General features: G+C 38.4%; 5 protein-coding genes and 1 pseudogene across 6 annotated transcripts; 1 reads left to right on the top strand and 5 right to left on the bottom strand.

Annotated features, from left to right (window-relative positions):
- Positions 1 to 32673: 32673 nt before the first annotated feature.
- On the bottom strand, positions 32674 to 36455 carry LOC121906139 (protein S100-A1-like). Of its 2 annotated transcripts, none has more exons than XM_042424830.1 (4): positions 36293 to 36455; positions 34092 to 34167; positions 33309 to 33472; positions 32674 to 33009 (listed from the first exon to the last, which is right to left on the bottom strand). In XM_042424830.1, exons 1-4 carry the CDS (start codon positions 36374 to 36376, stop codon positions 32860 to 32862), a joined length of 474 nt encoding a protein of 157 aa, XP_042280764.1. In that variant the 5' UTR covers positions 36377 to 36455; the 3' UTR covers positions 32674 to 32859. The 2 variants fall into 2 exon arrangements, with proteins under 2 accessions (XP_042280764.1, XP_042280765.1); XM_042424831.1 differs by lacking the exon at positions 36293 to 36455 and adding an exon at positions 34528 to 34548.
- Positions 36456 to 36485: 30 nt separating this feature from the next.
- LOC121905386 lies at positions 36486 to 38680 on the top strand (annotated as a pseudogene).
- An 18967-nt stretch (positions 38681 to 57647) lies between these two features.
- Positions 57648 to 61960, bottom strand: LOC121906418 (protein S100-A1-like). The gene is made up of 4 exons (XM_042425287.1): positions 61909 to 61960; positions 59406 to 59479; positions 58417 to 58580; positions 57648 to 58007 (listed from the first exon to the last, which is right to left on the bottom strand). The coding sequence occupies exons 3-4, from the start codon at positions 58555 to 58557 to the stop codon at positions 57858 to 57860; spliced, it is 291 nt and encodes a 96-aa protein (XP_042281221.1). The 5' UTR covers positions 58558 to 58580; positions 59406 to 59479; positions 61909 to 61960; the 3' UTR covers positions 57648 to 57857.
- A 4538-nt stretch (positions 61961 to 66498) lies between these two features.
- On the bottom strand, positions 66499 to 71080 carry LOC121906417 (protein S100-A1-like). The gene is made up of 3 exons (XM_042425286.1): positions 70975 to 71080; positions 68685 to 68847; positions 66499 to 66857 (listed from the first exon to the last, which is right to left on the bottom strand). The coding sequence occupies exons 2-3, from the start codon at positions 68823 to 68825 to the stop codon at positions 66690 to 66692; spliced, it is 309 nt and encodes a 102-aa protein (XP_042281220.1). The 5' UTR covers positions 68826 to 68847; positions 70975 to 71080; the 3' UTR covers positions 66499 to 66689.
- A 1728-nt stretch (positions 71081 to 72808) lies between these two features.
- On the bottom strand, positions 72809 to 89709 carry tlr18 (toll-like receptor 18). The gene is made up of 4 exons (XM_042424258.1): positions 89570 to 89709; positions 78232 to 79244; positions 76269 to 77451; positions 72809 to 75307 (listed from the first exon to the last, which is right to left on the bottom strand). Exons 2-4 carry the CDS (start codon positions 79224 to 79226, stop codon positions 74849 to 74851), a joined length of 2637 nt encoding a protein of 878 aa, XP_042280192.1. The 5' UTR covers positions 79227 to 79244; positions 89570 to 89709; the 3' UTR covers positions 72809 to 74848.
- Positions 89710 to 98852: 9143 nt separating this feature from the next.
- si:ch211-113g11.6 (uncharacterized protein LOC559008 homolog) lies at positions 98853 to 140845 on the bottom strand. Its single transcript, XM_042424259.1, has 15 exons — positions 140767 to 140845; positions 140344 to 140643; positions 133564 to 133703; positions 130122 to 130184; positions 125917 to 126012; positions 125470 to 125575; positions 123077 to 123184; positions 122612 to 122751; positions 121653 to 121831; positions 119473 to 119581; positions 119046 to 119253; positions 106605 to 106720; positions 105623 to 105795; positions 105048 to 105103; positions 98853 to 103631 (listed from the first exon to the last, which is right to left on the bottom strand). Exons 2-15 carry the CDS (start codon positions 140420 to 140422, stop codon positions 103285 to 103287), a joined length of 1920 nt encoding a protein of 639 aa, XP_042280193.1. The 5' UTR covers positions 140423 to 140643; positions 140767 to 140845; the 3' UTR covers positions 98853 to 103284.
- Between the last annotated feature and the right edge of the window lie 1277 nt (positions 140846 to 142122).

Raw genomic sequence — 142122 nt, forward strand, 5'->3', positions numbered from 1 at the left:
GGGTATAAATCTACTAAATCTACTAAAGTCTGCATTTAACTAAGATAAATAACAAGATAAAGTTTTGTCTCTGTGCATCCAGTACAGAGACATGTTTAGCTTAGCTCAGCTCAAAGACTGGAAGCAAGGGGAAACTGCTAGCCTAGCTCCATGAAAAGTTCAAAAAATATACGTCGCAACAACTCCAAATCTATCTGATTCACAAATAAGACTGCTTCTACAGGTGTTAACAGATAGTTTAATGTTGTATTACTTTACTTTCATTCAAGTCATTAAAGGGTAACACACACAAACTCACGCAAACACAGCCACGTGCAGAATGTACGGCTACATTTATGAATATGAATGTACGTGTGTGTGTGTGTGTGTGTGTGTGAGTGTGTGAGTGTGAGTGTGCACTGAGAATAGTTCTGGAACAGGAAGTCTAAATCCAGCCTAGACCAGGAAGAAAAGTGTGTGAGAGGAACAAACAAATCAGGAAATCCTACCCTTCCACCATCCCTCTCCCCCTCTGACACATCATACACACACACACACACACACAGACACACACACACGCACACACACACACACACGCACACACACACACACACACACACACACACATGCACTCACACACAAACACAAACACACACACAGATGACATCCCACGGACACAATGAAGGGTAAATCCATCTCCACTCACTTTTGCCGTAACTTCATTTGCAGACTTGATGCTCGTTGACATTTAATATGTATTTAATCTATTTTATAGTTAATATATTCTAAATCTTTTTTAAAATTTTCTCCAGATTGTAACTGTTCAGATGTGCAGCAGTTACCTACTGAGAGTACTGTGTGTTTGCTGGGTCTCTGTGTTGATAGTGAAGTGTTTATTAGTGTAAAAATCCTCATTACTCATACTGTGATTCAGTGTTTTGAAGCAATAAAACATGAAAAAAATCCAAAGCACGTGAATGTTGTGCAGCTTATTGCTTTTCAGACTCATTTTTCCCACTGTCCAGGACACGTCTAGCCAAAGGGTTTTTTGGGGGGAATTTTTCCTGATGAGAACTGAGGGTCTATCACCGGAACACATCCGCATTTTGAAAATGTGTGAAAAACTTTGCACCTTTCAAGGGGCTTTATGAATCTGCTTTTATAAATGTACAGAGATGAAAGGAAAACAGAGAGAGAAACCGGAGGGAAATAACAAAATGACACGAGTTGGAAATTCACTTTGCTTTCAGTCTGAACTCACATTTAGGATAAAGGGTCTTGTATGCTGTGCAGATTGCAAAGCTCTTTGAGGAAGATTTGCGATTTTTATATATTAAAAATAACCCGATCCAGGCGGTTTGCATCGGTCTCTATTCATTTCCGTATGGCTTTAAAATCAAGTCACAAACTCTTGAAACATGCTTGGGTCGTCTCATTAAATCTTTGCATAGTAAAGTATGTGCAGACAAAAACTAAGGTGCCAGTTTGCTCCATCAGAACTGCTTGTCAGATGGTCAAACTGCTTCGGAAACCCCCCCCCCATCCTCCCACATCTTTCAAAATGTCGCAGTTGAGGGGGTTGTATTCAATCATTTCTGTAACTTTCTGAAACCAATGATCCAACACCCACTTCACGAAACGATAGACCAGCTATGCGTAGGTGAGAAAGTAAACCTCCCTCTCTCTCTCTCTCTCTCTCTCAAGCTCTCGCTTTTCTTTTTATTTTACTTGTTTTTTACACACAACTATCTGACAATTTCAAGGAGAGACCGTCTTAAAAATTTGAGGGATTATCCCTTTATTTAAACATCTATATCTCTATAACAGCTGGCTTTTCACCCTGTCTTTGAGTGTGGCTGTTCTGAAGAGCTATAAACACTTTTCTGATGTGGTCAGAGAACAAGTCGTATGAACTATAGTTCCTTTTTTTTGGCCCTTAATGTTCACTGTGATAGATTTACACACCGCTAGCAAGAGTCTGCTAACAATATCAATACCATGGATGTCTGGAAAAATGGATATATTTAAAACAAAATAGCACCATTAGCAAAATGGCTGTGATGTAAAGCATGTGTGATATAGTAGAAAGGATAAAACATGCAAAACCAGTAGTATTGTCTTTTAAGTGCCACACACACACACACACACACACACACACACACACACACACACACACACACACACACAGAGAGAGAGGAGGAAGTAGGATTCGTTTTTTCCCTGAGGAAGTCTGCATGAGTGTGTGTGTGATACAGGTTCTCAGGCTGGCCGGTACTTCCTCCTCCTCCTCCTCCTCCTCCTACTCCTCCTCCTCCTCCTCTTCTTCTTTTGTCGTTTGTTCCTCCTCCAGCTGGATTGCAGACAGGAAACAGATGCTCTCTCCCCTCTCTTCCCTCTTTCTCCCTTTTCTCTTCCTCCTCTCCTTTTTCATCTCTCTTCCTCCCTTTCTCTCTCTCTCTCTCTCTCTGTCTCTCTCTCAGCTGCTATTTCTCTTTTTTCCCCCTGTCTTCTCTCTCTTTCTTTCACCCCCCCATCACCACATCCTTCAAGCTTTTTCTTCTCCCCTTCTCTTTCTCTTTTATAGTACCCCCAACCTTATGTTTTATTTCTCCTCCATCTTCGTCTTTTGCTTCATTTTCTTTCTTTCTTTCTTTCTCCTTTTTTTCCTGTCCTCACTTTGCTGTTTTTCTGTGTTGTGCTGCGTTACGTTCTCTTGTTCTCTTTTATTAACTACTTTTAATGTGCCAAATCACGTCTCAATACACTTTACAAACACATCAAATGTAACAGTGAATGTAACAAACAGTACTGTAAATAAAAAACAACATTCCATATTTTTACAGCGTGTTCCTGTACATAACAACTGTTGATCTGTAAATGAGTCATTTTGGGGGAAATGAGATGACAGGAAATGAGGGGAGAAGAAAGCAAATTTGAATTTTAAAAACACCAAAGTGCTCTTAAAGAGAAAATACAAAATATGATGCAATAATTAAAATAGCCGGATAAGCAAATACATGTTTAATGGATGAAATACAAGCAGTTATGTGGACATGATCATCCTGTGGTTTTATTGAAGACATTTCAAATATTTAATCACCTTTGTACTGTATATTATGATTAATAGTGTACATACTCCACATAATGTGTATGTATACATGTTGTACAAATAAAGCAAATTTAAATTTAAATTTAAGAGATTATGGATGAGAGCAAAAGAAATGAGATAAATGAGGTTGATGAACAAAACATCTTCATGAATCTAGTGGATAAAGGTGACAAAGACAATCAGACATGAGCAACTCATTAATTTCCCAGAAAACGTTTAGTCTGTTTCACTGTGTGTGTGTCTGCATGTGTTTTGTGTGTGTGTGTGTGTGTGTGTGTGTGTGTGTGTGAGACAGAGAGACAGAGACTGTGTTTTTGGCATCGTGTCACCACCTAGTGTCCGTGCTCAGATTGCTCCGACATTCCTCAATTTCAGTTTGAGTTTGCTTTGTAGACCTTTTGGCATGTCACAGCAGGAAAAGAACATATGCCATTAATGAGAACGAAATATGACTCAGTTCTTTTAAGCCATGCAAATGACTCAGCATGTACAATTTTAGAACCTTGGATGCTATCATCAATAATTACACCTACACTTTCCCTCCTATGACGTACTGGAGAGCGGGAATTTAGTGCCTAAAGATGGCAAAGACGATAAATAGTAAAAATGTTATTGTTTAAAAAGGGATTATGAACCTCATAGATAATTATATACAGTATATTGTGTATCCTCTGCTAGCTGTACATGCAGTCTAACTGTACAAATACAGTTATGTCAGAAGCTAATGCGTGCAATGCTTAGAGTTCTTGTAATAGATGGTACTGCTTTTGGTATTTTGGACATATGTGAAAGAAATTCGATGACTAAGTAGCAGTTGTTATAGATACCTAACCTACGGAAAATTCCCCAGTGCTCTGACCTCTTCCCACCCTCACATAGAGAGTCAATATGAAGAAGCATAATAACAAGCAGTAATAACCACGACAACGACAACAATGATAGAAATATGACTAATGATATCAAAGGCAGGCGTGGGTGTAAGGCAGGACCACGTCTGCATGAATTCCCCGCAGCCACGGTCCACGGAAGTCCACCATCGATAACACCCATGCCCCCCTATCGAACGGGAACCAGTGAGAAAAGGAAGCACAAAAAACTCCGGGGAAGAAGCCAAGTTAGTAACATGCATTAATGGTACATGAATGCGTACAGACGGAGAGGGGGGAGGAGGAGAGGGGAGCTCAGTGCATCATGGGAAGTCCCCCTGGCAGTCTAGTCTAGAAGTCCTTTGTCCGATGCAGTTAGGAGGTCATTTGTAACTTTTACCAGTGCTGTCTCTGTGCTATGATGCGCTCTAAATCCTGACTGAAAATCCTCAAATAAACTATTGTTATGTAGAAAGTCGCACGACTGATTGGCGACTGCTTTCTCGGAGAGAAAGGGAAGGTTAGATAGAGGTCTATATCGATGGCCGAAGAGCAAAACCTATCTGAAAAATGCACTTTTTCTGAGAAAACTCAAAAAAAAACTCGCAAAGTGCAGATAGGAGCTTTTGCACTTGGTGCAAGTTGGAAGAGGTTCTACAAAACGATGCTCTAAATTAAGTTAATAATTAAAATTAAATTAAAAATAAAATTAAGTTTGTTCTCAGGTAAAAAGATGTAGTAAATCGATGGCCAAAGCACAAAACCTCCTATCTGCAGAATTTTCTGATTGGCAGATTTCACTCTAGATAACTTAATTTAGAGCATCGTTTTGTAGAACCTCTTCCAACTTGCACCAAGTGCAAAAGCTCCTATCTGCACTTTGCGAGGCATTAATATCTAGTCGGTATTGTTAACACATAATATAATAACATCGTCCAAAAACAGTGTATTATGTATTGGTTATCCTTAACAAATAGCATTCTGCAAGAAAACAAGTTTTTTTTAGTTTTCTCAAAAAAAGTGCATTTTTCAGATAGGAGGTTTTGCGCTTTGGCCATCGATAGTTGGCTAAAACGCCTGAAGCAAGAGTAGCTTTTTAAGGTGAGGTTTAACAGCTACTTTAAGGGACTGTGGTAACCTGTTAATAAAGACAGATTGATCATATCTAGTAATGAAGTGCTAACTAAAGGTAAGGCTTCCTTAAGCAGCCTAGTTGGGATGAGATCTAAGAGACAGGTTGATGGTTTAGACGAGGAAATTGTTGAAGTTAGTTCAGGAAGGTCGATTGGAGAAAAACAGTCTAAATACATATCAGGTTTTACAGCTGTTTCTAAGGTTCCTGTGTTTGGGGATAAATCAGTGCCTGTTGAGGTTTTGTCTCTAATAGTCAGAATTTTATAAAGTCATTACTACTGAGAGCTGTAGGAATACATGGATCAATAGAGTTGTGACTCTGTCAGCCTGGCCAAAGGCCATTCTCCTCTATTAATGCTGAGTAATAGGCGGCTCTGGCGTTACAGAAGGCCTTCCTATATGTTTTAAGACTATCTTGCCAGAGTACGTGAGATTCTTCCAGTTTGGCAGAACACCAAATCCTTTCAAATTCTCACAATGTTTGCTTTAATTTGTGGGTTTGGGAGTTATACCATGGAGCTAACTTTTGTTTTATTATCTTCTTTTTTAGAGGAGGGAAGATGTGGAATGTTATTAGCAATGAGACAGCAGCACTATCAACAAGATCGATTTGGGAGTCAACTGTAATATTGAGACATGGTATTGGAATTGCCTCCTTAAATTTAGCTATGGCACTATAGAGATAAACTTCTAGTAAAGTAAGTTTTTTGTCTAATGGCGTGAAGTCCAGTAATAGGCATTCAAAAGTGATTGAGTAATGATTTTGTGGAAAAACTATTAAATGTTAAATTTTGATGCCATAAGTCAGAAAAAAAATTCAAAGTACAGGCCAGGAGGACAGTCTGGGGTTGATTATTAGGTGTTAGTCAAAAGTGGAGGCGACTACACCTCCTCGTCTGATGTCTGGAGGAATGTGAGTATTAATATGACTGAGGGGATTCATTTAGGATGACATAGTCTTCATGACACAGCCGGGTTTCAGTAAGACAAAATAAATGAATATGATAATCTGAGATTAGATCTTTTATTAATACGGCTTTTGACGACAAAGATCTAATGTTTAATGTTTAAGAGTCAACATTTAATTCTCCTATTTTGTTGTACTTTTGCAGTGGTGGTGTTCGTTTTTATTAGATTTTTATGAATGACTCCTCTTTTGTTTTCTTTAGGTTTTATGATTTAAGTGGTTGGGTTTCTGTGGTTACAGTTTCTATGTGGTTTTGAGTGTTTAGACAAGCGTGTAGGACTGCAGCTTTGCCTCCTGGTCTCAACTCTGGGTTGTCATGGTTTTTACTCTACTAATAAACTCAGCCATATTTCTAGATATGAGAGCAGCTCCATCCAAAATGGGAAGTATGCCGTCTCTCCTAATCAGACCAGGTCTTCCCCAGAAAGTCCACTAATTGTCTATGAAGCCCACATTGTTTGCTGGACACCACCTGGACAGCCAGCTGTTCATATTATTCATATTTTAAATATTGATATATAACATTTAAATCAAAAAGAAAAAAGAAATAAATAAAGAAAAAGAAAAAGAAAATAATAATAATAATGTAGAGTAAACAGTCTTGAACCATGTCTATCTAACTTTTGCAAGCCTCAGTGGTATCTGTATTAGCCCCATTTAATTTTGCTGATGAATATTTCATGATTAAAATGTCTAATAGACTGTAAAACCATTGATTTATCGATAAAGAATGATGATAATCCTACATCATACACAAATAAGTCCCTACTGAATTTGATGTGCATAAGCTACAATATAATGTAGTTACTTTTTTCATATGATGTGCTTTCACTGGTGTCAAATGAAATCTGTGGAGGAATTTAAAAATATATCAGTCGATCATTCAAGTTATGGGATGAAAAGATAACATTCCCCCAGACTCTACTCTAATTTATCGTCTTCCCAGACACTGAGAGGTCTGTGAGAGGTCTGAGTGTTTTACTCTGTAAAATTTTATAAAAAATGATACATGATGTTTTGGCATTTTAAGTAGCATCTCGATCTGGTCATAAAGTGGATGATCTAGGATTTGGTAATCCCCAAAGAGGATCTAAGCTATTAGTACATAAAATAAACAATTATTTGTAAGGTTTGGACAAACTCTTTAGGGAAAAATTTAGAAGCAGCCCGGTCACTTATATTTTTGCTGATAGAGCAGATAAATGAAAATGGAGAAAATAACATTATGATGGTGATGTGTGTCCCCTACTGATCCAGGTTTTAGCAGATAATGAGGAAGACTAGGTGCCTGGTGCTAATTAGCGAACATTTGACTGCTTGATTGTTTTTGCAGCCTGTTTATTCACACCAAAGAGCCAATATATCATGAACCATGCATCTAACAGGATTTCCATACTGTTATTTTCCTCCAAACTCTCTTCTTTTCTGTTGTTTCTGTGCACTCAATGGTTCATTTCACAGTGAATTTCTCATTCAAATTGGGAAATCTTCAAGTGGAGTTAATGTGTTTCTTCTCAGTTTGAGCTGCCCAGGGCAAATTTGCATCAACTCCCATGTTTGCATTGACTTTATATACAATTGTGCCACTTCTGGCGTCCTTGTTTACATTGCTGACTGCTTTCTGATTGGATGCGGCCACACATTTTGGTGAACAGTTTTCTGGTGCAACCCAATTTAACAAATTGTTAGTTTAAAACTAAGTAGTGCTTATTAACTACAATTAGTTTGAAATAAGTTTATTCATGAACAAATGCAGGATATGTTGTGTGGTAACACAGCCTTAAGGTTTATGAACAACTAAGGTGTGTGTTAGGGATGTGCAGAGATCCCAGTATTTGTATTTGTAGCTGTATTTGTTGAGGCAGCAAAATTATTTGTATTTGTATTTATATTCGAATAAAAGTGGAAAGAGGCTTAAAAATCCTGTTTTTGTTTTTATTACGCTTTTAATTTTAGTGTTACAATAAGTGTTCATGAAGCGTGTGTTAGTAGTTCATCTTTATCTCTGGGGAACACCCCCAACTCTGGGAGTGATGTCCAAATTAGGAAATATGCGTCATGTAGCAGGTGGATGTGACTCCTCCCCTCACTGAGACCTGCTGATAGATGTCACAGCGGAGCAGAGGAGAGACACTGAGATAGTGATGTAACCGACCTGCACTCTGGTATTTGACATGGTTTATTGAATTACTGAATAATATATTTGTATTCGGGCACACCCCTGGTGTGTGTTTCTTCCTCAGAATTTGCTTCTCAGAGTTGAAGAACTTTCCCCGGGTCTGGTCCCTCTGTTTGTTTACAGCTGTATGTTGCCCAAATTAAAAAAAAGGAAACCCAGAGTTCAGCGCTGCGAGATCTGGGGGGTGTTCTGGTTTAATAATGCTGTGTAATCCTTCCAGTAAAACCAGTTCACTGTAAGCACTACAACTCAATCTGAATGAATCAGAGTTTCCATGCATCCTGTTCAAATGACCCCCTTCTGCTGTTGCTCTGTTTCTCTCTCATTCTCTCTCTCACACACACACACACACACACACATACACACAAGTCCACTCCTGAAGCCACCACAGCATTTAGAGGAAGCAGCCTGGAGTTTGCGGCTGCAGTGAATTATCATCCAGCGGTGGCTGCTCTCTGCTGGATGTTCAGCCGAGATGCTGCTCTGCCTCTGAGCTTTCTTCTAATTCGGCTCTTCTAACTCTTTAATTTTCTCCTCATCCTGTTATTCTTCCTCTCTCCCTTCATGGTACCTCTTTTTTCCAAGTCATAAGAGTATGTACAGTTGCAGTATGAAATTGCTCACAACAGACGAACCCTTGCACATACATTTGACACTAAAACCTTATTGCGGAAAACTTCACACTAACTACCATCGTGTCAGTCGCTTCGGTGATACATTTAGCCTGTTTTGTTTTGTTCATCTGGATCCACAGTCTGGTTTCACATTGTTCATTGACACGGCATAAAGCAGCAGAAGAAAAAAACCTTTTAACGAGGACAAAACGTGCACATTTCCAGGTCTATGTCGTCATTCTGGGCTCTACTAGAATAGTTCATAAAAACTTGACTCAATTTATACCGAACTTGACAGGTCATTTTATTTCCTGTTTCTTTCTCTTGTGATCAGCCAGTTTCCAGAAGCTACGCAGTAGGATTTCACTTGTCTTTGTCATTCTTTACTGAAAACACAAACGTCTCAAATACATCCATAAATGTTCAAGCCCAAAAAACGATCCAAAATATGCCAGCGGACAAAAGGAAAGCCCTGGATTTTGACTTTCAGGGAGCATTTTTACATATGTTCACCTCAAGTTTTGGAACTTTAAGACAGAAAATTTAAAAAAAAACATGTCATGTCCCCTTTAAGCCAAGTGTGCAGTGTAATTTTTTGTGTTTTGTTGCCTTAGGTAATGGGCAATATAAATGAAATCCAGTTGATAACAGTGTTTTAAACTAAAGAAATGTCCCTATTACTTCTATAAAACTTGAATATGGTTTTATAGAAGCTCACTAAACCTCACTTTGAGTTCTCCCAAACTGTACAGGGTCAAAACACGGCCTTATTATCAGGAGTGTGAGCAGGGGTTACTAACAATGTCTTTTTTTTCTATCAAATCTATGAAAATCTATCCAATTTCACAAAGATATATGGTTTTAAGTTTTCTGCAGGTGAAATATGTTATAATAGATTTAGAGTTCTGTACCCATTTTACTGAAGCAACACTCAAACTTCCCAGTACTAGCCCAGTGATACATTTGGCTTCAGTGGCTGTGGAAATATGAAGAGTTTCTCTCTCTCTCTCTCTCTCTCTCTCTCTCTCTCTCTCTCTATCTCTATCTCTCCTGGTGTCGGGGTTACCTGCTGGTCATCTCAGGGGCCGATCACAGATCTCATACATCACGTCTTTATTAGGAGGAAGTCATTAGGTTTCTGCAGCGACCCAGCCTTGACCCTGCCAAAGCCGCATTAAAAACCTCAGCTCAGAGGTCAGCAAGGGGGGGGCCTTATGCTAGGCCTCAGCCAATCACAGAGGACCTAGACAACCAGCCAGCCCTTTGCGACAGGTTACTAGGTTTTCTGTGTGTGTGTGTATGTGTGTGTGTGTGTGTATTCTTCTTCAGCTGCTGCAGTTTGTCAGATGAAACAATGTCTTAAAAGTTGAACTACTTGAAGTTTTTTCCACACACACATGCTCTGCTACAAAAAAAATCAACAAACAACAGTCTGTCAGAAGCGCCCAGAACACAAAACACATTCATTCAGTGACAGGAAATCTTTCCTGCAAATCTGCCCACAGAGCAAGTTTAACCACACAGAAAGAGTGTCTGTTTTGAAAGCTTACATGCAGGACAGCTGCAACAAGAGCATCATCTTCTTTCAGCTTTGGGTGACACATCTTCTGGGAACTGCTCAAAACACAACAATAACAGTATAATTCTCAGAGCAAAACACCCTTTTTACAACTTATGTAGAACCTGCCCCTTGACAGGACATCTTGATCTGATCAGTGCTCTGAGAGAGGAATATATTAGCTGTCTGATTTACACAGCGGAGGGTGGCCCGATAAAGGAAATAACATAGAGTCCACTGCCATGTGGGTGCTTTAAGATAAAGAAAACTAGTTTCTAAACAACAGCTTTTGTAAGAAAACTCGTTTCTTGATATAATGTTGGAATTGGAGATGTGGTGCTGCTGTTAAAAGGACGAATATCGTGCTGTGGAATCAGACACAACAGAAGCAGGAACGGACCACCGGAGCTACATTACAGCAGCAGTCTGACACATAAACTCCAGCTGCTGAGTTTGGATAAACTTTGTGATTTCGCCAACGACGAACGAACCAGAGAATTTTGAGCCTCAGGTGGACAGAAAAGCATAATCTAAAATGTATTTTGCTTTTACAATATAATGTTGGAGTCATACAGTAAGCGGACTGCACTTATATAGCACCTTTCTAGTCTTCTGAACACTCAAAGCACTCTACAATAGATGTCAACATTCATTCAAACACACATTCATGTGCTGATGGCAGAGGCTGCCATGCAAGTTGCCAACCTGCTTATCAGGATCTAATCTAATGCACATTCACACACATACTCACACACCACTGGCGCAGCCATTGGGAGCAATTCAGAGTTCAGTGTATTGCCTAAGGACACTGGAGGAGCCAGGGATCGAGGATCTCGGTAAGTTTGCAATGATCAGGATAACTAACTCCAGGGTGCCATTTATTTTATGATCCTCACACACCGGTAAGATATAACCGAACTCAATGAAGACAAATGTTTTGTAAATGAAAATAAGTCTCAGTGAAGAGATATAACGCTGCTCACTGCTAACTTGTCTCTCACTGAACAATAGACTCAGGCTGAGGCATGTTTGTCTGGTTTTCAGGCAGGTCTGTAATATTAAGTGCTGAGTCAGATCAGAGCTTTTAGAGAGTTATTACAACAAGGTTGATGTGAAAGCTATTTACAAGTGGGAAACCGGTTATTACAGTAACCCTGATATGACATGAACATGATGTCAGCCTGCATTGGAAGTGTGTTTAGATCGCTGCATAGCTATGCACCAACACAATGAGGGTAAAAGAGATTTTATGTAGGAGCATAAGGTAAATGCTATTGAGTGCTATTGTGTTATACCCTATTTATATCAATGATGTCAGAGTAAATATTAGAAAACCTCTCAGTAAAATGTAATACAATTCAACAGTAGCAAGAACTACAGCCTCCAGGGGGCGGCTGTGGCTTAAAGGGTAGAGCAGGTCATCCAGAAAATTCCCGGCTCCTCGAGTCCACATGTGGAAGTGTCCTTAGGCAAGATATGGAACCATAAATTGCTCATGAAGACTGTGCCACCGGTGTGTGAGTGTGAGTGAGTGTGTGTGAATCAGAAACTCCGCTTGATGAGCAGGTTGGTACCTTGCATGGCAGCCTCTGCCATCAGTATATGAATGTACGTGTGAACAGGTGAATGTTGGCATGTAGTGTAAAGCGCTTTGAGTGTTTGGAAGAATAGAAAGGCACTTTATAAATATAGTATATTTACCATTTTCCTTCCAAAACGATGATCTAAAACTCATTCACAACCTTCATGCAGGTAGTTCTGCATTAGTTTGAGCTGAGTGTACCTAGACTGGCGACTGAGGATACATTTTAGTTCAGTATGAACTAAAAGTTCAGTTGAGAACAAGGAAGGCTGCTCATATTCAGTCTGTCTGCAAGATAACCCCGCCCTTCGTCGTGACAGAAAAGTCACCTGGTGAGAACCTCCTATCTGCATCAGCACCGGACCGACGCTGAATTCTGACCTTAGTGTACTACAATGTAGTAACTATTACATTTACAACACCGGTCCATCGTTTTACCTGAAAACAAAATTAATTTTATTTTTAATTTAATTTTAATTATTAACTTAATTTAGAGCATCGTTATGTAGAACCTCTTCCAAATTGCACCGAGTGCAAAAGCTCCTATCTGCAAAAAAGGTCCAGGAAAAGTGGGGAAAAACCTCCTACCTGCACTTTGCGAGACACTAATACCTAGTCGGTATTGTTGACACATAATATATTATGTATTGAGTATCCTTAACAAATAGCAGAAAACAACAAGTTTTTTTTTAGTTTTGCTCTTCAGCCATCGATATAGTCCTGTTCATTTGCATTGTCTTATTTCATTGTAAACAGCTCCGTACTGCCAGGTTATTGTGATATTATCCAAGTTCAGGATGTCTTTATATAGCATTCTGTATTTCTTTAAGTTGTTTTGAAATTTAAAAAAAAAAAGAAAAAACAAAGCTTTTGTTTGCATATTTTCATGCATATGTTGTTCAACAAAGTCTTCCTCTTTAACACCCTTGATGGCAATATACAGCAAGCAAATGTTGAAACTCTAATTTAGCTGCCGTCTTGACATAATCCGCCCCACCTCTTTGTCTCATCTAATGTAAGCCTTTGTGAAATGATGGCATTTCATAATGAGACTAACCAGCTCTCAATCCTGACCTTTGACCTCTGGGTATATCGTAGAAGAACAGTTTCTGTCGGGTAGAAAGTGTCACATAATTATAGTTTGGCCAGTCTTGTGGGTTTTCTTCATTCCTTTCAGATGACAGTCTCATAATTGGGAAACACTGATGTTGATTAATACTCACTTTCTGAGGATGATCCAATGTTTCACCCATGGGTGGGGCAGCTGCGGGTGTCTGTTTGATTGACAGGAGGCATAATGTGGCGCCGAGCATCCCTTTACCCTCCGTCTCCCCTCTTCACCTCTCCTCTCAACTTCCTCTCGCCCGGATCCCCTTTCTGGGAGTCAAAGGTCATTCATTAGGATGCCACTCCGTTCCTGATAATACACACATACACACATACACAGTGAGTGTGTGCGGACTCTGCCAGGAGGTTGAGAGGGCTGACAGCCACCATCAGTCTTTAAATGACCCCCCCACCCCCAAAATCATCCCAATCACACACACACACACATACACACTTCACCCCCAGGGGTATTGGTGTCCTCACTTTGCCCTAAAAGAGAGTTGCACTGACCGGTCACATTGATGACTGAAAATGTGACGCTCCGTCGGTTCAGCACTGATGCCTCAAACTGAACAATTTTACATTCCATTAGCTATTTGTTGATGTTGACATCTCAAAGTGATGCACCTAAAAATCTGTCTTTTGAGTATTGAACTGCAGGTTTGAAAAGTTGCAGTAAAAAAAGACTGTAGTTTTGTACTTCAGTAGGAATGTGCAGAGATCCCAGTATTTGTATTTGTTGAGGCAACAAAATTATTTGTATTTGTATTCGAATAAAAGTGGTAAGAGGCTTAAAAATCCTGTTTTTGTTTTTATGACACTTTTAATTTTAGAAAAAGTGTTACAATAAGTGTTCATGAATAAACTGCCTTATGAAGGAGGTCCCCACATCGGGTCTTCAACTGGAGTCTCCCAGATCATAGACGACTGCGCTGATTACTAAGCTAAAACTTTACTCATCGCCCTCATTGCAGACAGACAGTAGAGACTTCTACTGTCTAACTTCACAGGCGATTATTGCTTTGCACTTTTCATTTATTGCCTAATTTTTACAACCTAACTTTGTGGAAAGGAGAAGTGGAACAACAGGTTATGGAGAGTCCCTTGGGAGCACTTTGCTTGTGTCAGTAGCTCAGCTTTATCTCTGGGAAACACCCCCAACAAATAATTTATAAAATATTTGTATAAAACAAATATGCATATAAAACCCACTATTTGTTCTTTGCCGAATAATGTATTTGTATTCGGGCACACCCCTAGTACTTAGCTTGGACTCAGTTACAATTGATTCCTATTGTGGGATAAAAAAAAGTAGAAATTAATCTAGTTAAGTCCAAATATAAGCATTTTAGTCAAACTCAGAATCCACTTAACTGGTTTTAGTCTAAAAGTAACTGGTACCAAATTGGTATTAATTATGAAAGGAAAGCAAGGATGAGATTACAGAGTGTTTGTGTCTCTCTTTTCATGTTACCCCTCATGTCCACTGGATGTGGCTCCATCGTGTGTTGAACCAGTGTGCCGATGTCGACCGGACATTGACAAGAGAATTTCAGGCTCTCATGAATGCCTATATTTATTGATAGTTGACATGAAATTAATATTTAATGACACATTGCATTTGTTACTGACCTTTCATTAGGGTTAGGGTTATTTAGGGTTATGGGGGTTATAGGGTTACAGTTGTTACTTAAGGGTAATATGGAAAAACTATTTTTTTTTATTGTTTATAAAGTCTCTTTGCACTGGGTGTCTGGTCTGATTTAAAGGAATTTTAGTAATATAGACATTAAAAACATGTTCTGAACATATTTATCTTGAGACAATACATAACATGAGAAACACTATCAAAATTCATTTTATCGCATCAATGTCTTGTCAGTTTTCATTAACAAAGCTGACAAAAAAAGTCTTCCAATAACACAAGGTTAGCTGTGGTTGGGTTACTGTTCAGAGATAACGTCATCCCCATGCCCAACTGTTAAAAATAAAATAAAAATTGGTCAGATTAAGCTCACATCAAAAAAGTCTATGGACACTTGACCCAAGTGGAGCTGCTCAGAGGCCGACAGCAGCAGACTGGGAATACTGGGTGGCTCCCAGTGGGAATGCATTGAAATGTGTAAATCAGGGTGGCGCTGCTGGAAACTTTGTGCTCACTAAGTCTTTGGATAAACAAAGGTTACAAAATGTTTAATTTACAGAAAGAAACTAGTGCTCTTTTTTCCTTTTTAAATAAGCAAAAGTTCAGTCACCAACCAGACATCCACTCAGGACAATTAAGTTTGTTTCCTTAGAATATGACGCCTCATTTCTATTTAAAAGTGTATTTCTTGAGAAACACTGAAGAAATAACCCAACACATAATTATGGTGAAAACGCAATTTGCCATCTTGAGGCTGCAGCTTCAGAGGTTCTGGTAGCTAGATTTAGTTACCCTTGGACAGAGCCAGATACTGTAAGCAGACCTGTCAATCTGTTCACATTTTGTGTAGCAGGCATGCATTTTGACATCAAAGTATGCTGGTATGAGTTGTAACTTTAAGGTAGGCAAAAACAGGCCAGTTGTCTTTTATTTTACATGTCATGGATAAAAAATATACCTGAGCCAATTGAGACATTAAGCTGGCGTGATTGTTTTTTCCCCAACATGTAAACTCTCTACCAGTATAAAAATGACCAATGACAGTTTTACTCGTACAATAGCTTTAAATGTCAGTCATGCTACACTGTGTGGACCTAGAAGTTGCTGCAGGAAGCCTCCCAAATCGGTAAAGCCCTTGTATATCATGATCTCAGATATGTTACACATTTGACCGACAAAACAGGAGTTCTAACCATTGACTGTATATAGATATGGACGACGTGTCTCTACTTCCTATCGCTATGTAAACGTGAAGCCAAAATATCTCCTTTCCAGGAGCTGCCATCTTGCTTGTGTGACGTCATTTGGAGCCAGAGTCAGCACAGTGGAGTCGGGTGGCGGGATGACGACCCGCGGGACACGCCCCCTCAGCCGTCCCACCCTATGACGGAGATTTGACATCGGCTATCACAGCTGTCAATCATGACATCACACCCTCTTTTTATATCGTTGTTATAAGAGCTGCCTAAAATGACAGAAACCATCTTTGGGAAAAATTTAGTTGATGTGTACTTTGATTTTTTTAGATTGGCTCATGTCTATACTGTAGCCAGGCACCAGGGGGCGATCAAAATTATTTGGCCTCACTTTTGGGGGGCTGGCATGTTGTCATTGTTATATACAGTTGATGGTTCTAACCATGAATCTTCTCTTTATACATCCATGCCACGAATCTTGTGATTCAATAGTGCTAATGTTAGCTAACAACGTAGCTAACAGGTTGTTGCTAACTTCAGGGCTACATGACGTGCTGCTGTCTTTTCACCTGCTGGACTACTGACACAGGCATTTTCGTTAATCTAACTTCACCAGTATGCAGTGCAGGGTGCACAATAGCCAGCAGTAAATTTAGAGAAGGCCATCTCTAGCCTACATTACCCAACCATCTGGTTACATGTATAAAAGAGAAGTAACCTGGCCAGTTTTTCACTGAGGACACTTTTAAGAGAGGAGAGGAAAGAAGGAAAAGTCACCATGAGATACTAAAGGATATTGTTTTTTCATCTCCAACAGGAGGTGTGGATGGATTCTTTGGAACTTAAGTCAATACCCTTTTTTCCCTTTTTGAGAACTTCATAATTACAAGCTGATTTGTGTGTGAGTGTGTGTGTTTGTACAATGAAAAGCAAGAGAAATATTGTAAATTTCAACAGCCATGTTCATATTCAGCCTCTATTGTTATTAGGTCATTATACCATCAAGTAATAACCTTCCTATAATGAGAACAGTTGTATTAACCAACTCTAAAATATTTATTTCTCATAGGCACAAAATAGTCTGTTTAGGCTGGTTTGGGTTTTACAGCTACATTGTCATCATCTTCTCAAATTAGCTGAAAATCATAATTTCAAAAATCAAATTGGCATAAAGTTTTTAAGGTGGATGTGTTCCTTGGTAAGCTATGTTTAGGCAGGTGAAAGACAAATGGACAAACAAGCATAAATGACCAACTAACAGTACTGGCATCCGCAGATATTTCTGTAAACAATCTGTTTATGGTATCAAGAATTTTCATATTAGTGCATCCCTCATTTTTTTTTGTCTGTTTGACTGCTGCATGTATGCAAATGATGAACTGTTATGCTTATGTATACAAATTATGTCCAATAATGAATTACAATTATGAACAGCAGTGATTTGCATCTGATGCATCTAAGTCACTGAAGTGGTACTCAAAAAATCCAACCGAGGTTGTTTCTTCCTGCTTTCAGTCTTTATTCGATACAATACGATACAATAAACCTTCATTAATCCCTGGCGGGAAATTCAGGCGTCATAGCAGCAATAGCAATGAGAATAATACACAGGAGATGTACAGGTAAGAGTAAGAGTCCAGAAGCAAACCAAGATAATGAGAATAAAGAATAAAAATATAAATAAAAAATAAAATAAAACACTGAGTTGCTGACCCTAGATATCCACACTGCATCTCTGAATGAGTGAATACATGGAAGTATGTACAGTTTATCAGTAAATATAAATATGTACATATGTCCAGTCTATAAATAAATAGGGTATAAATTAACATATATGAATGAATGAGTATATGAGTCCATGTGGAAGTGTACCAGAGTCCATGCAAGATTCAGTAGTTAAAAGTCAAAAGTTAGTAACAGACAGTGCAGGTCTTACAGTCTAATATGGGGGTCAAGCCTTGGTTGTGGAGCCTGATGGTTACTGGCACAAAGGACTGGCTAAAGCACTTTGTGATGTGCTGAGGAAGGAAGAGTGTGTGACTGGGTGGGACCTCCAGGATAGAGTCTGTGTTATTCTAAGCAACTGCAACCGTCTCCTGGCTCCAGCTTCATACTGAACAGATGTAAGAGTGATCAATATTTTCTTACACATTTCATAAGAAAACCCAAAATGCATATTTTCCAACTTGCTCTTACCCACTGTAGATTCTTGTTGTCTTCCTCCAAACCTACAGTATTTTATTTATTCATTTTTACTGTTTAGATTTTAATGTCGTTAATTTTTATGGCTTTGTTTATGATATTCCCTTTATTACTTCCATTTGTATGACATATGCTCCATAAATAAATTGCATTGGTTATTATAATCTTCAATACAGATAAAAGCCAGAGTCTGTAAAAAAAAAACTGTTCAAACTGTTCTTGGGTCAGTGGTTTTGACTGAGAAAGATCATTTTAGAATATATGGTCAAAATCCTGAAATGAAGTTGATTTATTACTTTTTTTGACATTTATATGATTTACATTGTCATTGCTTTTCCGTCCAGCCAATAATGACTCTCCTCTGAGCCTCAGCGCTACGTGACAAACACTGTAAATCTCTCTTTGGTATGCAGTCTGATTGGAGGATAAGTAATTATTTCCATATCATTCTAAATTTGGTCTTTCAGTTGTGCAAGATAGTTTTCCTGGCAAATGCAGACTCAGATAATGGTGAGAATCAGAAGGTGTTTCCCTGGAGACGTCTGCGGTTTGGATGGATACTGTCCAAGTCTTGTAATGCATTTTCAGAACAGAACAGAAGTCTACTGATAGTCATTACATGCATGAAGAGATAAAAAGAGTTTATACTTGCCTTGTTTACATCAAGTAAACATTTAAACTAGCCAACACATAAACAAACAAACACACACACACACACACACACACACACACACACACAGATAATATTATTTAGACTTAAACTTTCTCTTACACAAATGCACAAATGTGCTGGCAATTATGAAGTTCTCAGGGGAAAAAAAGGGTATTGACTCCAACAAAAATCCATCCACACCTCTTGTTGGAAGAGAAAAACAAATACACACACACACACACACACACACACACACCATTAAGTAATAGGACACAATATATATATACATACACACACACACACACACACACACACACACACATATATATATATATATATATATATATATATATATATATATATATATTGTAGCAATTTTGTAGCAAGAAAAGAACTGAGAAAGATGTCAGTGAGTTGTAAAATAAGATTTCTAGGTTTCAGAGTCCCTTGAGCAACAACCTCTGGCAGCTTCAGGGACATTCTACATTCATAGCAGCCAACTGCAGTATTGGCGGTTAAATAAAAACTACAGAAAATGAGAGTATGTTTACACACTGTATGGCTTCAAATAAACTGAATGTCCAAAGAAAGTTAACCCTTCTAAAAAAAAAAACTTCCTCCAGTTATTTTATAACACGCACACATTAAAACATCACATCAACACAAACATCTTGCTGTCAGGACAGCCTGTACGGGTCGTATGTCATGTTGAGCAATCCTGAGTGACGGCCCACATCCGGCACTTTAAGTATAGCCTTTCCTTGTGTCTCTGTCTTCTTCTTCTTCTTCTTCTGTTACTGCACAGTGCTACGTGCATTTTCTGGGCTCGGTATGACAGTTTGATGAGCCATTAGTCGATATAATTTATCTGTGTGTTCACTCCGCCTGCCGACTCTCTGTCTGCAGTGCGACGACTACCTTTGTCTTGACTGTTGCGAGGGGCAGGAACTTGATTCGTCTGGCGTACACACACACATACAGAGTCACGTACCATTGACGTACAAAATATGTCACTGTGTTTAGTTAGTAAGAATGACATGGCATCAATAGGGACAGAGTTACAAAGTCTTAAAAGTTCAAAGATTATGTAAGGCGATGAAGAGTCAAGTCAATAAAACGTGCACCATTTTTAACCCTTGTGTTTTCTTGAACTACTTTCTCATTGTTTGGGTCACAAACCCACTGTTGTATGTATAATAACTATTGTAAAAATGGCAAAATTCACCTATTTTTCTCCTTTAAACATATATATTTTTCTTTTCTTTTGACTTTACTAAAACAAAATATGTAGGAAAGTACTGAACTGTTCTGTTTGCCACAAACTGGGCAGCACATTTAATGAAGGCGAGCATAAAGTAGGGGTGTGCCCGAATACAAATACGTTATTCAGCAAAGCACAAATAGTGGGGTTTTTTTTTACGAATATTTGTTTCATACAAACATTTTTAAAATTATTTGTTTAAATAAAAATAAACCATGTCAAATGCCAGCGCACAGGTCGGTTACATCGCTATCTCAGTCTCTGTCCACTGCTCCGCTGTGACGTCTATCAGCAGGTCTTAATGAGGGGAGTCACATCCACCTGCTGCATGACGCACATTTCCTAATTTGGACATCACTCCCAGAGTTGGGGGTGTTCACCAGAGATAAAGCTGAGCTACTGACACACGCTTCATGAACACTTATTGTAACACTTTAATTTTCTAAAATTAAAAGCGTAATAAAAACAAAAACAGACACAAATACAAATACTGGACATCCCTATCATAAAGCATTGTTATATGTGAAAATATTTCATGTGTTATAAGTTATGCATTGTGTTTCATAATATTCTCTCAGCTAATATCTTCTTGACTGTTATATCCTTTGACCACCATATACTGCTTTATGTTAGAAGGAGGATTTTTAGCATCTAACTTCATGTCAACTTTATGTGTCCTCTTTATTTGTAACACAGTACAACACTACTCAAATGACACATCACTGGTAGCTGTATTTATATTTTCAAATGGTTTAAGGTCACCTACTAATCTTATAAACTTGGTTTGTTTTGTTTTTCTGCTGATTTCTGACCACAGGAGTATTCAACAGAAATTGTTATTCTTTGGTAACATTACTATAAATGAAACGTGCCCACAAACAGCAGAACAAGTGACCATATATAGCCATTTTCAAGGCATTGATTGTGCTAATGATTAAATATCATAAATACACACTTTCTCATGAACAGGTGACATTCTTCAGGCTGTAATGAGTAATTTATGACAAGTTCGTTCAGTTTGAAGAGTTTGCTGAATCTGCTGAACCTCACAGAAAAAAGTAAGAGAGTTTTAGGATAAGATTACAGAAATGTACTTGCCAGGCCTAATGTTAAGTATGTTTCTTGAGCAGTTAAATAGATCCTGGGGTCTCCAGAACCCCAAAACAGAGCATTGGGGTTAAAACTGAAATGGACATATGCAATAATTTTTAATTCATTGTTTGTTTTCTTAAGTAAGTGCATGTTTTTGATAGCATGGTTTTGAGACATGTAATCTCGGGGTCAGTTGGGCAGGATGGCATTTGGACAGGAGAACTGAAAACAAACATGACGTTATTTATAAGTCTCTATTTGATAGATTAAGAAAAGAACTGTAACGCCCACTTAAGGTTGCGCTGCGAAACGCTCCTTCTTGTACAAGAAAATAAATTCTGTTAAAATTTTGATACATCGGCTCCGGTCTCTGTTGTTTAATGGTCATTACGAAGAAATTCTTTTAACAGTTGTATGCTCTCAAAACCTTGGCGTTTGTGTGTAAACACTGTCAAGTTTGTCCTGAACTATAAACTCAAATCAGTTGAATTAATTTCAGATGGAAAACTCAAAAATTACAAGTTGTAATAAACCGAAACCAAACCTTAAATCTTATAATACAGTTATTGGAAAATATCCACACATCTCATTTTCTTTTGTCCATGAGAACACTAAACTCCTAAATGGGCATGTTACATATAACCATGGCAGTTGTTGACAGCGTTTTAAGGTGGACTTCTCCTTTTGAATGACTACACCTGCAAGTAAAGAGAGGGGGGAACACAGGTGGAGCAGGACGGAGGTTGAACTCAGAGGTCAAAAAGAGAGATAAAAAGGCGTGTAGTTAATGTTGGATTACATTTAGGATTAGGGTTAACCTCTCTGAAAAAGGTTAATAGTCAACAACACAGTGCTTAGTTTATCATGTTCATAATACACATTCTTCTGCCTTTTAGTCCGCCCTCGGCCTGCTGTGGATTCAAACGTAACGTCATCTGTGTTTTGTGTTTCTGTGGTTTCGGCTCTCACAGCTCTCTCTTTGTCAGTGTTGTATCATCTGTTGCCCAACAGCTGAAACCGCTGTGAACAGAAGGGAGGCAACACTAAGGGGAGAGGCGAGGGGCTTTCTGTCTGGGCGGAGGGCAAACTCCTAGCTTGATAAGAAAGGTGAGAGGTAAACATTGACCTGAGTCCTATCGCTGCTTGTCCAGGTCCATCTTTCACTAGAGAAACTATGCAAACAGCAGGGATGCACTGATAACTCTCTTTCACTCCTAGCAGTAAACTTTAAGTATCGTATGATAACGAGGACCAGACTCCAAGCGTCACAGTTTCTACCTTTGTTTGAGGTTATTCGGCAAAAATAATCCATATAATCAATTTTTCCACTTCAGAACAATGTGTGTGAAAAGGTTTTTTTACTGTCAGGCATTAAATCCTTAATCATAAAAAGTTATAGCAGTGCAAAACCTCTTGGGAAGGGGGGGCGAGATAGATGTTTTGGTCAACATAGCACAAGATTTCGAAATTGGAGACTGCTGTTCGCATCCATGTATTACGTACAAACAGCCAATGCTGGTTTCTTTGACCCATGACCACAATCTTTCCCTAACCATAACCAAGTTATTTTTAGTCATGCTAGCAGCCTAGCAATGTTGGTCTGTCTGTTGGTCCACCACTTTGGTCCAGACAGAAATATCTCAACCCCTATTGATTGGATTGCCATGACTTCAGTCCTATTGACTTTGGTGGCCCCCCAGTGACACCAGCAGGTTAAATTTCCCCCTTATCTAGTAAAATATCTCTACATTATCTCACTTTTCCTCTGGCATCACCATGAATTTGACTTTTTTAGTTACAATTAAATGTGGTATAGATAGGCAATGTGAACACAGACAAACAAACAGGTCTGGAAAACAAGAGGTCTTCCACTGGGCTACTAATAACTCTGAGACCCGACCAAAGATGTGAGATGAGCTGGGTTGAAATTATATTCAGTGTAACTTGGTCTGAGTTGCGTCCAACTATATTGTCACTTGAGTAGACTTGTTATCAGCTCTGATCACATGATGTGGAGTGCAGGAAAAATTATATGTATTGTTGCTCTTTTCTTCTGTTTTTTGAGTGTGTCTAATCGTCTTTAGGCTCTTTTGAGATTGGGGCTCTTTTTATTAATAATAATATTAACTTTATTTGTATAGCACCTTTCATACAAAATGCAGCTCAAAGTCCTTAACAAAGAAAGTGAAAATGGATTTATGCATGTTTTTTTTTGGATCAGATCAAAGTTTTAGACACATGAAGACCTACTGAAAAAAAATACCTTCTTGGGGAAAAACCATTCCCATAAAAAAGTTTACAGCATGTTCCAGCCTGGTGTTTGTCCAGTGTGCTGATGGTTTCTTCCCAGTAAACGGTGAGTAGCTCCAGTGGGTAGACAGGAGGAGGGAGGGAGGGAGCTGGGAAACGAAAATTGGAGGTAAAATTACAGAAGAAGGTTTTACTTCAGTTCAAACAAATAAAGGAAGGTAATACAACATGCTCTGTCTGTTAATGGCTAACTGGGTCAGTACACATGTAGACACACACTCTGCCCTCCTACATGAGCGTCATGCAGACCTGTAAGCAAACATTGTATGGAATGAACATAAAAAGGCATTTGTCCACAAATACATCACTAGGAGAGTAATACTTCCACTCCACAATGTCATTTTCCAATTAGATCGATTTAACAACTTTCCACTCATTAAGATGAATTCAGTCTTTCTCCGAACTCTCTCATTCACCATTCACATCGTAACTGAGGATTATATTTTATATTCAATCTATAACCTTTTTAAAGCTAGCAGAGGTCTGTTCTCATATTTTCCAGCTGAACTTTGAATCTTTGCACAAGCAGCATCTCCTTAACCGAAACAAAGATGGCAACCGAAAATGAAAGCTCATCCAGTCGCCACCTTTATCTGGACCCATGAATTGAGACTTCATTTATAAATTAATGAGTCCTCTTATCACAAATTCACAAAATACCCTTTTTTGTTAGTGCCTTCCAAAACAACCAGTTTGACAGATTAAACAACTCTTACAAGCGTATTTCAAGTCTGCCACCTCTCTGGTTAAGGTTTGCCTAAGTGTTGACAACTGCTACTTGGTAAAGGTTCACTCTTAATGCCCAGGAAAAAGTTGATTATCAAACCCAGACATTTAATGCACCCAAAAATCCACCATATGTCCCTCCTTGAGATGTTTTGCAGTGCTCGAAAAACATAATCATACTTCTGCCTTTGCTTCTGCAGAAAACAGTCACCATTCACATGACCACAAGAAAATGCTTTGACATTTGAAGCGTTTTAACAAATGACTAATGCTGTTTTTCTGGTGAGGAAAATTTATGTGAATTTCTCATTTGGATTCCCATGAAACTTTCTATGGAATATTCATGGTTTTCAGACTATAAAACCCTCTCACATGGGTTTGTTATTTCCTAAAATGTTTCCTAGAAAGAGCTATGGATGTGAGGTTACGTTACAGTGGTACTAAACATAGGGAAACTGAAGACAAAGTTATGAGACTGTGGGTTTAGTTAGTTGTCTTAACTTTATAAAGAGTTGTTAAGTATGATTTTTTTTGGAGGAATCTTTTTTTTTTTTTTGAAAGATCTGCTCTATTTAAACCCAAGAGAAAAAATAATCAATTATACATTATTATTATTATTTGAAACTCTATTCTCCATGTATGTTTAATTATTCAGACAAAGTTCACATTTTTGCATGTTCTGCTGATGTGCTGTACACTGAGAAGAAACTCTAAATTATAGAAGAAATATATTGGAAATTAGAAATGAATTGGAAGTATACCACTATACTCTTTATACTCTATTAGTATCAAATTGCATTTTTCTTTCCAGGAAGGAAATTACAGACATGTAATTAAAGGTTTTACATGAAAAGATCAAAATCTAACCAGCAGATTCTATAGGAAAAAAAAATATTTTTATGTATATTCTTATGACATTTGTATATATATTTATATTTTATACTGTTTCTATTACATCTGATAGCGTCTGACTTGTGACAGAGGACTATCATCCTTATTTCATTTTCAGGACTTCATCAGGATACACACACACTCTTTTGATGACACACATGCACACGCACACACTTATGTTTAATGTGCATTGGTGTGTAAGTGTGTTAGTAATGCTTACATCAGTACAAGCCACATGGTTAGTTTCACATACAACTCTTTAAATATGATTTTATTGCATTACACTCGTATGTGTAAACACTTCCCATCAGCTATCACTCCAAACATCAGGATATTGAATCTCCGTATGACTCTCACCCATAGCACATTTCCTGTCCATCTCGGTCCTAAACACACCACTTGCCAGTTAACATGTGGCACCGCTGTGTCATGTTTGACTAAGACTGTGTATGCTATCAGTTCTGGATAATTTGATAATGTGTCACATGAATGAAGGGGATGGGAAAAACACTTTAAAACACATTATCTTCATACAGTGTACGAAGAGATCTTTACACACAAGTAATGCAAAGTTTGTTTTGAAATGTAAATCAGTGATTTCATTCATTCATTCTCCTAATAAGCGTGATGTACAGTTATTATTTAATGTTTCAAAGACAGCCAATTAGGATGAGAGCTTATTCCTCCCTTGTGCTTAGTATGTTGCATTAAAAGTTATAATAATTACTATTTTTCCTTTGTGGTAATGAGATTAATTGCAGATTTTGCAAAAAGGTTTTGTATACTGAATGCAGCACTAAAACACAGTGTAACATCTGCATTATTACCTGAACCTATATAAACCTATTTCGGTTTACATTGTGCTTACATGATGCATATTCCCAAATATTTTTGTGGTTAATCAACGATTACTGCTAACCCAAACAGAGATTGCGTTATGGTTAGTCAGGGTCTCTCCCTCATTCCTGTTGTCTCCCACAATTTTCCCCTCCCTTGTCCCCTGTTAGTCTCTGTTTCTGTTTCTAGTGGTAGTGGTAATGGTGATCCAGCTCACCTGCACACCTGTTGCTCATCCACTAATCAGAAGCCTGCAGTGTTTAAACCCTGGTCCTGCACTCCACTCTTCACCAGATCGTTCCGTGTACAACGTGGTATAGACGCATCGGCCAACTTTCCCAGTCAAGAAGTAATTCTCTTGTGTAATGTTACCCTGGCTAATCCTCTGTTTACCTGTGCCTCAGGTTCATCGCCTCCAGTCGTCCCAGTCTACCTGCTCGGCTCTGTGCCTCATTTGACCTGCTCTGGCTCAGCCACTGTTATCGTCACCTACCGCGCTTCGCCGATCAGAATCTGCTACATCTACAACTTTACAATAAACTGCCTTTGTCTAAACATTTACAACGCCTTCATGTCTGAGTGCTTCTCTTGGGTTAAATATATCATGTTGTGCAATCATAGCATACTGTAGCAACCATAAGAGGGCATGGCAGATCTGGCAAGCTTTGGATTTCTCCAACACGTCGAACCAGTGTGCATGGGGCTCTAGCAAGAGCAATACTATGAATTTAAAGAGTTGGGAGGGTGGTGTTTTTAACCAAAAACTTAAGAGGAAAAGTGTAAAAAACGTATTAAACAGTGGGATAATTTGCTTTATTGTCAGCTTCAAATGGTAGCATGTGTGGCTAACTAGCTTACTACATACGGTAGTAATCAAGCGTTAGTTCCAAGGCCAAGGAGCACATTAACTAGTCTTTGGGGTTACAGCTTACATAAAAGCCCCATTCACAACTAGTGCAACCACCATATAGTATTTACCCACCATGTGGAAGCATATCGTTGATGCTATTAACATTAGCGGCTCTGCCCTGCTCAGATTTGATAGCAACCCCAGCAACATTATGCGAGATTACTTTATGTTTGCCAAACACAGTCCTCATCCAAATCTGCAAAATCTGTCTTTTCTCTTATAACATTTAAAGTGAAAACAGAAACAAGTGCTAAGCAGCCAAACAGGGTTATGTTACAACAAAATAACAGATCTTACATTTTTCCTTATCATACATACGACTCTATACTGCAATATAAGAAAAATGCAGCTTCTTTATTTACATTTACATCATGTGAACAAGGTGTGGACAAAGAGATGTGTTAATCTCTATGTAAAACACTACGTATTTAGACAAATAACTGTGGTAATGTATCACAAAAAATATTGAATATGTTGAGTCAAATCATCAATACGTTGAATGACATAAACTGGTAAGAATGCCCATATGTGCTGGTGTTATTGGATAACGACCTTTTATTACCAAGAAGTCACATTTTCATCTTGTAGGAAAAGTGTTTTATATCAAAAATTAAATAAAAGCACAAATTTCATCCATCCAACCACAGATCACAAAAGAAATCAGGACAATAAAGTTCAGTGACAGCCAACATCAAGGGGGTCAGAAAGGGGCAAAATGTTCTTCAGCCACTCTTAAGCAGAGCAAGAAGAGATGTTGTATTAAAAAGCCTTTATTTAGTTGGGCATATTGGTTAAACAACAACCGGTTTCGGCCTCACAGGGCCTTCATCAGGGTGGTCAGGGGGGTGAAGGGGTTCTGGTTGACTGGTGGATCTGTGTAGACTGCTGGTTATAATGAAGTCTGTGTCTCCATCTGCTGGTCAGTCTCTGTACTGTATGTTGTTTCCAATTACAGCTTATATCACTTTTTCACTGAGATAATGTCAGTATCTTTTTCTGGGAATAAACACTTACTGTATATATAAATCTGACTACTTTTTAGGCCAGGGAAATAGGATTTATAGAAAATATTATCAACCAATTAATTGTCTAACTGTCCCAACTCCATGTCCTTTTATCCTTTTATTATCTGAGATATTTTGTCGTTATTTCTTTAATCAGAAAGAATTAATTATTAGACACTAGCACCATCTTCACTTACTTATTTGTAAAGATGACTTTTGTCTTCAACAGATGTCTGCAGCCATACTGAGCTGCATGCTGAGATTGTAATGATCATTACACACTAGGGAAAAAGAATGCAAAGACTTAATTACTAAAAGATACTTGATTCTTGATTGTTTTTCCTAAGTTTAACAGTAATTCCATTAAAGTGGTATATTCATAAAATTGCCTTGCTTAATATCTCACTTGTTGCAATGTCACAGTTACTGAATTGATGCATTTAATATATATATATATATATATTACTTGTAATGACTGAAGCAAGCAGATTTTCTTTTATTTTAACTGACAGTCAGAACCTTTCAGAAGAGAATGTCGAGAGAGTCATGCACGCACGAAGACTTTCAGCCAAAAATATAGAAAATTAGTACTAATAATAGTACAATTAAAATGATTTTTTGAAGGTTATTGTTTTGTTATGAAGTTATAAACTGATCACATGTTAACACATGCATGTTCACACTAAAGTCTTGAAAACTGATTAAATCTCCCACTCTCACACACAAAATGTGTCAATATCTCCAAATGCAGGCCAGATCAATAAAATCAAGAACGTCTGAGATTATCTCATCAAACTGAGATATTACCACATTTTTATGAACCAGGGTAACCGTGATCGACCGATGATTTTTGAGCTTACTCAGATCAAGACAACACGTGATCAATAATCTGGATTTGGCATCTTTCATTTGAAAGCTGTCAAACTAATAATGAACAAATAATATTATGATGCTGTTCAAACTGCATGCCTGTAGGCTTCTGTTCTTTAGGTGGACTGCTGTGTTTTTTGTTTTTGTTTGTTTTTACACAGAAAGAATTGATGCTTTTTTATAAGAAATGTTGCTTTCTGGAGATCCAGACACTGTTGACACAACTAAAGTAAATGAGCTGTATTGATCTGATTTATACCACTGGTCAGTTTTATAAAGTAAAGACATTAGAGCATAATCAAACTGATTCATATGTTGTGCAGGAAAGTATGATGACATTTTCCATATTCCTTTTGACAATGACAATATTAAAAGGGTGGATGATGCTACTCAGTTAAGATGTACTGACTGATATATTAGCTTATCACAGATATATACACATCTGTGTAAATGTAGGCTGAAAAGTGAAGAAATTGCAGTAAAAGATTTGTTCATCATTAAGAATCAGTTTCACTGATACACAGTTTGTCCACCAGACAACAGACAAATTTTCAAGTGTAAAATAAACCAAGTAACAAAATATAAGAAAATCTTTTGTTTATATAATATAAAACAAACATTGGCTAATGTATTGTTATCTTATATTTAATCACTGAAATTCCAATAGCGAACTCAAAAATCAATCAAAAATGTTTTGTAAGCATCGCTTGCATTGCTATTTGTATTGTTGATTTAGAAAACCTACGTTGCTGACTCAGCATAACAAAAAATGAACAGCAACAGAGAGCTCAACACCCAACACAGTTAAGTATAGTATATAAAATGTACGGCGACACTAATATGTGAGTTTCATGGGAACTATGTACGGATGTCGTCCAGACACTGAAAAAATAAAACATTTTCAGCCTTTTTGCTATCATGTATTATTACAGACAAGGGTGGATTTAGTGATTTGGGGTCCCAGGCAAACTCAGTCATGTGGCCTCCTTCGCAATTTATTTTCAACCTTTCTGTAACTGAGAATGTTGGTATTGGTGGTGGTCAAGCAGCAACCTCCAGGGCTGAAAAATGAAGCCAAAGAGGAAATGCAAAAACTGCAGTTCCACAAATAGCCACTTGAGGCTCCAAAAGTGAGTCAATCCCCGTAGACCCCCATGTTAAAATGTCCAACTTTACAGCAGAAATAAACATGTTTACAGCCTTGTCCAAAAAACGGTTTTGGTCTCTATAGCTAATTTCCCCTTTCATGACAACTGTACCCACCCGTTTAAATTTTATCAAGCTGTAAAGTTATGCATATTAAGGATGTGCCTGCTTTCAGTGACAGGTTGCTAGCTGCTAGGTGGCTTGTTTCAGCTACCAGGCTTCATTCAGCCCGCCTCAGCTCCACCTCTTTGCCTATTTTGGACTAGCCAGGAGTTAGGCAGAGTCGGGCACTATCAAGATGGCAGGCTAGCATTATCTTGAACCTTATCTTAGTCGTCTCTCATTACTTTCTGACTTCCCCACCCTGCCATGGATTAAATTAAAAAAACATATCATGCACATTTTCAGGTCTATATTTTTAATCTGGGGGGGGGGGGGGGGGGGGGGGGGGGGGGGGGGGCAGAATAATAATAATCATAACAATAACAATGTAATAATTTTGCTTTTTAAAAATGAGGGATATTTCTTACAAGTGTGGTGTGCTTTTATTTTGAAAGTTTGATTGAAATGTGTACTGTCAGGTGTGTAGAGACAATAAGTAACTGCAGCTGGACACAGAAAAATACTCATATATTTGAATGGAGAGTGTGAGTGAACCCACACCTTTTTGAACATTTACTGCTTCCACATAGTTTTAGATACAAACTTCATTTGAACTTTAAATGAATCACGAGACTTTGACCTACAAATCTTGAATTTACATGACTTTTCTATCTTTTACTGTTTTTGAGCAATGTGGCACAACTTTCAGGGCTTATAAAATCCAAACCGTTCGAGTTATTACAAAGTTTTTAACAACTATTATTCAGCACAGTGTCATAAGTCATGTACCAAAGTTGGAAGCCGATACCATTTACGCCCTCGGAGGAGATAGTGTTTAATAAACACTATTAATGTCGGTAGAGTCATCTACCTGTAGGTGTCACTTGCATACACTTGATGGCACTATTGCTGCATGTTAATAAAGCTGCTGCTTGGTTGTTATGATCTTTCTCTCTATCTTAGACCAGCAAACCACATTGCTGCTTTGTATTTTACAGTATTTTGCAGTATCATGACACCAGAGCTTTTAGTCAGCATAAATGATTTTCAGCATAAATGACTATCAGAGTAGCTGCTGGTGCATAAATAATACTATAATATAATAATACGACTGTGTAAGGGCCTGTATTGAGTTTCTCCAGACTGTATTGTGCGCGGACCTTTTCAGGGCTGTTTTGGTCCACAAATGTTTCTTCACCCCGCTTGTGTTGATGTGAGGCTGCCTCTATCAGGCTCTGCAACCCCGTCCTGTCACACGTCTGTGCTGGAGTCAAACCCTGCATTTCATTAAGCTGTCTGACTGTGCTGTAATCAGTTTCACTGCTCTGCCTGCTGGGAAGTGTCAATATCCTCAGTGTCTCTCTAGATAAGTGTTAGCAGTATTAGCACCTGCCATCTCTGCAAAAAACTTTCAAAGTTTGACATTTCTCTTTATGTATCTTAGCGGGATAAAGAAATCTGTATCATATCAGGAGAAGGCTTGATATCTCATCTTTGTGACTTGTACAGTAGTCTTCCCTCTGTCAGTTACAGTAGGAGAGACTTGCATTTCTTAGTAGATCATCTTTTCTCTTCTATTCTTTAGGCAAACTCACTGTTTTACTAGATTTTAGGAGTGTCTCAATCTGGAGGACCCCAAATTTAAAACAGAGCTTGGTGAAAAATGCCATTAAATGTTTTTTTTTCTCCACTCAGAGAGAATAATCTGCAGCAGAAACAGATCACCTGGTTTTGCAGGTTTCCTGTTCCTGCAATGGTTAAACCTGAATGAAGAGCAGATCTTTAAGGTTAACAAGGCCTTCATTATATATTGTTGTATTGAGATTTTATTAAAGCCCCTTTTCACCATCTCTCCATTTATGAGTTTTATAGATTTATAAACAATGTTCGGGAACAAAGACCACACCTTGTACACTTCCCACTTCCGCACAACAGAGTATTTAGGCACACCTTATCCGTTCATCTCCCTTCTTGTTTCAGTTTGCAACTCTCACCCTTCACCCATTTCCTCCCCCATCACTTCATCCCTCCATCTCTAATCCCTTCATCAGGTTCTCCAACCTATCCATCAACGTCTCAGCTCTCTTTCATTATCTCAATTAAACCATCGAAATCCATATTGTTCTTGGCGTGGTCTTGGTTAGTGAATTAATGTTTGTGTACATATTGGCTTTCTGCCTTTGCTTTCATTGTCCTGAGAACACAGAGCGTCCATACAAAAGAGAGTAGAGTGCTCTGATTGGACCACCAGGCAAACAGTAAATAAAGTTTAGATTAATTAATTAGTTAATTATTTTTTTTATAAATATAGCTGTGCCTCAGACTGTTTCATTTCTCTTTATGACAAGTCAAAATGTCTGCCGTGAAACAGTCTATTGTAGGATTCATGTAATTGTCAGGCAGCTTATTTCTCTTATTTCAGAGGAAGTTTGCTATTGAATCACTCTGGAGAAAAGGTCAAACCATGAGTCATTACTCACCTTACATGTATCTACCTATGCAAAACAATCATATATATTCAAAGACAAGACTAATTCAAATGGTTTGCAAATATTCTCTCCGTTGAACTGGGAGGAAAGGATGATGTGGGGTCATCAGGTTCACATGAATTACCCACAACAGACACTAGGTAGTGCTCATGGTTTTACGACATTACTGAGCAAACCAGTTTAGTTTCCAAAAATAACAGACTTGAGAAACCAGTACAACATCTTTATTGAGATGATGAGTTTTGGACAAAATCATAAATTATTGATTCGTCAGTGGTGTTTCTTTTAGCAACATTACAAGTTTCTGTGATTAAGAAACAATTCAAACCATTACATCTATAACATGATGAACAGTGTTACTGTGTAAATGCTGTTAAGAATTTCAAATGGATTGAATTTAAATGGCAGACTTCCAGGTTGTCACAGTTGCTCTAATTCTCGCCCATCTCTTCTGCCATGAACTGACACACCAGAGTCACTGTAGCAAGCACCATCATAAACTCATTGAAGTCCACTTGACCATCGCCGTTGAAATCCAGATCAGACATACACTCATCGAGTGATGCTTGGTCCTTGCAGTCCTAAAACAGACGCATGAGGTAAAATCATGAGATAAAAAGGCACTAAGGTCAGTTATCCATTTATTTTCAATACTGAAAATTGAAAAGTATTAAGAGTCACTCAATGTTAGTTTTGGCCTTTTTGCAGAGTTATTAAAAAATATATATAGAATATTGACAGTCTTATCCTTTAAAAACATCGTAAGCTTCACCAAGTCTAAAATATTGAGGAAAAACTCTGACATGCAGTTTATCATTAACTAAGTAATGTGCAGGGACTGAAGTTTTGCACTGAAAATGTGTTAAAAAGAAACACTCACTGATATGAAGCTGGGGAATTCTGTCTCAATCAGGGTCTTCAGCTCTTTTTTGTTCAGCGTTTTGGGGTCTCCTTCTTTTGAGGCATAGGAGTGGAACGCTTCCCTGAGGACCATCATACCTTCTTCAAGTTTGGTAGGCATGTTTTCAGTATTGCAATCAAAGCCTAGAAAGACAATTCAAGAGAGTCAAGAATTAACAACTGTAGTTCTGAAATGGCATTTTATTGTCATTTATTAGAACTGTAGAAAGCTAAAGAGTAAATATTTTGTGTAGCTGGAGGAAAAACAATTCAGTGTTGTTAATAATAATTATATTATTCACTGTAATAACTTAACATATCCCTGTTTTATAATTCACATGGCTTTCTTCCTTCTCTCTAAGTTACACTTGACTTGCCTTCAGCTCATAAGTTTAGTTTTAATTTTAGTCTCTAACTTTCATTTTTATTTACTGCAGTCTTTGAAGTTTGTTTGAATCTTTTGTTATTTGCATTTTTAATGAAAAAACTCATGTACTTTAATGTATGCTTTCTCAGTTGCACACAAAATTGTAATACTAGTTGGATAATCCAGTATATACAAGAGCGTGTGCAACAGAGGACCCCCAAATAATAATAATAATAATAATAATAATAATAATGTAAAAAAAAAACAGCCTGTGACACATTATTAACATTCCTCTATATTCTATAATCATATTTTCAAGTCTCACCTCAGATCCGACTGCTTTAAATATTGAGGGTTTGAAGCTAACATGATAGAAAACCAACAGCAAGAACTCACCTCGATACTGGCAGTATAAGGAGTAGGAAGTGGAAGTGGCTTCAGCTCTTATCTCATCAGTTATATACACTCCTCTCTATGTGAAAAAAAATCAAAAACAGATGGGTGCCTCCCTCTAAACAGGTGAGTCACCTGGTATGTACAATGCAACCACAATCTGTTTGTTCTGCACAGCAAACAGACCGTTAAGAAGAAAAGCTCTTTATAAAAGGACATTAGGCGAGGCAGGCTTGTAAGCCAGCATGAATAAAATAATGTTTACTTTTGCCTTTTTCACTTTTGAGGTGTAGCAGGTGCAGCATTATTGCATACATCTTCAGCTTGGATGAAAATTTCAATGTTTCCTGAAATATAAATTCTACTCAAAGGTATAACTGAGGGGTTGTGTGATTAAAGGCTATTTGGTGAGTTGTATTACAGTTGTGAGTCATGGTACTTTCATGGAGGTTTACTTCCACCCGTCAAATACACCACAGTCCTTCTCCACCTGGTCAATTTTAAGAGTTAGTTCACTCAAATGACAAAGAAAATACTTTTTCTTTCTGGCTACACTTTAAAATCACTGGGATAAAATGTTACCCAGTTTGGGTCAATATAGCACCAACACAATACTCAAGACATTTTTTAATCCAAAAGAGAGAGGAACAAAAACATGTGACCACAAATGAACAGACCACCTCCCACAGGGTCTGGGATCTTTGGAGACGAGGTGTCACCTTCAACTGCCAGCTTCTACTAAGGGTCTGGATGCAATCTAAGGCAAAGGAACCCCCGCCTCACTCAAGGAGAACATTGACCAATGAAAAAAGGAGGAGGGTAAAAGAATATTAAACTACATAAGAAAGGAGGAGTTCTTAATTAAAAAGCAAAACCGGTAGAACAAGAGGAAGTAGAATTTAAATGACAAATTATTTGGCAAGATAAAAGATATAATCATACAGCTTAGCTGCAATAGAAATTGCAAAACTAATACCCGAATATTAAAAGTAGGGCTATAAGCCTTATCAAATGTCATGATCATTTTCATCATGTTAAGTGGTTTAGAGTATAGAAAATATATAGACACACTTGTGACTCCTTAAAATGAAGTGATGTCTGAAGAGGTAAAAGTATCCAGTATTTCATTAATTCAGAGGGTTTCAGGGGTCCAAAGAGGTGAAAATATCCAGTATTTCATTTATCTGAAGGATTTTAGAGGCACACGGTATCCAGTAATTCACTTACTTCACTTCATTAGGCTGCTCTTTACATTGAGCAAGTTTCTCTGAAAGGAACCTGCCCGGTGTGACTGTCAGAGTCAAGATTGTCAGTTAATATTGTTACTGGATTGGATTAGATTGGAAGAGAAGAATTAATTCCTTCCTCAGCTGTGCAACCACACCTGTCTTTCTTGTTGGCACTGGTGTGGTAATGAATCACATGGGAAGGTCAGAGCAGGTAGCATAATTATGAGATTTTCTTTGTGTGTTTTGTTATATAGGGTTTAGGTTATAGGGACTTAACAACATTTATTGTATATTTAGCAGAAAATCTTTGTGCTTGCACAGCTCTGAAAGCTTCCCTTTAGGTTCTGACTGTCACAATTAAAAAAAATTGAAATCTGCTCCCTTTGATCATTATAAATAAAAAAATATACATTATATGTATCAATTCAGTAATTGTTATATTTAAACAAGTGAGATATTAGGCAAGGCAATTTTATGGATATACCACTTATACAGAATGTTAAACTCAGTAAAAAACAAACAAACTGGAAAAAACAATCAAGAATCAAGTATCTTTTAGTAATTAAGTCAACTAACTTCTCTTGCTCTGCCTTCACTGTCTTGTTTCCTGGTTTGTAATGAGCATTACAATCTCACCATGCAGCTCAACATGGCTGCAGACATCTGTTGAGGACAAAATTTTTTTTACAAATAAGTAAGAGAAGATGGCGCTAGCATCTAATTAAATCATTCTTTCTAATTAAAGACATAATGATAAAATATCTCAGATAATAAAAGAATAAAAGGACATGGAGTTGGGTCAGTTATACAGTTAATTGGTTGATTATATTTTCTATAAATCTTATTTCCCATCAAAAAAACAAAAAAAACAAAAAACAGGTAGAAACACTGAATCCTTGTAATTTAATTTGGCCTAAGCAGTAGTCAGATTTATATATACAGTGTTTATTCCCAGAAAAAAAATACTGACATTACCTCAGTGAAGAATTGGTATAGGCTGTAACTGGACACAGCATACAGTGCAGGAACTGACCAGCAGATGGAGACAAAGACTTTCATGATGACCAGCAGTCTGCACAGAGCCACCAGCTGATCTGAACCAAGCGGCAACCTCCTGGGCTGAAAAATGAAGCCAATATGGAAGTGCCAAAAACCTGCATTCTCTCTAATGGCCAACAGGGGGCGACTGGCTGCAAAAAAAAGTCAGATTGTATGGAAGTCTATGGGAAAATGACCCTACTTCTCTCTTGAAACATTACCTCAGTAAACTGTTTACTAATGAGTTTATGGTCTCAATCGCTAGTTTCAAGTCCTCTTCAATACAGCATGATGTTCATTTTGTAAATTATGGTCCCATTTAATTTAAATTTGATGATAAAGTAGGAGCTTCAGGGCAGGGCTACATTGTGACTGACAAGTTGCTACCATGGCGACAACATTGCTTACGTGACATAACCGCTGCGTATGGGCATAGCTGCTGCTATTTCGCAGTGTTTTTTCAGTTCACTAAAGTTAATTGTAACATTGTGGTTGCCTTAAAAAGTCTTGTTCAGCATTTGGTTTTAATAAAAGACCCATCAATGAGTTGGATGATCAGTTTTTCCGTTTTTTTTAACATTAGTATTAATTTTAAAGAAAAGCAGAGTGGCTGATCGGTTCCGCTTTGCCATAGGAGGGACACCAATTCAAACGGTGACCCAAAAACCTGTCAAAAGCCTGGGCAAGATATTTAACAGTTCCTTGAGGGATACAGACACACTCCAACAAACCAAGAGTGACTTGACATCCTGGCTCACAGCAATAGACAAGTCGGGGCTCCCAGGAAAATTCAAAGCCTGGATGTACCAACATGGAGTCCTGCCGAGGCTCCTTTGGCCCCTGCTTATCTGCGAGGTGCCTATGTCAACTGTGGAGACACTAGAAAGAACCATCAGTCAGTCTCTCCAGAGTTGGCTTGGGCTCCCTCGGTCCCTTAGCGGCATTGCCCTCTATGGGCATTCCACCAAGCTGCAGCTTCCTATCAGCGGCTTGTCAGAGGAATTTAAGGTTATACATGCTTGGGAGGTGATGATGTACCGTGACTCCTCTGACGCCAAAGTCACTGCAGCGGGAATCCTGGTGAAAACTGGAAGGAAGTGGAAGGCACAGGAAGCTGTCGATAGAGCAGAGGCATGGCTACAGCACAGCATCTTGGTCGGCAATGTGGCAGTGGGACGGGCAGGACTTAGTAGTTTTCCCAAAGCCTGTCACAACAAAGCCAGAGGAAGGGAGAAACATCAAATGGTGCAGGATGAGATACGAGCAGAGGTGGAGGAAGACCGCTGGACAAAGATGGTTGGCAAGTACCAGCAAGGTGCCTGGACAAGGTGGGAGCACACTGAACAGCGTAAAATCACCAGGCCAGAGCTCTGGAGATTCGAACCCCAGCACATCAAGTTCCTCATCCAATCCGTATATGACACTCTCCCAAGTCCAACCAACCTGCACTGTTGGGGCTTAGCAGACACTACAGCATGCCAACTGTGCCAGAAGAGAGGCACTCTGGTACACATCCTCAGCTGCTGTCTGAAGGCATTTCGAGATGGGCAGTATCACTGGCGTCATGACCGGGTTCTCAGGGCCCTGGCAGACACAGTTAGCGCAGCGATCATCAGCAGCAAGTGCCAGCACACCCCCAAGCAATCCATCACATTCGTCAGAGCTGGGGATAAGGTACAACATCAGCCAAGTTCCTCCGGAGGGCTTCTCACCACTGCACGGGACTGGAAGCTCCAAGTCGACCTGGGAAGGTAGCTCAAGTTCCTAGAACACATCTCAGCCACTTCACTCCGCCCGGACATGGTGTTAACATCAGAGTCAACGAAGCAAGTGGTTCTGGTAGAGCTTACTGTCCCCTGGGAAGACCGGATTGAGGAGGCTAATTAGCGCAAGAGGGCCAAATACGCTGAGCTGGTGTCAGAGTGCAGGAGCAAAGGCTGGAAAGCCCACGGCGAACCAGTTGAAGTGGGGTGCTGGGGTTTCACTGGCCAGTCATTACACCAAACCCTCAAATTCCTTGGAGTAAAAGGCCAGCTGTGCAAAAGAGCCATCAAGAACATCATAGAAAATATAAATGTGTTTAACTGTTATTATGGATAAAATTAAAGTCAGGAAGAGTCTGTCTGTCTGCAAGAAACAGTTTAATGGAGGAAATAACATCATGAAAAAAAATCTTTCTAATAAACGAAGAAAGTTATTTATGGTGTGTTTCCTCGCTCCTCAGAGATCCCTTCTCGCTCCTCGGAGCATAATAAGAGATTTGGGACGCCTGTCAAAATGGCGCATCAGGAACAACTTCCGGTTCAGGCGAGGAGCGAGGAATGAGCAGACATCATGGATGTATAAAGAGAACTGGATACCGCGTCGAAGGCGGGGCCCCGTTCATTCCTATGACAGTTGCTCAGTGGTGCATGAAGCCAAAAAAGTTCGACTTCCACGTATAAAATTACCCGGATCTTCCGGGATCATTGGGCCCATAGAGGAAGCGCACTAGTGGCTTTCACCGGCCGAGTTGGCTACTTCCGGTTTAGCCCTCCGGCTAACTTGAATGGGGATATACAATTCAATCGTGCGGCTCTTTTAGGCTTTCAAAATGTGATCGGACCTAATGGATCAAATTCTGATAGTGAGACGAGTCATTTTGCAGGGGTTTTGATGCTCAAAAAAATGTATCCGCTGATTTACAGACATCTCTTTCACAATGTAAGTCTATGGAAAAAAGTCTTTTTGGGCCCAATAGCATCATGTGACATTGTAATTACACAGTTTGGCCGCTATTTTGAATTGGCTTCACAGCCCAGCGCTGTTCCTGGGGGCTTGGGAGACATAAATTAAGAGACTTTAGATTGACCCAGGGTGAAACAGTCTGTGGAGGGAAGCACAGTCAGGCGGCGGAGGAGAAGGCAACAATTCAGCCTCTCTTAATCGGCAGAAATGGCTGATGCTGATATTTCATTTTAGAGCTTTTATAGGGCGATACCGATGGCGTGCCGATAATATCGTGCATCCCTAGTCTGTACAGTCGTCTAGCTGTAGGTGTCACTTGCATACACTTGACACTATTGCTGCATGTTTATAAAGCTGCTGCTTGGTTGTTATGATCTTTCTCTCTATCTTAGACCAGCAAACCACATTGCTGCTTTGTATTTTACAGTATCATGTCACCAGAGTTTCACGACTGTGTTAGGGCCTGTATTAACTGTATTGTGCGCGGACCTTTTCAGGGCTGTTTTGGTCCACAAATGTTTCTTCACCCTACTTGTGTTGATGTGAGGCTGCCTCTGTCAGGCTCTGCAACCCTGTCCTGTCACACGTCTGTGCTGGAGTCAAACCCTGCATTTCATTAAGCTGTCTGACTGTGCTGTAATCAGTTTCACTGCTCTGCCTGCTGGGAAGTGTCAGTATCCTCAATGTGTCTCTCTGGATAAGTGTTAGCAGTATTAGCACCTGCCATCTCTGCAAAAAGCTTTCAGAGATGTCAGAGAGACATTTCTCTTTATTTTAGCGGGATAAAGAAATCTGTATCTTAACATTTTGTATTTTCGACTTTTAACTGAAAACTTTCGATATTTTGTATTATAGTGCTCTAGGGTTCATATGAGGAGAAGGCTTGATATCTCATCATTGTGACTTTTACAGTAGTCTTCCCTCTGTCAGTTACAGTAGGAGAGACTTGCATTTCTTAGTAGATCATCTTTTCTCTTCTATTCTATAGGCAAACTCACTGTTTTACTAGATTTCAGGAGTGTCTCAATCTGGAGGACCCCAAATTTAAAACAGAGCTCGGTGAAAAAGGCCATTAAATGTTTTTTTTCTCCAGTCAGAGAGAATAATCTGCAGCAGAAACAGAACACCTGGTTTTGCAGGTTTTAAAATGTTCAGTCCATCACTGACTATTCCTGTTCCTGCAATGGTTAAACCTGAATGAAGAGCAGATCTTTAAGGTTAACAAGGCCTTCATTATATATTGTTGTATTGAGATTTTATTAAATGCTGTTTTGATGCCCTTTTTCACCATCTCTCCATTTTTAATGTTTGTCTAAATGTTGGCTTTCTGCCTTTTCTTCCGTTGTCCTGAGAACACAGAGCGTCCATACAAAAGAGAGTAGAGTACTCTGATTGGACCACCAGGCATACAGTAAATAAAGGTTGAATTAATTAATTAATTAATCTAATAAATATAGATGTGCCTCAGACTGTTTCATTTCTCTTTATGACAAGTCAAAATGTCTGCTGTGAAATCAGTCTATTGTAGGATTCATGTAATTGTCAAGCAGCTTATTTCTCTTATTTCAGTTTGCTATTGAATCACTCTGGAGAAAAGGTCAAACCACGAGTCATTACTCACCTTACATGTATCTACCTATGCAAAACAATCATATATATTCAAAGACAAGACTAATTCAAATGGTTTGCAAATATTCTCTCCATTGAACTGGGAGGAAAGGATGATGTGGGGTCATCAGGTTGACGTGAAAACTCCCTACTTAGTGGGTTGTATTAGGAGTGAAGTCTTTTGACTTCAAACCAGCAAACCAGCAATCTGCAAACCAGGCAGATGTTTTTAATCTGTCTCTAAAATATTTTAAGACATTACTGAGCGACCCAGTTTAGTTCCCAAAAATAACAGACTTGAGAATCCAGTATAACATCTTTATTGAGATGATGAGTTTTGGACAAAATCATAAATTATTGATTCGTCAGTGGTGTTTCTTTTAGCAACATTACAAGTTTCTGTGATTAAGAAACAATTCAAACCATTACATCTATAACATGATGAACAGTGTTACTGTGTAAATGCTGTTAAGAATTTCAAATGGATTGAATTTAAATGGCAGACTCCCAGGTTGTCACAGTTGCTCTACTTTCCCTCCATCACTTCCAGCATTTCATTGCACATCATAGTCACTGTAGAGAGCATAACCATAAACTCATTGAAGTCCATTTGACCATCGCCGTTGAGATCCAGTTCAGACATAAAGTCATCAAGTTTTGCTAGGTCCTTGCATTCCTAAAACAGAAGCAGCGAGATGAAAATCCAACCAAAGAGAATTAGTTTCACAAGATTGAAGACACATAACACTTACAAGCCTGAAATACACTTTTTTTCTAAACACTTTTTTGAATTGTACCACTTACTCATAATAGTTTGGTCATCATGAGATAAAAAGGCACTAAGGTCACTTATTCATTTATTATCCATACTCTGCTATTATTGAACAATAATATCCAATAGACATAATATCTACAGAGCAGCTGAGAAAATTGAAAAGTATTAAGAGACAAACTAACACACTGTTAGTTTTGGCCTTTTTTGCAGAGTTAATAAAAAAAGATTATAGAATATTGCCAGTCTTATCCTTTAAAAACATCATAAGCGTCACCACGTCTAAAATATTGAGGAAAAACTCTAACATGTAATTTATCATTAACTAAGTAATGTGCAGGGACTGAAGTTTTGCACTGAAAATGTGTTAAAAAGAAACACTCACTGATACGAAGGTGGGGAATTCTGTCTTGATCAGATCCTTCAGCTCTTTTTTGCTCAGCTTTTTGGGGTCCCCTCCTTTTGAGGCATAGGAGCGGAACAGTTCGATGAGGCCGATCATACCCTGTTCAACTGCGGTAGCCATGTTTTCAGTATTGCAATCAAAGCCTAGAAAGACAATTCAAGCGAGTCACAAATCAACAACTGTAGTTATAAAATGTCATTTTATTGTCTTTTATTAGAGCTGTAGAAAGCTAAAGAGTCAATATTTTGTGTAGCTGGAGGAAAAACAATTCAGTGTTGTTAATAATAATTATATTATCCACTGTAATAACTTAACATATCCCTATTTTATAATTCACATGGCTTTCTTCCTTCTCTCTAAGTTACACTTGACTTGCCTTCAGCTCATAAGTTTAGTTTTAATTTTAGTCTCTAACTTTCATTTTTATTTACTGCAGTCTTTGAAGTTTGTTTGAATCTTTTGTCATTTGCATTTTTAATGAAAAAACTCATGTACTTTAATATGTACTTCCTCAGTTACACACAAAATTGTAATACTAGTTGGATAATCCAGTATATACAACCTAACATGATAGAAAACCAACAGCAGGAACTCACCTGGACACTGATGCAAACAGGAGTTGGAAGTGGAAGTGGCTTCAGCTCTCTTCCCATCAGTTATATACACTCCTCTCTTTGTGAAAAAAAAAATCAAAATCATATATGTGCATATACCTCCAGACAGGTGAGTCACCTGGTATGTACAATGCAACCAAAGGCTGTTTATTCTGCACAACACAAAAGCATATGTGAGGAGTTGTGTAATAAAAGGCTATTTGGTGGGTTGTATTACAGGTATGAGTCATCCACACCCCCACCCCCACTGCAAATACACCATAGTCCTTCTCCACCTGGTCAATTTAAAGAGTTAGTTCACTCAAATGACAAAGAAAATACTTTTTCTTTCTGGCTACACTTTGAAATCACTGGTATAACATGTTTTGACAATTTGGGTCAATATAGCACCAACACAATACTCAAGACAGTTTTTAATCCAAAAGAGAGAGGAACAAAAACATGTGACCACAAATGAACAGACCACCTCCCACAGGGTCTGGGATCTTTGGAGACGAGGTGTCACCTTCAACTGCTGGCTTCTACTAAGGGTCTGGATGCGATCTAAGGCAAAGGAACCCCTGCCTCACTCAAGGAGAACATTGACCAATGAAAAAAGGAGGAGGGTAAAAGAATATTTAACTACATAAGAAAGGAGGAGTTCTTAATTAAAAAGCAAAACCGGTAGAACAAGAGGAAGTAGAATTTAAATGACAAATTATTTGGCAAGATAAAAGATATAATCATACAGCTTAGCAGCAATAGAAATTGCAAAACTACTACTCAAATATTAAAAGTAGGGCTATAAGCCTTATCAAATGTCATGATCATTTTCATCATGTTAAGTGGTTTAGAGTATAGAAAATATATAGACACACTTGTGACTCCTTAAAATGAAGTGATGTCTGAAGAGGTAAAAGTATCCAGTATTTCATTAATTCAGAGGGTTTCAGGGGTCCAAAGACGTGAAAATATCCAGTATTTCACTTATTTTTGAAGGATTTTAGAGGCACAAAGTATCCAGTAATTCACTTACTTCATTTCAATAGGCTGCTCTATACACTGAGCAAGTTTCTCTGAAAGGAACCTGCCCCAGGCCAGGTGTGACTGTCAGAGTCAAGATTGTCAGTTAATATTGTTACTGGATTAAATTGGAAAAGAAGATATGTGCAACCACACCTGTCTTTGTTGTTGGTACTGGTGTGGTAATGAATCGCATGGGAAGGTCAGAGTATCTGTCACAATTTTGAGATGTGTGTTTTGTTCTATAGGGTTTAGGTTATAGGGACTTAACAACATTTATTTTATATTTAGCAGAAAATCTTTGTGCTTGCACAGCTCTGAAAGCTTCCCTTTAGGTTCTGACTGTCACAGGAAAAAAAAAAAAGGGAAATCTGCTCCCCTTGATCATTATAAAATCATGTAGCCTATCAATTCAGTAATTGTCATATTTAAACCAGTGAGATATTAGACAAGGCAATTTTATGAATATACCACTTATACAGAATTACAGTTAAACTCAGTAAAAAAAAAAAAAATAGAAAAAACAATCAAGAATCAAGTATCTTTTAGTAATTAAAACTGCAAGCAGTGTTTAACAGGCCCTTGTGCCTCTGTGCACGTCGGGCTGTGGTGAAATCGATGGGCTTCTGTCACAGGCATGTAGGGGAGAACGGGGTAACATGAACCACTTTTTTACATTTGGTGATTTTACTGCAAAATGAAAGTGTATTTGTTTCAACTAGTGGTAACTATGTATACCTCAGGTCGCTGTGTGCCCATGGAAATTAAAACAAGTTATCTAATTATTATGGTTTTAGAACAATCACCCATCAAAAAAAGTTAGTATGGCACAACTTACCCCAAGGTAGGGGTAAAATGAGCATGGGGATGGGGTAAATTGAGTGCTCTATGGGAAAATAGTGTTACCATTAAATACTGATATAAAAATTACACAAAATCAAACAAATTTGAGATAATTTCGAACTTTATTAATGCCATCAATTTAACAAAGGCAAAAACTCATACTTTTCAGTAAAATTATATGTTTGTTTCCTGTTGTTCAACATGTTACCTAAACATTTTCAGTAAAGATTAAACTGATTCACCGTATCTGTAGGGAGTTTCTTTCGGTCTCTGTTGAAAATTAAGAATTGAAGGCCAAATCCTTATCTGCCTTTCCTCCATGGACATTCCCTCTAAAGTTACAATGACCGAGTCCCACACCTCACCTTTGATAGTATCTGTTAGGAACACGGGATCACACGGGAAGCAGAGATCATAAAGGCAATGTAACATAATCTTAAGACAATAACATAAGTGTATATGTTTCCATTTCAATGACAGTGCCCCCATTCACAGAGCACGAGGGGTCACTGAATGGTTTGATGAGTATGAAAATGATGTGAATCATATTCTATGGCCTTCACAGTCACCAGGTCTCAACCTATTTGAACACCTATGAGAGATTTTGAACCTATGTGTTAGACAGCTTTCTCCACCACCATCATCAAAACACCAAATGAGTGAATATCTTTTTGAATGAATGGTGTTCAACCCTCTAGAAGAGTTCAGAGACTTGTAGAATCAATGCCAAGGTGTATTGAAGCTGTTCTGGTGGCACATGGTGGCCCAACACCTTACTAAAACACTTCATGTTGGTTTTTCCTTTAATCTGTCACCCGTCTGTATGTACAGCATGTTTGTGTGTAGCTTAAACTTAACATCAGTCAACAATTAGGTATTTATTCATCAACATTGTAATACTTGTAACAGTGGATCAAACATTAACATGAACAGGGTCTCTGGTCTCTAGAATATCAGAAAATAATTTTTGGGGGTAAATTGAGCCATTGACTCATCTTGCCCCCACATCACTGGCACGTTTTACCCCACTATCTCCATTTTGACAAAGCTGTTTCACACAGTGGCTCAGATCCACAGTTATGCTAAGTTATGACCTTGTTTTGTAGCTTACAATGCAATAATGTCCAAAATGTATCTTTTTTAATTAAGATACAAGACGGATAACTTTAGCAACATGATGAATTCACTTGGCATGACAAAAATCATTTTTTCATGTAGACATGTTCAAGCTGGGAGTCTTATCAAACATGTAAAGTTTGGTGCAGAATGGAGCAATTACAATAAAGTTATAGCAACTTCCTCTGTCATGGCGAAACATCAAATCTGAACGGTGTGAGGATGAGAATTTTCTGCAGGGTGAGACATGTCTGTCTTGCTCACACCTGTGGCATTAAAAATATGCAAGATTTGGGCCCATTCACTTGAATTACAATTAGTAAATTGAAAACTCTTGATGAGTTTGTGTATAAAACAAATTAATGGTTTGTTTGGTTGGTTTGCATTGGAACCGGTTTGAAGCCCAGAGGTTTTGCTTATGGTCAGCATCATCTTTTGCGTTTGGAGCCAGGATCTTCCAAATAAGGCCAAAGTGAATGCTAGCTTAATGGGAACACTGAGTGGTGCACACGAGGCTGATGTTAGATACCTTAGCTGAAATGTGCTCACAGGGCAGGTATTGTATTCAAGTAAAATTTAACTTGGTGAAATATTGCAACACAATCTAACTCATTGTGAGTCCCAGAGCTGAGGAGAGCAGCAGGTGAGCCAACTGTCAATCACAGCTGTCAATCAACGCCCACACAGCAGACATCAAAACTACTATAAGTCTTCAAATCTTATTAATGGAGTATAATTTCCAAAATGACCACCAGCACACTTACAGGGCCTGAATTTAATGATTAACACCAGAATGACTCGGGGAAAAAAACTGCTTAATTAGTATTTCTGGAGAGAACTTGACAATTTTTGAATGAGAGTCAATTGGACCATCTAGCGGCTGTCATGCTACTTGCCGTTTGTTCTTTATATTACAAGTGTCGCTGGCATTTTGACCCTTTCATGGGAGCAACAGAGGTGTGACTTTGTTATAGAGTTACAAAGTTTACAATGGGAGGAGTTGGGTCAACAAAATGTTGAACTTTAACTGTTGACAATCAGTGTTGGTTTCTTTTAACCATGATTGCAGTCGTTCCCTGACCTTAAGCAAGTGGTAGCTAATGTATTTACTGTACAGTATGATGACAAAGGTCCCCAAACCTTAACAAAGTTTTAATTTCATCACAAACCATGATCTTTCCTTAACCCTAACCCTAACCAAGTCATCTTTATGCCTAAAGCTAACCAAAAAATAGTGTATTGTAAGGCACAGGCAAACATGATGTTGACATCAGATCAGAAAAGATTGTATATGTGTCGTTCTGAAGGCCACAACAAACAGTGTATTTGGTCGTCAGTTCTTATGCATTGAACCTTTTCATCTTGAACCTTGAATTCATCAGTCAAAATTTCTCCTTTTATACAGCAGGCTCTTTCAGTTTGAATTCATGTCAGATACAATGGGTGTTGTTTAAGTCCCTATAACCCAAACCCTATATAACAAAACACACAGAAACTTCCCATGTGATTCATTACCACATCAGTGCCAACAACAAAGACAGGTGTGGTTGCACAGCCGAGGAAGGAATTCATTTTTCGTTTCCTAAAGACAGCAATCTAATCCAGTAACAATATTAACTGACAATCTTGACACTGACAATCACACCTGGCCTGGGGCAGGTTCCTTTCAGAGAAACTTGCTCAATGTAAAGAGCAGCCTATTGAAATGAAGTAAGTGAAATACTGGATACTTTGTGCCTCTAAAATCCGTCAAACATTTGAAATACTGAATACTTTCACCTCTTTGGGCCTCTAAATAATTTAAATGACTGATACTTTCAACTCATCTGGCCTCAAAAAACATTAAAGTAAATGCAATACTGAATGCTGTCATTTCTATGTGACTCTAAAGTAATTTAAATAAGTGAAATACTGGATATTTTCACGTCTTTGGACCCCTGAAACCCTCTGAATTAGTGAAATACTGGATACTTTCACATCTTCAAGCATCACTTCATTTTAAGGAGATGCAAGTGTGTCTATATATTTTCTATACATTTCATAAGGCTTATAGCCCTACTTTTAATATTTGGGTATTAGTTTTACAATTTCTATTGCTGCTGAGTTGTATGATTATATTTTTTATCTTGCCAAATAATTTGTCATTTAAATTCGACTTCCTCTTGTTCTACCAGCTTTGCTTTTTAATTAAGAACTCCTCCTTTCTTATGTAGTTAAATATTCTTTTACCCTCCTCCTTTTTTCATTGGTCAATGTTCTCCTTGAGTGAGGCAGGGGTTCCTTTGCCTTAGATCGCATCCAGACCCTTAGTAGAAGCCGGCAGTTGAAGGTAACACCTCGTCTCCAAAGATCCCAGACCCTGTGGGAGGTGGTCTGTTCATTTGTGGCCACATTTTATGTTTTTGTTCCTCTCTCTTTTGGATTAAAAAAATGTCTTGAGTATTGTGTTGGTGTTATATTGATCCAAACTGGGTAAAATTTTATCCCAGTGATATTAAAGTGTAGCCAGAAAGACAAAGTGTTTTCTTTGTCATTTGAGTGAACTAACACTTTAAATTGACCAGGTGGAGAAGGACTGTGGTGTATTTGACAGGGGGAAGTAAACCTCCATGAAAGTATCATGACTCACAACTGTAATACAACCCACCAAATAGCCTTTTATTACACAACCTCTCAGTTATACCTTTGAGTAGAATTTATACTTCAGGAAACATTGAAATTTTCATCCAAGCTGAAGATGTATACAATAATGCTGCACCTGCTACACCTGAAAAGGGAAAAAAGGCAAAAGTAAACATGATTTTATTCATGCTGACTTACAAACCTGCCTCGCCTAATGTCCTTTCACCAACAGCTTTTCTTCTTAAAAGCCTGTTTGCTGTGCAGAATAAACAGCCTTTGGTTGCATTTTACATACCAGGTGACTCACCTGTCTGGAGGTATGCACATATATGATTTAGATTTTTTTTTTCCACAAAGAGAGGAGTGTATATAACTGATGGGAAGAGAGCTGAAGCCACTTCCACTTCCAACTCCTGTTTGCATCAGTGTCCAGGTGAGTTCCTGCTGTTGGTTTTCTATCATGTTAGGTTCAAACCTTCAATATTTAAAGCAGTCGGATCTGAGGTGAGACTTGAAAATATGATTATAGATTATAGAGGAATGTTAATGATGTGTCACAGGCTGTTTTTATTTTATTTTACAGTATTATTATTATTATTATTATTATTATTATTATTATTATTATTATTATTATTATTTGGGGGCCCTCTCTTGCACACACTATTGTATATACTGGATTATCCAACTAGTATTACAATTTTGTGTGTAACTGAGGAAGTACATATTAAAGTACATGAGTTTTTTCATTAAAAATGCAAATGACAAAAGATTCAAACAAACTTCAAAGACTGCAGTAAATAAAAATGAAAGTTAGAGACTAAAATTAAAACTAAACTTATGAGCGGAAGGCAAGTCAAGTGTAACTTAGAGAGAAGGAAGAAAGCCATGTGAATTATAAAATAGGGATATGTTAAGTTATTACAGTGAATAATATAATTATTATTAACAACACTGAATTGTTTTTCCTCCAGCTACACAAAATATTTACTCTTTAGCTTTCTACAGTTCTAGTAAATGACAATAAAATGACATTTTATAACTACAGTTGTTGATTTGTGACTCTCTTGAATTGTCTTTCTAGGCTTCGATTGCAATACTGAAAACATGGCTACCGCAGTTGAACAGGGTATGATCGGCCTCATCGAATTGTTCCGCTCCTATGCCTCAAAAGGAGGGGACCCCAAAAAGCTGAGCAAAAAAGAGCTGAAGGATCTGATCAAGACAGAATTCCCCACCTTCGTATCAGTGAGTGTTTCTTTTTAACACATTTTCAGTGCAAAACTTCAGTCCCTGCACATTACTTAGTTAATGATAAATTACATGTTAGAGTTTTTCCTCAATATTTTAGACGTGGTGACGCTTATGATGTTTTTAAAGGATAAGACTGGCAATATTCTATAATCTTTTTTTATTAACTCTGCAAAAAAGGCCAAAACTAACAGTGTGTTAGTTTGTCTCTTAATACTTTTCAATTTTCTCAGCTGCTCTGTAGATATTATGTCTATTGGATATTATTGTTCAATAATAGCAGAGTATGGATAATAAATGAATAAGTGACCTTAGTGCCTTTTTATCTCATGATGACCAAACTATTATGAGTAAGTGGTACAATTCAAAAAAGTGTTTAGAAAAAAAGTGTATTTCAGGCTTGTAAGTGTTATGTGTCTTCAATCTTGTGAAACTAATTCTCTTTGGTTGGATTTTCATCTCGCTGCTTCTGTTTTAGGAATGCAAGGACCTAGCGAAACTTGATGACTTTATGTCTGAACTGGATCTCAACGGCGATGGTCAAATGGACTTCAATGAGTTTATGGTTATGCTCTCTACAGTGACTATGATGTGCAATGAAATGCTGGAAGGGATGGAGGGGAACTAGAGCAACTGTGACAACCTGGAAGTCTGCCATTTAAATTCAATCCATTTGAAATTCTTAACAGCATTTACACAGTAACACTGTTCATCATGTTATAGATGTAATGGTTTGAATTGTTTCTTAATCACAGAAACTTGTAATGTTGCCAAAAGAAACACCACTGACGAATCAATAATTTATGATTTTGTCCAAAACTCATCATCTCAATAAAGATGTTATACTGGTTTCTCAAGTCTGTTATTTTTTGGAGATAAACTGGGCCACTCAGTAATGTTAAAATATTTTAGAGACAGATTAAAAAATCTGCCTGGTTTGCAGATTGCTGGTTTGCTGGTTTGAAGTGAAAAGATGTCACTCCTAATACGACCCACAAAGTAGTTTTCCATTATGAAACATTTTTTAAAAATCTGTAAGAGCACAAAGGAACTCAGGTATTTTTATACCAGTAAACATGTGGAACAGACTAAATAGTTTTAATATATGAAGGCAACCATGAGCACCACCCAGTGTCTGTTGTGGGTAATTCATGTTAACCTGATGACCCCACGTCATCCTTTCCTCCCAGTTCAACAGAGAGAATATTTGCAATTTATTTGAATTAGTTTTGTCTTAGTATATATAAGGTTGTTTTGCATAGTAGATACATGTAAGGTGAGAAATGACTCATGGTTTGACCTTTTCTCCAGAGTGATTCAATAGCAAACTGAAATAAGAGAAATAAGCTGCCTGACAATCACATGAATCCTACAATAGACTGTTTCACGGCAGACATTTTGACTTGTCATAAAGAGAAATGAAAAAGTCTGAGGCTCATCTTTATTAATTAATTAATTAATTTAACCTTTATTTACTGTATGCCTGGTGGTCTAATCAGAGCACTCTACTCTCTTTTGTATGGACGCTCTGTGTTCTCAGGACAATGGAAGAAAAGGCAGAAAGCCAACATTTAGACAAACATTAAAAATGGAGAGATGGTGAAAAAGGGCATCAAAACAGCATTTAATAAAATCTCAATACAACAATATATAACGAAGGCCTTGTTAACCTTAAAGATCATTCAGGTTTAACCATTGCAGGAACAGGAATAGACAGTGACGGACTGAACATTTTAAAACCTGCAAAACCAGGTGATCTGTTTCTGCTGCAGATTATTCTCTCTGAGTGGAGAAAAAAACATTTAATGGCCTTTTTCACCGAGCTCTGTTTTAAATTTGGGGTCCTCCAGATTGAGACACTCCTGAAATCTAGTAAAACAGTGAGTTTGCCTAAAGAATAGAAGAGAAAAGATGATCTCCTAAGAAATGCAAGTCTCTCCTACTGTAACTGACAGAGGGAAGACTACTGTACAAGTCACAATGATGAGATATCAAGCCTTCTCCTGATATGATACAGATTTCTTTATCCCGCTAAGATACATAAAGAGAAATGTCAAACTTTGAAAGTTTTTTGCAGAGATGGCAGGTGCTAATACTGCTAACACTTATCTAGAGAGACACTGAGGATATTGACACTTCCCAGCAGGCAGAGCAGTGAAACTGATTACAGCACAGTCAGACAGCTTAATGAAATGCAGGGTTTGACCCCAGCACAGACGTGTGACAGGACGGGGTTGCAGAGGCTGATAGAGGCAGCCTCACATCAACACAAGCGGGGTGAAGAAACATTTGTGGCTAAAAGCAGCCCTGAAAAGGTCCGCGCACAATACAGTCTGGAGAAACTCAATACAGGCCCTTACACAGTCATGAAACTTTTTCAATTATGCACCAGCAGCTTCTCTGATAGTCATTTATGCTGAAAATCTTCCAAAATAAAAGCTCTGATGTCATGATACTGCAAAATACAAAGGAGCAATATGGTTTGCTGGTCGTAGATAGAGAGAAGGATCAACAAAGCAGCAGCTTTATTAACATGCAGCAATAGTGCCATCAAGTGTATGCAAGTGACACCTACAGGTAGATGACTGTACCGACATTAATAGTGTTTATATTAGAATGTAGGCAGGATTTTATGTGCAATTCACTCTATGACTGTATTTAATTCAAAGCTTTTTCTTGATATTGTCCTTTGGATATCATACCATTATTGTTTTATGATCCTTTAACCAGTTTCTTACTGATTTGTAAAATAATACAGTATGTGCCTTACACTAAAAAAACAACTCTGTGCAGTACTATTAAGTAAGTCACATGGATAATAAATGAATGAAAACAAATAAATACTAAGATCTGAACAAAGTCGGTGAAGAGAAAACCCTCCACTTGTACTGTTCAAGTGTAAAATGGTATTTCTATCTTGTTGATGTACAACAAGCTCAACCTGCTTCTCCCTTTGTGTGTGTGCGCCCTGTTGCTTTTACATGTAAGTCACACACAGGTGCACACACACGTTAACTCTTCAGTTACTGAAAACTGTGCAATACACATAGTAACCATACATCTCTTTAGTACACATGTTTGGTGCAAATAGACTTAGAAAGTGTTTTATTTCCTATAACTTTGGAAATATAAATATTGTCCAATATGGCTGCAACTTACCTATACTTGTATATCTGCACTAGTTTCATAATGAAGGACTTGACATTTTTATATCTGTATATTATCTTGTTTTATTCTACTTATCTTTTTCATAAAGCTATATTATATTCACTTTTTGTAATTTATTGTTGCTTATTGGTTGTTTGACAAACAGCAGCAGACAGAAAAAGCAGTCTGCAAAGAGAGAGATTAGTTTGAAGCAAACTTTCTAAATATGAATTCAAACTTGAATTGTGGGTGCGCCTCTCCTCATGCCACACTGTCAGTCCAGCGTGAGTGAACATGAGTAAACAAGCACCAACTACTGACAACACGGTCAACATACTGAACATTGCAATTTTAACAGATTGAGACAATATCTTGACTTGTAATCAACTCTTCCCTAATCATGGCTTTACCATCTCTCACTATCTCGCACCTCCGATGACAGAAGAAGCTGAGATGGCTACAAGAAAATGATAAGGTCATGTGCACATTTTTTTCTTCAACTGACATCCTCTAAACAGGATGAAGAAAAAAAGAGCAAACTGAGAAAATAAAATGGGTAAACTGAACTTATTGAATGTGGGATTTCCTTTGGACATGAGTCTAAAGGGTACTATTATCATGCAGCCCAAGGAGGTACTATTGATGCACTTTATTTTTTATTTTATTTTTAATTATTATAACACAAGGCCAAAGGAATACATACACATACATATAGAGGAAAATAGTAACAGTACCACAACCAACAACAACAGCAACTTATTCGAAAAGAGAAAGGAAAGTAGAAAAAAAAAAGTGCTACCAGTTGTGACAGTGCAGTATAGGTACACATCCACATCCATATACATACAAATATATATATATATATATATATATATATATATATATATATATATATATATATATATATATATATATATATATATATATATATATATATATATATATATATAATATAAAAATGAACATATTTACATCCCTTTAGTTGACCTTTATTGACATTCCAACGTTATTTTATTTGTTTATTTTTATCCCTCCCTTTTTAACTCCAGAATTCACCTTGACTCAAAGGACAGTTGTAGGATTATACACAAAAAACTGTGCATAACTTTTCATAAGATATCATACGAACCGTTTCATGAGAATACGTTGCGTTGAGTGAGAACCTTTTATTACCAAGATGACATTCCACAGTAAAGATAGAGTTCATTAGGTAGGTATCAAAAGACAAAACATATACAACCAGCACCAAATTCCTCTTTCAAACTTGGTTGAAGTCCTCTGACGATTACTTTCTTGCTCTCAGCTAACTGGGCTTTTTCTCAGATTTGTCTGAAAAGAAGAATCCAAGCAGCAGCGAGGTTTCTGCTGGGAGAACTATCCCCCTTTAAAACATACACAATCAGAGATTATACATGTACATTATGTCATTGTATAATCAAATCTTATGCTGTGGTATCTTACAGTATCGTAGATAGATAATAGACTCATTGCTCTTCCAGTTAATTGTATTTTGTCTGAGTTTTACTTTTTTGCTGTTGTTGTTTCTTTTTAAGATAAAATACTTGCAATGAATATATAGCATTTTATTAATCCTTTTTAAATGTACCAGAATGAATAGACACCTTTTTGGAAAGGACTACACAAACTTGGGTACCGCCCCATAGATGAACGTCTCCTGCTTACTGTCCCGATATGGTGTCACCTACAGTATGTCTATTATTGAACACACCCCTTGTTTCTTTGCAAGTCTGGGGATGTGATTGGCCTCGATCCACATGACCACGTGCCCATCCCATCTATGTGTGAATAACCCATTGGCTGACAAGATGTGTGTTTGTATATGATTGGTTGTATTTTATATTTTTTAACTTAAATGTAAATGAATTTTTGTTTCACACCCATCTCATTTAAATGTTCGTTGTAGTGTGTTGCACCTTGACAAAGGCCACAAGCTGAAACACGTTGTTCTTTATAGTACAAGTGTGGCTGCAGTTTTAACCCCTTCAGACTTCTTTCCATGCATCTTGGAAGTAGGTGAGGTTGTGTCGGAAATTCCCTGAATTGCATTGTTACAACATCTTGCTCATAAGTACAAATAGCAACAACAACAACAAAAAAAAACAGCAATGTCCTCATGAACAACACAATATCATCAGTAATGGTGAAAAATAAAGATAAGTAGCAGGAATAAAACAAGATAATATACAGATATAAAAATGTCAAGTCCTTAATCCTGAAACTAGTGCAGATAAGATACAAGTATAAGTAGCAGCCATGTTAGATAATAGTGCAAGTTATTGGAAATATAGCAGTTTCTAAGTCTACTTGCACTGTGTGCCAAACAGTTATATGGGTTACTATGTGTATTGCACAGTTTTCTGTAACTGAAGAATTAACAAGATACATATGGAATTTACAAGATAAATACAGATGTTTTAGATTGTTCCATTGTTGTAATATTGTAGTTCTTTATACTATATTGCATTATTGCACTGGATATGCACAGCAGTAGTTGTAGTTCAATTAAATATACATTATGTTGCAATTACATTGGGGGAATCTGATTAATTGGAATATTATTATGTAGTTGGTAACATACACAACAAAGCCATAATATAAACTGAAATAATAAAGGCTCCTGCATTTTAACCTAAACTTAAGACCCTGTCCTATAGTGGGACCCATGTATTAAAATGTATATTTACCATTATTCTTTCAGTTTATAATGTACTTAAATGGTGCATAACTGATTTTTTTTTGTGTGTGCGTGTAATTAAATTACCACAAACTAACTGTCAGTCTGAGGCAGGTAAAATCCAACCACAAAGGAATATTGGTTGAATTCTTTGGGCAAAATCTAATCAGGTGTGTGTGTGTGTGTGTGTGTGTGTGTGTGTGTGTGTGTGTGTGTGTGTGTGTGTGTGTGTGTGAGAGAGAGAGAGAGAGAGAGAGAGAGAAACTTACATGTAAAGACAACAGGGTGCACACGCAAGGCCAGAAGTAGGTTGATCCGGCCCTGCTTGCTGTGAATCATCAGGAAGGAAAAACATTTTTACACAATAATAACAGAGCCGCATATGAATCTAATTTTCATATAATCAGATATAATCATGACTTTAAATATTGTCAGTACAAGTGCAGGATTTAGTCTTCACCAACTCTGTTCAGGTCTTAGTATTTATTTGTCTTGTTTTCATTAATTTATTATGCATGTGACTTACTTAATAGTACTGCCCAGTGTTGTTGTTTTTTACTGTAAAGCACATACTGTATTACTTTACAAATCAGTAAGAAACTGGTTAAAGGATCATAAAACAATAACGGTTTGATATTCAAAGGACAATATCAAGAAAAAGCCTTGAATTAAATACAGTAATAGAGTGAATTGCACATAAAATCCTGCCTACATTCTAATATAAACACTATTAATGTCGACACAGTCATCTACCTGTAGGTGTCACTTGCATACACTTGATGGCACTATTGCTGCATGTTTATAAAGCTGCTGCTTGGTCGTTATGATCTTTCTCTGTCTTAGACCAGTGAACCATATTGCTGCTGTTTGTATTTTACAGTCTCTGCCCAGTGAACTCCTCCAACGATTACTTTCTTATTTTCAGCTAACTGGACTTTTCCTTAGATTTATCTGAATCCGAGCAGCAACGAGGTTTCTGCCAGGAGAACTATCCTCATTTAAAAACATGCACAATCAGAAATAACTGTAAAACAATCAGAGATAACTGTAAACATACATGTACATTATATCATAGTATAATCAAATCTTATGCTGTGGTATCTTACAGTATCGTAGATAGATAAGACTCATTGCTCTTCAAGTTAATTGTATTTTGTCTGAGTTTTACTTTTTTGTTGTTGTTGTTTCTTTTTAAGATAAAATACTTGCAATGAATATATAGCATTTTATTAATCCTTTTTAAATATACCAGAATGAATAGACACCTTTTTGGAAAGGACTACACAAACTTGGGTACCTCCCCATTGATGAACTTCTCCTGCTTATTGTCCTGATATGGTGTCACCTACAGTATGTCTATTATTGAACACACCCCTTGCCTCTTTGCAAGTCTGGGGATGTGATTGGCCTGGATCCACATGACCACGTGTCCATCCCATCTATGTGTGAATACCCCATTGGCTGACAAGCTGTGTGTTTGTATATGATTGGTTGTATGTTTTTTTTTTTTTTTCACTTTTGTACATGAATTTTTTGTTGTTTCACATCCATCTTATTGAAATATTCTATGTTATGTGCTGTACACTGACCCTGATGAAGTAAGAAAAGCAAAAGAGAGTGGATTGCTCTCATTGGCCTACCATGCATACAGTAAATAAAGGTTGAATTAATAAATACATTAATAAATAAATAAATAAAATATAGCAGTGACTCAGTCTGTTTAATTTATGTTTATGACAAGTGAAAATGTCTGCTATGAAAACTGTTGTCTATTGTCTGTCCTTCTGCTTGAACATTAAAGCTTGTATCTGTGTGAATTGGTATATACATATATATATATATATATATATATATACACACATATATATGTATATATATATATATATATATATATATATATATATATTCATCATTGAAAACACTGATTGGGAGCTTCAGTATGACTGAACTTTGTAGGATTCATGTGATTGTCAGGCAGCTCAAATATTTCTATTTTTCTGATTAGCGTCTTGTTTCAGAGGAAGTTTGCGATTGAATCACTCTGGAGAAAAGGTCAAACCATGAGTCATTACTCACCTTACATGTATCTACCTCTGCAAAACAACCGTACATATACTAAGACAAGACTTATTCAAATGGTTTGCAAATATTCTCTCTGTTGAACTGGGAGGAAAGGATGACGTCGGGGTCATCAGGTTAACATGAATGAACCCACAACAGACACTGGGTGGTGCTCATGGTTGCCTTCATATATTAAAACTATTTAGTCTGTTCCACATGTTTACTGGTATAAAAATACATGAGTTCCCTTGTGTTCTTACAGATTTTTTAAAAATGTTTTTATAATGAAAAGTCTTTTGACTTCAAACCAGCAAACCAGCAATCTGCAAACCAGGCAGATTCTTTTAATCTGTCTCTAAAATATTTTAAGACATTACTGAGCGGCCCAGTTTATCTCCAAAAAATGACAGACTTGAGAAACCAGTATAACATCTTTATTGAGATGATGAGTTTTGGACAAAATCATAAATTATTGATTCGTCAGTGGTGTTTCTTTTGGCAACATTACAAGTTTTTGTGATTAAGAAACAATTCAAACCATTACATCTATAACATGATGAACAGTGTTACTGTGTAAATGCTGTTAAGAATTTCAAATGGATTGAATTTAAATGGCAGACTTCCAGGTTGTCACAGTTGCTCTACTTCTTGCTTGACCCCATCACCAGTTGATTGCACACTAAAGTCATTGTAGTGACCATAATCATAAACTCATTGAAGTCCACTTGACCATCGCCGTTGAAATCCAGTTCAGACATAAACTTATCAAGTTTCGCTGGGTCCTTGCATTCCTAAAACGAAGAAAGAAGCAGGGTGATGAAAATCCAACCAAAGAGAATTAATTTTACAAGATTGAAGACACATAACACTTACAAGCCTCAAATACACTTTTTTTTAAAACACTTTTTTGAATTGTACCACTTACTCATAATAGTTTGGTCATCTTGAGATAAAAAGGCACTAAGGTCACTTATGCATTCATTTTCCATACTCTGCTATTATTGAACAATAATATCCAATAGACATAATATCTACAGAGCAGCTGGGAAAATTGAAAAGTATTAAGAGACAAACTAACACACTGTTAGTTTTGGCCTTTTTTGCAGATTTAATTAAAAAAAGTAAAATGGTTTATCATTAAATAAGTAATGTGCAGGGACTGAAGTTTTGCACTGAAAATGTGTTAAAAAGAACACTCACTGATACGAAGGTGGGGAATTCTGTCTTGAGCAGGGTCTTCAGCTCTTTTTTGTCCAGCTGCTTGGGATCTCCTCCTTTTGAGGCATAGGAGTGGAACAATTCGATGAGGCCGATCATACCCTGTTCAACTTTGGTAGCCATGTTTTCAGTCTTGCAATCAAAGCCTAGAAAGACAATTCAAGAGAGTCACAAATCAACAACTGTAGTTATGAAATGGCATTTTATTGTCATTTATTAGAGCTGTAGAAAGCTAAAGAGTAAATATTTTGTGTAGCTGGAGGAAAAACAATTCAGTGTTGTTAATAATAATTATATTATTCACTTTAATAACTTAACATATCCCTGTTTTATAATTCACATGGCTTTCTTCCTTCTCTCTAAGTTACACTTGACTTGCCTTCAGCTCACAAGTTTAGTTTTAATTTTAGTCTCTAACTTTCATTTTTAATTACTGCAGTCTTTGAAGCTTGTTTGAATCTTTTGTTATTTGCATTTTTAATGAAAAAAACTTATGTACTTTAATGTATGCTTTCTCAGTTGCACACTAAATTGTAATACTAGTTGGATAATCCAGTATAAATGCAACAGAGGACCCACTAATAATAATAATAATAATAATAATAATAATAATAATAATATGTAGTCTGGTTGTACGATGAGGACAACAGACAGACATCCTGCCGGGCAGGTTGCACAGAGATTTTAACTTGTGACTTTCCTTATGTTGCACGTACAGCGTTGTGCCTTCAAGGCGTTACACTGAACTGAAGAGATTTTGGTCCTCTTTCATTATAAAGACTCTTTACAGACAAAACAGGCTGAGGCATGTACAGCGTTTTGAAAATGTTAAAAAAAAACAAACCTGTGATGCCACATTAACATTCTTCTATAATCCATAAACATATTTACAAGTCTCACCTCAGATCTGACTGTTTTAAATATTGAAGGTTTGAAGCTAACATGATAGAAAACCAACAGCAGGAACTCACCTTGATACTGACAGTATAAGGAGTAGGAAGTGGAAGTGGCTTCAGCTCGTATCCCATCAGTTATATAGACTTCTCTAAAAAAAAAAAAAAAAAAAAAAAAAAAAGAAAAACAGATGGGTGCCTCCCTCCAGAAAGGTGAGTCACCTGGTATGTAAAATGCAACCACAGGCTGTTTATTCTGCACAGCAAACAGGCCTTTAAGAAAAAAAAGCTGTTGGTGAAAGGACATTAGGTGAGGCAGGCTTGTAAGCCAGCATGAATAAAGTCATGTTTAGTTTTACCTTTTTCACCTTTTTCACTTTGCACACATCTTCAGCTTGGATGAAAACTTCAATGTTTCCTGTAATATAAATTCTACACAAAAGCATATGTGAGGAGTTGTGTAATAAAAGGCTATTTGGTGGGTTGTATTACAGGTATGAGTCATCCACACCCCCACCCCCACTGCAAATACACCACAGTCTTTCTCCACCTGGTCGATTTAAAGGGTTGGATCAGCCAAATGACAAAGAAAACACTCATTCTTTCTGGCTACACACTAAAAATCACTGGGATAAAATTTTACCCAGCTCTGGTCAATATAGCACCAACACAATACTCAAGACATTTTTTTAATCCAAAAGAGAGAGGAACAAAAACACAACATGTGACCACAAACAAACAGACCACCTCTCACAGGGTCTGGGAGCTTTGGAGATGAGGTGTTACCTTCAGCTGCCAGCTTTTACCCAGTTTGGGTCAATAAAGCACCAACACTGTACACAAGACACAGTACTTTTTTTTTTTTTTTTTTTTTACTGTTTTTTTTATTGTTATGTCATGTCTTTTTGTTTTTTTTTGTAGAGGAAACAATACATTTCAGTTTTTAGCTAAAGCTTGTTGTGTGTAACACTGGTTTAAAAACAGACTGTTACTGGGTAATGTTAACCCAGTGTTGTGCTGAACCCCCCCAAAAAATTTAACCCAGTGACTTTTAATGTGTATGCTGATTTTTTTGAGATATCTGCCTCTTTTATTCACATTCTGGTAGAATCCCTGTGTTGGTTTTCACACACATACACAAATAAAAATACATAGCATCTTTTTTGCAGTTAATTAAAAAACAAAAAAAAGTTGATATCCTGGGTAGCGTTGTCTGGTTTAGCTACTGGTCCAGCTCCTTGACCATAGACACTTGTGGAGTAATCAAAAAGGAAGGGGAATGAAAACGTAAGATGTGACCACAAACGAACAAATTATTGCAAAGCAGAAAGTAATATTTGGCAAGATAAGAGATATAATCATACAGCTTAGCAGCAATAGAAATTGCAAAACTAATACCCAAATATTAAAAGTAGGGCTATAAGCCCTATCAAATGTCATTTTCATTTTCACCTACTTGATTAGAAAGCTTGACTAATCGACTAATTAGCAAAACAGGTTAAACCAGCCAAATCTTTGTTTTTATTTAATTATACCTCCCAGAGTATGACGCTAATCCTTTTAGCATCCTCCATTCACTTACATGAAACAGTTAGCATTAGCTTAAACGTTTTGCTATTAACTACCAAATCTATCAAATGGACCCTACTTGGTTGAAAGTTTGAATAATCCACTAACTAACACACTAGGTTAGACCACCTGAAACTGTGTTTTTATTTACTATACCCCCCGGAGTATGACGTTAATCGATTTAGCATCTTCCATTCACTTACATGAAATGGTTAGCATTAACTGTTCTATTCAAAACTTTTGAGCTTATTGTCAACTACCCCAGTGGTCTACTAGTTATCTTGACTAATCGGCTAACTAGCAGACTAGAGTAGACCACACATATCTGTTTTTATTGAACTATACCTCCCAGACTATGAAGCTAAGTGTTTTAGCATCTTTCATTCACTTACATGAAACGGTTAGCATTAGCATTACTATGCTACACTTTTGAGCTACTTATCCACTCCGTGATTAATACAGATTTGGGTGGTGTACCCAAGTCTGCTAGTTAGCTTAACACAGTAACTTTCAAACCAGTAACTTTCAAACCATATCAGGCTAATTTGAATTCTCAGTCTATCTAAAAGCAAAGAAAAGTGCACTGCATTGTTTTCTCATGAGGAGATGAGAGTAAGTGTTGTGAAATCAGCCTCGTCAATCATCTTTCTCCTGAATATGATTGGGCAGGTATTTATTACATAATAAATTCCCTTGCTTAGCCGCGCCTAACTGCAACCCAGTGACAAGGGAAGGGAGAGAAACTTTCTAAAGAATTACATACACTATGTAAAAGGCTATGTTCTCATACTTTTCAGGTGTTTACTATATGCACATTAGATCTCAAATTACATAATTAATAGCCAAACATGGATTTGCCTTTCCAGGGGCTTTAAGTAGTTTAGAGTATAGAAAATATATAGACACACTTGTGATCTCTTAAAATGAAGTAATGCCTGAAGAGGTAAAAATATCCAGTATTTCACTTATTTGAAGGATTTTAGAGTCACAAAGTATCCAGTAATTCACTTACTTCACTTCAGTAGGCCAGTTGTTTGCATGTTTTGAGCAGTTTCTCTGAAACAAACCTGCCCCAAGCCAGGTGTGCAAATTTGACAGTTCATATTACTATTAGATTTGATTTCTGTGGTTTGAAAAGTAGAATGAATGCCTTTACTTGTTTGTGTAACCACACCTGTCTTTTGTTGTTGGCACTGGTGCAGTAATGATTTGCGTGGGAAGTTCAGAGCATCCATCACAATTGTGAGAATGTTTTTTTTTTCTTTGTGTGTTTTGTTATGTTATAGGGTTTGTTCCCTGAGTTAAACAACATCCATTGTAACTGACATGAGTTCAAACTGAGAGCACCTGCTGTATAAAGGAGGAGATTTTGACTCTGCCATTGTAGACTTTGTGGCTCTATAATGGAGTCACACAGTTTCCTTGTTTGCTACCATGAAAAGGTCAAAATGCCAACAACACTTGTTGTACAAAGAACAAGTGGCAACTACCACGGCTTGAGGCTGAAGCCAATGAGGGAGTACCACATTGCTAGATACTAGGAGCTAGATGCTCTAGCTGACTCATTCAAAAAGCATCAATTTCTCTCTAGAAATACTAAGTCAACAATTTCTTTAAACAAGTCATTCTGGTCTCAGTTGTTAAATTCAGACCCTCTTATAAGTGTGCTGGTGGTCATTTTGGATACTCCATTAGTAGTAGTAGTGGGCGTTGATTGACAGCTGTGATTGACAGCTGCTCTCCCTGGCTCCAGGACTCAAACTTGGTCAGAGGGTTGTCTCAATATTTCAGTAAGTTTAATCTTACTTGATTACAATACCTGCCGCTGTTAGCACAAAAGTACCTAACATCAGCCCTGTGTGCACCACTCAGTGTTCCCAGTAAGCTAGCATTCACTTTGGCCTGAGGTAGCTTTCAGAGCAAAAAGGGCAACATCCTGCACTCCTTATTCAGAAGATCCTGGGTACTGATGCAAAAGATGGTGCTGACAATAAGCAACAACTCTAGGCTTCAAACCAATGGGTGACATCACACCTTGCTAAGTCCAGCTTTATATATAGTCTATGATAAAGAACAACTTTATTGTGAGACCAACAAAATTCTGACTGACCCCGATGAAGGCTGCACGCATTGGTCTCACATTGTTCTTTATACAAATGTTGCTGTAGTATTGACCTTTTCAGACTTCTTTTTCCTTCTCCATGCACCTTGGAAGTATGTGAAGTTGTGTCAGATCACCACCACCCTTTGGACATGTGCCATAGTTCCTCCAGCTGTTAGCAGGCAGGGGCAGGCTGCAGCATAGGCCACATAGACGATTGCCAAGGGCGCCAAATGAGGTGGGTGGCGTAAAATAAGTAGGACGTCTTTGTTCATTTTTATTTTATTTTCAAACCATATGTATCAATATTTAGGTCTGAATATCCAATTTTCTTTCAAGGTGGGGCGTAATAATCTAAATAATGTAATTTTGGCTATTATCTTGCAGCCCTATTAGGTGGTACTACTGATTAACTTTTTTTTAATCCATATGTTAAGTTCTAGGACTAGAGGTACTATTGTTGCATTTTGTTCAGTTCTTTTATGAAATTCTTGTCAATGTGAATGTTTTTAATTTTAAAAAATGCAGTGTCAATGTCCCTTATAATTCTATACAAGTTGTTTTTGAATAAGCCATTTCTTGTTGTTATTGTAGGCATAATTGTATGTATTACTGCGTACAGTTCAATTCAAGTTCAATTGTAAAACAAGGGGTGTTGCAGTGTTGGGGAGCGATGGGGTTTAGGGCGGTGGCGGAAGTGGGGGCTCCAAATTAAAATCTTGCTCAGGACACCAACAGAGTCAAGGCCGACCCTGCTAGCAAGCTTTGTCACTTTAACCTAAACGTATCTGATTTTTGGGTATTTGCTGACAAGACTAAACTAGGTATTCATCACTAAATAACAAACAAAGTTAAAATTGGGGTAGCAAAATTCTTATTTATTTTTGTTATTCCTGTATCAGGACTGTGAGTTTGTGGTTTGCTTAGGTTTGACTCCTTATTGTTGCATTGAGTATGGCACCACATTTCTCCAAGTGTGCCCCGCCCACTTCAAACCAGCAAGAAGAGCACAGAGAAAAACACAAATGAAGAAATGTCTCATTAAATAATCAAAGCAATCTGAACTTTAAAGAATTGGGACTAACATCCTGAATGTATCAGCTCCACACTCCAAAGTGATACAGCTTCTTGGTGTTGCAAAAGGTTCAACAGACAACCAACATAAGCTTTTTATGCACTGACAGACAGTATGAAGGCCAGTGAGAGACACTACAGAGCTCACATTGTTTTCAGTCAAACATGTTTAGACCAGTTTTAAGGGCGTATCCTTCTTCATATAGTACGGCACGGTAGAATACTCTCATGTGGTTTGTTTAATATTGTGTGAGGCAGGATGAACCTGCTCTGCTAGTAACATCACAAACATGGTCTTGGTGTGAGGTCAGTTAAGGAAAGACACACTTTTCTGCAGGAGACCTGAATTTGTGTCTCAATACAGACTTTCATCAACTATAACTATGATGATGATGACAGTATAATAGGACCATCGTTCTGGGTTTACAACCTAAGATTTCACCACATTTCTCTCAAGATTGTCAACTTTTGACAATCTTTCTGGAGTGGCACAGTGTATAGGATAGCTTTAGGATTATTCCCATTTTTCTCAATTCGTCATACACATCAAACCAATTCAACAACCTAATTTACACCCTATTTCAACATAACTCCATCAAAAAACAACTAAAAGATCAAACGTGGTGTTATACCACACATACCATACCTTACCATTGGTATGAATTGGTCATATGTTTGTATTACTACTCAAACATGTCTTTTTCTGTTTCTTTGTGTCATCTCCAGTGAGGAGTTTAAAGAACGCAACACAATTTGGGATATGTGTGTGATATGTTTGTTTTGTAAACTGGGACACAGCTTAGGTTGTTTGTGTGACCTTTTCTCCAAACTACACCTATCATTTCTAAGATTGCATCTGAACAAAGGAGCGAACCGTAACCGAATAACTCTTGGCAAGGATGCACGCCCTGAAGCGGGATAATCATTTCATAAGAGCTTCCTTCAGAGTGCTGCTGAATGCATTTGCAGCCTCAGTGTCTATCTGCTGCCGTCTGGTGGTGGCAGGGTAGATTTATATAAGTATTGTAGACAAACCTTTTATCTACAGTCTGTGCTCGCGGCTGCAGTATCATGACACCAGAGCTTGTGTTTCTGGTGAGTTTCACCTTAAATGCCTGTCAGACAAGCTGCTGATGCATAATTGAAGAAGCTTCACGACTTTGTAAGGGCCTGTATTGAGTTTCTCCAAACTGCATTGTGCGCTGTCCTTTTCAGGGCTGCGTTTAACCTTAAATGCTTCTCCTCCCTACTTGTGTTAATGAAGAGGCCGCCTCTGTCAGGCTCTGCAACCCTGGCACACTTTCTGTGTTGCAATTTGAGTCAATCTGTGCATTTCATTAGGCTTGGCTGCAATCTGTTTTTTTTTTTTTTTTAGATGTTTTGTCAATATCCTCAGTGTCACTTTCAAATAACATTAAAAATTCAGTCTTCAGCAAAGAGCTCTCAAATGTTGACATTTCTCTTTAAGTAACTTGGAAGTACACACCATGCATATTTTCAGTAATTTTCAAGACTCTGCAAATAGTTTCTTGCCAGACATTTATCTAAAAACTGGGCCCTTTGCTTTGAATACTTTTGTTTTTTTACTGGTCATCAGACTAAATTGGACATTATTCATTCTTTCTGATATGAGGAAAGCTTATCTGTAATCTGACCAAGTTATATTAATAGATAAGGAAAATAATTTCATGCTTACCAAATTTATACTGAAAGCTGTATGTGTAACAATGTAGTTGTAGTGAAAATGAAAAAGATTACATTTCCACCATGAAATCCTGTGTTTTGCTAATCTTCTCACATCAGAGGAATGACACTACTGAATCACTCTGAAAAAAGGTAAAACCAGGAGTTATTAAGCACCTGATGTACTAATGTAACTTTATACAAAGACAAGGACCAATTCAGAGAGGGATTTAACTAGATCAAATTGGTTTAATATTTTGCAAATGCTCTCATAATTGCATGAAAGCCTCTGTTGCCTGCAGCGCATTCTTTTAATGAATGTATTTATTAATTTTTTTATCTGTCAGTGACTTTACAGTACTCCTCCTTTGAAATGCACAGATATAATGTGTCTGACGAAGGACAGGCGACGTTTCAGAGCCTGCAGGACTGATGTCATTTATTGTACCTGGCTCAGTGAAAAGCAGAACAAAAAAAAAAGGAGGAGCAGAGCTGCTGGGTGAGCAGCGCGCCGTTGAACTGGGAGGAAAGGATGACGTCAGGACCAACAGGCTGAGTAACCAACAACAGACACTGGGTGGTGCCCAAGGCTGTCTTCATGTAGTAGACCTACATGTTTACTGGTCTTATTTTACTCATGTGTCATAGTGATCTTTGAAAAAAATATTTAATGGGACAGATTTCTCTAGCATGTGCTTGTGATAGGTGTTAAAACAATACCTCCTAAAATAACAGACATGTGGAAACAGGATTACATCTTTATTTATGCAAGTCTTTTGAAGGACATAAAAATATCAAGTTGGTCATCAGTGATGAGTCTTTTGCAACATTACAAGGTGCTGTGATTATTAATTTAAACATTTACGTCCCTAACATTGTTAGTATATAAACTGTGTTAAGAAAGGGTCATCGATGTAATGTAAAATAACAGATTTTCAGGCTTTCTGTTTGTCGCTGCTTTTGCAGTGGTCTTCGAAGAATTCATTGCAGGCGACAGTCAGCGCAGCGACCAGAACAACAAACTCCTGGAACTCTAATTCTTGGTCTCCGTTTTCATCCAAGTCGCTCATAATCTTGTCGATCCCTCCCGGGTCATTGCAGCCCTAAGAAAAAAAAAAAAAAAAAAAAAAAAAAAAAAAAAAAGAGGCGTCAATGAAAATGAAAATGGAACCAGAGAGAAATTTGTTTCACAAGATCAAATTCTAATGGCAACTACACACACACTTACAAGCCTTAGAAATCTGAAGTTCCCAGGTGTTAAGGTACAATATCCAGTCATCATAATGCTGCAGACCATAATAGTAATGGGCCTTTTTCATCTGAATAGATAACTGTTTGATAACTGAGTGTACTATTTACATTGCACTTTGATGCAGGCCTGATATTACATTCAGGTACCTTGCTGGTCACTAAAGGGTTTGACTACATTCAAATTTAAACAGCATGTGAGAGGTTAACTGTGCCACAATTCAGAAGCTGTCTCCTTTGAGTTCTATGGAGGAAACCAAAAGTTCCTGGAAGCCTTAGATAGCTCAGGGAGTAGGGTGTAGTTATCGGATATGCATCTAGGTGGCGTATGCCTACAGCTTGAAGCAGAAGGACACAATGACAAAAGATAACTAGAGGAAATGTCTCTAAGAATGGGAGAAGCTCTGGGACAAGTGTATCACATCTCAAGGAGAGTACTTTGAAGGCAATTAGAGAGGTACATTTTGAGACTAAATACAGGTAAATTACAACAAAACTCTTGCACCCCATAAAACAAAGAATCCTGCTCTCTGTTGATCACTTTAACAAAAATTTTTGTCCTTGAACCTTCAGCAAGTGAAATTTGATATGAATCTGATGGAACAAATAATCGGTGTGCGGGATTCTTTAGTGTCTACACAGTTGAAACAAACAGATTGAACTGAATGAACTAACATTCATTTGAAATCATTCGTTGGTATCCCATAACCCATTGCGGGTCAGTTAATTAATGATGCATTCATGTGGTCCTTGTTGACTTACAGAGTTTGGGAATATGACTTAACCATGTTGTACCAATCATGAGTCTGCATTCAGGTGGTTATAAGTTGCTGACCACATGAATTGAAACTAGTCTTCTGCTTTCTAAGGGTTTTATATTCTGAATGTAGTTTTAGCAGGATGCCTCAGAGGAGGGATACCTTGAATTTGGCCATCAGACATCAGCAACAATAACCTCATGAGATCACGGCGGCTGCAGTTTTCCGAACCACTATTATCTGCTCTCGACTGCTGTAAGACCTCGATGCACAATGGGAAATGTCCGGCTTTCCCCTGATCTAAGAGCTAAATGTCTAAGATATTTGTTTGGTAGAAATTCTTGATTTTCTGTTTAATTGTAAACACTGCATGTCTTTTTTAGGTCTATAAAAGGTTTAGTCTGTTAACAAAATAAACAGTCTGTGGTTGAGTCCAGAGAAGCTGAATAAATTAAGTAGTAAAAACTTAGCGGTATTTAAGTGTTCTAAGTATCATTTGTTGCATTTTAAGTATTGTGAATGGCAAATAACTTTTGGTTACGTGTGTGGGGGAAATATTTGTGTACCACGGGTCATTATCTGGTCATTTTTCTATCCTTGGAGCAGTACATGACCTGTCTATTTCAGAGTGGTTCATCTCTCTGTCCACTGAGGTTGGCTGGGATATGCAGCTGTCCTGATAACCAAAGTTAGGTGGAGATATGCTATGCTTTGTGCAGACTGGTCAGACTGGTCTCCTTTTTGACTGGATAGCAAGTAACCTGTGTACAGACTACGTGACTTCAGTTAACTTCAGTCACTGTAGTGTCTTGTTCATACTTCACTAACCAGTAGAGGCATAGATTTGTGACATTAGGATTCTTAACATAACATCAAGTCTGTAAAGATTTCTATTTTGCTTCCCAGTTCAGTCAAGATACTCACCGCCATGAAGTCTGAGAGTTCGTGCTGTAACAGGGTCTTCAGCTCCGCTTTGCTCAGCTTGTATTTGTCGCCTTCTTTTGACGAATAGGAGTGGAACACTTGGATGAGGCCCTCTATGGCCTGTTCCAGCTGGGAGCTCATTTTTCAGTCGTACACTTAATGCCTGGAAGGACAAAAAAAAAAAAAATCAAGAGAGTCACAATTAAAAAAAAACAGGAATAACAGGAAGAAATCATTCAAAAAGACAGATTGGACAAGATCATTTTAAAATTTGTAAGCAGAGAACCAGCAGCCTCTGACACCTCCATCAACTCCGTTACTGGTACAGAAGGTGTCCATGAATGCTGAAAGATAAGTGATTTTTCTTTCCAGCAGGAGGCTGAACGGGAAAAACTAAATAAATTCACTGCAGATATCAGGTTGTCAGTGATGTTATTTTTAAAAGGAGGTGGAGTTGACGGGCAGAGAGTGTGAGGGTTCAGTGAAGGTTTATGGAATTTGCAGAAGAAAATGCTGCAGGAGGGAGCCCAGTCTGAGCACAACTAACAGATGATATAAAGGGATGTGTGAGTGTGCATAAACGCTCGGTGTAGTTTACAGGATGTCTAACAACCTTAGCCACCATTAAATATTTTTAGATACACATGTATTTATGCACGTTTCCGACCACTTAACAGATTAAATAAAGTAGGCTGTTTGTTTCAATGGATTCTTGTCTACATCAGGCAAATGCTTATTTCCTCATTCATTCATTCAGTCATCACTCCTCAACACTTGAGTAACCTGAAAACCAATTTTGTTTTCTGATACAGTTACATGTGTGAGTGTCACCTGTAGGCCTAGTGTTACAAAAAGGAACCATAGAAAAACTCAAATATTCATCTTTTCTTGGCTCATAGTCAGAAACAGGAAGAGTCTTCAGCCTCAATAGCAATAAAACACATGTGTTACAAAATGAGACGTTCAAATAATACCCGAATAAGTAAATAATAAAGTGACAAATCAATTAATGCAGAAAAAAAAAGACTCTTATTCTTGTACATTGAAGTGAAGTACACTCACAAACTGTGTTTTAAGTGATTTCTAAAAACCTGTTTGTTGTGCCTGTGCTTGTCAAAAACTTCATTTTGAGAGACACCATGCAGAGATGAATGTTTCACAATCTGTTTTGTCCTGCGGTGGTGGTGGGGGGGGAGCATCAATCATCAATCTGTTGATTGTGGTGGGTAATTGCATAAACATAAGAGAGAGAAATCCCTTGAGTACTTAAAAAAAATAACAGCAAGAGCTACATGTCTTTCCTTTTGCGCTATTAAAAAGGCTGCAAATCAATCAGTGTGCTCCAGTCTTGTCTCTGACGTCTTCCCCTTAAATAATGAAATCATAAACAAAGAATGTCACCATATCTTGTGTGTGTGTGTTTAATAATTGAACTTCTGTATCAAACCTGCTGATGCTTGTGTGAAACTCAGCTCAAGGCCAAATAAAATACAGATGAAGAAGGTCAGGCATGACAGCCGGAGTTAAAACAGTTTTAATCTAACCTTACACCTGCCCTTCACTACTAAGACACCTGAGAAGCTGCCACAGGGGGGGGGGCTGAGTGATTTCACCTCCCAACTCCCTGAACCAGTGGAGCACAAAGGACAGACCCCCTGCAGGGCAGCCTGTACATAAAGTAGATTTAGATCGAGGCTTGCATTACGTTACATAACCTACCTGATGCCTTCACGCTGATGATTAACTCTTAAGAGCTTGGTCATATTTCATCATTTATACTGCGATGATTCTTATCTGGCCTATATGAGGAGAGACGTGCTCTCATCCATTATTCAGGCTGCTCTATACCTGTATGTGTGTGTGTGTGACTCTATGAATAACTTCAGAGTTTCAGAACAAGATATGAGAGGCTATATAATGTTTTCTTGAATAATGTGGCGCCATCCCCTTGATTAGTTTCGATGATTGCCGTTAATCATTTACTCCCGCCGCGATCAGCGAGCTAATTAAAAAGGCTTTGAATGTCAAATTAATTAACTGAAGCAGAGACTAAAGCATGCAGCTTTCGGAAATGTTCAAAAACAGGCCGAGATACCATTCCACATGAAAGTCATAGAACAAAATAATTTAAAAAAAACTCCTATCAGTTTGCACGTTTTATCATATTTTTTTCTCCATTGGTGGACTTTTGAACTTTCACCTCTCATAACTGACGGTTTTAATCTTTTGCATTTAGTTTCTGAACACAACACAATTAAATAGCACACAAGCACAAACATCAGTGACTCACCTGAACCGCTGAAGCTGAAAGGTGCTGCAGGAAGTGGATTCAGCTCTCATCTCATCAGTTATATGGGCTCCTCTCACCTGCGTGCAAATGAATCTGAATGGTAGGCGCCTCCCTCCGGACAGCAGCAACATCACCTCCTGCACAGGTGAACCGTCTGGCCTTGTAAGGTAACCACAGGCGATTTATGGCTACTGCTCAGCACAAAAGACGCTTTTCACTGCTGATATTTTGACCTTGTCATAGCAGGACAGCTGTGACTAACAGCTATCTGAGTGTGTTTCTGGGTGTGCAAATATGCATGTATGGTTATAACGACATCACCATCACCACCCACCAAGATTATATGGAAAACTGAGCATCAGGTGACTCATCCTGAGCATGAGAGATGGAATAATTTCTCACCCTGTAAGAGCTGTTGGTTACACTGCACAAAAAATACACTCACTCCTCAGTTATAAGAATAACAATAACAAATATATAGCAGAATAAAACTGCCAGATTATGAACCTGGATGATTAATGCTTTAATATCTGGGAATCTACTTTCTTAAAGCTGCATTTATTGGCCACATACACATCCAGAGAGCATGCAGTAACATTAGCTTTCACTTGGAGATTGGATAACTGGGTGACATGTGATCGGGGATGTAGTCCTTCCTTAGCATTTTATCTATAATATTATAATTGCATATGTATGAATTTTTACTTGCACTCCATATGTATTTTTTCATAGTGTTACAAATCTTTATCTTGTGTTTGTTCATGTCTTTTAACATTATCCATAATATATTGTATAAGCAAAATATGCTTCTTGTACAACAACAACAACACATTTTTTTCATTTTAGATTAAACTTTGATTGTCAACCATTTAAAGTCCTTCCTCAAAAAAAACTATAGCTTTCAGCAAGAAACTGATTCAGACCAGAGCTGTGAAGCTTCTGTTTAACTTCTGTATGTACGTAGTTTTATCTTCAAAAAGTCTCACATGTGCAATATTCCAAATTAAATACGAAATGTCTTGATTACTATGAGTCACATTCGCCTCTAGTGCTGAAACAAAATACAAGAAATACTGTAACCTGAATATGCTAATGCTCTCCCGCAACATCATTTGCAATTAAGGGACTGATTACACTTGAATGACCAGTGGCAACACAAATGAAGAGCAGGCCAGTTAACTGAAATCATCTTTTCACTGAATGCAAATCGTTGGGGTTGATTTACATCAGTATCCTCAGGAGGCCGGTGTGAAGGCTTTATGCGTATTTGCATGCTGCGAGTTAAAAAATTAACTTGAGGCCTCTTTTCTCAAAACCAAATGATATCTAACAGTGCTTTCCATGTGTGTACACATAACCAAATTTTATGTAGGCTACAGTATCTGATATATTTTAGGAATACAGTGATGTAATTTCCCTGGTGGCAGTTCATATTTAGTATGAGATATATATATATTACATGGACTGGCATTATCTTGAAACTAAATACTGCTTCCAAATTCAAAATCTTACAACATTATTAAAGAAAACCTTCAACTTTCTCAGACCAGTGACAGTTTTTTTTTCATTATTGGTCTGAGACTTGGTGAGACTTCTGCCCCTCCAACATAATCACACTATTCATGACTAAAACAGTGATATTTTATTCAATAACAAAATAATACATCAGTAGCATCGTAAGAATTATGAATGTCCAGCATTTAACAAGTAATACAAATTAGGCAGATACTGTATGATAAATTTAAGGTGGAAATATTTGGAGTCTGCATCAAAAATAAACATGTCTGTATTGCAAATACAGCACCAGTCAAAAGTACTTTGGACACACCTTCCCTTCAGTCTCTCTCTCTCGCTCTCTCTCTCTCTCTGGGATAGTGATGACAACATCAACCAGAAAAAAAAATACGTTCAAGGGTGTCATCTACTGGTCATTTGCAAACTCTGCAAACGGCCACACATGTAAACTCACATATTTAAAAAATGATTAAAAACTCTTACACAATACAGAGTCAATACTGAATGTGAAAGTGGAAAGAACAGAGTTAAAGTAAGAAACAGAAAAAAATCCACAATGCTTAAAAAAAAAATCATATTAACCTTTATGGAACAAGTCTGAGTTCAACTCAGCTCAAATTCATTACTAACGATCATAGCAAAGCTCATGTTGAATAAAGTGCCAGACAAAGAAAATGCTTAAAAAATAATAATAATAAAATCTTTAAATTTGACAGTATACTTCAATCATTAACATAAAAAGCTAGATTGTTATTTACAGAAACATGTTTTCCATTACAAAGTGATTAACATCCAGTGCTGCTTCCTTTAAATCATAAACTTATAAGACAGCCACAAGTTTACAGTCACTGTTGCTTTATCATACAGTGTTTTAGTACTTCTGCTCACATTTGTTTGTGTCAAGTTTGTAAAGACACCTATAAGTTCAAACATTTTGATTAAAAGTTTCTGTACACAGCCTGCTGATTTTAATAGCTTTTTTTAAATATAAAAGCATCCAGTGCACATTTAGCCTATAGTTTTGCTTCCTCAGGTCAAAGGTCTGCAGACATGCCCGTAAATGGCTTTTACGTTTCCATTCTGCACCTTTTAGTTGAGTCCCAGCTCTGATCCTACTTGGTGTGAAGAACTTGGCTGTATTGGTCTTTTTTCTTATATACAAAAAATAACTTTAAGCCTCTTTAAGCTCATAGTTTTTGTTTTAAAGCAACTGTTTTGTTATCCAGAGTGGCTGTTTTCAGTATAAACAAACAAACAAACACCTCTAATAAACCCAGTGTTCACTACCTGCCCAGTTTCAAATGGCAGAGGGCAAAGTTAATGACTAGCTAGTGAAAGTGGAACATCTAGCTGCTTGAGAGCCAACTCTCAAGCAGTTTTTGGTGACCAAACCAGAGCTAAAAAAGGGAGTGAACACAGGACAGAAACACTCGTCTCTATGCTAAAATGCTCTGTGTGGCTGGATATGTAAACTGTCTGCTAGCATGTTAGCCAAAACAATTTTCTTCTTCATAAAGGGAGAGTAAAAATTGGACTTACATTCATCAGGTTGACATAAATATACATCTGCTGGATGTGTAGGTATGTAATTAGTTGCTAAGACATAAGCATAACAGCTTTTTTAAGGCAATAATGTGCCTTTGGCCTTTTTGTCATCCACTTTAAGACTATGAATTATCCATATTCAAAGTGCTGGAGTGCTACAAATACCAGTTGTCTCAGTTTTTAATGTTTAACTAATAGAACAGGAGACATAGAATAGGCATAGAACCAACTATCACTAAGCGTTGCCTATACTATGAAGATTCACAGGTGATTTTGATTTATTATGTTCTCAGGTGGGTTAATAATAGGACCAATCTCCCCAAAAAAATGCTATTCCTGTGAAGCATTGGTATCATGTGGCCTTTGACTTGGCCCTGTAACACCAGAGTTTGAACATTCATGATCTCATACCTCTGAGGGCCAAAAGTGTAACAGAGCACGGCCCTTTCACAATGCGGAACCTGTCACCACATCCTCCTGGCACCTTGCTTGTTATCCAGAGTGCGACATGGGAGATCTCATTTGAGTCACTGAGTTTGTGGCCTTTCAGCTCCTGTCAGTGGGGGCACCCTGGCCTGAGACACTCAGAGGGAAAGCGGAGCAGAGGGCATCAGCTCGGCCCTCGGGGATAACATGACACAATGCCAGGGGCAGGGAGGGATCGTGTTATTGTCTGTCATCATAATGAAACATTGGCTTTTGCTCCCAGCTTGGCATAACCCACACACAAAAGGTTACCTGTGTTCAGGCCTTTACTGAGAAATACTGAAGGAATCTAAGTTATCATACAATCTTTATTTTTTTAAATTGCTGGTCAGAATGCCACCACTGGGATTTGTCTGTGATTGGCCAGGTGATCATTATCCCTCTTAACAATCTCTTTTTCGGGTTCTGCTTCTTTGTCCATATAAGGGATCGCGATTTCTGGCCTCTGATCTTCCATCATCAAAGAAATGCTTCTCACAGATGAGGTTCTGCTCTTCACACTGTGTGTCCTCTCTCGGGTCATTGCTGGCTTGCCCAGAACGCTCCTCAGCTGCTCCCAGAAAAATGCCTGCTGGTTGACGTGCTGGGGCCACTCAAGGTACGTCTTAGTACTCAACATCTTCTTAAGCTTGCAGTATTTGCTGGGCAGGGAGCTGGGATCAATGGGCTCCTTCACCACCAGGATGATGTCACTAAAGGTCTTTCCCATTGCTCTCTGCTGAGCAAAGTACAGCTCATAGTTGCACCACTCGCTGTTCACAAAGTTTCGTGAAAGGACAAATATTACCTGAAGATGGAGACAAAAAAAAGAGGAAATGAAAACATGAATTACAGCTGCACTGTAATATTTCCTTTTACATATATATGATGTTGCTATGAGTTGTGCTAGTCAGGGTGATACTGGTTAACACTGATATGATCTGGGAAAAAATGGATCATAATCCTTTGTGTACATCCAAGAAGCTCTCAAAACACTCTAAACCCACTGTACTCCACTGCACTGAATGAATGAAATCACAAATTTACCAATGATAGAGCTCTCTTTCACTAACTCTCTTGGATTTTTAACATGCCTAATGCATAGGTGACCACCATAAAAACTGACAACTGCTAAACAGTACTGAACACACCTTAAAACTATGGGCGTCAGCCTGTGATGCTCAACAATGGCCAAATGGCGCCCAACAACCAATCACAAGTTTGGTGAGTCACAATTCTGACATCTGCCTCTTAAGTGTTGTTAATTTGTCTCTTCAGTCCTTGAAGAATCGATATTACAAAACTCATGAAATTTCAAGTTTTCAAAGTACCTGAGTAGCACCTAAGATGGCAGTGGAAATGCCCAGAGGGGAAATGCAAAAGGGGAAGTCAATAGTGGTTCGTTAAATCATTACTGAACCACGTCCTAACCCCAACCATGGCCCAATCTTTAAGCAATTGTAACTTAGAGAACTTTATCAGTAGATCTTTTATTTTCAATAATCCAATATGCAGCCTGGCAAGAAGTATTGCATTAAAAAAAAGTTCCTAATAGGACTGAATGAGCAGGCCTAGTTGGTGATGTTGCCATTGCCAACCTAGCTCAGCTGACTCATCAACTCATCATATGACTGAAAACAAAGTTCCTCAAAAACCGTTGGGTTTCGCAATGAGTATTTACCCACAGACCTTATTTGCAAAAACAGGATGGTTTTGCAAGTCTTAACTGGAATGTACGAGGCTTATATTACAAAACTACATTTTGGTACCTTACGGCTGCTTTCAATGTTCTCGATGATGTTATCGATGATCCACTTTCCTGGCATAAAATCCCTCTCATGAATACACAGCTGATACGGGTTCCTGTTGTCCTCCAAACAGGGCAAGAGCTCGTCTCTAACCCAGTCTGCATCAGAGTGGCTGTACGATATGAAGGCATGATAAGTAAAAGTCCCTGGTTCCCCCGCTGCTTTTTCCTTGTGAGCTCTGTATTTGGCCCTGATAATCTGATATGTGGCTTTAGTATACCACGGGAGGTCAAAAATATAGCAAATCAGCATCAATATCAAGATCACTGCTGCAGTAGTTGCAACACAGATGATGATAACTAGTCTGATATCGCACGCCACTTGACCTGGGAAGTACTTGGATATGATTGTGTTCAGCAAGGCCTCTGGGTGATAACACCTGTAGTTCCAAGGCCAGTCTGTGAGGTTGACCTTTCTTTTTGACATTGTGTCCTGGACGAAAGCATGTAGCTCACAAGTACAATGGTAAGGATTGTTCCCCGCCCTCAGGCGAGATAATTGAGGCATGTCCTGGAAGGATTCCTTGCTAATGAGACCAAATGAATTCCCATCCAAAGCCAACGACTGCAGTGATGGACTTTCCCATTTAGACGGGATGAACTTGATTTTATTCCCACTGAGCAGGAGCTCTTTCAGGTTGGTGGCTTTCTCAAAGTACGTCATGTCCAGCTGGTCCAGGCCACAGTGTGACAGGTCCAAATAGTGCACTGTGGTGGGCAGACAACGTAGGGCTTCACTTTCAAATGTATTGTGATGAGCGATAAACCGAGTGATATTTTGTTGCCAAACACAGTCCTGACTGTGTTTGGCAGTTCCCAGTTTGTTGTTGCTTAAATCCAACACCTGCAGTTGCTGGAACTCTCTTGTTAGTGCTGACAAGTCTTCTAAGCTGGCCAGCTCATTGGAGCTCATGTTGAAGGTGTGAATATTTGGCATGTTGCCCTTGTAATCACACCGCTGGTTGAAGACGTACTCATCCTTTAGTCGATTATTAGAGACATCCAGAAACTTCACACCTTCCATCTCAACCCAGGCATCACAAGGCACAGAGTTGAAGTACACATACTGGATAGACAGTTCTTTAATTTTGTTGAGCCAAGTGAAGCGCCAGTCAAATCTCAGCACATCAGGATTGCTGATGTACCTATAAGAAATAGAGATTTGCAGTGTTACGTATATGCAAATGAAAAGCAAAGTCCCTGGTTACTGAAAACCACAAAATAAATTGCCTTTGTGTATCAAATGTGCTACATAAACCAACCTTGTCTCCTAGAAATTACATTCTCATACAACTAAATTGCAAATATGTTTTGGTAAAAATGTAATTTACATCTATTTGTGGGTTGTTTTAGATTCAAGTTACAAGTTATTACAAATCAGCTGTAAACCATGCCGTGTAGTGCTGCCAAAATGCTACATAAACCAAATGGTTGTTTTTTTTAGAAATTAGATTAGAAAAGGTTCAGTTTTGGAAACTTTAAAAGGCTGGGATGAGAAGACAAGCTCAAAGAGAAAAAAAAAGTCCTTTTCACAGTAGTTACAAGAAGTTTGTTTTGAAGAGTGAGTGATTTTTATTCAGCATTGGGAACTAAAACTGTTTTTTTGTTGTTGTTTTTTTTCATTCTTCCAGTTTGAAAAAAATCAAAATCTCACACAGATTGTGGATTTTGGTTGAATTTGAATTACTGGAGGGATTAAATATTTAGTATCTACTTAGTAAATACTAATCATGAACATAAACACATAATTCATATGCTTATACTCAAACAACGCTAAAACTGAACAGAACAGAAAAAATTGCATGTTGAGACAACGTCTGGTAACAATAATGCAGCATTATGACAAGCAAGAGCCAAATTTCACATAGAATGAAGTATATTTCATACTGGTACATGATGTACCAAAACCAAAAGAAGATACTCACCAAAGATCCAACCTATCCAGTGCCAGGTCTCTGATGCTTGAACCTGCTCCACTATCAATAAATTTGGGTGAACGGGCAAAGTCGATGTACTGAAGTCTCAACCTTTTGACCGGGGCGACTTCTAAGTTCAATAAAGCCATCCTCAATAGGTTCTCATTGAATTTACCTCTGTGAAAGATGATCTGATGGGCTTTGATACCCTTTAAACCCTGGAAAATGTCATCCACTTCCATGTAGTACATGAACTCAAAGAGATTACGGAATTGGATGACTCTGAAGGTCTTGTTGGCGAGGTCATGCAGCATGTCGAGGAGAGCATTTGGCTGTTGATCTATGGCCATATCAAAGCCCATCTGCTGCGTTTGGATAACTTGTAAACTTCCAGGTTCATAGTAACTCAGATTGGAGGAACATTTGATGGCAAAACCTTGTAATCTGATGTTCTTCAATGGCTGAAAATCTTCTTTCTTTAGCCCCATCACCAGAGGGCCACCCATCGACAGAGACTGGAGTTTGACAAATTTGGAGAAGCTATCAGCCAGAGTGGCATGTTTGTAAAGGTTATTAGACATGGAGAGCTCTCTTAGATTCAAGAGAGGAGTCAGAGCTGTGGCAGGAATTTCCTGCAGGGAGTTATTAAAGATGTTAAGATTCTCCAGTAGAGTGTTGTTTTTAAAGGCATCATTGTCAATGCGTGAAATGTTATTGTACTGCAGCAGAAGGATGCGAAGCTGAGGGAGGCGGAGGAAGTCGTCAGCATGGATAGCTTGAAGTCTATTGTAGGAGAGATCTATCTTTTCCAGTGTGGATGGGAATTGTTTCCATGGGACACTGCCAAGCTGCCTTCCCAGACAGTCGGCAAAGTGGCCAGATTTGTCGATGCGACAGGGTCCTTCCTCATTGTTGTTGGTGGGAGGAGAAGATGGACTCGGCGTTGGGGATGTGAGTGTTCCAAGAAGGAGAGCACTGAAATTAATTAATCTCACAATCATCATGACAGTTGTTACAGTGACCTGGAAAAGGAACAAGAACAGGAGAGATCAGCTTCTCTGTATTCAAATGACAAAGTGCACATTGACCAAAATTGTGTTTGGAAACAGAGGTTATCTTGTGTTTTTCACACATGTTCTGTGAAACAATTACTGTAACCAAACCCTCTCTCCAGAAATGCAGAAAATACTTATGTTCAAACTTTGATGCTTTAAATGTTTGTGAAACTATACTTTTCCTCCAGTACACATCTGAAGGGAATACTGTACTTTTTATTCCACTACAATATGTACTTTAGAAGATTAAGGTTTTATTTAAGACAAGATTTATACAAGATTCTTTACTTCATTCCTTTTTGTATTCATGATCTCTTTTTTCCTTTCCTTTCTTTCCTTCCTTTTTTCATCCTCTTTTCTGTTCTTCCTTACTTCCTTTCAGCTTTCTTCCTCTTGGTTTTAACTTTTAACTTTCTTTACTGCTCAGCGACAACATGAAAATTTGAGTTAAAAGGCTGTCACAAGCTAAACACTACTCCTCTTAACAATTTTACTTTGGATATTGGTTTACTCGTACTTTGGTAAAAAAAAAAAAAAAAAAAAAAAAACTCCACATGAACCCAATCTCATCTCAATCATAGTCATATAGATGACACAAAATCTTGATCTGGGGTGTCACTGCATCAAATAAAAGTCTCGGTTTGCAGCACAGAGGAAGATGTGTAGTTTTTAAAATTACATCATCTGTACTGAGCATAATTAATTGTGAAATTCAACAGCACGTCATTTCTCTGAAATACATTGGCATCTAATTCCTGTATCCTGAATTCAGGCTTTTCTGGTCATATAAACAAAGCACAAAAAGCTAAATATAGCACACAACAGAGAAGTCATAGTTGAGGCATGAGGTTACAGAGGAAAGTTATCAGAAGAAGCTAATCTTAATCTGTACCTCTACAAGATTTTTGGTCAGTTTTCCCATAATTTCCCCATGAAATCATAAATTTTGTGCCTTCACTGAATAAACTGACATTTAGCTTCTTTTGCATGCATCACGCTATGGTTATTATGTGCACTCAGGCAGCAAATCTGCAATGAAAAGGACATCTGACTCATGCATATAAAACAGACATTTTCATTGGTCCATCCACGATACAACAACACTCAGATAACAGCATTATACATTGCACAGTACTTACCCTCTTAAGACTAGTTTCGTGCTTCAGGGTGTAAACACTGACTCTCTCCTCTCTCCTCAACCTTTATTTATATTCCCTGTTAAGGCTACACACTGTTTTGGTCACATGGAGGAGCCATCAAATTTGATAACTCCCACTGAACAAACAGTGTTAGTTTTATCAGTTTTACCAGAAGTGATGTGACTTGAATAAATATTTATGTCCGTGCGGATATGATGCGTGTAAAAATTAACTGTTTCCTTATTTATTTCAGGTCATTTTAGGTCATTGTAATGAATCCACTGTATGGTCTGTTAATCTGTGACGGCTCAGACAACCAGCGAGCGTCATGTGGTGAAGTGGAGGATAAATTGAATGTAATTTTGTAATGTAGTTTGATGCAGGAATGGGAGCCAAATTAAAACCAGTTTGCCCACATAGCTGCAAAAACACTGAAATTGAAAGGAAATATGTGTGTTTTTTTAAGCTCTTCCAGACTTGATGAGTCACCAGATGAACTGAAGTTTTAGTTTATTATGGCTAACATCTCTAACACAATCAAACCAGAGCAGATATTTTGTTATTCACATATATATTTAGTGCTTTCCATTGCAGTGAGTAATAACAAATGAAAACAACTGTGGTGTTAAATGTCACATCTGCTACTCCCTCGACATGTGTTCATTTAATATTTAGCTAATCAGTCCTCATCTCTATCTCTGATTAACAGTTATCTGAATGAGTCATTGTTAGCAGCTTCTCCCAGATAAATACAGATGAATACTTGTATTCTTTACTCTTGTATTCATTAATGTCACCCTGGGTTTACTGTGTGTGTATGTGTGTGTGGGGGGGGGGTGGCCATCAGCTTCCTTCCTTGTCATCTAAACATCCAAGACAACAACAGCTGTGACGCGGCTGATTGAGGAAACCAGAAACACCCCTCAGCTATATAATCTGGTCAACAGTGGACAGCTATTTCTGGAAATGGACAATTTATTAGATAAACATCAAGCATATTGACTCAGTGAGACTCCTTGCATGAATGGCGCCGTTGTAAAATGATGTTGTAATATCACTTGACAATAACAAAGCTACAATTTTGTCTCAGACTTCATGCATTCACGTTTAAAGCATTCGGCTAATGTTCTCAATTCAATTTTAGTTAGAGTTAATGGCAGTTTTTCAGTTTTAGGGGCCAAGCTACTAAGTATAGTCTCAAGTTTTTTGCTATCAATGCTCAGGCCTAAAGCTGGATTTATACTTTTGCATTAAGGATTTACCCCGTACTTACATGTTGGGATTTTGGGACCACAAAAATTGTAAACTTCCTACAAGTTTCTGACACTGGTAGAAATTTTTGATAGTCACAACAATATGACCCAAGTAGACAAAAGGCTCAGGTAACCCTTTCCTTGTCAGTAACACACATGTAGCAAAGCCATTTCCACTGTTTCTGCTCACTACGACTGTACAAAATAGTCACCTGTCCGGTAATGAAACGTACCTTTCCACCATCACTCTGTAAAACAACATGAATTATACTATGTACCCATCATGATTAAAGCATAACGGCCCCAAACCACACATGATGCACCTGTTAAGAGTTGATTAAAAATCCACTACTGAACTTTAAATCAAAATCTAGTCATAGGTATCTAGTGCCATGGTCTGCCTGTCACTATCGTATTTATTTTTTATTGTTCTAGGGTCAAAACTCAAGGCACAATTAAAGAATGAACTTTATAAACAAAAAAACTTAAAATAGACAAATAAAGTACATGCCTTTGTGGTGTCTACATGTATATTTCTACAGTGTGTTCAGCTGGTGTTTATGTATCATTTCATGATAAGTAGAATTGTGTGAGAGGAGCTATTAAAAGTCTTTTTTTCCATTGACAAAGTTACATGACTCACAGTTGGAGCACTTCCACAAACCGGATCTGAATGAAACTGCTGAATCATGACCACAAAAGATGAGCAACTGTGTTTGAAAATAACTAGTCCTTTGACAGAAAGTCAAAGGTTCAAGCCCTTGTCAATAAAAACGTATAGTAAGAAGTTATAAATAACCAACACTGAGAGTTAAAACTCCCAAGGTGCATTTCGGCAAGAAGCATTGAATCAAAATTCTGTTGCAGCTTCACAGATAACAGGTGAATATTTTGCTGTTATGAAAACTGTCAGTCGAGTTATTTTGGGATTTTGGGTCAATGGATGGATGTTTGGATATGAATGAATTCAGTAACTATGGTGATTAATTCCTCTGACTGGGTTAAAATGACCACTTTTTTTCTGTGATCTTCAGGATTGAGTTCTCACAATGTGACTGCTACAAAGTTTTCCTTCTCAATTCTGTATTTCCATTTATTTATTTTCTTTTATTGATATCTTCACTGTTACTCAAAATAGAAACATGGGACTCTCCTGGATACTGTTATGATGCAATAGGTTTATGTTATAGCCACCACTTCTTTCATTATTTCAACTTTGTTTCTGAGAAATCATGTTCTGACTGTCAGTTTGGCATGGTGGATGACCCTAAATACTAAGATACCCATGAGCACTTGCCGCCGTCGCTATGGAGACGAAGCCAAACCACAATCTTTTCCCCATTTCACAGTGTTTCTCTTACAAATGTCTTGCTATAGTGAGAACTCAACTGGTGACTCTTTTTTTTTTTATCATGTCTGTATGACCATAATCTTTCCAAAAAACAGGTAAGTGTATCAGATTCTGAAGACACTAAGGTCAGATAAAGTCCACTTTTAGACTTTTTTACAAAACATCTGGTCATGAATCAAGTGGGGGGAAAAAAAAGGGAGGTCAAGGGAGGTCAACCAAACCCGTCCCTTCCTACAATAACCTACACACGTCTAGATTCTGTGTTTATGACCTCCAGCTGGTTTAATATTAACCAACCTGGCAGGAGTTTCTGGGTCTTAGTGGTTCAGTCATTTGCGTGCATTTTTCACATGTAAAAACCCTCCAGCTGTGTGAAAGTAAGCGGCCTAGTCAGCGAAAGGAATGTGAACAAATATGCCGATAATGCTGCAGGCTGTTTCTCTGTTTGAGTGTTATTCTCCACACAGCCTCAGGTAACGCATGTTGCAATCACTTCAGTGTCAACATACCTCTGAGATTTTTAAAGATTTCTAGGTCACACAAACTAAAACACCTGTACATGCGGCTCACTGTGTAACCATACGAAACACATGGCCTTTTTCCTTGTCAATATTTTTCACATGCAGGTTGGCTCACTGCCAGGTTTGTAGTTTATTATGAGTTGGAAACACAACTGTAAATATTTGTGTCCTCTGCACCTGAGATATAACTTTCACAAATCCTGTCATGTTTAAAAAGTATAGACTGACTCCGCCTGGCAACGATGACATTTTCAGCTCCGAATCATCAGCCGTAATGCCTGGTGAGGACACACAGAACCAGTATCTGTGCAATCACCTTGACACGGTTGAATAGGGTTTGCAACAAAAGGATGTCTATTTGACACTTAATCTTGCTGAGCCGGTCATGTGTTAAGAAAGAGAGTAAACAACATAAACGGAAATGTTTCAGTGATACAACAAGTCCCATTGTTTGAAAGGTAAACTCCCTGTCATCTGTCATAAAATTGGTGACACGCAAACTGCAAAAAGTGACAAATTATTATTATTTTTATTTTTTTTATAGTGGCATGAAATTCTGAAGTCTTCCTCTTTGTAGCTGTACATCTTTTTTTTTACTAATTGAAGATGTTACAAAATGAACAATCTTAAATCTCTCAACCAAAATCATTAGCAAGCCAGCATCTGTAACAAACAGAAAACTGTATTTGGTCTTTGTAAATTGTAAATTGTGTTGGAAGCAAACGTAACGCACCGGTAGTTCAGAAGGAATGCTGTTAGATGTGGAATTTTCCCCTCAACAGCCTTGGGACATTTGAGAAAAATCCAGTTAAGCTGTAACATACTGTCACAACTGTTCTGACAAGCTGAGACAATAAATGACAAAGTAATAATGTTTTCTATAATAATAAACAGCGTGTTAATAGCAGCTCTACATTGTCAGACTTCACTCAACTTCAATCAGTCTGAGCTATCATGGATATTTTCATACACACTCCTCTTTGATGTTTGCTAATCGGTTGCTACAGTAGTATTAATACACAGATGGTGGAGCTACTACTGACTGACTGAGGAGTCTCATAGCTTCAGGCTAAACATTAAAAATGTATTTTTCCACAGAATGAGGACTGTAGATTTAGTTTCCACATCTCATCCATTAAAAGTTGAGAAGAGGAATGATTACAGTGACCAAGAAGTCATAAGCATATGATTATTGGAGACCGTCCTCCCAAGAAAAACGACACAATAGGTCGTAATGTCAGTCACTCAAAAACGAAATATAGTTATGTTTGAGAGACAGATGTCATCTAGCGGCCAAAGTTATTTGTATTATTAGGGATGTGCAGAGATGCCAGTATTTGTATTTGTATCTGTATTTGTGTTTGAATAAAAGTGGAAAGAGGCTTAAAGATCCTGTTTTTGTTTTTATTACACTTTTAATTTTAGAAAATTAAAGTGTTACAATAAGTGTTCATGAACAAACTACCTTACGAAGGAGGTCCCCACATCGGGTCTCTTAACTGGAGTCTCCCAGATCATAGACGACTGCGCTGATTACTGAGCTAAAACTTTACTCATCACCTCATTACAGACAGACCTCTACCTATTTATACACCCATAACACAGAGACAGCACACCGTGTAACGTGTAGGGAGGAACTTCAAAGGCAATTATTGCTTTGCACTTTTCATTTATTGCCTATTTTTTTACAACCTAACTTTGTGGAAAGGAGAACGGGAACAACAGGTTATGGAGAGCTTGTGTCAGTAGCTCAGCTTTATCTCTGGGGAACACCCCCAACAAATATTCTTTTAAATATTTGTATGAAACAAATATTCGTATAAAACCCACTATTTGTGCTTTGCCGAATAATGTATTTGTATTCGGGCACACCCCTAATATTTATGCTGATGAATTTCCAAATCAGGAGGAGGCCACAACCTAACAGTGGACTTGTGGTGCCACAGGAGACTTCTATTTGTTTCCGACCGCGAGTTGGGACAGTTTTTTTTGTAAATCGTAACTACAATCGTCCCCTAACCTTAACCCCGTGGTTATTATTGTCACCATGAAAACGAGGGTCAACTAAATTTAAGGAAGTAGTAAATTTCTCTAACCTTAACAAAGTGATTTAATCCAAACCATGATCTTTCCCTCATCATAAGTGGTTTTTGTGCCTAAACTTAAGCAGACCTGAACCACAGCGTCGCCACATCGTAAAACATCATTATTTTAACAGTGATTTGTAATGGTTGGTCTGCTTGGAATATTGTTTTAAGACAAAAAAAATGTGAACCTGTCCTTTTAAATTCCTCTGAAACTAACAAAGTCACCCAGAGGGGGATGATCTGTCCAACAGATTTAAGAAAAACTTGTTCAGGACTTTTTGCAATATCCTGCTGACAAACAGAAATGATAATAATCTCCGGTCTAATTACATTTCTGTATTCAAGGTCACAGGAGGATACAGGTGTTTCAGCAGGACAAGGTGTACTGTACTGCTGGTGTGGTACATAGCAACTCAACGTAATCCACGTGCTGCACTCCAGAGTGTAAGGTGGTAGCCCTGCACTTAATGAGCAACCAGGTTATGAAAGAAATGATATACGGCTCTATCATTGATTAAACTGTGATATCTCTCTGATATACCATGAATGGCGTCATCCGGTGAGCTCAAAGCTCTATTATTGCATCTGATATTGACCCATCAGTCAATAGTTAGTGGCAAACAGCTCTTTCATTGACATACGTTGGCACTGATGCGCCCACCGCCCGTCCGACACGTTAATTTGGCAGCAGACTCGTCTCGCCGTTGAGTGTTCTTTACTCTGGTTTAATGATGCTTCATGTTTACACACTACGCACAAACACAGCAGCACTTCTGCTCAAGCTGTGAACACTCTGCTCCGTCATCATGTTCATCCTCTACGGTGACAGATACTCCACATGCTTATGTTCTGGTTGTTTATGACGTACACCAAGTTGTTTTTCTTTTTCAAAATAGTGATGTCTTATGAAGTTTACTCACATTACAAAAATGATTCTCCCACTCATGAAGATGGTTTTGTTTGTTAGGGTTTTGAGATTTCTGCCACCAACCCACAACGAACAAAGGAATTTTGCTGCTGAAACCATAAGTTTTAAAAGAAATTATAAACTGCAGGACAAAAAAAGTAAAAAGTATTCTTAGGAGGTAGTTCAGATGAAAAGCAGCAAGATATCTCCAAAAACCCCCTAGTTTCGGTGAATGAACTCTTTAAAGCTGCATCTTGCCACGTTTTGGTCAAAAAAATGTTATGTCATCAAATTACAAAATTGTGGTTACAGAGAAGGGCATTCAGTCCATTTTAACCAAGATCCTGTGGAGTGAACTTCCTTTTGAGAAAGCTGTCAAAACATTTTTCGCATCTACTTCCTTCTGACTACCAAAAGAGGAAATCTGAATGTGGGTGAAAGTTTTTCAATACTTCTAATCTCTTTTTACACAGGAAATACTTTGCCGGAGGAAGTGTAACTAAGGGGATAATGAAGGCTCTCTCAATATTTATTTAAAGCACCAAAGTAAGAAAAAAAAGGTTAAGGCTGTTTGTCTTAATGCAAAAACTTAAATATCTTTATTTCACAAAAATCTGGCCTCCATCAGAGAACAACCCACCGTACAGAACAATGTGTACTGTGTGAGTCTGATATGACTCCATCCTTGTGCCAGTGAATGAGTAATGAATGAATGAATGAATAATCAATGAATGCCTAATACCAGGATAAGTAGAGCAAAGGGTCTGCATTTCCTTATTTAAGGTAAAGTCAAAGTTAAATATCCAGCTAATGTCAGATGATTCAAGTCAATCGAACTCAGTCTAAGCTTGAGGAAGCCCTTCGGTTTAATGTGTGTCAGCAAATTCAGAATAATGAGACGAGTTTGGGCGTTTTCATCCAGATTTATGGCAGTTTTCCCTGGGAGTTTGGTACTTTTGATGAAGCTAGTTTCTAAAGACATTCAAAAAGAGGGGGAGATTGGACTCAAATCAGTCTTAATTGATTAATTGGTAACTCAAGTATGTTTGTAAAGGAGGAGTCACGCACAGTTCAGTGTTTAAGTTCAAAATGAGAATGAAGTTGGTGGCTAAAAACAAGTAGAAATGCACCATGCGTAGCTTGCCTGTGCTGAAGAGTGTCTGCACTTGTTATTCAATAAACATGAACCACTGGAGAATATTTATACAAGCCTCCTGGTGTGTGAACATTCATTTTTGATAGTATCATAATGATCAACTTAAGTGAAAAATAATTACAGAACAGTTAATAGAGAAAGTGAAAAACAGACCTCTTGCACAGATTGAATCTGGATAAAATAAAATAATAAATAAATAGATACAGTGGGTTAGAATGGAGCTGTAACAATACCACTGAAAAGACTTAATGAAAAATAAATCCGGTGCATGAAGTGAGAGTGTCAGCAAAAACACTTCTCTAGGACATACAATATAAAAAGGGAAGGTCGAAAAGCTATTTTTTTCTTTCGAGAGTTGAACACAACTCTTCATAATAACAGAATATGTCAGTCCATTACTTTATAGGCACATAAATCACACTGTGCAAAACAAAACTGTTTGTGAAAGATTTTAAACAGCTGCAGAGATTCAAACAAATCCCCAACAAACCACAGGAGCCTTGGCCCCCAACATCTGCCTGCTCCCAGTAACACCTGTAGCTTGTAACCTTCTCAAAATGGCTTTAAACACGTACAGTATCACAGTACACGTCACAGTGTCTCACAGGAAAAGCCACAAATATTATCAGCCAGGCGGCACTGACACCAACAGCTGCTTAAAATAGCCTGAAATTTGCTTGTTTACCATTGGAGCTTCAAAGGTGCCAAGAGTTGAGTGCCTGAGGAGATGGGTGTATTACAGGATAAGCCTGCTGTTAGTTTATCTTTTATCAAAACCAACAATAAATCAAACCCTGCTTTTAAGTGTTGGCTATGTAACCAAAACATGAAATAGCTTATTCCTCTGGGCTACAGAGTTCAACTATCATCCAAAAAACTAGTAATGAAGAAATCTGCCACCCAATGTCACAGCTGTTTCGTGATTTTAATAGCCAAACAAGACTAATAGTCTATACAGTCATGCTACCAGCTCAATGAGGCATGCATAGTAACAGCATGCACCAGCATGGTAACATGCTCACATCGACAAAGCTGATAGTTTGTTCCATTCAAGTCAGAGCTTGGAAATTTCCAAATTCTAAGCTTGAAGCTTTCTATGACTCACAAGAGAGAAAAAAATCATCTTTTTTTATGGCAGGCAGCATACGAATATTTGCAAAGTTTACAAATAAAATGACATCACCTCAATAGATAATCAATCTTATTTTATTTACATAGTTTTAGGCAGTGGAAATGATCACTTCTGTGGATGCTGTCATATTCAGTGACGTCAGAGCATCTGTTTCTCAGCGAAGTGAGGATGCCGTTCCATCACACTATTACTAACAAATTGACCTGATGACAGTGCTAAACAAAACATCATCGGACCACTAAAGTTATTTTAATTCATTCAGTTGTGTCTTAAGGACACTAATAACTTACATGTGTCTGGACTGAACTACTCAAGCCAAGTCTTAAAATGTGCAAAATGAGTTTCCAACAAATTTTCGTTCTAAAACTTTGCTACGTCTTTTTCTCCACTTCCTCTCAGACAGGTGGACTGTAAAGAGACATGTAAGGGAAGCTGACAACTATCCTGATTGATTAACGGTTACTGAATAAGACTGTACGTGACAGATGACTGATGAGTCAGCCTTCAATCAGAGTCTAATATATCTGTTTACACAGTGCCAGTGCTTTACCATAGCCATATCCAAAACCTTCATCGTTTACTTTACAGTAGTTATAACATACAAAGTGTGATGATTGAGTGATAATCCAGTTACAGTAAGATAGTCCTAAAAGATGTGATGAAAACAGCATATTTTTCCAGCAACAAACTCAACAAGACAGAACAAGGCTGAAACAGACAAGAGAAAAATAAATCGTTCAACTCACCTCCAACAGAAAGGCGGTCAGACTCCTACACCTTCTTCCTCAGTTTGACTTTTCATACCACATTTTAACCTGTGCTGTTGTGTTAGACGCTCGGTGACAAGTGAGTCAACACTGGATGAGCCTGTGGCAACTCTGTCAGTTTGATTATTGTCTCTCTCTCTCTCTCTCTCTGTCTCTCTCTCTCCGTTTCACTCTCTCTTCAGTCTGTGTACGTGTGTGTGTGTGTGTGTGTGTGTGTGTGTGTGTGTGTGTGTGTGTGTGTGTGTTCATTGCTCAGGAATGTGCAAGAAGTGAGAGTGAGATAGTAACTGCCTCAGGAGCTCCAATACTTTTCTTTCTTTCTTTTTTTTTTTAACACTTTGCCGCCTTAACAGAAAAACAGAAAAACTGCGACTACATTCAGAAAATAATTTAGCACATTATTTTAGCCATACAAATAATTCAGTTTTATTTGTTCAGGTTTTGAGATATAGATTTCTGCTGCCTGGCAACCCATTACAATGGGGCTGAATGGACGGTGAATGTTGGAGACGTCTCTGCTTCTTGCCAACAAGTTGGTCTGAGGAAGCAGAGATAGAAACAAGTGAGCATAAATCAATGCAAACATGGACAATGTTTCTGTCTCTGCAATCAACTTGATTTTCTTTAATAGCAAAACCCTGGTGCAAGGAGCTTTTGGGTACAATGCCTGTGCCATCAGCCAGTTCTGAGCCTGTTTGATAAGATGACAGGTAAAGGTCAGGTTACTGATCTTGCACTAATGGTTTGGGTTGGTTCCATGCTGTGCTGAAGTTTGTTTCCGCCATTAATTTGTGTTTCCCCTTACCTTAAAGGGGAAACATCAGGCTTTTTGTGATATTCTGTTACTAGTTCTCTTTGATGATGATGATGATGATGTTGGATGTCTATGTTAAACATGGTCAAAGTTCCAAAACTTGAGGTGAACATATGTAAAAACACTCTCCCAGTGAGTCAAAAGCCAGCTCTGAACACTCCTCTACCTCCTCCTTGTTACAACATCAGATTGTTGGCGCATGCACACAAATGGCCATTTGTTCTGTAGCAAATGTTGCTAAATTTGTCCATGGGTTGTCCATGTTGTCCATTTGCATATTTTGGATCCGATTTGGGCTCCAATGTGTATGGATTTGAGAAGTTTCCATTTTGAGTAAAGAACAAGAAGAAGAAACGAGAAATCCTACTACTGTTTTTTTGTTTACACAGCCTCCAGAGCTGCCAGTTGTTTGCAAAGGGGTAGTAGTGGGCTCATCAGGAGGGGGGCATTAAAAAGACAGGAGCTAAAACAGCCTGTTTCAGACAGAGGCTGAACTGAGGGGCTGCATAGGGGGCCGGTATAAGATAAATAAGGAGTCTGTTTAACTGTAAATCATCCAAATATTTTCCAGTAGAACCCCAGACTAAAAAATATAGACTTGGAAACAGGGGCGTCGCAGCCGTGGGTGTTATGGCTGTTGTGACACCCGCACTTTCACATAAACATTAATGAAACAGCTATTTAACTAGTTAGTAATGTTGAATTTTCTTTTGTAACTTTGTCTTGTTATGTGATGTGTCAGCTCAGCTAACATCATTGAACATTAATGAAACAGGCTATCCTAAATGTAGGCTAGGTGTCAAATTTAGTTTTTAAAGTCACTTCTATTTTCATTTTTAAAATAGTCATAGGTGAGTATTCATATTTAAGATGTGTAACATCTATCTGCCTTATGGTAAAGTCTTAACGACCAAATTCATGTTTAGTAGCATGCTAAACACTAATCATGAGTTAAGCTAATTGCTAATTAGCCACCGTGCTGGGCGGACTTTGGTAAGAATATGTACAAGTTACGTCTGTGTCCAGAATGTAAACTCACATAGTTCATACTGTTTTAAGCTAAATGTCAAAGGAATATGTTGCTTTAGACGTCATGGTTTTACTCCTTATGTTAGGGATTAATGTGTGTTTTGCATTTAATATAAGTTAGAATGAGCTATAGTTTGTATTGTGTATTAAAGCTAGACCACAGTAACATTACTATTTATAATTGAGCTCAAAAAGGGTTCAGATGGTTGTAGCTGTGGCCTGTGAGAGCTGGTTGCTCACTCTCTGCACTCACTAGCCTCAAATCACCTGCTTATGTGATATTCTCCTGTTAGCTTTGAGGTGGACTTCAGATGAAGGGGAACAGCTTGTTTCCTGTGGCTGTTGGAGAGGAACTGACACTTGCTGATACAAAACCTCCTGGGCAACTTTTGGTATTTCATTTCCCAATGGAAGACAGTTGAAGGTCCCCTTTGGATTCCTACTAAAAGAGACACTTTTTAAAAAAAAAAAAATTGAAGACAGTTTAGGTTGTCCTAGTCCATGTACTCAGAAATGACTCTTTACTGATTTGACTCTTTACTTATACTGATTTGTTACCATAGTTCAATTTGTTTTGCATCTATAACTATCCATTTCATTTTAATGGAAGAGTAAGTTTCCTTTAATTATTATATATAATAAGTATTATATATATTAATATGATTATCTGAAGTACAATAAGGATAGCTATGCTCCAGTACAGCAATTCATACAAATAACTGGATGTAAGTAGTAAACTGCTATGAGACCCTAAATAAATTCTGCTGAGTTATTACACTCATATGGTCTCAGTAATTATTTTATGGTAAGCTGAAGCAGTGTTTACAACTACAGTAGTAGAAAAAATTGTTTAAATGCATGACATTCATTTTGATTTGGCATGTTGAGACTGGAACAGGGCTTGAAGGCTTATGTCCCACCTCTAGAACCCCCACAGTTTTAAAACCACTGCTCCATTCCTGCCTGGAAATGTTCAAAATACGTCAGTTTTAACTTGAGCCCAAACATATCCCTAACCCCCACCCAGTCTCTCCCTGGTTTCCCCTTCAAACAGGGAAAGATTGTTTGAAGGGTAAAGTAGGTTAACACCATTCTAGGAGGAAACATTCTTCACACACAAGACAGAGGCTGTGCAGGACACCTGCGGCCTCAGTGTGATTTGCACTGCAGTTAGCAACTGGAGTTATCGACAGGGACGTCGAAGCAGCAGCTGAAATTCAATAATTTCAAGCTGAGTAATGTTGGAGCTAGAGTCTTCTTTTGCCATTCTGAATCCATTTCAACAAGGACATTTTTGAGACTGTTTTCATTTATACTCATAGACCAGGAGATGCTATTTGAAGTGAGAAGTAGATGTAATCATGTGGGCAAAAAAGCTCAAGTACCATGCCTGAACTGGGTGAATACATCATTGAGCACCAGTCCATGCACCGCACTGAGTAATCCACAGAACAGGCTGTCACCAGTGTTCATAGTGACTATTTCTTTGGTAGAAAGCAGTTCTAATGTAAATTGTCGAGGAACCAGATATACCAAATCCTGAGCAAGTAAAACCAAAACTGTCCCCATGGATAGAGTACTACAGAGGTGGATGAGAAAATATGTTTTATTGTAACTAGGATTAACCAACCCTTTAAACAAAATACAAACCGTTTTATTTAAGTCATAGTCCAATTACCATTTGATTCTCTTTACTCCTCATTGTGATGACGACTGGAAACAATTAAAACGGAATATAGTTTCATTTATTTTCTGAGAATGGGTTGAAAGTCTATTTCTGTGGCTGTGTTTGTGCCAACACAACCACTGAGAAGATTGGCATGTGGGTGTGTGTTTGTGTGTGCATAAAAGTCCTTGTTTGAAAATGCTTGCTCCTAATAACCATGAAGAATGGATATACCAAACCAATTGCAGAAAAAGGAGGATTTATATTTAATGGTTCATTGTGATAATTTGTTCCCAATTTCAGCCAGAAAAACAAGAATAGAGTCGACAGGCAGGAAATTGTTGGGAAACAGTGAGCTGTCAGGGTAAGATAGAGACACACGCTTGGCCCTGGATAAAAGCACCTCTTTGTTCTTGGGTAGAAAGTTCAGGAATTGATTGACTTTTACCCCTGGAGGATCTCAAGGGATATTTACAAGTACAGCTCAGATTGTTTAAAAGGCTTCTGATGATTTTTCAATTTGTTTGTCTTGAGGTTGGCGTTAGAGGGAAGGCCATGCAGTCATTAAAACCTAGGGGACTTGTTCCACAGGGGAGCAGGAATATGCTGATTTCACTGCAATCTGCCAATTAAATTTTGATATTTCATATAAATAAGTGGACATTTTTGGAGCAAGAAAAGAGCATTATCAAAAAATATTAGAATAAATCTTTTTAAAACCATGAATATCCATTACAAATTTATTGGAAATCCAGCCGAGGAGCTTGTTTCTTTTTTATACTTCCAAACTTCCTACAGTATAGCTGCCGAACAAGCACAATGCTAACATGCTGATGTTTAGCAGGTATAATGTTTACCATAGTCACCATCTTACAGTATTTACCATATTAAAATTTGTTAATCAACACTAAACACAAAGATAGTTATTGAATAATTTCCCCCAAGACCATAAATGTCAAACCTCAAGTTGTTATGGAGTCATCCTCTATGGGAATATGAATGTCTGTACAAAAGTCAATTGAAATCCATCCAATAGTTGTTGAATTTTTTTAGTATGGAGCAAGGTGATGGACCAACAGGCTGACACTACTAGTTTTTACAAGACTGAAAATAATAGCTTGACATAATTGTATCAATTGTATCAAGTATTTAACCTCTTGGACAGTTAGCTGCAAATGATCAAATTAAAACATCTGTTTTATCAAGCTTTCTCTGATGGTGTTAGAGTGTTGACACACAGCCAATAATGCATGCAGGGCAGAACTTGGTCAATACTCTTTAATAATTAAAATTCAGAATCACACCTCCAATCTAGCGACCCCCAGTCCTACCAATACACAAGTGCCACGAGTTGAACAAAGAGTCCCCGCTGCCAGCTGCCGCTGAAGCTCTGCCCACACACAACAAAAACAATCTGGCCCAACCAAATCATCTCAAAACAAAAAGAAAATTATATCAAATATTGGAACAAAACCACAAAATCACAAAGTAAATTAGAATTGTATTTGACCCTAAATAGAGAGTACATGGTGGCAGAGTAACCTGACCACCGTGACTGATAGAAAACTGTGAAAAATAGTGACAATGTGCAGCCTGGCCATAGAAACAGGCCGTCACAGGCAGAACAGGCTCCCCAGGGAGGCCAGGCTGTGTTCACTTAGTCATAAAGGAGAAGTTGAGACAGAATCTCACTTCCTATTATACTGTGCCAAATATAAAGATTTGAGAGAAGTTTCCTTTGGAAAAATAAATCACTGAATTTATCCACCTCCCTGATCTTCAGAAACTATCCTATCTATGTGGGGAGAAAAGTCAATGTGTTGTAATAGCTGCAAAATATATTAATTCTTGTCATAATCTAATAGAAATAAGCTCTGTAGTAAATGTTTCTTGGTGATTACATCTGTAAAAATGCCCTTTATAATAATGTATTTAATATTATTGTTTATATTTACATATTATTGTATAATTATTAATCATCTGTCAATGTTTATAATTTTCTGTACTGCTTTGGCAATGTAGATTTCTGATCTGTCATGCCTATAAAGCTTATTTGAATTTATGCTGTGCTGTATTTCCTGTATTTTTTGCATGGTCATTGCTGTAGGGTGACTCATTTGCTTCTGTTTATTGCCAACTGTACTTACGTCTTCTTGTTATGCACTGAGTCTGTGTTTAGTCACAGGTTTTCCTCAGCTTTTTTATTAGTCATGATGGTCTGTAAGACATCCTGTCTGTTTAGGGCCAAATACGTTGAGTTTGTCCTTTTTGGTAATGTTGGAGTCACCATGATGTTCACATTTGTGGTTTTGAGTGAAATGTCTCAACAACTGTTGGATGAACATTGGTACGCAACTTTTCATTTGGTGCCATCATCCAATACTTTGGTTTATGACAAAAACTATTGAACATGGATTTCTGTACTATAACTTTTTTTTAAATCATATTCAGATTTGAATAAAACAAAAGATATGGATTGAAACAAACAAGCCTGCACAGGTGTTATTGTTGCTACAGCGTTCCAGTGTCATTTGGCTATTTTCTAAAAATGTGCATAATGTGAAAAGTGTGGATATGCAACATCCTTTATGTCCACTTAAGCATGAAAACAAAAGTGAGCTCCACAAAAATATTTATCATAAAGCTAAACTTTTGTGTCTAATAGAATTTGTTCAGTGTAGCCATTAGGGAGGCCATTAAGTGTTGGTACTGAAAGGCTTTTAGAAATGTTTAAGAGAACTCAAACCAGTGTGATAATTCATCCTCCTTGACTGAACTCATCAGCATTCATGCATATGATCAGCTACCTAAATAAATGTCATCACTTCATTTGGTACTCATAGTTCAAAAGCAGCAGTCTCATTAAATGCTCTTCAAAAACACAAATAGATATTTCAGCTACTGTATAAAACATCAATCTATCTGGGAGTTTTTTTTTTCCATTCTGAAGTCTTATCATAAAGCCTGCTGGCAAGTGTTACATCATCTATGATTATTGCAGCAGATAAGTCTTGACATCTGTGTTTCTTTAGTGCTGATTCGGGGAGTAGATTGCTGGCTCTTGACTCATTAAATGCCATCAATCAGGCAGCAGGAGGCTACAGCAGAGTAGCTGCAACAACATGGAAGCAGCTAAAAAAAAATTCAAACTGATATCAAGCAGAGCTTTCGAAATAACCAGTAGAGACTGCTTTTATGACTCATGTCAGTGGACTTTAAATACTAAAAGGGCTGTATGTCCCGTGGCAATTTTCTTGCCAATACACCAAATATTGGCCAGCAGATGGTGATGGAACCTTCTTATCTTGACAGGCAGCTCCAACTGAGCATCAACCATTTTGTGCAGATAATCTGTGCAGATATCCACAATATTCAACATGTGGTAAGGTCTACATGCACCTCTATTCTTTGTTATACACTGTTTTTATCACTGAAACAAACTTAAATATGCACTGTAGTCTCCATCTTAACCTCAGATGTAATTAAAAATTAAGTAAAACAAATGTTAAAAGTGTGAAATAAATGTCTCATTCACACATCTCTCTCTCTTCTCACTATAAAACAAAATCCCTTAATATAGTCTTAATTAGTCCTTGATTTACCCCTGAAAACATATCAAACACATAAAAACCTTCATTCATATCACGATTCCTGCCTTGTTCATGTGTTTCCTTCGCCCTTTCTGCCTCTGTCCTCAGCCCAGCACTCGCTTCCTTATCCTTGCAGTTCTCCACCTGTCCACCAGATGTCCCCGGACTTTCCTTCCTGTTTTCTGCACCCACCTGCTCACCTGTTGCCACTCTGTAACTGTCTGCACCTGCTGCCCATTCCCTCATCAGCTGCTCAGTACATAGTATTCAGGTCTCAGTCATTCATACCTGTTGTTGTGGAATTTTCCATCTTTAGAGGTTACAAATTGGGTTACATTGGGTCAAGCTTGGCTTTGAGGTCACACTGTAATTCTTTATCAGAGATTAAGATATCTTCTCCTTGAGACTTCAGCTGTCTGTGATGTTTTGGGGAAGGCAGAAACCTCTCTGATAGAGGGTACATCAGCATTTCCATGGTTACCAAGGTCAGAGGAGGCTTCCCTAAACAACACAGATAGGTGGATGACACAGTCAGATGCTCAAATTGCATGCAACGTGACTTAAATGGTCACGGGTAAAGTGCAGTCCCTTGTTTAGAAACTAGTGAACCAATCAGACTAATTTTTCATATTGTAGGCTGATAAAGACTAGGACTCAGACATTCAGAGGGCAGAATGGAAAGAGACAGCATCGGACCAAAACACTCCGGTGTTTACGGTTTTTGGTTCTCCACTTGGCCGAGTGCTTTCAATAAACATTTTCAGCATTAAGACATCAAAAGTCTCGTGTGCGCTTTTCTCCACTGCTGACCATCGCTCAAAATATCCACAACACCTGTTCCTGTGGTTTTGACCTTCTGACTGTTTTTGACCTGCCTGCCTACCTTCACCCTTTGGACATGTTTGCCTGATCAGGCGGAGATTGTGACAACTACATAGCTGCAGATCCTGTTTCAGCTCCACCTAGTGCCCTGCCTGAAGGTTCTGCACCTGATCTGCCATAACCCTTGTCTGGATCCCCTACGTCCCCTGTTGCCTGTCCAGCAACCTCATGTGCTGAGCCTGCTACCCAGTCTGCTAGTTTTGGGCCTGCTTGTCTTCAGCCTGTCTTCAAGTCTGCTAGCCTTCAGTCTACTTCTGCCGCAGAGTCAGCTAGCCTCCTGCCTGATCCTGCCCATGAAGACCCCCAGCAGTCCCCTTTCTATGGGTCTCACCTTGCCATTTTCCAGGGGTACCCTCATTTAGGAGCCCCCCAGAAAAAAGCGTGGTCTCTATAATTCCCGAGGCTGTTGGCTTTCTCTACTGTTCAGCTCCTCTGCACCGCCCAGCGCCAATGAATCCTCACTGCCCAGCACCACAACTGATGCCCAGCTTGTTCCCGAGCCGTCAGCCGCCCCTGCTGACACCCAGTCAGACTTCCAGCAGTCGGCTGCCCCTGCCGACACCCAGCTGAAGCCAAACCTTCAGTAGTTGGCTGCCCATGCTGACTCCCTGCCAGATCTTCAGCATTTAGCTGTCTCCGCTGACATCCGGCCAGACCATGAGCTGTCAACCATCTCCGCTGACACCCAGTCAGACCATGCCAGACCATCACCCACTGACCGTCTCCACTGGTGCCCAAGAAGATCTCCAGCCGTCGTCCGTCTCTGCCAACATCCTGCCAGACCTCCAGTACTCGGCCGTCTCTGTTGACCTCCAGCCTCTTGGCTGCCCCTCTAAGTGGCTTCGTTGATGCCTCGACCCTCAGTGTCAGTGACCTCCAGAGCTGTGTCACCCATGACGTCGACCTCCAGAATGCTCCTGCCTATGTCGATCTGCAGAGTGGTCCTACTTAATATCTACTACTTATTTTTCAGTATTTTAAATATTCGATATGTTTATCCCATATTTGAGGATGGATAAAACAAACCCCTCTAAAAAATACAAAGAAAGGGTTGACTTCCATTTTATTTGGTCAGTTTTAGGGAAGGTTTACTCAAACATCCCTTGCACGTGCAGGTAATCCATTAAAAATACCTTAATACACAATCTCTATCATTAATGATACTCTTAATATAATATAAATACTATAATTACATCATCATTAACAGGTACATTTTAAATAAAATATTATGTCATTCAGTTTCATAGTGCTTTCAAATAAAGACAACATATTGTTTCTTTATATTTATATTTTATTAATTTTCACCGCACATGTTCAGGGAAACACATGTCAATATGGATTTGTTACATGAATATCTATTGCACTATAGATATTTGTTATTTAAAAATACATGTTATGAGATGGCATTAGACTGGCATGGCACCAATATAAATCTCTTTTTTTTTAATAATAATAAGAGTTTGGCATGTTACTTTTAAAATTAGATATATCAAGACACAGAATTGTGGGCACACATCATGTACAGTACTTGACACTCAAAACCCCAGAGCAAACAAAACAGCGACCTGCTTCACTCGACGCTGATTCATTTACAGCAGACAACGTGATCCGCCAAAATGGTTTCCTGAAGGCAAATCAAGAGCTTGCTTTGAAGGAGATTAGCTTTTATCAGACTGGCTGATGGTAGCTGATGTAAGTGCATGAGCGATAACTGAATTTTGATATAGCAGCCATGTGAATATCCATATCAAAGCAAGGACTTGAACAGAGCGGAGATGTGGTTTGATTACAGCACGTGTTGGTAAATGCTATAAATCTTAGCCGGAAAAAGAGCGGATATTAAAGCAAAGCCCTGTCGAGCTGAAGATGACGATTGGGTAAAGTGCTGAATGATGGAGGCGTGTTTCCACCTGCCTGAGGACCAGTGCTGCTCCTCATGAGAGGGTAAAATACAATCAGCTCTGCACAGCAACGACTCAGTAACCATGTTAAACACTCTGTGACACGTCATCCTGTCCTGACGAGAAAAAACAAACCCTTTGTCCCAAATTCACACTATAGCATAATGACCTATAATGTGTTTATGATGTAACAGCTGAGAGGAGGAGCAACTTCCATCACCGCCTCCAGTGACGGAAGTAATCCTTAAAAATAAGTAGCGGCACTTATTCTTGAAAGGCTTTTCCATGATTTACTGTGGGTTGGTGTGTACCTCACTTGTTTTTGTGATGTACTAATGAATACATCTAAATGTATTTGACAAATTTGACATTAGCTTCCATTGTTGCATTGCATTATTTGTACTTTCTTGTGTTCTCAACCGCCATAAATGCTAGCATTGTGAATACATTTAATGTCATAATGCTCTTGCACTAACTTGCCAGTTTATTAGGTTACACCCTAAATAAGACTAATGCAGTGTTATACTACAGCCCTGCATTAAATCCTACTTTCATGAAGGTAATGTTCAGTTTTTATTGTCTCTGTTTCAGAAAGTTGTTTATTTTATGGTCATTTTGGAGGCTGTGGTTTGTGGTGCTGTTTAGCTGTATTGGGTTGTATACTTAGAGGTGTTTCTAATATTTTGACATTCATATGAATTATAAAGTAGACTAAAATGCCTCTCGGCCATTTTCTGATCTGCCATCTCCATGGCCAAGGTAGGTTTAGGCGATTAAAACTATTCAGCTATGTGAAACATCATGGTCGCTGGTTAAAAGAAACCAACATTCATGGTAGCATAGGTGAATCGTGGTCTCCCATCTAAAGGTCACACGCTTTGTACACCATCCACCGAGACCTATAGAAAGCAGGTATTATTTCCACAGCAATGAGGTCACTTGTTAGGAAACTGTAGACAGACAGTCTATTAGCATATAGTATGGAATTGGGACACAGTTAAGAAGCTATTAGTAACAGGATTAAAACTAATAGTAACACTGGCTAATGCATTTTTTTGCCTAATTAGCATTGGATGACACTAGCATCCCATACTGGCTTGTGATCACAGCTTTCTGAGTCAAACCACAACGACACTTACACAGCATTTATAGCTATACAGGACGTTACACAAGAAAATGCCTCTGAGCGCGCCTTTGTACCGTATGTTAAATAGCTTTCTGTCACAATGTCTGGCAGCATGGACTTTAACAGCCTCTACTAAACGCTTGGCTGGTGACTGGTGTTAATTTCCCACCCTGGTGGCGACACAGAGACACAAAGATGATTAGTATGCATGTTTAGACCTGCAGTAGGTTTGTGTTTGTGAGTTTGAGTTGTGGGAAGACCGACGGTGTACACACATGCTCAGGGTTTGTCTGGTACAAAAAATATAATGCGAGGTAAAAAGCGAACGAACATAAGAAGAAACATTTAAACGCCAGATAAAGGTGGCTCAACATAGCTTTGTTTTTGTGATTTTTTTTTTCCATTTTTTTTGGCACAGTCAGTAGCCCGCATCAGTGCAATGCAGCAAGCGAGCAGATCCCCCGAGCAGCAACACACAACCAAGCTGAGTGAGAAAATATGGCACTGCTTTGAGCTTTTTCACAGCTGAGAACAAGCCCGCTGCTCTTATCCCTGACAGTGTGAATTCTTTAATACAGTGCATGACGAACCAGCTCCATTGTCTAATTAGTTATTAATGACATTTCTGCCGCTGTGGAGGGCTCAGCACAGCCAGATTTATGTAACATTACTGAATGATAATTATCAGAGCTCTGGAGAACATGCTAATCCGCTGCATAATTCATCACCACACAAGCCTACTTCAGTCAGCTGATCAGTATTCATGAGGATCGGCGTGCTTTTGGCATTTTCAGTGCTGTTGAACTGCAGCTACATTCACGACTTTTGTTTCTTTTTACATTCAGCTTTTAATCTACCTTCTGAGTATTAATACGTTTCGTGTCGTCGGGGGAACGTTTAAAGGTCGTTGTCGCAGACGTGTTCGTAGCATGATCCTAAGAAAGCCACTGTTCTCGCCTCTGGTTGTGGTTGCTGCTGTACATCAGTGAAGCATCTTGTTGGAATCTGTCAAGCCTTTTGTTTCACAGTATAGAGATACAAGATCGGAAAAAAATAACCATTTTCTTGTCTATTTGCACTGATGTCCCTGGGGAAAGAGGCAAAGCAGTCAATGGTTACATATCACATTCTTAACAATGGCATAAAAACCCAAACCATCAAGACAAATTGTCACATACATAGGCAGCAATGGTAAAAATCAGCATCAGCAGAGCAATAAAATACAGAACATACTTCACAGATCTAAGTAAAAGCCTTTTTTTTTTTTCTCCTGGCAAACTATGAAATGTAACTCTACTATGCATTTCCATTTAGCTCCATCTGCCCTTATGATACTGTAATGTAAGTATGTGTTCACTGAAATTGCTATAGCGTTAACACCTTGTTCACATCTTTACGCATTGTCGGTTTGACAGAAATTGAATGTCATTTGCAGCTCCTCTCCCGTTGTCGCTGTTCGCTCTCTGTTTCCGAAAAAAACTGATGGACACTTGGGATTTTTGCACTAATATACACAGAATTAGCAAGAAGATCACAGCTGTTTGACAAAACTTGCAACCATCATCTCTCCATAGTAAATTACCCAATAGAAAACATCCAGAATTAAAATTTCCGCAGTGGTTGATACAGAAGAAGTTAATTATTTCATGAGTTTGCTGTTCAAAGATTCTGAGGGCGGTTTGATGCATGCAGCTAACTTTAAGTAACTTTTTTTTTCCAAAGGAGTTGTAGGCGATGTTATGTTTTTCACATCCTGATTCTCTTGGGAGGATGAAAGGACGATTGCATGTATAAAGAAAAACAATGGACAAAGCTGTGAACAAGGCGTAATAATGATGTCTGATACCATCTGATAAAAAGATGCAAGAAACTGCCTCGTCTGAGGAGGAGGTGCTGAGACACAGTGATGTTCGAGAATGAGCTCTTGCCCACCCACCTACTTCCTGTCAAAAAGCTGACACTTCCTCCCTGTGATGTTGTTAGACTCAGCTGCACTAATTATAGCGCCAAGTCCAACCGAGTCTGCAGTATTCTGCCTTGACTGCAAAATTGTGCTTAGGAGTTTATGTCCCAGAAGTGTTAAGGCTTTTTAAATTTCAATACCAGACATTTTTTTCTAAGTACTAATGAGCTATACCAATGTTTAACAAGATGAATGATAGGATGTAAGAGCGGTATTAAAGGTTTACATATTCACAAATAAGCACAATTAAGTCAAAATAAGTAAAGAAATGGTAAAAAGAATTGGCCTGGTATTGGTGTTTTTTTGTTTTTTTTGCCCAACTCATAGGATATGTATATCTTTCTGAGTCAGAGAAGAAAGGTTCGCAAAGCACCTCATCATGGTTGAATCTAGTTTGAACTTGCAAGACATGTCAATTCATGGACAGTAACTCCTAGTCACTTTAGTTTTGAATGTTAATGTATGTTTTTTCCAGTTTTGTTCTCATTTAAGAAAGCTGCAGCTGCAGATGTGTTGTTTTATGCTAAAAAAAACAATGAATTTAATCACTCATTCTGATGTTTTCTGGAGTTTTTCTTCTAAAAATTAATATGGAATAAGGTGAATTTACACCATACAACCCAACCATGTACTTCAATGCTCTGCGAACCTAACCTCCTAACAGCCGCTCCTTGTCATTGGGAGCCAGTAAGGATGAGGGGTTAGCATTAGCGTTAGCTGCAGTTAATGAAGCCACAGGGTAGCCACAGCGAGCAGGAGCGACGGCCCCAAGGTGGAGGCCAGGGAGGCGGCCAAGAGCCTGCCGTCGTTCACCAGCCTAAAAGAGATAACCTCCACCTTGAATCCGTCCTCGGTGGCCATGCAGCGGAAAACGCCTTCCTTGAGAGGCGTGTCAACGACCGGCCCCAGGACGCAGAAGTCCCCGGAGAAGAGGCACGGGTAGTTCTTGGCGCAGTTGTCTTTCTCCCAGCGGTAGGTGGCGTGGAAGGAGTGCACCGGGCAGGGGAGAAAGATGGAGGTGTTGGACTGCACCATCACCTCTCTGGGGGAAGTTCGACGCAGCTTCAGCGCTGTCGGGGTAAAAAAATATAAAGAGTTTTATACCAAAATTAATTGTTTCAAATGTGTGGTGTTGACAAAGTAATTGCACTTAGAGAGACTTATTAATAGTGGTATTAACATTAACATATACAGTATATCTGTCAACACCTGTAATATCTAACACAATAATGATTTAGTCCATATCCAGATCATTTTTATATTTGCTGCTTTAAACATCTATTGTTTAATAGATCTAGCAAGAAGGGCTCCAGACCTTCAGGGATCCAAAGTCTCAATATTCATTATGTGTCAGTTGGTTTGCGGTTGCCAAATTAATTTGGGAATACGGTATGCATCACTGAAGTACATTATCAACTGGAGTGATAACTGCCTTTCATTATTACCTGTCTTGTACAGGGGCACTGTGCCAAGAGGGGCCACATATCATTTTTGCCTCACAGGTTAATCTGACCGTGATCTTTACAAGAGAAAGACATCACACTGAGGCGATATATTTTCAGTTTCAGAAATTAGGACCGCTGCATCCAGAGTTTTAACCTTCATCATCAGAAAATCTAAGGTGTCAAGAGTCCCGCCCCAAGTAATCACCTGACGAGCTCTTACAGTACCTACATAACATCAAGGGAAATATCATTTTTAAATGTTCTTCTGCTGATTACAAAAATTGTTATTATGTGGTCATTATTTTGCCATTTTATTATAACAAGTAATTGCTTTGTGATGTCTGCGCAACAAGCTGTGAAGTACGTGTTTCCATGATTACAAAATAATTGGTTTGACAATTCTGAATGTGGTTGATATTGCATAATAAAACTAATTTTCCACATCCTTGTCCTCTCCGGGACCCTTCATTCATCAACAAAAATGGCAGCGAAAAATATAATATTTCATGCACCATTTGTATTATGTCCACCAGAGCTTGGTAGAATAGCACAATTGCAGAATGTGTTATAATTGTGGTTAACTATGGGTTTTTTAAACTCTAAAAATAATGATGATTGCTGTGTTTTGTGCAATTGCTGAAGAACTCCAAGATATCAATGAAATGATTAAAACACATTACTTCTCATCATCTTAAGTATTATTTTCTGGGTAGTGGGACCGAAACTTGTAAATGTCTCCACAGGTGGGACACCTTCTGACACAACTGGAAATAAATGCAATGTTGAAATAAGATCCCTTAAGGAGATATCCTTCCCTTCAGAGGGGAGTAATTGTCATGATTAGTCGAGGTTATAACTAGGTTTTGAGCTCCGAAGCAGGGCAGCCCTTGATATATATTAAAAAAAAAAAAAATCTCCCTGTGGGTTTTTGGACTCTGCACAATTATATGATAATCATCTTTTTACTGTAGCTGCTCAGAAAGGTTCCTGTTTTGGTTTAATTAAGATACAGAGAGTGGGAGAGAGCAGATAAGGGCTCACCAGCAGCTTCCCCGCAAACTGAGGAGTTTGAATGGTCCAGATTCTGAATGAGTGCCCTGTTGGAAAATAATGGAAAGGACAAATTAGCTGCAATAAATAGTTTCACAAATAGCTTATGGGCCCCAACATCAACCTACTGGTAAATTAAAACATACAGAGACAAATCATTCAACAATGTCAAGGGGGGGGGGGGGGTGAGGGGAGAAAACTGAGCCAGATTCTTATTACAGATTGATTTTCATATGTTTTCTTAAAATTAGAAATGCATAAGATCCATTAAAACAAAAGCATTTTATTAACCACGTGAAACACAATCAACAAGACATTTTTGGTGTTTTTGGTGATCGTGGTGTTTTTCTTTGAACTGCAGTTTCTTCACAGTTAAAGCATGTTTCATCACCTCAGGGCCAATGATTGTCAGAACACACAAAGCTTTTTTTTTTCTCTCTCTGAAAGTATTGAGACGATGTTCTTAAAATCTCTAATGCTCTAATCGTCCCTCTCATCTTTTGTCAGCTTGTGTAAAAAAAAAACAGCCAATAGCTCTTCAGCAGCGACGTCATATCTAATCATACCCAGTCGTGACGTTGTATCCAGGCGGGATGGCAATGCACTTCCTCCTGGCCCTGTCCCAGCCGCAATACGGATCCCGAGAAAGGATGCACTCCCTGCATGTGTCGCCATAGCGACCGCAGTCAGCCAGGGGCAGTCGCTGGACCTCCATCGCTGTAGCAACATACAGGTGTCCCTAAGAAGGAAAAAGATAAACAGAATAGCCTATGTGAGTCAATAACAACATTAATATTTTTTTTGAATAATTCAGTGCAAAAATGTACTACATTTTCACCATTTTTATGCCAAAATAATGATATGCAGTCAGTTTCTTCCCTGGTCTGTTTAATTTTCAGGGTAGCATGATACAATAAAATTGTTAACTAGACTGAAGAGTTGGTGATCCCAAATGGAAGATTAAATGGTCTCATTCATCTATATAAGCATATTAATTCATGTATTAATTCCCTCATTCATCTGTTAGGCAATCAAACCTAAAAAAGCCAGTGGCCATGTATCGTCTAAATTGAAATTCTGGCAAAAATGTTTAATTCTGTAGAGATTTCATTAGAGAAATGAGTGAGCAATTAATTATGCTCAGGAAACAATTTCAAAAGAATTTCTGGTTTTATTTTTCCAATTCTAATTTTTGGAAACACCATGTGTTTATTTTCTCAATATTTCCTTGCCATAAATTAAAATCCAAACAATTTAGTGTCATCCAAAAATGATGCAGATTAAACTGCGGGAGCATTTTTCTCTGATGGTGGTGCTGTAACAACCACCTGACTTTCTTATTGTTTGAGAAACCTTTAATGATTGAACTCAAACAATGAACAAACGCTACGATTACAGTATAAATTCCTTTTTTTTCCCACTTTATTGTTACGTTATGCAGCTATAATTAATCTTCCTGACTCTGCTGCTTCTCTCAGCATGATGTCTTATTTATGATGAAAGCAGGAATGCAACTGAAAACACCCAGTGTAACATTATACATCATACCTTTTGGGAGTCGATAGCCATGTTTAGAACAGGACCCTCATTGTGAAACATCGAGTACTGAGATATGATGAAGACTCCCTCGCTGGTGTGAAGAACTTTGAGAACTTTTCCTTGCTCTGTTGAAATAAGGAGAAAAAGAGACAGGTCTATATGACAGGTCTTCCACATACACAACAGTCCTGTCATTTGTCAAAATTTGTGCATCCTGGTTTTCTCTCTATCTGTGCTACGGCCTCTGTTGTGCTGCCCAAAGTGTTTCCACTTGCACAGCTTCCATTTTTGTAAGGCAGACTAGAGTTTTAGAAGTTTTCTGAACAATCATTTTGAAGGAAGAGTTTTTTTCTGGAAAGAGAAATAGTGTAACCAGCCATGTTTAACCTCAATGAATAGAGCAAAAACCATACTGTGACCACAATAATACGGTAGAGGAAGTCTGTTACTCATACTGCTAATGATGAGGTTGAACTCTTATGAACTCCTTGAATAAATTCAGCTGTGGAAATAAAGTAACTTTGGATTCTGGGGCGATTACAGAACTTCAATGCTATGTTTTGTTCCCTGAATGATGTGATGCATCATTCAATGTCCTAGTACTTCTATTTTGGCCTCCGGCTGGGATCCTTTCCATAGCAACAGCAGACAAGTGCTATTTGACATACTAATATTATGAAAAACTATGTTGAAATATTTGTAACCAATGGCCGTGACATTGACCTACATTATTGTATAAAGTCTGGATTACAAATTGAGCACAGCAGATAACTGGAGTCCCAGAGGTTCCAGACCAACTGGTTCTGCTAGTTTAATTAAAACTATGTTGCACCACTGTAGCATATTATCATGATACGGGTCTTAAGGTCCTGCTTTACTTGGGCTCTGTGTCAAAATCTATTTCAAGACCTGCATTATTACATTTTCATTCTTTTTATTCCTAAATTTATTTGCATTAAATCAAATTACCACACAGCAAACCTGGGGCCAGGTAGGAATACTACAAGCACAAAGACTGGACTGAGGGCGGTTCAAAGGATCCATGGACCTGATTGCAGATTAATCTGGCAGTGTATAGTATCATTACATTATGACTGCAGCTCAACAGGGAAACACAAAGAGGGAATTTGATGCTAAAAAGACTGTAAATGTGGCAAATATCCACTTGAAATGACTAACTCAGACTGCTCATATAAGCTTCAGATAGATTTTTGTTTTCATTACGCTTTTAATTTTAGAAAATTAAAGTGTTACGATAAGTGTTCATGAAGTGTTGTCTTGGGAGCACTTCACTTGTGTCAGTAGCTCAGCTTTATCTCTAAGGAACACCCTCAACTCCAGGAGTGATGTCCAAATTAGGAAATGTGCGTCATGTAGCAGGTGGATGTGACTCCCCTCGTTGAGACCTGCTGATAGACGTAACAGTGGAGCAGAGGAGAGAGACTGAGATAGTGATGTAACCGACCTGTGCACAGGTATTTAACTTTTTTTTTCTTCCTGAAAACAAATCATTTTTAAAATATTTGTATCAACCAAATATTCGTAAAAAACCCACTATTTGTGCTTTGCTGAATAACGTATTTGTATTTAGGGTTAGCGTTAGGGTCTGGATTTTCACATGGACACCTGACTGTTGTTTTCAGACAGACATGAAAAATGGTGAACTTGTCCCTTAAGGTGTGAAAAACGTATCTGGAAACAGCTCTGAGACAACTTCACTACTCTATGGACCCTTTGCACTGCAGGCATTTTGATTTGTCAAAGCATGTAAAGCACAGATGTAAACATTAACATTAACGATGGCTCCAAACCATTAATTGTTTCAGTATCGTCATGTCAGTGAGTAAGCACACACAATACCAGAGCATAAAACTGGCTCTCTTAAATGGAAGGCAGCCATCATTAATGTCAATAATTCCACCTTTGCTTTTTCCTACTTTGACAAGTCAAAATGTCTGCCAAGAGTCTGTTCACACAACAACAAAAAAATGTAATAACCAAACTGCAGTGCTCTTTCAGCCAAGCTAATGTTGCTGCAATGATTAGTGGATTGCAGTTAACAGCTCGATTAGCAATTATCACAGGTGGCTTCTGCCAAACAGAAGTTAATTAGTAAAAGTTAAGATGAACAAGTTTGTTAATTGCATCAAGTCTATCATTACTACTGGCTGAAACAGAAGGCCTGCAGCATAGCTTGTTTTAGCTAATTATTCTGCTTTTGGAACTTTTGGTGTTTGTGATTTCAACGTGGAAAAACGATGTCCAGTGCTGCACAAATGGGCTTCACAGCACCAGGTCTGTGTGAATATTTACTCCGATCTCTCATTCCGTCCAACTAAAGTCCGCATTATGAGTTCAAGAATGGGCTTCCTGTTTCCTGAACAAAGGTGTACTAAGCTCCAGCAGGCCTGCAGGGATTTAATACACCTTTGTTCTTTTTTTGCACGGTTAGTCAATAGTGCTGTCTTGCATGCCACTTGATTTTGTAAACAGAGGAGTCATTACTCTAACTGTGAGCTATGACTCTGTTTTCTACAATAGCCTATAACACTATACCAGGCAGCTAAGTGCAGCATCACTCTCATAGATGTTACAGTCTCCTGCTCTGCTCAGTATTTCTTTATTAAGTATTACCTTTTTTGTTGCTGAGTGCGGTCCGTTTTCATTGGACTGAAAGCCAATGAAAACGCTCCTCTGTCATTTCTATTTGCGCTCCCTTGCTGCGATCCTTTACTGCCTCCAAACAACCACTTCTTTGCTTTCTACATTATGACTTGAACACTGCAAAAAGACGTTCTAACTTGTTTTGTCTTTTGTCACATCTAAGATTATTTTACCTTCCCCCCACTGTGAAAATGTGATTACAGTGATACCTTTTTATCTCACATCTACATTTCCTGAATACTTCCTCCATCAGGCGCTTTTTCATTTGTAATTATGTGCTCGCCACGTGTTCTTGCTGTCACCTAGACTTCTTTTGTCCTAAAAAACTGCCTTGTCTCTTTTTTTTCATAAACTTCAAACCCTTTTTTCTCTGTAGTCACAGATAACATTCACCATTTTATCCAGTTTATTCTCATATGATCATCCTTTAATCCTGTCTACCGCTATTTTTAGCTCTTTTATCAAAACAGCGTATCAGCACAAAGATAGCAGCAAGACATTGTGAGGCGGGGAAAAGGGTGATGATGCTGAACTCTGCTGCATCTGCTGCTGCTGTTTTTTTTTTTTTTTTTTTTTAATCCAGGGAGGGTTTGCTGAGCGCACATATTCTTTTACAGGAATCACCTTCCCTTTACCTTTTTACATCCATACAGGTACACACATTTATTTTAACACACACTTAACAGCTTTGACTGTTGGACAGAACAGCTAATATACTCTTTGCTCATCGGTATCTTGGCAGTAATTCCCTCCGAAGGACAAAGTGCTTCTCAATATCCCCTGTCGACATATTTTTCTGGATTTAAAAATTCAAACTCACCGTCTTTTGCTAAAAAAAACCTCTTTTTCCCTTGTCTCTAAATGTGCAACTTCTACAAATTGTTACAGTCACTCACTTACCTAACTCATATTATTCCCAGCCTCGCTAACCTTTAAGCTATTGCCACCTCGAATGTCACACTGTGTGAAAAGAAATAGCTTCTGATATCAAACATAAAGTCAACTTGAAACAAGTGTTTGGCTGTGACATTTCTTCCATCCCTGAGGGGAGCTTTCTGCTGTATCGCCTACGACTGAAATGGTCCAAACAGCTTTATTTGTTTTGGTGGTCAATCTGTCAACGAGTTACTGAAGGTATAGAAATCTTTCTTTTGTTCTATTTCAGTCCCCGGCTTCAGAGACTAACTGCCCCAGTTTCTCCTCTGGCTCTCAAAGGTCTAATACCTTTCATAGCTCCTTTGCTGTTTTTTTTTTTTCCTAAGTGACTCTTTAGAGCCTTGACACAACATTCTTCTATCGGTTCTAGCTGGCACTTGTCAGCAGACATTTGGCCGACTAAGCATGTTGGAGGCAGTCGGACAGAGAGAGAGAGAGAGCGGACTTGCAGTTCAGTTTAGCAAATCAGTGATTTCACCCGTTTTAAGTTTCTCCTGAGTTTTGTTTGTCTTTTCATGATGATTTGTTGTTGGCCATCAGCAGCAGTCTATGTAATGTGTTCAAGAGCAACTTTTAACAGATAATGTAAATCAACATGACTTGACAACATGTGTTTGATCAGTCAGTAACAGTAGTCACTATTGGATGGATTACCATTCATTCATGGTCGCCAGAGGATGATGCCTACTAACTCTAGTGATTCTCTGACTTTCATCTAGTGCCACCGGTGAGGTAATTTGTTTTATTCATCTTGAAATATCTCAACATCTAGTAAATGGATTGGCACAGAAGTTTTTGCAGACATTCATGCTCCCCAGATGATGAATCCTACTGACATATATCACCATGAGGTTGATATCTGTGGTTTTTAATGAAATGTCTGGACAGCTAATGGAGCTTCAGACAGGAAGACTATCTTAACCATTCATTCATAACCAGCCTTCACATCAGCTATTTAGAGGCGTCACTCCTAGTTATCAAATCAGATTCCTCCATGATCTCTAACCGCCAATCACGGCTCAGCTGTCAAACTTTAAAATCCGTTTTCCCTCTCTGCCGCTGTCAGCTGTCATTTCAGAGCAATCATCGCGACCCTCCTCCACCCCATCCATCCACCTCCTCGACGTCTGCTCGCTCCTCTCCTCTTCATCCCCGATAACCATCTCGCCTTCTCCGCACCAGGACGAGTCCTTCAGAAGCAGCGACCTACGCCACCAAGATCCACGCCATTTATCACCATTTATCCTATTCTACTCATGCATTATCCTCCCCCTTTCATATCCGGTGAAATCACAATGGAGTCTATTCGCCAAAGACACTTCATCTCTCATGCTGTTCAAATAAACATCATTTTCTTTATAGAACTGAGAGTCTCTCCTGATTGAATTGGATGGATTGCCATGAAATGTCCTCCTCAGGATAAACTGTGATACATTTGGTGATCTTTTTTTATCTAGTGCCATTATCTGGTCACAATTCTAATTTCTCCAATAATTTAGTTGATGTCCAACTACCTGTAAAACTAAATACAGCCCCTTCATCCAAGGCTATGCTTTGTGTTTAGGGCTAATTAGCAAATGTTTGCATGTTAACCAACAGAACTCCATCTTATACTGGCTACACATTATATCTGTACACAAGTAAAAGCTCGACAACAATCTTTGACCAGTCCTGGTAGATCACTGTATACCTCACAATCTTTGAGACGGAGGGATAAACTTTTCAACTTGTAAAAATCCTGTCTCATAGCATTAGAAATTCCTGTGCTGTGTTTTGATATCTGATTAACCTTTAGACTCATGAATACATTAATCGAACCGGCCTTCCTGAATCATATTTTATCGTCTCACAGGCATAATAAACAACGCAGCAACACAGGCCCTTGCATCTGTTTTTAATGCAGAGCTTTGAGTGTCTGTAAAAGGACAAACATGATCAAACCAATCACTTAAATGATCGCGGAACTACAGTTTTATAGTAGTTTGATTTTAAATTAACTAAATATACTTTTTGAAAAGACACGAGACATTAATCAGCTATACAAATATGTGAGTAGTTTTGCAACTGATTGCAGTGAATATCCTTGCCTGCCATGTTTTCAGGATGACAGATATTGAAGTCCCTATTCATTATATTCATAAATTCTGCTGCATTATTTGCTGGCTGGTGATCAAAAGGCAGGAATTAATTTTGTCAAATCCTGCAGCATTCCATTAGTCTGTATCTTATAAGTCCCACCGAGACTAGTTAGACAGGTTTTAAACTGTTATAAGACTGTACAGTAAGCTATTTAGCTAATTAGGACTCTGCACACTGCATGGCACCGCCCTGTCAGTTTGTTCTAGGTCAACATTTTAAAGTGAATTCCTTTTGCCTCCAAATACATCACTTTGCCAGACGACTGTGACTAGAATAACAAGATGTGTGCCTCCGCCGGTGGGGGGAATTAGATGATAGGAAATTAGGTGAGTAATGTTCTCTACTTTCATAACAGCCGTCAACAAGGTGCCCTTGAGCGTGACACCTACAGTCTAGTCCCTCTTCATGAGACTGAGAAGTGTGTTGAGCAGCCAAAGAGTGTCTGTGTTCTGGTTTGCTGAAATATGGCATTAAAGATTAAAAAACAAAAGGGAAAAATATTCACACAAACACAAAGACACATAGAAGGCAAGAGGCTGGAGATTAGTGTGTGATGGAGGTCTCTAGCCAAAACATCAGACTAAAACACTCCCAAATCCTGCAGAAGAATGAGACAATACATATTAAAATGGAAAAATGCACCATGTAATAATCTGTATGGAAACAAGGCTATTGATGGTCGTGGTGGGTGTGCATTTTTTTATCTGCAAATTACAGACCGAGGCTTTAATCTCATACTACAAGATAATGGCTGTGTTTCTAGTTCAGTTTGTTCAGTCAAATCCAAAATAATAATGTTAAAAAAAAATCAATTGTTGCTTTTTAGATTTGGCCCATTTAGGAATCAAAGTGATGTTTTTTAACAAAGGAAGCAGGAGTTGTGACTAAAAGGCGAGTTTTGTATGAAAAATAAAATAATATGAGTGTTTAATGATAACAAATTAGTAATTTGGTACATTTAATAAATCTCTTATGAATTTATTCTTTTTATGTGTGTTTAAAAACTCAAAGTGAAAAAATGATTCCATTTACTTTACAAATGAAACTTATTAATGAAATGAGTTTCATTAAATTTGAAACGAATATCTTATTACTTTTTGAAGATTTCAGAACATAATCAAGCATTATGAACGCTACTTGTAATCGTTTAGCTTAATGTGGAACTGATGTCTACTGTGTGTGTCCTATAACATCTGCCTCCATGTATCTGCTCATCATCTTCCATCCCACAATATATCTTTCTCCTGCTTTTACAGTTATATTCACCACTTTGACTAAAGCAGCAGCAGCAGCAGCAGCAGCAGCTCGCTTTAATTTAAAGACGTGTAGGCAGTAGACCACCTTAAAAGCCCTTTTAAGACATGGAATATGTAACATCGTTGGCATTCATCCATCTGTGACATGACAAGGCATTTATGGAAAGAGACAACGTTTGCACAGTATTAGTCACCTGATGCAAGAGAGAGAGAGAGCAGCAGTGAGTTAAAAAATGTCATGATTATGATTGTTGCTGCATCACTGTTGGATTTTAGAACTTATTTTGCCACAAAAACCTTAATGAATGACATTGTGAGCGCCGCTGCTCCTCACAATGAATCTACTAATCATTCAATGTTATTAGAGAGCGAATTCTGCAGCCTTTTTTACAAAACAGCCTGGTTGCCAGAATAAAACGTTGGCATTGTACATTTCTGCAAACCACAGATACGTTGAATATCTACATTCCAGCACCTGTAATATGTAGCATATTAACATTTCAAGAAAACGTAGAGATCTATATGAGCTGACTTTCTTATTATGAGGAGGAGGAGGAGGAGGAGGAGGAGGAAGGTCAGTGGATGGTTAGGAAGTTTTTTGGAAGCAAGTTGAAAGTTGGAAATCAGCAGAGAGTGCGGTTCAAGACCACCTTGAAACCAATGCCCGCTTCCCGCTTCAACCGACAAAACCGGGTATTTTTAGTAAGACGTCTGGACTTTTAGGGCCGTTTTTATTTTATTTTTTATTTAATTTTAACCCAAACTATGATCTTTCCCTAACCCCTAATCAAGTGGTTTTTGTGCCTTAAATGCACAATATGTAATTTCAGCCGCTAGGGGGTCTCTCAATCAAAACAATAACAAAAGACGAAGTGTGATGACGGTGTGAAGTAGCAAGGGATCATGGGAGTTGTTGTCTTCGTCGTTAAATAAACAGCTTCACCGGGATAGGATTACTCCAGTGTTCATCGTTCGGGATGTTATTACTGTGAGCTGAATTACCCACAGAGGTCTCCTCCTCTCCAGAACAAACGGACCCAGAGGTTACAGGTAAAAACACTGAATAAAGCTGTTTCACCTAAAAAATCAATATTTCTCCAACGACGTTTGGTGACCACCAGACTTCCTGGAGGGGCTGTTAGCCGAGCTGCTGCTAACGTTTGCCCAGTTTACTTCTCTGATAACTTAAGATCCAGACGTCCAATGACTAAAATCCTTCTTCCGGCTAAAAGACATAGTTAAAAGCCACCTAAATTTATCATGAAAATGTGGCTTAAAACTGAATAAAAGTCAATTTATAACAGTTTGTGTGGAACAACCACTTCGCCGATGTATTATCTTGTATGTGTGTAAGTTACTCTTTGGTAGACGCCATTGTAGCGGACAAACACAGCGCAGCCGTATGCATCTTGTGTGTGTTTACTCTTTGGTAGAGGAGGTATGACGTCACTGACATGCGACCAAATGAAACGGTCCGTTACTTTGATTAAATGACAGATTTCTCTGGGTTTGAATTGTTGGAAACATTTGGGATAATGTAAGTACACAACTCAACAACATATATAACATATGTCTAGTTGTTTTTAGACATTTTAATGTGGAATAATTACATGTTATACCTTTAACTGCAGTGTTGTCACATCATAAAGCATCATTATTCAACGGATAATGGCCAACATTGAAACGCAGACATTCAACATATCCGTGGTTTGCAGAAACGTACAATGCCAACGTTTTGTTCTGGCAGTTGGGTTGAGTTGGCATGAATGACTTTTGAAAATAATAGATTATTACTGTGGTTGTACAAGGGTTTTTTCCTGGTTCAAGGACATAAATTTATATGATATGAAAATAATCTCCTTAACAATTTGGAATTGGATCTTTCACAGTGTTTATTAGTTTATTATTAAACAGATTTATTATCTTTGTGCTACATGGGCATTTAATCTGTCTCTCTCTCTCTCTGGGCATTTTTTTTACCTTGTGCTGCTACATTATCTGATGAAATTCAATTCAAACTTTATGTTTTACGTTTTGTTACGTTACTACTTCTGTAGGTCAGATCTAGTACAAATGCCATCATGACTTGTATGTAAAAGTGACTTGTGAGCTTATTCAGACATGAGGCCATCATGTCAAATTGCCATCAGAATATGTAAAGAGGTTCGTCTATCACTTTGAGAGCATGATTTTTTTTTTTTTTTTGTAACACTTTCCCTCAAAATCTGATGCAAATCTGTGCAAGTCCCCGCTTGCACACAGATTTGCTTCGCTCCCTCTCACACATGTGCATTTAATCCAAAGCAGAGAGCTCTGATTGGCCAGCAGGGGGACTGTGACACCCCGCATGACTCCCACTTAACACAATCAGAGGAATGAGACATTATGGGGGGGGGGGGGGGTCGCTGCCATAATCAGCACACAAATCAAGTAAATATATTTGGTTTGGGCTTTTTTTTTTCATTCATGCATGTGTCATATTGGCCATCACATAATCCTGTGTCTGCTCTGCTTCGTCAAGGTGGAGTCCAAGCAGGCAGGCAGACAGTGTGGCTGCAGAGAGGGACTGAGGATTGTGACATGTTATTATTATCACAAACAAACTGCACTGCAGCTCGCTCGGAGGCTGATAGTCCTCCTAAGGTGGCCTCGGCGCTCGTTGTTATGTCTGCATCAGAGTACAAATGATGACAGCGTTTCAAACAGGACAAATGCACCAGAGTTCATTTAAACGGCACTCAGTAGATTAGGTTTGAATGAAAGATTTAACTGGTCTTCAGCAGAAGGAGCCCTATCGAGAGTCAGTTTATCCCCTTCGAGGATATTTATTGTTTAAACGCTCGGTGTGATATTTGTTCTCCACCCTAACACACTAATATCAGCCGCTGCTTTTTCTTCCACGAAGATTAACGGTGCGGTTGGCGTCTGCAAGCTCATCTTTGTGAAGGATATTTATTGGAATTTCCATCACAAGGGAAGACTAATGTCCCAGGGCTACCCACAATGCATCTGCTTCGATTTCACTGTCACTAGCCGTGAGGTGGAGCCTTGCGCACCACTTCTGCTCATCTGATTGGTTTAGACTGCTCTAACCAACTATCCATCAGCTGACTGTCTGGCTGCTTCACTCACTAAAGATTGGATTATTTCAAGAAAAGAGACTCTCTCATCATCATTTGTAGAGAGAGCAGTTTGAAATTAATTATGCAGATTGATGAGCTTGACTTGTTACTAGATTGTGAATATTTATAGCTGGTTCCCCCGAAGTGAAAGTGATGCAATATTCAACAGGAGGAAAAAAAGGAATGTGATCAAAACAGCCTTGTATGTTTCTTTCTCACACATTACAAAAGCAGAAATATTCAGGAGTGACGGCCAACACATGTTCTTTCACAATACCACAGTGCCTGCTCTTGAATTTTAAAAAAAGGAAATGTGAAGTGTGGAACAGGCGGATCTCCAGTACAACCTGTTCCACTGGCCTCAGATACCAGTGCGACTCAATGTGCTCTAGTTTCTTTTTAGTCCACCACAGAGACCAGTGGCTGTTCATAGCTCTCCACCATTTCCCTCCTATTACTGACACAGTTAGTAAAGCCCACAGCGAGAGGCCATCATACTGTCTTTTTTTAACAGTACGTCATTGTTTTCTGTCTGTTATTATTAGAACCAACCCAGAAATTTTTGATGACTGACAAGCATATATCCACCGTACTGTAGCAGCCAGAAATTTCACAAGGAAAGATGACACTCTCTTATCTTTCAGTGAACTACAGAGTGGTGAGACGCTCATACACACAGGAGCATATGACTTGTGATTGTTGCCATAGTAATCTCCCTGAGGCACAAGGCAATTTTTAGGAGTAACTGCTATGGGCAACAGCAGCGCCTCAGTATTGCTGCTTTGATCAAATAGAAAACAGTTTTGCTAGAGCCCGGAAACATTTGAATAGATTTTGAACAAAATAGATCTTGACACTTGTGTCAATTTCCCACACTTTCTAATAATCAGCACTTCAATTAGAAGTTTAAGCACATCTTTCAGCCGTGCATTTTTATTTTAAGAGCTGTATAGCAGTATTAATTAAATGCTGGACATGTTTTTTTTTTGTTATTATGTCTTTTTAATCCGGCTTGCCCTTGTGTTGCACTACTGAATTTACAACCTTGGCTTGTGCCTTGTGCTTCCAGGGCCTGCTGTATAGGTCTACATATCAATCAATATTTTTTACATATTACGTATTGGGAAAGGAGTCGCTCATAGTGACAACCCCATAATTATCACCATTTCTGCAGCTGCTGCATTTAGCCTAATTTAGCTAATCTTTTTTGGTTTTATGACATATTTGCTGTTTGGTTTAGTCTCACTGTTCTCCTAAGTTATCGACTTGCTAAAGATGAAGATCCAGCAACTAAAAGTCAAATATTTTTGTCAACCCAAAGATAGATTGTAGGACACTTTTTTGTGGAAACCAAACCAGAGCTGAAAGGAGACAAAATAAATTGCATTTAAATTCATTCTTGTTAAAACTATAGCTTTAACTTTAGGATTATAAATATTATGTCATAGCTATGCATTTGTCAGCTTGTTTCGGATTTCTTCTGCCCTCTGGTGGCCAAAAAATGATTAATGCAGCTTTAATATGGACCTTCCAACACCTGACCTTAGCAACAAAAATAACCTGTTACATCACATGTTACTTTACTTTTGTTACTCAGCGTCAGCTCCGTCAAAGTTTCCTTTTAACAAGTCAAAATCCTCCACACCCACGCACTGCATCTTTATGTACAGATAGAAAATGAGACGTTTCTTGTTTAACAAACAAGCAGGATACAGTTTGGAAAGATTTACTGACGATCAAACAGCTAGCGTTAGCGTAGCCTCAGTGACTACACACAGTGCTCCAGAAGTCCCAACCTCAGCTGCACGATTCACACACCCTCTAATTCTGAACTAAACTAGCGTCAGGTGACTTCTAAATGTAGGTGTACCGTGTCTAACGTTAGCAAGCCAGCTAAGAACACACAACATGTGAATAAGACGACTTCGGTCCGCTGAACGTAGCTGATATCAACCCTCCATTAATGCCAGTAAGGCAGCGAGCACGCCAACCCCCAGGTGTAAAAGTAACAGAGCGTTACTGAGATTAGTAACTGTAATTTAATTACTGAATTTCAAATTGTAATCCCTTACACTACTCATTACTGAAAAAGTAATTATATTTCTGTAACTCCCCAACACTGGGCCAAGTAACAAATGTTAACACTCAACAACGGCTAAGTTAAGGCTAATGCTAGCATTAAAGTAAAGGTCAGAATGTTTGATACATACTTCCACCCAACAGATTGTTTACAACCACAAACTTATGGCTAAAGTGGAGAATTTCTCAATATGGGAGAAATCTGTCTCATTGATAGACAGCTGAAGCTTTAACATACAAAGACATACACACACCTGTTCCGAGGTACAGGACGCTGTAGTGCTCGTCGTTGACGGCCAGGACGATGTCTGCCACAGTGTGTGTGATTTGGTCGTCTGTGGGGAGGTCGAGCGGAGCCACACCGACGGGTCGGATCACATCCTCAATTTCTGGGTGGTATCTGATCACCCCAAGGTTTTTGATGTCATTGTGACCTCCTGCCGTCGAGTTTTTACGGACACACTGTGAGGAGAAACGGATTCAGACCAGGCTGGGCACTTAAATAAATAAAAAATACCCTTGGACACAAGAATTCAAAAATTGCCTCTTTTATCATCTCATGCCTCAGTCTTTTCACCTCTGAAATAAAGGCTCATATATGCTAAATAAAGATTCACAGTGCTGTTTTTCTTCAGATGGTTTGAGTAAAAAGAACAAAAAGAACTCGTTGGGTTTAATTACCATCCCAGGGCGACTGCCAATGAACGGACTGCTGTAGCCCTTCAGTTTAGATGTGGAGAAGGCTTGGTCAATATCTTCGATGGAGTAGGCACAGATCACTGTTCTGCCCCTGAACAAAGGCATAGAGAAGAGTAATTACATCCATGGAGATCGTCTTTGGAGGACAGAGGTTGTAAAATTATCCAGTAATTCATTATTCGTCTTTCCTGTCCTGTTAGTCCCTTCAGAGTTAGCTTGTGACCCCTCGTCGGGGCCCAACTCAGAGGTTAAGGGTCACTGTTCTAGGGGCCTCTGAGGGGTATATGCCACTATTTTAGAGTGACACTGGAACTGTTCATTTTTGACATTTTTAACCCTGTGTTATTGTGTGCATGTTATAATTGTGACCCGAGAAAGGACTGCAGAGGAAATTATCCTTGTATAGTCACATCATATGGCAGCATTTATATTTAGAATTGTAAATCGTCTCTTACAAATATATTAAAAGTTAAAAATGTCTGTTTTGCCAGGGCAGAGGGGATATTAATGTTAGTCCTTCTGGCTTTGCTTTTTTTTCAGTTCTTTTGCAGTAACTTCACAATTCACGAATACATGAGTAAAATACAGGAAAAATGCAAAAATTAGCTACTCTTGTATGATAGATGTGAGGCTGTATGACCTGCAAACTTAAACATAAAAATAATACATACAGTAGAATACATATAACATAAATGTGTACTTCACTTGAAGTAGCTGAAAACTATAAAGTATCTATGTGCATTGAAGTATGAAAACTGTATTTTGTAGTTAAAGATGCACAAAATGTAATACAAATATAATACATTTGAGAGGACAAGTTGTAAACAGGATTTCTTTTGGTAAACGACAAGACACTAATGCAGTAATTTTGGCAACGTCCTCCTGCAGAAAATTACACCACAATCTGTTCTGTACTCTGTATTCTCTTCTGTATTATCAGATGTATCATCAGAAAGCTGATACTGTTGGAACATGACTTGCAAACTTTGTGAACTTCTATTTGTTCAGATTCTTATTCCCACAGAAAACTGCTGTAACAGTTTAAATGAAGTGGAAACTAATACTGACAAGATACTTTCTATTCCTGTTCAAATAAGAAACTTGTGTGTGTGTGTGTGTGTGTGTGTGTACATTGTGTGTCTGTGCGTGTCAGAAGCAGCAGTTGATATGTGGTGTGAACTGCTCGGTGGGTGGATGAGTGTCAGTTACTGTTAGTCGTTACTTTTTTCCTTATTTATCTGTTTGCTCCACTGTTTCAAATGTTTGTTCCACCATTTAAAACCGCTCCATGCTATTACCTACAATTTATTCATAAAGTTATCTAATCTTTCAGACAAAATTACAACACAAACTCTGCATGAAAATGAATTTCATATCATTTAGATAATATAATGATACTGGAGATTATCTTTGAATATTTGATAAATTGTAAAAATCCTGAAAGTTATCTGCTCATTTCCCTTATTACTGCCGTTCAGACAAAAACTTGACAAGTGTAATATTATCATAGTCTTATTTAAAAGATGTCTGATAAAATTACATTCATAAGGGTGTCCTTTGTCTGGCTGGTGTTAGCTTATCACACTGGTACTGTAATGACACTATGTGATGTCGGTATTATGTTATATTCTGTCAAAACATGTGATGACACAGCAATTGGACAAGCAATAAACTGTTAAGCAACACATTAATGGTCAAAGAATATTAAAAATTAGCCTAGTGGTTTCCAAACTGCTTTTGACACACTAAATGTTCTTTATGTCAACCATTATCCTAATAATAATAAGAATAATTCATGTACTACTACTGCAATAAACGTGTTGGGATTTTTTTTTTTTTACCAACGCACTTCATCAAAATGTTCATATACTGTGTTTGTTGCATCATCCTAACCCATAATTAGACTGCTTTGAACATCTACAGTTCAAAAGAAAAAGCAAAAGTGAGATAAAAGTCTGAAGGACCTCATTACCCATAAATCACATTAAATCTATGTTAATAAATTGCTTAGCATCAAACAGAAACATGAAACAAAGCATGCAACACAACAAAGCTTCCTTGTTCTTTTTTATTTTATATTTTATATCTAAAATAACTAAAGAAAAACAACTTTAAAGTGACATTTCCATTTGGCCAATTTAAGTGTTTAAATTTAAGCTCACCATGCGTTGGAAAACAGGCCGTACATGACCCCGGCTCTCTTGTCCTGAGCTGTCAGCACCACCGCCTGCTTCATGTTGTTGTACTGCTGCTGAGTGTTTCCTGCGCCGCACATCACCCGAGCCTTCATGAAGGTGGTCCATGAGTCCGCCAGCAGGGCTTTAATGCCCCCTTCATCCACCTGGAAATGATGGACAACATTTAAAAAAAAAAAAAAGGGGGCTTTGACAATAAAATCATGATGGGGCTGCTTTGTGTCCTCCTGTTTCTTGTAGAGACTTAGATGAGAAGATTGATGTCACTCTCATGTTTGTGAGGTAAGCTACTGCCAGCAGCCAGTTAGCTTAGCTTAGCATATATTTACTGGACAAACATGGGAGTGGCATCAATCTTTTCATCTAACTCTTAGCAAGAAAGTGAATAATCATTTTTGTCCAAATATTTAAAAAAGAATGTCTCATTTAGCTTCTGATAAGAGAGGAAATATCATAATTAGGAAATTAAGATATTCCACAAATGCCTTAGAGAGATAACCCATCACACTGAAACTTTCCGCCGGAGGGAATCTGCTTTTATCATTTATCTTCTGGCTGTTGTTATCTTTGAGATTAATTTCAAGATGAATTATGAAGGTAAGTCATGAATCACAACGGGCAGCAGGTTTTTTTGGCTTTGACAGCTGACTGGGAAACACCTGCTTTGACATCACTGGGATGTGTTAAGAGCAGTGCAGCAGCAGTTCGAACTTCGAAGCATTTACTCCTTTAGTCTGCATATTACCAGTTCACTTAATTTAAAACGTCCATGCCTCTGAAAATGATTCGAACTAAATCTGAGAAGCTTTTTGATCTGATCGCTCAGATTTCATGGATATCATGCAATGTGATGAGAGCTTGCAGCAGTAGTTGGAAGGTTGGAAATCATGGCTTTAAACTCATGCTAGGAACACTGAGATTTTTACCGTGCAGATTCGACCGATGCGGGCTCTGTAAGGCTCCTCGTCCACTCTGGCTGTCTTGTTGATTTCGCTGAAGAAGAAGTAGATCTCCTCCTTGAACTTTAGCGAAGACGGGATTATGGCCGCACCGGCAAACTGCGGATCTATGTGATGAGATTTAAACACTGAGATATCTTCACTTTCCGATTTATCTTCAAGACATCTCTTGGGTCAAGCAATATAGCAAGTGTAGTCTTATTGCGTTTGATTGCATCACCTTTCTTGTGGTGTATAATTGGCTGATTTGTGCTTTGTTCTCTATTCAATACAACATGGAGTTGCTAATTACCATAAACAAATTGACTACAATATGAATACACCTACATGTTATTCTTCCCATGGCAATGATAGTGGATGATTTACACCAACCAATATCTCCATATTCATTGCTCTAAACCTGTACGGTTGCTGCATGACACTCCTACTCACTCAGCAGCCAAACGTTCTCGGTCTTCAGGAGTTTCTGGGAGCCAAATGTACGACGGATCGAGCCGGCATGACCTCCCACCGACGACATAGCGGAATACAGACTCCCATCTGAGACAGCGAGGGAAGAAGATGGAGAGGAGAACAGAGGGTGAACAGTGGGTAAAAAAAGAAAAGGCAGGCAGTGAGCGTGATGGATAGGTGGAAGGTTGAAAGGTAGAGGAAGAGAGATTGGAGCGACACAGAGGGGGGTTGACTGAAGCAGAAGGAGAGGAAGATACAGAAAGTGAACATTAAACACAAAAGGAGAGTGAAGACAGAAAAAAGGAGGCCCAGGAGGCCGAAGACAGAATAAAAATCAGGGGAGCAGAAGAGAAAAAGGAGAGCAAGACATCAAAGCAGAATAGCTGTCTGCACCGACAAGCAGCTACCAATCAGAAAATTCCTGCAACTCTACTTAGTGCGCTTGAATTCATGGCAGTAACATCTTAATTAGAAGAGATTCGTTATTAGAATTCTGCTAAACTCAAGCCAGTTCCTTGCTTCAACAATTGATCCCCTTCTGAACGAGCATTCCCGCAGCACAAACGCCCCTCTCACTGATTCCAGTGTCTCAACAAACAATCCATCTACATTAGATGCAGATGGATTGTCAATTTGTCCGTTCTTTATCATGCGGTGTGAGTATACTGAAAGGTGGTTTTAATTCGGAACATCTCTATGTAGTTAATTTGACTCTGCGCTGCTCAATAATCACATAATTAGGAGTAGCGTTCCCTGCAGAGAGGAGCAAGGCACTAAAGCTCTACGTAGTGATCTGGTGAAATGGATCAATTACACCCTCAACATTTGCCTTTGGTTGAGTCCAACAGAGCTGCATTTGCAACACATAACATTTCGTTAGCTTAAGGTATCACCTCTTTATGTGATAACACATCGTTGTGTCACAAAACAAACCCACTATGGCTACTAGGGATGTGCAGAAGGCCCGGTATTTGTATTTGTATTCGAATAAAGGAAAGAGGCTTAAAAATCCTATTTTTGTTTTTATTAGGCTTTTAATTTTAGAAAATTAAAGTCTTACGATAAGTGCTCATGAAGCATGTGTCAGCAGCTCAGCTTTATCTCTGGGAAACACCCCCAACTCCGGGAGTGATGTCCAAATTAGGAAATGTGCGTCATGTAGCAGGTGGATGTGACTCCCCTCATTGAGACCTGCTGACAGACGTACCAGTGGAGCAGGGGACAGAGACTGAGATAGCGATGTAACCGACCTGCGTGCTGGTATTTGATATGTTTTTTTTCTTCCCGAATACAAATAACTTAAAAAAAATATTTGTATGAAACAAATATTTGTAAAAACCCCACTATTTGTGCTTTGCCGAATAACGTATTTGTATTCGGGCACACCCCTAATGGCTACTAGAGCTGTTTTACTTTGATGACAAAACAATGAGCATTGTGATGGCCACCAGTACTGACAATGACCCGTAGGATGTACGAGACAGTCAGTTGTCTGTGGATGTTAAAATGCATCCAGATATACAGTTAATAGAAATATGGTTATATAAACCTTGACACTGGAGAGTAATGGCAGTAAAGAAAGCCTGAAGGCATCACCGGTTCGTAAAAATGGTTTGATTTTATTACGTTTCATTCAGAAAAACAATTTTCCTTGTTACAAAGACCCTTAAAAAGTATTGCTTCTTTTTTTAGTCTCCAGCAGCTAGATAAACTTCTGCCTGAATTCTTTCTGAATCTGTTTAGTGCAGTCAGTGGTGCAACAGCTCAATGACAGATGGTTCAGGGCTTCATGTTTGGCACTCAGGGGGAGTATGTTGCTCTTCCAAAGGTTTCCTCATTCGTTTTTCCTTATTTGAGTGTCTAAGGTCATGTTCAGACCAACATTAGCCCTTCCCTGAAAAAAACGCAGCCCTCTCATTCAGCCCTCCTCAAATGCAGGGTCGTCACAAAAAAGTTGAAACTTGCTCAAACTGTGATGTCAAGGTGCATTGGCCAATCACATACATGCAAGTGGACATTCCTGGTGTATTACTTTGTAACATGAACTCCGTATTTCTACTGTTTACGCTGCAATCGTCCAGGGAAACACTCTAAATAGTTGCCACTGTAATTACTTTGCAGAGATGTAAAATCCCGTCTATAAGTCTCATAAACCACTATGCAGTGTTTTGGCATCTGATTATCCTTTAAACACTTTACTCTGTTCATCAAACCGGAGTTCCTGGATCGTATTTCATTGCCTCAGTGTCTTCCTTTGCTTGTATTAAATCATGAAGCATCTGTTTTTGTCTTTGTGATTTGTGATTATGTCTTTTTCTACACTTTCTCTTTGTAAGGTCGTGTTAACTCTTGCAAACATGCACGCTCGTTACCTGTAGGCAAGCTGATGGACCTCTGGGAAGGGTAGGGCGGTGAGATGTCGGAGGCCGATGCGATCTGCCCATTGCCCTGGACGTCAGTCAGCACAGTGTCATTTACCTGCAAGGAGAGGGAGTAGACATTTGAGCTTCCAGTTCATTCCAGTTCCAATTATCTTTGTGTTACCGTATAGAATTTGTTATCCATTATCTGTTTGGGGTCACAAATTCGTTACTGAGTGAAGATGTCCTCCAATGCAATGAGTAACTTCCAGCTTTCATCAAACCAACAGAGGAATTAAGTGAGCAAATAAATAAATGCTAATTTCAATCGATCTTGAGATTGTTCACACTCGAGGAGCAGCAGCCAAAGTAGCATTCAATAAATAATGGGACATTTGCGGTTGCTGCAGAAGAATATACAGACAGCATTGAATTGGATTTATCTGAGGTAATTCTTACCAGCATCCAGCATCTGGGGCTTCCAGCGTTGGTCCCACATACTATGAATGTGTCATTTACTTTCTGAATGACTGTGATGAAATTATCACATTCCAGCTGTGAGAGAAAGAGAGCACGGGTGAGACAAAGAACAGAAAATGAGGCAGATGCATACAGACAAAAAAACAAAAATACACCGCTTGGCAGAGGGATTATGGATGCATAGAGACAAGAAGCAAAAGAGGGTAAAACAGTGGGCCAAAGAGACAGAGGACATGTGAATAAGTGATTTTTCACATATCAGCAGAGAAAGAACACAAAGGAAGAAGGAAAACAAGAGTATGACCAAGAAGATCGAGAAAAACAAACAGGAGGAAGAGAGGGAGGTAGAATAGAGGGATAGAGAAACAAAGCAAGAGTACGACACAAAACAGATTACAAGAGAAAAAAAAAAATTGCTCAGAGAGAGATTTAAGAAAAATTGGAAGTGCTCCATGCTAGGAACGTTTTTGGCAGAAGGCACACAGGAGGCTTAGCCCTGCAGTACAGCACTGCAACACTCCATATACATCACTTATTTATTAAGTACAGAAAATAGTACTGCCATTCCCAAGACAATTATGGATGTAGTATGAAAATGAATACTGAGTACAACATTCAGGGGTAAATTCTGGTTTTGAAGTTGCAGCAATGTTCACACTTAATCAAGTTTATTGTAGTGCGCCTTTCAAAAAGTGCATAATGGAAAACAATGAACACAAAATCTGATGGGAACAGCGTTAGTTAAAAGAGAAGACAGAGGAAGTACATTGCTAGGTCCAAAAAACACAGGGCCACAGCTTGTTTAAGTGTGTGTGGGTGGATATGTAGGCAGATGGGTAGGTGGTGGGTAGGTGGGCTGAGATTATATATATATATATTTTTTTTTTTGTTTGTTTTTATTTTATATGTTTTATGCAAGATTCTTTGCAAGTTACTTTCTATAATTCTGTTCTTGTGAAAAAGAGTTTTAACATGACGGCAAAGGTTTTTTAGGCTGTCCACACTTCTATAAGGGCTGTTCAGAACTGGAGTAGAGTAGAATTAGGTTTAAAGGACAGGGTCACAACATTTTAAGTCTATCTTAAAACAACAGATGCCCATATGAAGAGTGAAAGAGGTTTTCCTCGCTGTAATCATTCTTCCTGTTCATACGGGCTATTAAAAGATCCCCTTCAAATGTACTTTCAGTGTTAGCGATGGAGGCCAAAAACCACACAGTGTGTGTCCACACAGTCATTTTGTGCAAAAATGCATTTCAAGGTTTATCTGAAGCTTATATGAGGTTTCAGCAGACTGAGTTAGTCATATCAAGATATCTGCCACATTTACAGTCTTTTTAGTATCAAATTCACTCTTTGTGTTTCCCTGTTGAGCTGCGGTGGAAGTATAGTAACAAAAAGAGGGACTTTGGCACTAAAAAGACTGTAACATTGAAAGATATTTACTTGATTTTACTAATTCGAATGGCTGAAGCTTCATATTAGCTTCTGATCAATTTTTAAATACATTTTTGCACAGAAGGAGGACTGTGAATTTTTGTCCCCCATCACTTACATTGTAAGTGCATTATGAAGGGATCTTCTAATGGTTGGTATGAACAAGAGAGAATGATTACGGCAAGAAAAACTGTTCATTTGTTCATTTTCAATGTTCATATCAGGCTTCGGGTGCACACACAATACTGCTAATTAGATTAATTGTTGGTTTGCACATGAGATTTAGTAAGAATAATAAAAATATAGAAAATTGCCAGCCATATCCTTTAAGGGTAGGCTTAAAGACAGACAAAAGACTAACAGAATGCTATCTGGCAAAATAACAGACGACTCTGAGTTGTTGTGGACATGTCTTACTGGAGCGAATAGTTGATGTCATCATCAAACTAATGTCTTCTTCAGTAATTTGAATTTGATTGGACATATTTTTTAGATGCATTGTGCTGCATTGTTTTACTGCACTGGTAGGCAAGAGGCTTTCAATACTGCTAATGAATAATGCTCATTAGAACACCAGCCCACTAATCCTGGGAATAACCTGGATGAAGACTTGTGGGGTTAAAGTATAGGATTAGCTTTAAGTAAGGTTAACATTGTGCTCTTGTTATACTCAAGCTGACCTTTACTTGCAATTACTGTAATTGCTTGTTGGGGTAAGCATTGGAAAAATTGTATGTGGTCCAGACAAATTGAAGTTGAGGTACAGTCCAAAAACATTCTGGTCTCAAATTAGGTGTTCTACCTAATGTTAACCTCTTATCCCCATTTCACTCCAGGGGTAATTTTGTCCACAAACTCAGCGCCTGTCTGTCACTGAAGGATATTGCCTCCTGTCCTTCATTCTCCTTCCCAGCGCCATTGGCTTTATTGGGGAAGATTTAGTATGTCACTCAGGATATTCTCATTTTCCACCATCTGTCAGTGCCAGACTCACTGGAAGATTTAGCTCTGTTTGTGTGGAAAAAGTCCCCCTCTTTGTTCTGTGCCATAACACCTTTTTATGCATGCACACAACTGTGGTGGGTTTAAGCTTAGACATGGGTGGCAAAATAAATGATACAATTCTAAGCCAATTCAAAAAAAGGAGTGCTTTAGTCAATGAAGTCCTCGTGACAAAATGCTCATGGTTACCACAAAAGACTCCAGTTGACATTTTGCCTTTACAGAGCCTTACAGCACCTTATTAAAATAGGAATAAACTCCATTGTTAAACCTGACTACAGTTTCAAAGCCAGAAAGATATTGCTGGACTGGAGATGAAAGCAACTGATGGGCTTCTAGCAGCTGTGTGTAGCCTCTGGTATGGGACAGCTGCAGTAAATCTAGCTTTCAAAGCTAATGCTATAAACAAGTGGATCAGCTTCGCTTGTCAGCACTCGGACTCTAGCCCAGTGGGGGTGTGTTGTACAACAACATCCTGTTTTATTTTCCACTGCCATCTAGCAAAATTCCAATTAGATATCTGCAGATGTGTCACTGTGAAAGAATCGGAGACCTAAGACTCCTGATCATGGAAGCATTAAGAGAACTGGTTGGCGTTCCAAAATGGTGTCCCATTCGTTCCAATGAAAGTTACTCAACATTTGCTTTTTGTTGTACCCAATGGCTCAAATTGTGATAACACAACACAGGATGTTTGTGACCATTTCTTCTATAATGATTATGTATTTTTGTGCCAGTTTGCATCATGTGACCTGCAATGTCAATGACTGTGGACCAAAATTGCCACAGTCCAGTTCTGTTGGGCAGATGTTCACATAGACACTTGCAGACATGAGAACTAATTTAAATAATGGGGTCCACATACACAGATATTGTCCTTAAGTGTTAACATTGCCACACTACTGGCATGGAGTGAGGTAGGTAATATTTCTAGCTAAGTACTAAATTTGGCCAAGTAGAATGTAAATCAATTGATTGTTAATTATCTTTTTTGCTATAGAACAAATGCAGATTTTGGTCCTGAGTATAAATGGAGAATTCAATAATCTTTCCTGTAATGCCTGTAATTATACAACTGCATTAATTTTGAATGTATTTAATCATGTAAAATAGTAGAAATGGTCATGATATTTAAAGTACAACCTTTAAATACCAAGATATCCTATTCTTTTCAAATCTTTTTTGACATTTTTGGATTTCTTTATTCCATATTATCATGGAGCTGTATCTTGTACTTCTTAAGATTATTCATCTGAGCGTTCAAACACTTGGCTGAAGCTTTCCAATATTCTTGACTCATTTCAGTTTGAATATTGTATTGAGCCATTGTCTCGGTCTCTCTGTGGAATCTGATTGAAATAAACGCTGCAATTATCAACAACTCACTCGTCTGTGCATTATTTGTTTGTTTGCTTTGAGGTAAAGATGTCCTCTGTGTAATTTTATGTTATCTCCATAAATTAGCATTTTCATAGTATTTGTTATGTCATTATATGTTTTACAGTGTTTATTTATGTGGTCTCTTTGGTCCCATCACTTTGGAAGAAAAATTAACATGAACCTATAAGCTAAATAACTGGATTAAAAGATTAAAATGGAATATTGCAGCACTAACCTCACCGTAGTGCGACTGCAGATGATGAGGATGATCGTGATGATGACAAACAGGATGATATCGATGATAATACACTGATGAAAGAGGAGAATGATGCGCAGAAGGTGCTGACAGTAAGAATGAGTTTCTACCTCGAGTGGTGCAGCCTTTGCCTTGCAGGTATCAATTGCAGTCTGATCAGATGCCGCTGGGATCTGTGGGAGGAAGGACTGTTTAGTTTGTGCCAAGTTCTTTCACACAGCTCTTTTTCAGCATGAGAGAACTTGTGACCCTTGTGCTGCAGCTGCTAAAACACAGTCCTCACACACAAAAACATCCACCTCGTTAGCTATCACCGCTCTGTGATGTTCACCATATTCCAGGTGTACTTTTGTCATTCAACTTTGTGATTTACCTTTTTGTAGTACCTCTGCTTTCCATCAACCTGCCTCCTGTACTTCACATTTCCCAGAATTCCTTTCTACAACCCCCACAAGATTGGCATGAACTTCTGGCACTCGGTGCATATACACGTAGGTGGAGAGAGCAATAGAAAGAGTGGTGCAGAGAGGCAGAGCGAATTTATTCTGCTGAGAAAATTGCTGAGTATTGTGACCTTTTGTCAAAATGTAACCAACTTTGTTTCTCTATTGCAAAGTATGTGATTGAGTTTATTGACCCTTAGGGGCGATTTCACCTATTTGAAGTTGATTTTGATATGCTTCTAATGTGGAAGGTATCTGTATGACATTAAACTGTCCTCTGTCTTGCATGTATTAAAATATTCTTTTTCATCCAGCTGCAAAAGTCCACCAGATGACACATCTGCCTTATACTAAAAACTACCCTCTCCTAATTTTTGTAGTGTTGCCTTATTATTGGTATATTTGGAGTAAAACCAGTATAATGATGTAATGTTGGAATCAGAGATGTAGCACTTCCTTTTACAAGGGCCGAATATTATGCTGTGGAATCAGACACAACAGAGTATGGAGGAGGAAGTGACCATCAGAGCAACGTTATAACACAGCCAAAAGCTCTGGCAGCATTCTGGCTTGTGTGCAGGTCTCAGTACGATCGCAATGATCAACATAACTCACTCCAGTATGCTGTTCTACAGCTTTTTTCTCAGTTTTCTCTAGTCATAGGGCACCAATTGTGTGAAGACATTTGTAAATTTTTACTTCATAGGTGACATAGTTTTAGCGTGGTGAAATTTCTATTTAATAAATGTCTCCATTTGGGATGTGCAGAGATGCCAGTATTTGTATTTGTATCTGTATTTGTTGAGGCAGCAAAATTATTTGTATTTGTATTCGAATAAAAGTGGAAAGAGTTTTTTTTTTTATTACGCTTTTAATTTTAGAAAATTTAAGCGTTACAATAAGTGTTCATGAATAAACTACATTACGAAGGAGGTCTCCACATCAGGTCTCTAACTGGATCATAGACAACTGCGCTGATTACTGAGCTAAAACTTTACTCATCGCCTCATTGCAGACAGACCTCTACCTATTTATACACCCATAACACAGAGACAACACACCATGTAACATGTAGGGAAGGATTTCAAAAGCGATTATTGCTTTGCACTTTTCATTTATTATAAAAATTTTTTGCAACCTAACTTTGTGGAAAGAAGGGGGACTACTGGTTATGGAGAATCCCTTGAGAGCACTTTGCATGTGTCAGTAGTGCAGCTTTATCTCTGGGGAACACCCCCAACTTTGAGAGTGATGTCCAAATTAGGAAATGTGCGTCATGTAGCAGGTGGATGTGACTCCCCTTGTTGAGACCTGCTAACAGACGTAACAGCGGAGCAGAGGAGAGAGACTGAGATAGTGATGTAATGTGACCGACCTGCGTGCTGGTATTTGATTTTTTTTTTTCTTCCCGAATACAAATAACTTAAAAAAAAATATTTGTATGAAACAAATATTCGTACAAAACCCACTATTTGTGCTTTGCCAAATAACATATTTGTGTTCAGGCACACCCCTAGTTTCCATCTACAATTGTTGAATCTCAGAAAAGAAGCCCACTCACTCTATAATACTGTGTGACAGACACCAAGAGTTGCTGAATTTTATATATTGTTCTGCTGTTAGTCTCCACTAAACTAACCTGCACATAAAACAGCTCAACCTGACAAAATGTCAGTTAACTGTGTGTGTGTGTGTATAAGAAAAACACACCATCAAACATGAAAATAGTCCCCCACTGCCAAACACACCAGCAATCACTCGTTTTTCCACCTGTCATTCTGTCTCCGCTGAGGCAAACCCAACACTCAGCCTGCAATCATTCCAAAAAATAGGGCATAGTCATATTTGGATGAAACACCGAATTTATAGTCTTTTCAGCTTGTTAGGCTAGTCAGTGCTGACACTGTAGTCCAGACACTGTGTAATCTTGAGCCTATGTTGACATTATTAGCTGAGTGAATTATGTTTTCTGTCCTCGCAGACAGAGATAAATGTAGCTTAATTAATGTATGCATGACCCAACTTCCCATCAATGCAACTGAGCCGATGAACTGGGTCAGCGGCAGGCCGGTCGTCTCGTCTCTATCTGCCCTCTCTGGCTGATTGTGGCGCCCTCCCAGCAGGAGGGGAAACTATATTTAATGTCGTCCAGCAGAGTCTGGCAAACAGCAATGGGGGTAAGATATATTACAGATAAATCGCTTGATTAATTTCATGTTAACTCTTTAATCCAAGCAGGTTGTTCAGTAAGTTTAATTTATAACTCATTTACATCAGGCAAACATGATTTGTTTTCTTTTCCAAGTTGCAGCAAGTTGACTCAATGAAATTCAGCAGAATTCTGACTTGCTTCCACTTCTTCTCAAAGTTTAAATGACTGAAAATAAAACAAGATGAGCGAAAAATGGGTTGAGTTGCAATTTACCACAAAAAGCTACTCAAAAGAATTCACCAGCTACCAGCAAAATGACTAATTAGTTTTAGATTGGATATTTTTATTTGCTGTCTTGAAGAGAGTTAAATAAGTCTCTCATGACATGACGTAAAGCAACATAAAAAGAGCATTAGCTTAGCTTGGTATAAAGACAGGAAACAGGGAAAAAGCTAGCCTAGTTTTCACCTTCCAACGCCTCTAAAACTAAAAACTGAACACATTGTATCTGATTTGTATAATCTGTACACAAATAGAAATGTTAAAACAACCATTTTCACATTCACCATTCACCCAATAAGCACGCCACCCTTCTGACAACAGAAACAGGACCGTCTGAGGAAAATTTGTAATTTTTGGATGTCAAAATTGACTTAATTCTGGTCAATAACCCATCACTTCAAAATTAATGTCTGAATGTATGAACACCTCAAAACAGTGGTTGGTTGCCAAAGTGGCTTTTGAGGTGGACTGACTTGGCAGTATCTAGCTGGTGGTTGACGAGTTATCTTTTACATCTACTCGTTACTCTGCTCTTTATGGCAGCAGAGTGTCTGTAGCTGAACGACTCAATCCCCCAAACGTTAGAGCGTCTGTGCGCAAGTCACCAAAAGCATTTCCTGCTAACATTATGTAAAGTTTCTCTGCTTCAAGGTAAAGTAAAGAGCACATATTTACCTGCAGGTCACGGACCCCTCTGTTGGTGAATTGCACTATGTAGATCATTGCCTGGCCGCCCACATATAGCGTGTCGCTCCCTTCCTGGTGGTACATGCTGATGTAGTTCTCAGGTTTGTTGAAGTGGAACCTGGAAGGTTCTGTGGGGTCAGAGAAAAATATATTAGAGGGATGGGCTGCCAGACAAGAGCTTTGCTAGAGTACATTGTTGTTTTTATAGTTAAAAATGTGTGTTTTGATTTGTGCAATGAAAATATGACCTGTGGTACTAAAATTTAATTAATTCAAATGATTTGAATTCAATGACAACAAGATAGAAAACAACAACAGCAACCATTTCATCTCTTAGGAACATAAAACTACTTCTGCTGCTACTTTTACAACTGAGTCAATAATTAATTATTAAGAATGAGGAGAAGGAGAAGGAAGATATATACATATACAGCACAGCATTTTTAAAATCAGTTCAGAAGAAATTTCCAAATATCTATAAAACCAACAGAAAAACCAAAAAAAAAATCAAGGTACTGTAATAAAAAAGGATTCATAAAGTAGAGGTCAAGCACAATAACAAAAGAAAAATTACGTATCAGGAAGTTATCTAAAACGATGATCCAGATTTAGCCAGCCTAAGCTCCTCAGGCAGGAGTCGAATCAAAGTTTAGAGGCTCTGATGGCAAACAGCCAAACCTTTGCTTTTTAATCTACATTTAATCTGCCGTCGATATAGAAGCCAGCTCGAGGACTCGTTTAATTTACCAAAACACTCGATCTGACGTTACTGCCCTGTATGGTTTTAGATTACACAAGGAGCCTTTACAGAAACCTGGCTTAGGTGTAGGGTGCGTAAATACCACTGAAATAATTATGTGGGCAAATCCCATCACAGATGCTTGGTTGTATTACACTCTGGACATCTCCAGAAGGCTCAACGGTACATTTTGGCGTCTCTGAATCACCCATCCAATCAGACTCACACTTACCTACACTGCAACTGTGCCTGCATTTACAAATAGATTAAAATCACTGCAGCTATTTAAAAGATGCAGTTGATGCGGAACATGATACGCTATAAGTCATGTTTCTACAAACAAAAAATGCCTTGTCTTATAATGAATGTTGCCGTGTAATTAAAAGAGGGGTTTATAAAACATCACAGTTTCAAGCTTCTTAACATGCCTGCCAACCCTTTTCTTTTCTTTTCTCTGTTCCAAAAGCAAATTTCTTTATTCACTTTGTCAAGATACATTTCAGGAAATTCTTATACGAACAAATTCCAAACTAATGATGCGTTTTGCTCATGACGTTTTGATAACAATAGATATACTAAGAATGACATGAGCTGATTATACGGTCATGGTTACAGGGTATTTGTAATGATTTTCCTCTCATCCCTGATATTAAAAAGACACTCAGTCTGACAGCATACTCAGGATGAAGTGGTGGTGATCACTGATACAGGTTGCTAGCCAACCAACTAAGTTTCTATGGAAACAGTGGCTTCTCTGATTGGAGGGATTCTAATTGATGAGACTTGTTCCTACAATTGCTTTCCTTGGGGAAGGCCAATGTGGCTGATGGCTTAGGTAAGAACATACAATATATATTGATTTTACTGTGTGACAGTCTTTAGAGACTGTCTTTAGACAGATATAAACTTAGTAGGACACCAACAGATATGAACAGGTATGAATATTTGCTCTGTAAGTTGACAAGCATAACTAAACACCTTCTAAGTATGCTTCATTTGATTCTGTCTGGCTTCAACAACAGAGAATATGTTAATCTTCTGCTTCAGCAGTCTGAGTTAGTCATATCAGGTGGATATCTGCCACATTTACAGTCTTTTTAGCATCAAATTCCCTCTTTGTGTTTCCCTGTTGAGCTGCGGTGGAGGTATAGTAACAAAAAGAAGGACTTTGGCACTAAAAAGACTGTAACGTTGAAAGATATCTACTTGATTGACTCATTTGGATGCTGAAGCTTCATATTAGCTTCAGATAAACTTTGAGATACAGAAACTTTTTGCACAGAAGGTGGACTGTGGATTTTGTCTTCCACCACTTACATTGTATGTGCATTATGAAGGGATCTTCTAATGGACAGTGTGAGCAGGATGGATGATTATGGCAAGAAGAACCTAATTTAATGTTCATTTGGACACCTGACTGTTGTTTTAGGACAGACTTAAAAAGTTGTGAACCCGTCCTTTAAGACCGAGTTCAATGTTAATCGCAGCACAGCAAAGCATCCTGTTAAAGGTGCCCTGTGGTGTTTTTGACCACTAGTAGCACCATGGAGCAATGTTTTTATGAAAGGTTGCCCATTTTTTTGTTTGCTCTTTTTTTGGCCTCGTGCAAGCTCACAAGATAATACATGTACATAAATTCCTGCAAATGGTTCCACACTCTTACATTGATCTACAGGAGGTGGTAACGTACCAAGAAAAGGCAGACAACAAGAAGACAGCTAGCAATGAATGTAGCAAAATGATGTCGATAATATAGGTTTCAAAGTTTACTTATTTTATGGAGGGAAATGCATTTAACACATTTGTTAGCCTCGAGGATAAACGCAGTGTGTGAGTAGCACTGAATGCATGGGCATAGATTCGGCTATGGACGATAGGGGCTTGTTCCATACTGATGTCAAGGTGTTGCTGAACTGTCCCTAACAATATTTTTACTGATCTCAAACAATCTGGCTTCTTAACTACTTATAGCATTACCAATGAGCTCTGTTAAGAGTTGCCAGGTTTGTAAGTTTTCGGCAAAAAGTGGGTTATTGTACATTTATTTTCTTACAGCAGTTATTGAGAAAATCATGTCAATTTGAAATATTCATTTTGGTCTCAGATTTACATCACTAAATGAAACGTAAAATATCTCAGAACCAGAGAACAATTCTTTCTTGTTTCAGGCAAGTTAGCAAATACACACAGTGTTCATATAAAGATAAAGTAATTTTTTTGGCAGTCAAGCTCTCAGTGTGTGTATGTGTGTGGGTGCACTTGTGCATATGAAAAAGAAAAGATAGATAGTGCACACACACACAACTGTTGATTTTTGCTGTCCAATTAAAAAAAACGCCTCTACCAAAAATTAAAAGCAAATCTTCACTCTTGACTGGATGTAAACAAAACTTTGTTGGTTTACAAGAAAACGCCACAAGGCTTTCTCACCCCATTAAGCAAGCGAATGCCCACAGGAGGAAGGGAATGTACACACCTTTTAGCAGTGTCTTATTCCACGCTGTTCTTAGGAGAACTTCAACAGGAACAGACATATACACTTAAAATGTCACATTCTTGAAGTCATTTGAATTAGATTCGTGTGTGTGTGTGTGTGTGTTTCTCTTTTTCCATTTTTTCTTTTCTTCTCTCTCAAAAGGTCAGCTTTTCAGGAACCAAGAAAAAACACCCTTGCTTTTAGCTGTGTGTGTGTGGTTCTTTTTCTTAAAAAGGCTTAATCAAAACCAAGGGTTGTAGAGTTTTCTTTACCCTTAGAGGAGCACGAAATCCTTGAATGAAGTTTAAAAAAATTCAAATTAGTGAGTCTGTTTTAAAGATATAAATTCCTAATTGCACTTGCAAATGTTCTCATTTAACAGGAGTAAAGCACAGATGTTATTTTTGGCAATAGTTTACATGAAATTTAAATTTAAAAAAAAGCCAAAGTTAAATGGTTTTAGAAGCTTCTGAAGCTTTTGGCTTATCATATGACAGCTGCTATTTTGTTATTTATATGAAATCTTTCACTGCAAAGTTGTTTTGTAGATGGATCTCAAGGTCTCCCATTACGAACATGACAAGAAAATCTATCAGGCTCATGGTTCAGTGAGGTTTTGTATTGATGTGTTCAGGTCATGGACTGAGAGAGAAGGTCAACTCAGACAATGGCTGGACTTTGGCAAAATGTTCTGATATTTAGAATGCAGCTGTACTCTGAATACTTGAGATGAGCTGTTGTCTCTCTGTCTCTTTATTTGCATTTGTCTGCATGTCTTTCCTCTTTCTCTCTCTTTAATTCTCTGATTCAGGATTCTTCTTTCTTTGTGTGTGTGTCCTACTTTGCCTCTCTTTTTGCCTTTTGGTTTCCCTCTCTCAAGCAGTCATATTCAAAAGAAGGTGTGTAAACATATTATACTGTAAAGCAAGGCAGACTTTCATTTTCTCTCTAACGCCTTCACTACCTAATCCCAATCCTCCTGCATTCCTTTGAAGAGGTGAGGAGAAGCACAGAATGTCCCACTTTGACCAACCTTTCTCATATTTTTATTCTTGAACACACACTTGCACACTATCATGTATGTTATTATATATAATTATTATTGTTTTTATTATTATTGTTACTAAACCTGTACTAATCAATGCTTGTATATATAAAAAAATGTCTATGTATTTTAGCACTTTTCAGCTCATTGTTTTGGTTTTATGACCGTCAAAAGTGTCACCTCTTAACAATTAACAACTCTGTTTCCACCAGCAGTGGGTAGCTGTATTCAGCCAAAAAAAGAAAAAGCAGCACAAAGCAGGCAGACAGAGTTACTGTAGCAACTAGCTAGTGAACACAGTAACCCAGTTATATTTCTAAGGAACTGGTGAAGACCAAAACTAGAAGGAGGGTGAATATTGGACTTAACATCCATCAGGTGACTAGCAACATGAATGTTAATGCTGCTCTTTGTCTGCTGGATGTATGAATAGACAATTGTTTGCTAACATGTTAGCCATAGCCTATCACCTTTTTAAGGCAACAATATGGGAAACAATGTTCAGGTGGTGTGACTAATACTGCTTTAATATCATATTATTTATTAATATTTTTAAATACATGATTGTATTGCATTATACTCAGAGGTGTTTCTAATAATTTGTCCACCACAGTTATATCAGTGAAGGTAGACTAAACTCTCTAAAACAGTTTCAACAAAAACTGAAAATCTGAATCTTCATGAAGGCAGAATTTGCTGTCTTTGTATGCTCCAGTTGTCTGGGAAGGATGCACTTACAATTCATGATGACATCTAGCTGTTCTACAGACGTTTAATGCACTTACTGTAATAGCTTTGAACAAAAATTGTCTGCCAAATGAATGTAAAGCAATGACTAATGCAGTCCCTAGCCTCAACAATAGCAGCAACTTAAGTCATAACCAGAAGCCTCACCTTACTCATTAAGCCCTTAAACTGAACCCAATTTTAAGCTCACACTTCCTAAAACCATGATTATAGACATCAAACAACTCCTTAAAGGAGTGAGAACCCGCCAAATGTCCCCATTTGGCAAAAACGTTAAGTGAGGACTTCGGCGCTGTCTGTGGTGCTGAAACGGCGCCAGCTTCTTATGGCGGTTTTGCACTTCAGGCTAAAACTGCGGCTCTGATAGAGGCCCTTCACACTTTTCGAGTTGTGTGCGTGTGTGTGTGTATGTGTGTGTGTCTGTGTCAACTGACATCTAGCTCTTCCTGCAATTGCATAACAACGAGTTTGATTGATATGACACGCACGTCCGGAGCCGTCATCTTGTGCGTTTTGTACTGTGCTCATCTGCGGGGAGGGGAGAGGTACAGATAGAGATAACTTGACACACAGCCCCATCTTTATTGATTGCTGAATACATTAAAGGGCTGTGTGAGGCGTAAAAGGCGTGAGTTGAATAGATAACCACTGTACGAGTCGGCTTGGAATTTTCCATTCATTGCTCTCCCCTCCCTTTCCCACTCACCCCATTTCTGTCAATATAATATGTATGTCTCTCTCTCTCTCTATATATATATATATGTACGTGTATTTATTGCGGCTGCTACCCTAAAGCTACCCTCTCTTCCCCGGAGTCGGACTCCTCTGCTGCAGTGTGAAGCAGCTGCCATGTCCCGCATTGCAGCTCTGCAAGGACGCGGGAGCTACAGTGACTGTGTCACCCTCCAAAGAGCCATATTTCACTGTAATGATGCTTTTCGGCGGTGGCAGGCGGGTCTTTAAAGGGTACAGCCTCGCAATGAGTTTAGGGCGAACAGGCGCCATGTTCCTCTAAAAGGCAAAGGGGAGGGTTTTTTTTTTGTTTTTTTTTTAAAGCGCTTCTATTCTGCTCGGTGCGCCTGGAGGTGAGCATATGGAGTGACGATCACCAATTAGAGCTTCGGTGCCTTAATTGCTAAACATCCAGCGATGGTGCGTTTCAGAGACGAGCAACCCGCGAATTTGCAATGCACTGATATAAACCCAACACACAAGGTGTCAAAAAGACCTAAAGAAAAGCCAAGAGTTGCACAAATCAGATCCAGTGATTGATTGATGATCCTTATTTAAGAGTGTTTACACATATCAACATAGAGATGGAAACTAATGAACAAGCTCGCTAAAAAAATAAAGACTCAAGTATATCTTGTTCACATTGAGATAATAGTAAAGCAGAATTAGTTTTCCTCCAGATGCTCATCCTGTGTGAACATGTGTGCTGGCCCTGAATAGTGGAGCGCGTAATTTACTACTCGGTCAGTGGGGGGAGGGGGGGTGGTGTTTTAAGAGATTAATCCAGAGGTAGCCCCCCTCAATATGGCTTTATTGGTAATGTTTGTGCGGCTTTCACACAGGACAAGACATCAAGAACCGGAAAATAACTGGCTACATCACCTTATGACTTAACTCTTCATTCATTCACTCATCCAGCCATTCACCCGTTCATTCATTCGTTGTCAATAGATACACAAAGGTGGATAAAACAAGGTTGCCAATGTCAATAATTTGTTAAAAGCATCCAGAAAATACAGCACCGCCTACCGTGCACAACAAATTTCAGCCGAGGTGACTTTCCAGCGACAATCGTGGCAAAAAGCGACAGTAGGATGAAAGAATTCATCTTGTTTGAGGCTCTGTCGTGTGTGGCCGCTTCGTAAAAATGAATCAGCCGAACGAAACGCTCCCCAAAATCCTCCTTCTTCTTCTTCTTCTTCCCCTGTATCGTCCCTCCCCGATCTACTGCGTCCCAGATCTGTGCCACCGACTGCTGGTCCCAGTCCTATCTTGTCCGTCTGCTTCGCCGGCAGCTCAGTTTGGAGAAGTCGGGGTATCAGGCTCCACCTCGGAAAGAAATGGCAAAGGTGGGAGTGAAGCCTTTCAGCCAGGGGCGCGGGGAATGAAAAGTGGGATTGCAAAAAATTGGCTACAAACACATCACTTTTGGTTTACAATTACGCATCATACCTGTTGCTGATTAAGAACGATGGTTTTCATATATTCCGCATCTGACTGCACCTTAAAGATGAATATAGCTTGCTCATTTAGTTATTTTACTCATCTTGTTTTCATTCTACACCCATTTATAAAATAAGGATCAACTTAATCTCGTTCAGGTTCCAGGGTTTTGAAAATATTTCACATTTTCCTTTTTTTTTTTTTACATTTCTAATGATATTGGAGTCAAGCCAAACACAACTATCTAAAACAATTAGGCATCCTTGTGCAGCATTCTTATATCATATGAAAATTTATGATGGAATATAAGCCTGTAGGGCATATAGGCACACAACCTGTCACACCAACTGCCAATATTGCTATTACCTCAGCAGCTGCTTCTATACTGTAATGGCTAATCAATATGTGTCAATAATGTCTGAGTGCCTGAATAGGAATGAATCAGCATTTTGGCTCTGTGTGCTCTGTGAAGTTAATTGACTCAAATTTGAAGAATTGAACCTCCCTAAACGGTAAATGTCTTTTCGTGGAAGCAACTAAACAGAACAAGCCACATTTTCACGAAATTGCTCTCTGTGTTAGTCACCGTCTGAAGCGTCATCTGGGTTTTTTTATGTGAAATTTGGGAGCAGTAAGCTTCTTGCAGGGAGAAATCAGCATGAGACTCCTGAGAAACGGAAGAGAGGTATTCCTGTATTTTCCGCCATTCAGAAAACACTACTTTACATACACAGGTGCATCGTTGGTAGGAACAAACATGTCAAATCCCACCCGCTTTCCCTTTTTAAACATTTCTGAAATACCTTAATTGTCTATCAAGGATGCCCATTAGGTCAGGTCAGGTTCAGGCGGGGATTAAACCCATCAGTCACAACTGTAAAAGCATTCAAATCAAGTCATTTTACTCATTAAACCCACTAATGCCACCGCACATATTTAACCTGAATCATGAATAGAATAAAGGTTTTAAAAAGGGATTATGTTCCCTTGTTATCTGGGTCAATTTTAGTCCTTTGAGGCCTAACCACATGTGTGACACAAGGGCTTAAATCAGTGGTTGGCAGCCAGCTAAGTGCTTTATCGTGACAGATAAATACTTGTAAGGCTAATTTGAACGTGGAAGGTCAGTTAGACAATATTTAACCTACACAGCTAAGTATTTGTTAGATGTTTTTAGTTACAGCATTGATCTTATCTTCCTCTGTTTCTACTTGAATCTACAGATTCCTGGTTTAACATCAGTCCTTTTGCTAAACGGTGAAGAAACATCTGACCTAAATCTGACCTCTGTCGGTGTATCGTTTCAAGTCTGTTGAACATTCAACAGTGATGTCATTTTGTACTGTTTTGTATGATGCAGTGCAT

This window comes from Thunnus maccoyii, chromosome 10 (assembly GCF_910596095.1).
Source record: "Thunnus maccoyii chromosome 10, fThuMac1.1, whole genome shotgun sequence".
Classification (NCBI taxonomy): Eukaryota; Metazoa; Chordata; class Actinopteri; order Scombriformes; family Scombridae; genus Thunnus; species Thunnus maccoyii.

Bases quoted from the DNA above. Each gene is read 5' to 3' on its own strand.
- LOC121906139 (XM_042424830.1), bottom strand. From the start codon at position 36,376: ATGAAAGTCTTTGTCTCCATCTGCTGGTCAGTTCCTGCACTGTATGCT. The intron at 33,473-34,091 runs GTGAGTTCTTGC...TTGTCTTTCTAG, and splicing joins CTTATACTGCCAGTATCGAG to GCTTTGATTGCAATACTGAA. The intron at 33,010-33,308 runs GTGAGTGTTTCT...CGTCTGTTTTAG, and splicing joins AATTCCCCAGCTTCATATCA to GACTGCAAGGACCAAGCATC.
- LOC121906418 (XM_042425287.1), bottom strand. From the start codon at position 58,557: ATGGCTACCAAAGTTGAACAGGGTATGATCGGCCTCATCGAATTGTTC. The intron at 58,008-58,416 runs GTGAGTGTTCTT...TCTTCGTTTTAG, and splicing joins AATTCCCCACCTTCGTATCA to GAATGCAAGGACCCAGCGAA.
- tlr18 (XM_042424258.1), bottom strand. From the start codon at position 79,226: ATGATGATTGTGAGATTAATTAATTTCAGTGCTCTCCTTCTTGGAACA. The intron at 77,452-78,231 runs GTGAGTATCTTC...TATTTCTTATAG, and splicing joins CTGGATAGGTTGGATCTTTG to GTACATCAGCAATCCTGATG. The intron at 75,308-76,268 runs GTACCAAAATGT...CTCCATCTTCAG, and splicing joins ACATTGAAAGCAGCCGTAAG to GTAATATTTGTCCTTTCACG.
- LOC121906417 (XM_042425286.1), bottom strand. From the start codon at position 68,825: ATGAGCTCCCAGCTGGAACAGGCCATAGAGGGCCTCATCCAAGTGTTC. The intron at 66,858-68,684 runs GTGAGTATCTTG...TTTTTTTCTTAG, and splicing joins AACTCTCAGACTTCATGGCG to GGCTGCAATGACCCGGGAGG.
- si:ch211-113g11.6 (XM_042424259.1), bottom strand. From the start codon at position 140,422: ATGAATTCTTTCATCCTACTGTCGCTTTTTGCCACGATTGTCGCTGGA. The intron at 133,704-140,343 runs GTAGGCGGTGCT...CTGACCCCACAG, and splicing joins GCTGAAATTTGTTGTGCACG to AACCTTCCAGGTTCCACTTC. The intron at 106,721-119,045 runs GTGTGTGTATGT...TTATTTCAACAG, and splicing joins CGTCCTGTACCTCGGAACAG to AGCAAGGAAAAGTTCTCAAA.